At 38.8% G+C, this 134,926-nt stretch overlaps 2 protein-coding genes across 2 annotated transcripts in view; one reads left to right on the top strand and one right to left on the bottom strand.

Annotated features, from left to right (window-relative positions):
* Positions 1-13,621: 13,621 nt before the first annotated feature.
* On the top strand, positions 13,622-119,240 carry LOC106905764 (uncharacterized). The gene is made up of 23 exons (XM_088005313.1): positions 13,622-13,798; positions 68,410-68,547; positions 71,271-71,438; positions 78,006-78,110; positions 84,955-84,997; positions 85,694-85,769; positions 86,806-87,024; positions 87,367-87,454; positions 87,543-87,695; positions 89,959-90,056; positions 90,562-90,737; positions 91,109-91,347; positions 94,137-94,286; positions 99,507-99,593; positions 101,373-102,755; positions 105,328-105,378; positions 107,275-107,634; positions 108,009-108,119; positions 113,157-113,216; positions 114,272-114,367; positions 115,180-115,260; positions 115,357-115,470; positions 116,255-119,240. The coding sequence occupies exons 2-23, from the start codon at positions 68,509-68,511 to the stop codon at positions 116,258-116,260; spliced, it is 3,903 nt and encodes a 1,300-aa protein (XP_087861439.1). The 5' UTR covers positions 13,622-13,798; positions 68,410-68,508; the 3' UTR covers positions 116,261-119,240.
* A 1,792-nt stretch (positions 119,241-121,032) lies between these two features.
* The window catches only part of LOC106919734 (contactin-4-like), a 242,313-nt gene continuing 228,419 nt past the window's right edge, over positions 121,033-134,926 (bottom strand). Inside the window, exons 17-23 of the mRNA XM_088005312.1 lie at positions 134,588-134,658; positions 131,026-131,260; positions 129,070-129,185; positions 127,944-128,130; positions 127,108-127,220; positions 126,855-127,023; positions 121,033-125,925 (exon numbers count right to left, since the gene is read on the bottom strand). Of these exons, the coding sequence (XP_087861438.1) occupies positions 125,834-125,925; positions 126,855-127,023; positions 127,108-127,220; positions 127,944-128,130; positions 129,070-129,185; positions 131,026-131,260; positions 134,588-134,658 (983 nt within the window). The 3' untranslated portion in view covers positions 121,033-125,833. The remainder of the gene's footprint in view (positions 125,926-126,854; positions 127,024-127,107; positions 127,221-127,943; positions 128,131-129,069; positions 129,186-131,025; positions 131,261-134,587; positions 134,659-134,926) is intronic.

The following is a 134,926-nucleotide window of genomic DNA, read 5'->3' as shown; positions in this document are numbered from 1 at the left end:
GTGGTGGAGCAAGGAGGAACTCCTGCTCTTTGTTAAATGAGTTATTACAGAATGACAACAGAAATGTGCAGCGAAAAGCAACCAATCACAGCCAGGAGGAGGGGCTTAGCGCTGTCGGTCAACCTCAGAAAGTAGATTACAGAGACTAGATAAGGACTTTATGGGGTGATGTGCTCTACTTTCTTAGTTTTAGTGAGAAACTGATGTGATGTTCTGGAGCAGCTGGGCTAGTCCTATAATCCTGGAAATGTTTTTCAGGTGATAGAAGGCTGACTTTGTAACTTTATGTGGCTCTGAAGGCTCAGGTCAGAGGTCACCAGGTCTGATCTCTAGTTTCCAACTGTATTAACTGAAACTGGATGCTGACTCAAGATCGTTCTGTGAGGTTCTGTGTTTTGAGTTCGAGTTTCTGTCTGTCTAGTCCTGTTTTCCCCTGAGTCTCTGTGTTGTCTTGATTGATCCCAGCTGTGTGTCGTTCCTGTGATCACCCTCCCAGTGTATTTAGTCCCACCTGTTGTCAGTGTTCCTTGTCGGATCCTCGTCGTGTAACACCCTCGTCTCACGTCTATGTCTGTTCCTGTGCTGCCAGTGATTTTGCAGTTGTTTCTCCTGGTTAGACATTAAATTATCTTCTTCATCATGACTACCTGGGATTCCCGGCGTCTTTCTCACCGCTCTAATCAACACATCATGACATGTTCCTCTTCAGGTCCAAAATGCATTTCTTGGGTTTTGTTTTTTTCAGCTGAAGGGTTGTTGGGATGTGACATCATGAGTTTCCATGAACTTTTTACAGCATTCTAATTTTCTGAGATGTTGCTGTTTGGGTTTTCATTGTCCGTAAGCCAAAATCATCAAAACTGACAAGAAACAGAGTATATCAGTCAATGTGTGATTATTCTGTAAGAGTTCCACTTTCTGAGATAACTATCTAGAAATATTACACTTTTACACAATATTCTAATCTTTATTTTATTTTTTATTTATATTTTTTGTTTAATAATGAAAATATAGTAGATTTTTGTTGTTTGAGGTCAAAATAACTCTGTATTTTCTACAAATATTAACATTTCTTTAAAAAAAGAGCAGAAAGGAGGAAAGGCCCTCATAAGATTTAGATCAAACACATCTCAAATCATCAGTGTGTGACCTTCTGCTCTCTGGCTGGATGAGGAAGGCAGGAGATGGGCTTTAGTCTGTGTGGTTTTTACATCTGTTTTCTCTGTTTGGAAGTTCACTGATCTCTGAAATCTGTTTGCTTTTAGCAGAATGAAAGACAGGGCAGGGGCTTTCCTGCACCCACAGCCTTCACGCTCAATGGTGCGCTCACCAAGGCCTTTTTATTCACCGTTAGGCGTGTGCTGTGTGTGGCTTTTCGTTTCAGATGTTTGATTCTCTGCTGCTCCCACTTCCAGTTTCCTGTGGACATGTGATGAGGTGGAAACTTGGAGCGCAACAAATACAGTTTGTTGGCCGTTTACTGATCTTTAAAAAGCCTGACCTGCTGATTCTGATTTTGGCCGATAGCATTTTATTTGGTTTGAAATGTTGCTAAATGTAGAAAGAAAGTTGCTGAGTTGGCAAAAGTGGGGTGACTGTTGTTAACTGTAAATGTTCAGACATGACTTGCTGGTCTGGTCTGTCAGTCAGACCTCAGAGGAGAGCAGAAGACGACAGTGATTGAGTTTTAGACCTTTACTGCGGTTGATAAGATTGGAGGATTAGATCAGCTTCACATTTAAGTATCGGCGCATCACTGATCTTAAAATTAACAAAATCAGTGCCGATAAATTGGTGCACCCCTAGTGGGAACCTTTGAAAATGCACAAACCTAGATGGGGAATAAAGTGTCTTAGGCTACCTGGGTTCCAAGTTTTCCAAAATCCTACAATCTGATTGTAGAACATCTGGACAATTTTATTTTTTCACACAAGATTGATTATTTAAAAATCCAAACTGATTCACTGGAGCTTAATATAAACTTTTGTCCAGCCTGGCCAGGTGTTTTCAACCTCTGTGATCCAAAGATATTTTCATCCATTCATGCTCTTAATAAAAATTAACTAAAGCTGGAAAACAGAGTTTGGACTTTAAAAAAACAAAACATGTTTTTGTTGATTTATTTGGTTGTTAGCCAAGCCAGCTTTATTTATAAGCACTTTTAAAACAGCAAAACTGACCAAAGTGCTGAACAGACATTATATAAAAACATCAAAATAATCACTTAAAAATGCAATGCACAACTTTAAAAATAAAACGACTTCTCTCATGCTGGGTCTATGATCAGAAATGATCTGCTCATATCATGTGATATGATCTGATCATATCATGTGATATGATCTGATCATATGATTTGGTTTCACAGCCTGTTCAAAGCAACTTTAGCTTAACTTTACATGATTTAATACACTGACAAATCATCAGTGTATTGTACAATTTTAGGATAAATTTTATTTCATGTAAAAGCTGAAACATAAAACATTTACTTTGACAAGCAAACAACTGTTTCCTGTGATCTGTTCATTTCCATTCAGCTCTCCTCAGTGAATACTGACTGGAACCTTTTTGCTGCAATTACAGCTGATCATCTGTGGGTGTATGTCCCTACCAGCTTTGCACCTGCACAGATTCAGTTTTTGCCAACTCTTCTGTACTAAATAGTTCAGGCTCAGTCAGATTTAGGAAGAGCGTCTGTTAAGAGTCGTTTTGAACTCTTAGCAAACTGATTCCAACAGATCCTCAGTGGAATTAAGCTCTGAACTTTTCATTCACACTGTCGCTCAGTTATCCTGCTGGACAGTAAAGCTTCCCATCCCAGTCTAGTCTTTCACAGCCTGTTGAGTCCTGAAGGACTGAACTACACAAGTAGAACTGGAGGAAAACCGAATCCCAGAATGTATCACAGTGATCATGTGATCTGATCACATAATATGGGTAAGTATGTAACTTTTATTAAAAAAATAATAGTAATTTTTGAAGCTGTCACTATGTAGTGACATTATGTTATAAGATGGATAGCCTGTGAAAACTTTGGTCTCTACTGCCTTCTCTGAGTGCTAACTAGAAACAATCAATCAAAGCCAGGAGGCGGGACTTAGCGCTGTCAATCACAATCTCATGTGGCGTTGCTCATACACCTCTTCACTCCAACCCATGCTACAGATTTTCCCTATTAGCATATCCTCTAGTTAATGCTAATTCTAGTTAGCATAGGCACCGATTCAATAGCAGCTCAGGGAGGAGGTGGAGGAGATCGATCTTTTCACAGATTTTCAGTCTCATGCTGTCACGACATGGAGACAGTTTAAAAAAAAGGGAAAAAAAAAAACAAAAAACAAAAACATGATAACCTACTCATATCTTATGCTAAACATGCAAGTTACATCCTGCATGTTTATCAAAACTCTGACTCATTGCCAAGAGTTCCCTCTTGTTTCTTAGCTTCCATGCTCCATTTGGGAGGGCGAGTGAGCAACGTCCTTCCTGCTGGTCAGGAGGACTTCTGACCATCAGGATAGGAAAGAGCTGAAATATGTTTTTGAAAGAGTCTAAGATGTTTTACATGTAGCCCTGAAAAGGTGAAAGACGTTACAGGTGGTCAGATGCAAAAAGTTTATCGATGCCTTGAATAAAATCCCTGAGGCCGTCTGTCTTGCTTGCCAAAAAATCTCCAGATCAAATTTATTTCAGTGTTGGGAGACTTACTCTTAGGCTCCACTGAGGTTCAGCCTGAGGCAATAACATAGGAAGAGGCTTGGGGGGTGGGGGTTCCCTCTGTATGGGCACAAATCTGTTGTGTGAATGGTTTAAAAGACATTTTAACAAAATCATCTCAATCTTTCAGTCAGTGCCTTGTTGTTGCACCTGAAAGTATTCAACCAAACAGCTTTAAACTAGTTTGAAGGTCAATATTTATCTTAACTAAATATTTAATTTGGAGATAACAGGGTAACACTTTATTTGAAGGGGGTGAATAAGACTGTCATGACACTGTCATTAACATGACATAACACCTGTCATGAACATGAATAAGCCTTCATGAATATTTATGACTGTTGTCATAAAGCTTCATTCAGTAAATTATGACACTTTTAATACAAAGTTGACATTATTCAAAATGTCTTTGTTATGACAACTTGACATTAACGAAGAAATCATTACTGATATAAATTTGTTATAAAAGTATTACTGATTGCACTTTAAAAATTAGGTAACTTTATGTTATTAAAGGTAAAGTTTAAACAGTAATGATTTCTTGGTTAATGTCAAGTTGTCATAACAAAGACATTTTGAATAATATCAACTTTGTATTAAAAGTGTCATAATTTACTGAATGACGCTTTATGACAACAGTCATAAATATTCATGAAGGCTTATTCATGTTCATGACATGTGTTATGTCATGTTTATGACAGTGTCATGACAGTCTTATTCAACCCCCTTCAAATAAAGTGTTACCGATAACAGTTTATCTTATTACTAAATATTTAGCCGAAATAGTAGTGTGTTTAAACTGCTAGTTATTGCTACCATTGTCACATTTTTAAATAAATAAAACAATGTGAAAAAAGGCTTTGCGACTCAAATTAGTTCTGTGCAACTTTACACCAGTATCTCATAATGAGGAACCTAAGGTCCACGACCTCAGGCCAACCTGGTGCTTGATCAGCTTCACTCACCTTTATTGGAAATGTCTGAACCAAAAAATGCAGCGGGGTCGGAATAATTTTCGGTGCATCTGTAGTTGGAGATAAACTTTCTATTTTTAGGTTTTAGTTGCAGTAACTATGAGTATGGTGTCGCTGTCAGTAATTGTTTTGACGGCCAGCTGTGGGGCAGCGGCTGCAACGTTCAGGAAGTAACGGTTGGTTTCCTGCAGCTGTGAAGGAGCTGCTGCTGTTGCCGCTACTGCTGCTGCATACAGAACCTTTCTGACCAAACAGGCTGCTTCCACTCTGGCCTGAACAGACGTCTTCACCTGGCAAATGAACAAAAACACACAGTTTAGCTGCAGAGTAGCAGCTTTGTTTCTCAGCTCTGTCAGATCTACTGAAGAAACGCTGAAGCTCTATCCTTTGGGGCGGACTACAGAAGAGTCAAGGGATCAAAATTTAGGAACTCGGTTGGCTTGTTAAAACCCAAAAGGTCTTTCAGATCACTTTGAAACAATGTTTTATATTTCTATCAGTCAGATGCTTTCTCTTTGTTTTCATCTGACAGATGGCAGTTGAAATTCAACCTTTCACTTTGGCGTTTTAGCCCCGGTAAACGGTCACACACATGAAAGGTCAAGCAGTGGTGGAACAAATCAAGAGAGGGAAATGGCCAGCAGATAGCGGGGTGAGGGGGAGGAAGAGGGATCAGACAGGAGGGAGACAGGATGCTGCAGGTCTCCTCTGAGTCTCTTCAGAAACACTGTAAATCACTGGGAAAGGCTCACGTCATCAGTTCAATCCCAGACTGTCACACACAGAGGAAACGGTTTCTGACTGCAACCCGTTTGCGTAGTCAGATGGAAAAATGGCTGGTGACAACAGCAACGGATGCAGTGGATTGTTTTCCAAAGTGGGGAACCAAACTTGAAGATTTCATATAAATTTTTTACACAGTTAGCCAGTTAGTGCTCAAGTGGAGCTCAGAGGTAAAGCTGAGCCTGTGAGACGTGGAAGTTCAGTTACAACACATCAAGAATGACCCACATTTAGCTCAGAGAACAAACTTCCAGAAAACTGCAAAGCAGCCAAAATACTGAGTTCCTTTAATTCAAAGCTATCCCACTTGTTTAGAGTTACTTTTGATTACTAACGGAAACATTGATGAATATAGCTGAAGTATATTTTCTTGATGATTTTGATTACAAATGTAATGTTTATTCCGTGTTTCATAATTATTGTATTGTGGTTTTATGGTGTAAAACATTTTGGTGAAATGTGCTGTACAACATTTCTATTAAACTCGACCTGACATTTGAGTAATCCTGAGTAACAGGTGCATCACCTCGGTACTAAATCACCTTGGCAACTCCTGTTGTATACAGTCATTATGTCCAGTAACAACCTGACATAATTTTGAAGCCTGAAGTTAAAAATAAAACTCCTAAATAAATATTGCTAAGTTTGAATGCATTCCATTAAATTAGTAACCTGATTTTTAAAAGGTGAGAAATAAACAGGGTGGCTTGGTGTGATGCTGGAGGAGAAGAGGAGGGGCTGGGGGATGTCCAGCCTGTCAGGTCTGAGTCTTTTGTAAACTTTTCTGTCACTTAGATTGTTGCTTTGATTGGAAATGTGATGTCAATGATTGGATAATATACCAGCCACTCCAAGTTTTTTTTTTTCTTGAAAAAAAAGTGCAAAAAAATTAGGACAAAAGCAACATAATTATGTTATTACAATGTAATGAAATGACACAAAATTAACTTACAAGTGACTTTTCAGCAAGATGTAGGAGCTCGTTTTGAGTCAACAAGATACCTTGTTGTTCTTTTCTCTTATAACAAGACCAACAGTGAGGCAGAGCGCTGACTTAACATCTGTGATAGAATCCATTTTCATAGTCCATCTTCACTCTACTGTAGATAGAAATAGTTAGCCTACATTTTAATTCGGATCTTGTTTTAAATGTCAAAAATAAATCCAACATGTTTTTCCTCTTCCTAACAGAATCTGTACTTGTATAGGAAACGTTTCGATGAATATATTTCTTATTTCATCTGAAAAGCTTTAGCTTGTCCACACCAGCTGGGTTTAGCGGCTCTTCCGTCTCAAAGACTCTGAATGTATTTATTTTCTCTCTTTCCTTTCCGTTTGTGAATCTGTACTTGTTGTATAGGAAATAGAAACATTGATAGTGTGAAGTTAATGAACTAATTATTTTCATTAGCAGCAAATATCAAACTCCAGACATGATCCTTGTTTCTCACTAAGTGGTCATTTAATCTCTGGGCGTAATTAGATTTCACTGCCACTAATTTTTCACTGGTTAAAAGTTTGTTTTCAGTGTAACAAAGTTCAAGATGTTCTATTATAATGTGATAATGTTAGTTATTGTTGCAGATCCATTCAGTAAATTAGAATATTACTGAAAAGCCCATTTATTTTAGGAACTCAGACACTGGGTGAAACATATTATATAGATTAATTACACAGATGGATGATGGAAGCTTTTATTTCTGCTAATTATGATGATTTATTTTAGTTTAAGGTAACAAAAACATGACATTTAAAATTTGAATATTACATCAGACCATTAAAAAAAACTCTTAACAGAATTGGGAGTCTGGTGAAAATATGTTTGATGCCTGCTTAAATCTAACAAATAAGCCTCATCTGAGAGCATAATTCTAAATGACATAAGAGCAAGACTTGACAGTTGGCTGATTGGCATTAGATAGGAACCCCAGATGTACCAACTTGTCTCAGGACCCTGACGGGCCGATTGTCTGGCATGATTTAGGGAAACAACATGTCTGCGCTGATCTGGCTACTTCTTCAATGAAACAGATCAAAGTGTGAGAAAACAGCTTTTAATCAGGTTACACACTCAGCTGTGTCTTTAGTCCACCTGACTCTTCCTGCTCCTACGTGTGGAGAAGAAACGTTACAGCTGCTGCTCATTTCTCCTGCTTGTCATTTTGTACTCTTGCTGCTTTGGCCTGTTTGAAGCCAACATGATGAAAATGAGAGCCATGCTTTGGAAACCGACAATTTGAACTTATTTTTATCTGCTATTATCTGCGGTTGGTCTGCTGGCCAGGGCGTACCAGAGTTAGACATCAATGATTTTCACGATGTGATTGAATTATGAAGCTGAATCCAGCAGTGATGGGGACATTGATCATCCTCAGAACTCAGACCAGTGCAAACGTATTCACAGAACTTTTTATTTTTTGCTGAGCTCATCGTTCTTACTGGCTGCAGAGGAATCAGATTTTTTTCCTTCCCTGTCCCTTCTGGTGTTGACTGGATCAATCTAGATGGTGAAGCTGCTGCTGAATATTCTGTTTGGATAAGAATATATATTTTTTGTAAACCTTTTTTGAAAAAAAGAAAAGAAAAAACTGTTCTTGAAATGATTGCTGACATCCTGATGATGAATTAAGATAATTCCAGTCTACATCAGTTTTCTTCATGAACTGTTTCAATCCATTAATTTTTTTCACATTACCTAGAAGTCTTGCCAGTCCCATGTGTGGCTCAGGTGTACGTATGAATGAACACTAGACCTGGATAAAAGACACAAACAAAGAGGGGAAAAAACTGAGAAACATACAAATTTATTCCTGTTTATTTTAATATCAGAACAGGAAACCACAATAATTTTCTTTCTAATGGAAACTATTCATTAACTATTTTTTAGTTATAAAAACCATTTATTTAATATTACAGGTCTTTTTTATTCCTAGATTACAATCGCAGACAGGTGCAAATGCAAACACAAAACACTCAAACAAAGAAATTATCTTTAGCGCCTGAGAGGCGCAAAAAGTACAGTTTTTGTTTTGTTGATTGCAGATTTTTGCTTCTATTTTGTGGAATGTTTTCCTTGCAGTGTTTTTCTGTTGGGTTTTGTCTGCGTGTGTGCGTGTGTGTGTGTGTGTGTGTGTGTGTGTGTGTGTGTGTGTGTGTGTGTGTGTGTGTATGTGTGTGTGTGTGTGTGTGTGTGTGTGTGTGTGTGTGTGTTTGGAGTTTGTATCAGTCGTGTGTTTGCACCTGTCTGCCACCATATCAGCTGACTGAAGAAATGCTTTAAAATGTGGACTAGAACATGGTGACCCAAAGTCATCCAAATGTCTGGTGAATAACTGAGGAGGAGAATTGAAGCAGTGGACAAAATGATGACTTGTGTGGATTAGGAAGGGTAGTAAAAGTAGTTGGTTTGATTCATTCAGTAATTTTAAATTAACTGTTGATGATCTTGTTCTATTTTCATTTTAAACATATCCAATAGGATAAATATCTCACTTCATCAGTTAAAAAACAATATAAACTGATCTGTTACTGATTATACAATCAATATAAGACCAATAAGTGTGATACCAAGCACTGTCATTTTTGTAACTTTCTGTAAGACTATGTGGATTACTGTGCAGTCGCTGTTTACATCCAATTAGTTTGGATGTAAACTAATTGGATGTTTGTTTTTTTTAAGTTTAACTTTGTATAATTATTGTTAAAAATCAAGCTGCCTGCTTCGGTTTATGTGCTGTCTGACTCTTTTTTCTAAACATGCATTCTGACTGTTTCTTGTCACTGACTGCCCTCCATATCTCTGCTTCCTGCTCTACATAGACATGGTTACCAAATCTTTCGGCCCTCAGCTCTATTGTCTGTGAATCATCTAAGGAGCTGTTGTTGTTCCCTGCAGAGAGAGATGGTTCATTATTAATCAGATTGGCTTTGAAGTAGATCTGATTGATTTGTCCATCTGCAGTTTGAAAAAAAAAATACATCTGTGTGTATTACAAAGTCCAGAGTGTAGATCAATGGCTAAGTACTTGATGGATTTTTCAGTTTTGCTACTTTGTTGCAGGTGCCATGTGAATGCAAACCTGATCAGCTCCAACAGCTCTGAATTTTACTGCATTAATGTTTGTTTTCACTTTTATGTCTGACAGACCGGCTCGACTTGAACGCTGCCTCACTCATTTCGTAATTTTCCTGGGGAAAATGTTTTCATGATGTAACCCTGAGAAAGAATTAGGGATGCAGAAAAGGGCTTGGATGTGACATGTGAAAACTTTTGTGGAAGGAAGGAAAAAGATGAAACGAATGAGACTGAAGAGGAGTTGAAGGCGTCGACCTTAAGACCAGAGACAGAAAATATCCAAGGTATTCGCTGTTGATTTTCAGGAAACATACAGAAACAAATGTAAAATTTAATCATCACTTCATCCGCTGAACTGCCTCAAAATCTATTCATAGTAGCAACGGCTTTGAGGGGTGAAAAGATATATCCAGTTCCCATGACGATACGTGAATGTTGTTGGGAAAATCCAGTTATCCCTCCTTTTTTGTTTTTTGCAAAGGTTCCAGAAATCACAAACTATTTTTACAAATCCTTAATCTGAATCTTTTGATTCTTTATATTGCAGTTTTAATGCTTTTGAAATTCTAAATTAGAACCAGTGAGAGTGCTCCCATTTAGGCACAAAATATTTTAGATGATCAAATGAAGCCTAATTAAAAAAAAGAAAACAACAAAAAATATTCATAGTAGTTCTTTAACACAGATGGAGAGCTCCAAAGTAGACAGTCAAAGATTACTCATGTCTTGTTTTCATTCTGTCTTTGTTCTACTGACGAGACAAACTGCTGAAATATGAACTGCTTCAGTACAGCGGAGGTTTGTTCAATGCTAATAACTAAATGAATATTTCAAGACGAGTTAAAAACTGTTTCCTGTTTTAATCCAACATAAGAAGCTCAAACACAGAGGCTCACTGCAATGCTTTCAGCTGAATGTTGTCCACCAGCCTGAAGCAAAGTCAACAAAACGAGGAAACATTTCAACTAATACTTCCTGTCTAACTTCAGAATAAGAGTCTGTAACAAAGCAATGCATTATGGCCGCGCCTAAAATGAATTCACTTATTCATGAGATGAAGAAGCATGCTGAGAACATTCACTGGCACTTTGTGATGACAAATGTTACAACTTAATTTTGCAAGATGCTACATCCCATTGTACAGAAAACCAGTTAACCAGCAGAGAGGCTTCATCTCTGATCATTTGTTGAGGATTTGCTTAATATCTGTCAGTAGCTGTAGTCTCTAGATATTTCACACATTAATTATAATTAATTATAATTCACATGGCAGAAATATGCCATGTGAATAACACACAGCCACTTCGCTGTTGGCTTGTTGGCAAAAGATGTTAATTCAATGTTGAATTGCAATCATGTGCAATCTGTGTTGACAACTCAGTGTTGTCAACACATAGTCCTTAAGTTAAAACGTGATTAACCCTCACCTAAAATGGGGTGTGCTGTGGTGGCGCAGGGGTTAATGGTGGTTGATCCACCGTCAGTTGTCGACCTCAACCAAACATGCAACATTTGTGATTATAATTCAACATTGAATTAACATCTTTTGCCAACAAGCCAACAGCGAAGCAGCTGTGTGTTTGGGCCATCCCACTCCTTGAAATGGTGGGGCTGGACCGCTCCACTCCTTGTAGTAAGTTGTATATGTTTTCATGTCAATATATCACACACAAACAGTCAGCAATAATTTTTATTAGCAAGTACGAAAATGTACAGAAATGAATCATCACCCACCATCCTTTACAGTGGTTAATTTAAAATGTAATAACCCCCGCTCAGTAATAAGATACTCTGACCCAGAGCTCTGATGAGGAGGAGAGGAGGGGAAGGTGTGTGGCAAAACAGCTGACATTGATTCAACATTGATCAGATGTTGATCAGACATCGACATTTCAGTCATTAGATTTCAACGACAAAACAACATTGATTCAATGACACAGTTTCAACTCCAGTTAATTGGCTGGAGGTGGATGGTTGTTTGATGGTTAATCCACCATCTTTTGTCGACTTCAACCACAAATCAACCATTAATCAGACCACGGCATTTCAGTCATCAGATTTCAACCACAAAACAACATTGATTCAATGACACAGTTTCAACGGTTTGATTGGATGGTTGTTTGATGGTTGATCCACCATCATTTGTCAACTTCAATCAAATATCAACGATTCTAACTATAATTCAACGTTGATTTAACGTCATGTGCTATCTGGGTTGTGTCTAATGGCCTAAAAGCTCTGTTTTGGTTTCATCAGACCAAATAACTTTCCTCCATCATGGCGTCTCCCACATGCCTCTGGGCAAACTCTGGTCAAGCCTCGGTCTGAATTTTCTTCAAAGGTAACTTTCCTGTTGTCACTCTCCCATGAAGATTTGACTGGCGAAGAACCAACTGTTGTTGTCCCGGTTACATGGAGTCTTCCCTTTCTGGTCTCTCGGGTTGTGAGGATATGGCCATAATGTGGCCATAATGTGGTCCTGTTCCTTTCATGTCTGGATGGATTGAGCTGAACTCTAGAGGACACTCAGCGCCTTGTAGATGTTTTCAGAAGCAGGATGTCTCAGGGTGAGCTGTGGCTCATCCTTCACCACCACAGATGGTGTTTTTGTAATAGTGTAATGGGAGAAATAGACTGTGTTCACACAGCAGGTCTTGATGCTCAATTCAGATTTTTTCTTGCTGAAATCAGTCTTCTGTGTGAATGTTTCACGACTCCAAAGCGACTCAGATGCGCAGAAGAAGAACTCAGGTGTGACGCAGCTGCGATCTGTTTAGTTTGAAATAATGGACAAAAGAAACAGAAGCACAACTAACAGCGATGAGCTTTTGTGGATCATCGACTGCAGTTTCTGAAAAGTCTGTCTGGATGTGAAGTAGAATCCAATGCGGTTCCTTCAGGATGCGCTTCAGTGGAGCACACTTCTTTCAAAATTCATAATTATGATTTATTTGTATTTTTATGTTCAGTCTGGTTCCTTCTGGTGCAGAATCATGACGCATGTTTCAGGTCAGTGACATAAAGGTAGAGTTAAATTCAGGAGGACAGTTCTGACTGCAGACGCTATGAAAACAATCATTTAGCTCCACATATGGAAGTGGCAATCAGTCTTTTTTTGGTGGGTGGAAATGTCTAGACTGCTGTGGAAGAGTCGATATAGGCAAAAAACCCCAAAAAAGATCCAATCTGGGTTGTATTTTCCTGCTGTGTAAATCCTTTTCTAAATAACAACAATGCAAAGTGTTTGAGGTCTACCGTTTAGCCACCAAACTCCACCTGTAGAGTAGTTCTACTGCACGGCTAACAAAATTGCCCCGACCTGCATGCTGACATATTTTGCTGAAACCCGGAGCAATGTTCCTTTAATTCTGTTATCCTGCTGAATGCGCCCCCACTTCCCTGAGGAAACTGAGAAAGATTAATCAAATCATCATCATCATCTTCAGCAGCAGCAGCAGCAGCAGCAATTTCTCACTGATTAATTCTATCAAACCAACCTCGCCTCTCAAAATAATACCTTGTTAATTTAGGGACGCACAATGGAGGAGTGATACCTGACTGACGAGCTCCCGTCACTCGTGTTTACAGGAGCGGGTGTTAATAAATCCTCTGTGTGTGTGTGTGTGTGTGTGTGTGTGTGTGCGTGTGTTGGCTGGCTGCAGTTGATGAAATCAGAGGGGGACCGAGCATTCCTGACGACACAGCGCGAAACAACAGCTCCTCCTGAAGCAGCTGCTGGAGGGTTGAAATATTTCATTCACCGAAGAAGGAAACATGTTTTACTGTCCGCAACCATTCCAGGTGGGCTTCAAAGGTGCATATCATGCACGTATGACGGTCAGTCATTCTACGCAAAAACGCATAACTGCAACACATTTACAAGAGATTATGTCACCTTGTTGGCTTATTTTTTTTATTTACATTTGAAAACTTGCTGACGGAGACGGAGGTTTGTGCAGCAAAGGCACGAGCGGTGTTTATCTCCATACACACAAACACACGCACACGCATACTCACGCACACACTCCCGTATGTGTGTGTAAGACTCCCCTTCTTTGCCTCCAAGCATCTGACAGCGTCCCTCCCTCTCTCTTTCCTCCTCCCTCCCTCATTAGGCGTTACACCGGCAGCACACCGACCCACTCCCTCTCCTTCTAACCGGGAAATAAACACAGAGCGGCGGCAGCAGGACTGAACTCCCCACGGTGCGCACCATCCATGGTCCTCCTCTGGATGCCTGTCTGACAGGAGGGTACGTTGGCAAATTCATGTTGTAGTTTCCTCTGTCAACTGACTGCGTGGTAAACACGGTGTTGGTTTCGTTAAATGCTCCTGTTTTTTATTTTACTGTTTATATTTGTTTCTTATGCGCACAATTTGCAACTGATGGCGGCTTTTTTTGTGCTGTGGTGAATTTGTTCGAGCTGAGGCTGCTCCACACACCGGATCATTTTATAACACGCATGGACTTTACCCTGCGCTCCCTGCCGGAGGGGGGTGAAGACAAAAAAAAAAAAATCCTGGGAATGAAGCAGGAGCAAGTTGTTGCGTCGTTTTTTTGCGCCTACTGGCCCTGTCAGCGTGTAGTCTACATGACCAGTACACGCTCCTATCCGGATTCCTCCTTCGCTGCGTGGAAAAACGAGCTACTTTAATGCTCTCAAGCACGCCATAACCTTTCTTGTCATTTTTTAAAGCTTCAGAGATCAGCTGCTCTGCTCATGGCCCAGCCCGTCAGGGCAAACTGGATCTGCTTTTGGATTAGTCAGTGTGTTCTCAAACACACCCATTGCTAATAACTAAGCAGCCTCATTGTGCATACAGAGCCTTGCAGAAGTATTCATACCCGTTGAATTTTTTTTTTGTCTTTGCTACATCAGCTTCAGGTGTTTTTGTGTTTTGTCTGTCTGATATTCACATTTTGACATTTTGCCCATTCTTCTTAGAAAATAGCTCAAACTCAATCAGATTAGACGAAAAGCAACTATGAAGATCACATTTTGAAATTTTGCTGTATATTCTCATTTATTTGGATCCAAGTCTGCTTTGACTGGGCCATTCTAGCACATATGCTTCGATCTGAACCATTCAGCTGAATCTGCTCCAGTTTCAGGTCTCATGTAGCTTTATCCATCGTCCCATCAGCACTGATTAGCTTGAGGAAAAGCATTCCCACAGCATAATGCTGCCAACACCATGTATCACTGTTTAGGTGGGGTGTTAGTTTTCCACCATACATGTCATACAGTTTTGACATCTTGGCCAAAACATTCATCTCTGGTGTCATCTGACCAGGTCACCTTTCTCTGTCCCCTACAAACTCAAAAACTGAAAGGATGACTTCCACCGTTTTTTTTTTTTTTGTTTTTTTTTCAATAAAAGTGCATGTAATAAAAGTGATGATTGGTCAGAGTCAGTTTGGGTGGAAGATGTTGTCTTAGGTTTGGACTTATGCCATGCTCTTTGTTCAAAGTTTTGGATATTATTTAATCTCCTAACCCTAAATTTTCCCATCACTTTCTCCCTGACCTGTCTGCTGTCTTCATGATGCCGTTTGTTCACTAATCTTCTTTAGCAAATCACTATAATTATACTGAAATTATTTAACATTGAGGGTGACTCCATGTACTACTTACTACTTCCAGGTATCAAAGAGGCTGAATACCAGTGGAGGACATCGCTTACTAAAGAGTTAGTTATGCTAACCCTAACCATTAATCATCAGCATTAGTTTGGCTAATGCTAAAGCAACCAATATTTAGCAAAAGCTAATTGCTAAAGTGCTAATTTCAGTTCAAACTACAGCTACCAATTTCAGTTTTACTTTATAATTTACACATTCTACACTGCCTGTAGATATCATATTTATGTTTATATCTTGTTTTCTGCTGTCCATGTTTTATTTTCTTCCTGTGTTTCTTGTTTCAAATAGTTATTGGGGGGAAAAAGGGAAGAGAAATAATAGCATGAATGTAAACGTTTAACTCCTTGAAGAATTCCTAAGTTAATAATCAAAACTTCAACACAGATTCCAAACTTCATTCAGCTGAAAGTTCACCAGACAGTCAAGTAAGTTAGTGCTTTAGAATTTATCAGGAAATATGAATTTAGGGGAAGCTAAGTGAGCTAAGCGTTCTCAAAGTTAGCAAAAGTACTAAAGTGTTAAATGAAAAATTAGCTCTGCTATCAGCACAGTGCTGAGTGCAAATGCATACCACACTCAGCGCACAACCATAGAGCTCTTTGTTTTTTTTGCGCTTCACAGGTATACGCTGCCTTTTGTAGGTTTCTCACATAAAATCCTATTAAAATACAGGGACGTTTGTGGATGTGACATAATAACATGTGAAAATGTTCAAAGGGTGTGAATACTTTTGAAAAGCACTGTACACTTAGCATATGTTGGGCTTTCAAACTGTGTTGCACATGTTTCACCAGCAGCAGCACAGTGTGGTTATTTTTTGTCTTCAGAAACAAAGAGTAACTAAACTTGCCCTCAGCTCACGGTGAATGAAGCTGTCAGTGTTCAGTTTGCAAAAGGCTGACTTCAGTGAGCAAATCTGTCTGCAGAGGTGGAGCACGCTTAGGCAATTCCTTACAAGCTATGCAAATAGCTTCACAATTATTCCCCCGGCTGTCACAGCCTATGTTCTGGCCTACTGTGGAATATCTGCTATCCAAGGAAGCTGTTAGATGACTTCTTTTTATCTTAAAAATGGTCATGTATGTGAATTTATTGACCATTTATTAATATCTGAGAATACAGCGAAGTGCCATTTTTAAGTGTTGTTGTTGAAGCTGTTACTGCCAGAGGCTAAACATTCAGAATGACAGTTAGTCATTAAATATGACTATTTAATCCAAACTGTTATTAAATGCAAATGCATTAAAAACTACTTTGATCTTGTAATCCGTTTAAAGATGTCTAAGGTTCTAAAATGTAAATATGTTCCATATAAACATATTTCTCCCCAAGCATTTATCTTTAAACAGGAGAAGTGTGGTGTAGTTTTTGTTTCTTGGAGCCAGACACCAAAAGACCTGTAGTTCTCTGATTTATGCACCTAGATGACAGATAGTTTGCTATTAGGAGCCCTGAAGAACCAGTGATGTTTTACATCACTGGTTATCTAAATGTTCGTCCTTACATTCAGTGTCTTGTAAGTGGAAGTAAACACCCACTAATGCACACTTGTAAGGTTCCCTGTTGACCCTCGTCCATGACCAGGAAGTACACAGGGTCATGTGGCAGGTTTTAGAAAACACACACTAAAAACAATTTCTGAAGTATGAATAATGAAGAACTGCAAGAAATCATCAGACAAACACGATGATTTTGTCTGATGACAAACTCTTCAAATTTTGTCCTTCATCAAATTGAACTTGGCGAAGGACATTTTTAATAAGTTAGGATGTGGTTATCCAAATGAACTTAACCCTGCAAAGTCAATAAAGAAATGTTGCACAACTAAAAACAAGCAACGTCGTCTTCAGATCAGATAAACTGAGCAGCCTTTTTGTTTTCAAATTTTACTTGCATGAAAAACCATCAGTTCATCAAAATGACTCAATGAGGTTTTGTTTTAGTGTGTCTTCAGCTGCATCACATTCTCCAGATTTGATCTTAATTTGATTTGATGCTTTGCAAGTGCAAAAAGTCGAAGATTCACATAAATGCACATTAACAATATTTCAAATCCTCTGATTTACTTTAAACTGAGTATTGATTTAATGTTTTCTGTCTTATTTCATTTCTTGGTGTGCTGGGATTCAAACATGCTTTTGGATGCAGGCGTGTTCACACTCCTCCAGACTTTCTCTTATTTGAAATGCGCTGCTCACATAGTGCTGGTTTCACAGTATGTTGCAAAAATTGAGATGTACATAAACACTCTGCCAGGTATTGTGATTCCTATGTGTTGCCTTGCACTTTGCAAAGGCAAGTATTTTTACAGGCTCAGGTAGACTTTTCTTTTACATATTCAACATATTTAATATTATATTGTATCTATTTTATGTAAGGTTATACAGCAAGTATCAAATAGGGCCTAAATCAAAATCCTGAGAGACCCTATTCCATATATTTATAGTCTTGACATAATCCGATTTATGCACCCACTAAGAGTCCCTTTTAAAAAGTCTGCCAACATTGTATTAAACTACAGAAGTGTCTTTTGGACTGTGAACTCTTTGGAGTCAGGTGTTAATATTATTGTCTTGATCATTAATTCTGTGTTTTGTCTAATAAGTGATATTTTAGTTTTTTTTTTTTTTTTTTTCATTTTAGTGCTTGCATAATTAATTATGTCCTTCCTTCCTAATTCTTGCAGGTGTTGAATGGTGAATGAAAGGGAATGTTAGAAAATCTGGCTATGTGGCCTGTGGTTTTGTAATGGTGAAAGGCTTATTCAAAGTAAATACTATACAGGTGTCTAAAACAGCATCCTGATTACACTGCTGTTGCAATTTGGTAATGCACAAAGCCAAACAAAGGGAGCTTTGCTCTTGTTTTCTGATTTACTGCTAAACAGCGTTGCAGAATTAGCTGGTTGACATGTTCATTATTGATCACAATGGCGCTGCATGTCCTGCTTTAGTCCTGAGACGACATGTGACTCAGTTTCATATGTATATCTGTGGTTCCAGTTCTGTTCTAACTTAACATTGTTGCTCAGTGAAGGCTCAAAAGTCCTGTCTTGAATGACACTGTGTCTAGGGCTGGTAATCTTTGCCACAACACTTATCATGAGGGAATATCAAAAAATTGTTTTTAAGTCCAAATGCCGTAAGGTTTTGAATTTGACAGCTCTAATTCAAGCATGTTCTACTGACTTTGACATTCTAAAGTTCTGCGACGTTTAGCAGATTGCTTGTCTTTGGCCGTTTGATCAATCAAACCCTTTTACTCCTATTAGGTACCTTCCTACTTCCTACTTTGGTACCCTTAGACAAATCATTTCATACTGTAAAGATGAGTCCTTTATGCAGATCTACAGAAAAGCTCAGGAGACACCAGAGTTGGTTAAAGAGTTGCTATGGGTGAGAATCAAGGTATGAATTCAGCAAGTTCCTCTAGCTTCAGCTGCCTGAACATACATTAGCTTATTACACCGATAAATCAGCCTCGATTTCCTTAATTTTGGGAAATGGGTGATTGGTTGGTCAATAGTTACATGAGAAACTGGTCTTATCCTCCAAACTTATCTACCTCTACAAAGGTCTGAAAATCAGCCACTGTTCCCTCTTTCTGTGCTGTGAGAGGACTGACTGACAGACCTGTCCACCTGGTCAGCTTAACAACAAATTCAGTGACTTGTCAGACAACAAAATCAATATCAACCAAAACTCTTTGCATAAGTTAGAGTACATTTCTGCCTCTGCATGCTTTCTACCCTTACCATGCAAAGTCATAAACATCAAAGAAAACATTTCAAGAATACCGGTCCTCTTGAATCGTTTGGCTTCTGTGGCCAATGTTCCGTCATACGTTCAATACAGAGAACAAACATATGGCAGCAAATGACATACAAGGGAAAGCTGAGAAAACATAAAGTTAATGTTCTTTATCATCACAAAAATGTTCAAATCACACATTAAATTTAAATCAATTGTATACTTATTACATCCCATTTCCATTTGTCATAGTTGATTATAGTAATGACTTTCTTCCTTCCATGACCAATCAAACCAAAATAACTACCTGCCAGAGATCTGACTCGCCTCCTGCAGGTAGATGCTATTCATCAGAGCCATGGAGCTAGATATCAACAGTAAATGATAGAAAATGACTCTTTTAAGTCATCATTTGTCCAAGTGATTATGAAACGTCCTTCTGGCAGTTACCGTACAGTTGACCTGAAAGCAAAAGGTGACTCCATTTTGTGCCAAAAAAGTGAGGTACAACTGGTGAGCACAGAGAACGATAGAGGGTTGCTGCTACATTAACCCCCAACCCTCACCCCCAGTCCTCCTGCTGTCGTACAGGTGGGCTTCTAAGTCTTTTAGTCATCCTCTTCCCCCAGACTGCTGGAACTACAATCCTCATATGGCAGCATGGCTTTCAGATCTCATTAGCAAAGTAGCTAACATTTCATCTTTGTAGTAAACTACATGAAGGTCAGACTTTTTAAAGTGAATCAAACTTAAAGATTCTCCATATTTGTCCTGTACATGGAGCCCATGTGAAGGCAAAGTCTCGCTCCTGGTGAGTTCATGTCACTTTTTGTGTATTGACTTCAGCTGCCAGAGGCTTCTGTTGGGATTTCGCGGCTCAGCATGCTGCCTCCCAACATTTGCAATTCAGATGAGCTGGTATGAAGCATCCGAAACGGTCGTCCTCTTCTCCCGTTCTGTTTGGAAGCAATCATTCTCTGCACTTGGAAGTTAACTCAACCGTTTCGTATTTTAGTTTTACATCAGTGTCGGGGAAAAATAAAAAAGGGGCTGCTGCTGGTTACCTGTCAGGTTCAAAGGGGTGGAATAAAGACAGCCTTTTTTCTCGACTTGTAGTCGATTTGGTATATGCTGTGTCATTTAGCGCATTCTTAGACGGCTGCATAATGATGTGAGGTCGCTGCGATCTGACCTGCGCCGCTGACAGCAGGCTGTGTTCGTGTGTGCGTGTGTAAATGTGTGTGTGTGTGTGTGTGTGCGTGTGTGTGTGGGTGTGTGTGTGTGTGTGTGTGTGTGTGTGTGTGTGTGCATGGGTGTGTCTGTGTGTGTGTTTGTGTGTGGATGTCCTGCACTTGGCTGTCATTGGTTTTGGCCCAGTTGAACGTTATGTGACCCGTCATGATTGGGTTGCTTGGTGAGTGCGGTCACGTCTCTTCCTGTCTGCTAAACTCCACTGACCAGTCACACGAACACACACATCGTGTTCTCTATACTTGTGAGGACTCTCTAAATCAAAGCCGCATGCTTCCTGGATAAATTCATAGCACCTTGTATTGTAGGCACAAGCCTTGATAGAGGTACATAATTTCATCTGCAGCTCATCTTCCCCCGCTGCCAGAACAGAATAATACACGACTCATGGCCTTTTTCTATTCCCCTAAGGACCAATCTTTATGTCCATAGAAGATTGAAGCTCATTTTTTTTGAATATCCTCCCTGATAAGTGGTCTTCATAAGGCACTTGTGTAGTTCAATTACCTTAAGTACACTTCCTTTAGTGAGAGCAGAACTCTTCTTACTTTTTATTATTAAACCTTGCTCTGAGGATTATGTCTGCCTCTTTTCAGTGTGACTTCAAGCTACTGCATTCCAGCATTTTTCATGCCACTTTCGTTGAGGATGGTGATACTCCACGTCCACATCATAAATTATATTCATCCTTATCTTAACTTGAGCAATCTGCAATAATTTGGTTAAACAAGAATTTGACCTCATGCTGTAGAATGTATTGATTTGCTATCATCATCACAGCATCAATGTTTGCATTACTAAAATAAAAAAGCAGCTGAATGTAAAGTTGAGTGGTTTTACTGTTTGCTGGGGGTCAACAACATCCTCTGAAGGACAAACAGAACAGAGTGGGTTTATAAGGTCTGTTTCTGAGCTGTGGTTATGAAGAACAGAGCAATAAGATGAGCCATTTGTGTAACTTAGCTGCCTGAATGAAAAAATCAGAATGAGGGATGATGAATTATAAAATGAAGACATCTGGTGGTCTGCTGTTTAGGCTCGATGGAGGTCTAAGTCAAATACTTTATACAGACATGAAAAAAGACATGAATAAAGTAAAGTCAACTCACTTTAGGGACCTAAACTGCTTGAAAATCATTTCTGTCTCTGTTCTTCAGATACCCAGCCTGTGTGTACTGAGCATTTCTGTCATGAAAATATGTTTTAGGCAATTATGTATTCATTATCTCTTCTGGAGAACCCTAGTGCATAATTTAGAACCATGTTTGGAAACTATAAGCTGCGTATGATGTTATTGTTTGTTCGTTTGCTTAGAAGTCAATGTAAATGATCAGTGTCATTTGGTTACCCTTTAAGTAAAATGTTCATGTTCTATTAATTCTAAAATCTCCGTTTTGGACATTGTTTCTTAAAATTAGGAGCGATATTTTCTCAAATCTCCCCTTTCTGTAGAGAAAAGTCAGTTTCTCCAGAGAACTGAAAGACATAAAACCCATTTTCCAAAAATATCCGTGGTAATGTGAGCAGGGTTTTAATTTAACGTGGACTGAATGATAAAAAAAACATTGAGATGAAATTCTGTTTTTGTGTTTTCACCAAATGGATAAAGGTTTCATAAATTCAGAGAAGTTTTGATCTGGTCAACAGCGACTCAGAGACCAAAGTAGTCACCTTTTTCAAGTTACCTACCGATCTACATATCAGTGTTCATAGAGTCTGACGTTTGTGGTTGAATGTGACTCCAGAGTAAAGAACCTTGAGTTGTTATAAAAGGAATGGAGTATTCTCTGGACGATAAGTCACTCTGGTGTGTAAAACGCATTTATTTAGAAATTGGGGGACTTTGTCCATGTTAGGATCCTTCAAGCAGTTTTCTTTAGCTTTCTTCACAGCTGCAGTCGGTAATGTTTACTCCTTGATTCGTGTCAGTCAGTATGAATTAATATTTAACACATCTGTCAAAAAATATGTAATGAAGAGACATGTAGCTTACACCTGGCTATAAAAAAAACAGTGGCTTATAGTCCAGGTAATACGGGATATAAATGTAGTCGTTCTCTAGTTTGAGTGCACAACTTTACTGATACTAAAAATATCTAACATTTAGTTTTCTTCAGTCAGTAGCTGCTCCCATACTGAAGAGTGGTATTAGCCCAACTTAGTAGCAACATGTTGCCTTCACTGGCCTAAAACAGGTCTGATTCTTTGGCTTTATGACCTGCCAGGAAGTGTAATTTCTGGTTTCTGGGTGGACGAGCACCTATCATCTTCTAACCAGGCACAGGTTCAGTTCTAAAAGCTGTCCAGATGGACCTCAGGTAGCATTTTGTCTTTGCTCCACACAGAGTAGGCGGTGTTTGGGTCTAAAAGGTTTGGACCCAAAACCTTTTAGACTCCGACACATGATTCTCTCAGGTGTCGGAGAATCCTGACACCTGATAGCAGATGAGTCGCGGTGTGGTATTGATTGTTGACTGACAAAGCTGTAATTGTAGTACTACACCAAAGTACTACACTGAGACTATGTGTTTGTTTGCCACATGTGCTCCTCTGTTTTACCCCCTCCTAGCATTACAGTGCTGCCGTCCTTGACTCTGACAGTTATAATCACAGTGGTGACGTGCTTTTTGTTGTAAGGCAGCTGAATTAAACCCCATAATAATGCAGTCTCCACTGCAGATGTGTCAAAACTGTATTTTCCAGAGCAGCCTACAACATTATTCATCTTGAATAGAGTTTCAGGGATTTGCCTACAGCAGTGATCACTTATTTGGTCCTTCCACTATTGAGAATCCTTTCCCAGAGCAATTGTAGTCCTGCTGTTGTCTGCCTGATCAGGGGCTTTTATTTGTATTTTTCATTTATTTTCTTGCTTTTGGTTTGCCTTCTCAAAGCTTTGGGGAATTTATCACCTCCCTCAGATTGCATCATTCTGTTTTCAAAGAGAGGAAGGGGACCTACTTCATGTCCCGAGACAGTTTTATTTGACCATTCTATTTCCAATCGCCGCTCGTACGGCTCAGGGCTGACGAGAGGCATATCACCGTGTCCTTCTGAAGGAGAAGCAGTGAGGAGCTGTAGAGCCGCCTCAGCCCCATGACTGCCGTGAGTCAGCAGGTTCTGCTTTCCCTCTCTCTCCTCCTCTGCATAACTACACTTGTCTCCCTCGTCACGGCCGCCTTCTTTGAACAAATCTCCTGCCTCTCATGGATGAGACTCATCGTGTTGTTTTTGACTTTGATCTTGAGTATTGGCATCCAAAGCGGTGCTCAACGCTACCTCTGTGTTGCAGCAGCAGCGTGCATGTTGTGGGGAAGCTTTGTATTTGTGGGGAAAGAGAACAGTCGTCTGTTATTTTCAGGCTGTTTATTCAGTCTTTGCAGAAGTCTGCTCCGGAAATAATCTTTCTCCAACGACTCTATTTTGGCATCTCTTGACAAGCTCCACCAGCAGCCATTGTTTTCCTTTGGCTTCTTCACACTTGCTAGTCATTAATTAAAGCCTTGGCATCCAGCAGTTGTGGAGGAAGACTAATTCCATTGTCTGTCAGTGCTCATTTCTCTTATTAGTAGGATTCTTGATTTCCTCAGACTTGCACTGGTAGATAGCGTATTGATACCTCTTAAACTTTATCACATACTGACAGCAATTTCAGCTGCCACAAGCCACAGATTCTCAGTAGGACTTAGGTCTGGACTTTGTCTGGAACAGTCAAACTCACGTTTAATTTCCTTTTGGGATCAATAAAGTATTTTTAATTGAAATGAATTGAATGACCATTCTTTGATTTAAACCCTTCCATTGAGGCTCTGGCTGTATGTTTAGGTCTGTCAAAGGCGAACCTCTGCCCCAGCCTCAAATCGTTAGCTGCCACTAATATTCTTCTCTGTGAGTTCTGAATGAAAAATGTATGACAAAATTTATGGCTAACCTTCTAAATTCATCTTAGGAAGATGATTTGAAAACCAGTTGTGGGCACACTTATCTAATCCGCTATAATAGCTGAGCTTTTAGTGTTTTTGCTAACTTTGAAAAAACTTAGCGCACCTAGCTTTCCCTAAGTTAGTTCTAATTTTAGTTCTATAAAGTTCAACATCTGTGATGAAGCTTTGGTTATTGAGTGTTAATAATTTTTCATATAGTTAAGGACTTTACTGTAACCCTACAGTGAAATCTACTGATGCTATCTGACCCAAACCCTCTCATAGCCAATCAGGGAAAATCTGAAACGGAGTTAGCAAAAGTCAAGAACTGTGAAATAATTTCTCAAAAAACAATATATAACCCAGCGTCTCTGAGTGAATTCAGTGCCATTAGCATAAAAACAATCTTTTGTTTGGGATGATTAAACTGCAGATTGCAGGTAAAGTACAGCTAAATAAAGCCTGTGGTCTGAGATTGAAATTTGTTGTTGCCTCTTTGTGTTCATAAGATATAAAAGTCATCGAGGGCTGAGGGTTTGGTCTGACCTCTGCGTTATGTTTCCCTGGTAATTATACTGAATGATGATTGTGCACCAAATGTCCGGTGAGGCAGGTGGGTGCAGTCTGCATGCTGGCCATGTTGCCGTTCTCTGCCGGTCCTGCTGCACAGCTCCCTCTGTTTCTCGCCAATACATCGTTTTTCTGCTCAGGGGTCAGGGGTCAGGCATCAGGCTGCCTGAGCTTTTGGCTGATCAGATGTTCTGAACTGGTCCAACAGGTTGCAGTGCAGATCCACAGTGGTGACTGTGCACTCACGATTAGAGTCTGTGTTTACTGTTCTTGGTTCTGATCCGTGGGCGCACTCCACAAACATTGTGTGTGTGTGTGTGTGTGTGCGCGTGTGTGTGTGTGTGTGTGTGTGTGTGTGTTTTCTGTGTGGTTAGTCTTTTGTTGCTCCACCTCGCTGTTGTTGCTGTGTTTTCAGCCTCGTGGAGGATCAACTGCACTGTACCATCACCCAGGTTTTCAATCTGGACCTTGTTGGAAAGATCTATTTCTATTTCTATTTCTATTTCTATTTCTATTTCTATTTCTATTTCTATGTGTTAACATCTTAAAAATTAAATTCACAAGCTTGCTCTTACATATGAGACTCTTGTTCACTCGCTGCATGTTGGCTTTCCACAGACTGGCAATTTATGCAAATTCCAGTAGCATGTGACTTGTTGCTAGAGGAACTTTTATTATTGTGGCTAATGGTAGCCAGTATATGCAGCTTACAGAGACACACCACAGAATACACTCAGTACAGTGACATGCAGAAGAAGTTATCCATATTTTGTCTTTTTCCAACAACAAACGTTGATTTTAGCAGGACTCAGTCTGATAGGCCAACAAACAAAGAGCTATGTTTTCATTCAGTTGGCATGAGAATTTTTAGCAAACTTTTAAAAATATCACAAAGAAGAAACGAAAACTAATTAAGGGTTTTTCCATCTACTGGTTCGGAGCGAATCAACCAGGCTGTGCAAAGTTTGATTTCATCAGATGTTGATGCTACATATGGCTATTGGCCTCTTTAAGAGACAATCTCCGAAGGTTTGAATGCAGGTCTGTTAAATTCATCGGCTGAAAATAGATTGTGGCACAACTTCAAACCTACCAAGACATGGACGTCCTCCTAAACTGACAGGAGTATTACAGCCAGGAGTCCTGTTAACTCTGGAGGAGTAGCAGAGATGCCAGAATCTATTCACAGCTAGTCATGCTCTACAAATCTGTCCTCAGTAGAAGAGAGGGAAGATTGTCAAACTGTTGAAACACAGCAGACAAACGTTATGCTCAGGTAAGACTAAAACATTCTGACCATGTTCAGTATTTCACATTTCACTCAGCAGCCGGTGGAGCTTTCAGGGGTCATCGGTGGTTTTGCCGTTTGCTGTAGTTCCCTCTGTGGTGAGGAGAATCTAAACTTTTTGATTGTAAGTTATGTGATTACATGATGTGAGTCCTCAGGATTTTTTGGTTTAAAGGAATTGGAGGTTGGCTGAATTTATTTTAATCAGGAGAATTGCGCTAACATTGATCTCTGTAAAATCAAGCCTTCCTTTTCCTTCTTCTCCTCTAAAACGTTTCTTCTGTCAGAACGCAAGTGGTTTAAGTGTGCAGGGTGTGGGGGTGTCATCACAGATGATGAGCCTAGCTCTACACTGTGTTTTCTAGAGACGGTTGCCCTGCTGGGATAGTAGTGGTGCTTGGATAATTCTCTCTGATGTTCTCTCCACTCTCTGCGGAGGCTTGCAGTGTTTGGTGCTGCCTCAGTTCCACACAGTGATCAGATGATCTGATGCAGCTGGAACTATTGCTCCAATAAGTGTCTATCAGATCAAACTGAGCTTACATGATAGTAGGAAACATGTAATTAATTGCAATATTATATTTAAATGTTATGATTGTCATGTGTGAGTTTTATCATTTTGGCAACTAAAACTAAGCAGAGGCTCATTAGGGACAGTACTACTCTATCAGCTTTCTAAACATGCTACCAGCATACACCATGTAAATGTGTTACCCCAGTATGCACTTTCTTCATTACTTTGTGTGTATTTTTGGCTGAACAATAAGATTCTATCAGTTGTGCATTTTTAAAGACATGAAATATGCCTTTGCCTCTAGCTTTCTTTACCTAGAGGTAAAGAATGATGGTGTCTCATGGGAAATATAGCCAGAAGGATTACACCGGCTAGTGCTTCACGAGACAGACTTCACTTTTATCAGACATTCCTTTTAACAGACTGAGCTCTTATGCCTTGAGATAAAATATGACAGTACAAATCATAGATGTAGCTCATTTAATTTGTTGTTTGTTTGGTATTATTATGGCTAGGAAATTTTACTGTGGAGTCACTGATAATTGGCTTCACAATAACAAACAGTAAACCAAAGATGGTGGTCAAGAGAAAAGCAATGTTTTCGATTTTGTTTTTGGTCTTCACGATTTGAAAGAAGCTTTGGAAGGTGAGCGCTCTGAGGAAAAGAGGCAGTAATCTACTGGAATAAATAATTTAGCTCTTCAGTTATTCTGTGGCCTTCGATGGGGTTTTAGAGGAGCAAATGCTAATATGCAGAGCGGTTTTAGAAAGCATGAGGCTTTCTGGGTAAAAGGTTGGTTAATGATCCCAAACTCACATTAAGGAACACCCAGAAGAAATGGGTCATGATTTGGGTTTATTTGGGCTATACCAAGAATTTTGATAATTATTTGCATAGCATTTTAATTGTTAATTGTAGTAATTGTTGCATAACCTTTGATGCCTTTTGGCCAAACAAGATTTTTAATCTGAATGGGATTTTCTTGGTTAAACAAAGATAACATTTTTTGATGGACAGTAGACGTAAGACAACTTGAATTTTGAACTGTAGTTTTAAAGAATCGTCTCTTTAAAACATTAAACAAAGCAATAGTTCAAACATATTTCATTGAATTGATTTATGTTTTGGTCAGCTTAGTCAGTGAAATTCTATTTAGTTTGATTTAGTTGAAGTCAGTTTAATTTAACTAAGTCTAATCTAGTTTATTTGTGTTCAGTTCACTTCAATCAAATTTAATCCAGTTCATTTTAATTCACTTCAGTTCACCTCACTCAATGCAGTGCATTAAAATTATTTCTAGTTTTATCTAGTTTGGTTTCAATTACATTTCCTTCTGTTCAGCTAGATAGAATTCATCTCAGTTTAGTTCACTGGAAGTGATTTCAGTTCAGTTTTGGTGGTTTTAATTTACTTAATCCGATTCAACACAAATATATCTTAATTCACTTTAATTCAGTTCATCATTCAAACCAGTTTGTTAAATTCAGTTTTGTTTCATTGACATTATAGTTCAGTTTAATTCAGCTCCTTTCAGTTCATGTTTTTACAGAACCAGTTCACATCAGGAGTTATAATAGAGCACAAATAAAACCCACAAGTTGAATCAAACCAACTATTTGTTTTTATTGAAGTTAGCTGTTCACTTCATAGGTGAGTTAAAATTATGACTTGAGTGAATTATAAGACAATATTATAATTTTTAAAATTATATGCAATTAACTATTTACTATTTTGTGACTGTAAAGATGTTTTATTTGGAGCGTTTATTATAAAACTTTAAATATTTTCACAGCACAGCTGCAGTTGTCCTTTTTATTTGTACAAAAGTTGAACTTGTTACTTTCATCCATCAGAGTTGAATTATCTTCCCCCTCATTGTTCCCATTAACCATCTCTTCCCTCTGTGTCTCCATGTCGGGTTCTGACTCCATTAATAAGCGTGTTGATTTATGCTCAGCAGGCTTGGCTGTGACGACGCTCTGGATTTCATTGCTGAGGCTCCGACGTGTGTGTCTGGCGTGTGTACAGCTGTGGTCTGTCTCAGCGGTGGGTGTGGAGGAAGTTAGTGTTTTTCTACTTTAGATGGTCCTCTCTGCTAAGTGTTTGATGGCTCAGGCATTTGTGTTATCTTTCCTCACAGAACACTCTCACTCCCCCCCTTCACCTGCACTCAGACTGTGGTCAGGCTGCTTCTTGTCGCCACAAACCACTCACTGTTTTGGCATCAGCGCTTCGTTTCATGTGACTGCAAGCTTTTCTCTGATTGCTTTGCAGTTTTTGGTGCCTTTCGCCCATAGATGCTCTCCTCTCATTTGTCAGTTTTAGTTTTCTCTCATGTTTTGGCGTTGGCAGTGATAATGAGAGGCTCGTTTATAATTTATGCCGTGATTGATGTCCCTCTGGTAGCTGATTTTGTGCGGCAATCTCACCAGACGCGTCGCTGCCAGCAGTGGGATCGCGCCATCAGAAACTTTGCTGGCTGCTGGTCCTGATGGACGATTCTGACTTGAAAAGCTTAAAGGGCCAGTACTATGTAAAAATCAACTTTTTTGAGCTTTATATCATGTATAATGTCGTTCCCTCATGAAAAACATACTTGGAGTGTTGCCTTGATTCTTTCTTGCATGTTTGAGAAAACCTTTAATCTCCATTCAGCTGTACAAAATGCCTTTGTGGACTTAGCTCTGCCTTCAAGGTGAAGCTCCTACTCCTGTAGAATTCTAGCTTCTGATTTTCTGCCTCACAAAGCAGCCCTCCTCCAACACTCAACTCCTTCAGACTAGCCAGCAGCAATTAGCAAACATCTGGTGAAACTGAGCATCTACTACTTCTCAGAGCAACGCTGGTAAAAACGTTGTTAAAGGGTTCGTAGAGGAGCCAGATTGTTATGACTTCCTGAAGGTGGAGTTTCAGTAAGAGCAGAAGCTTCTTAAAGAGACAGAGGCCCAATATCAAGGAGCAAAATTACATGGAAAAATTTATTTTAAGTCATACTTCGTATATTCAACATTTATAACAATTGAAAGTTACAACGCTACTTGATTGTGCTATATAATGACACAATGTGCCCCTTTAAGAGACAAGCTTTGGATGCTTTTTGATGTTTTTCTGCTTGTATACAAGCTACAGCTTTTCACTCTTAAGCAAATAAGATTGAGCTTCTTGTTTGGCGTCTTTACAGATCTTCCTGACACAGACACCGGTGACACAGAGAGGCTCCTTTCTGCCACAGCTCTGATCCAAATAAGGACATGAATGGCTCTATAGAGGCAGCAGAGTTGGCTTGGATGTGTGCCCACTGCCTGAGTCTTTGTGTTCCCAGGGTGTAGTGCTAGTTTCAGACCCCCCCCCCAACCCCTGATGTGCTTGTAGGCCTCTGCTGAATTGGCTGGTGGTCAGGTCAAAGGTGAACAGGATGAACAGCTCCCACAGCTACAGTGCTGGTCAGAACTGATCATTTACTTGTTTTTGCTTCATGCATTGTTAAAAACAAGCATGGTGAACTTTAGATATGTTATTTTCTAACCTTATGGCAAAACAACAAACTGCCAATAAAAAAATGATGCTCTCCTCAGGTCAGTCAATGTAGAATTGGCTTAAAGTGAAGAATGAAATACGAGAACCCCAAGACGCAGCACACAAATGATTCCTGTCTAAATGGATGTAAATATCAATAAGTCATAAATGTGTTAAGAATTTTATATTTCTTGTACTTTTTTGTTATTTCACTTTGTTTTACCAGCTTAAATATAAGGCTTGAATAAGATCCCTAATAGCAACATTAGGCTACGAAAAGGAAATGCTACCCAAGTGCAGCTTTTTTCACAGCATTCTGAGTGCCGATGTTTTTAACAAAAGAAGAAAAATACAATTATTACCACTTCCATATATGCTACTAAGTAGAATATGTTTTGAAAGCATGTGTCGTCTGAAAGGTCTTGTCGAGTTTTATGCAACTTTTATGTCAGTGACATGAGACATGTCATAATTCTCCAACAGAAGAATCCAGATGCTGCAAATCAGGATGTAAAGAATGAAAAATAATGATTAAGAAATTATGAAAGATGTCACTGAAATGCATCACACCACAATCCCACCACTCTGGGCTCTGACTTCACATCCAAACAGGCTTCTCTGCAGACCCTGAAGTCAATGTTCCATAAATCTCCAATGCTATTAGTTGTGCTTTTTTTTCTTAGCTTCCTTCATATTATGATCTTGTGACGATCCTGTCCGCTCCCATTCCTGAATAACTTTAAAAATTGATCCACACACAATTCAATCATACTTTATTAATCCCAAAAGGGAAATTACATTTCAGTGCGGCCTGTGAGGCATCCATTGTTACTTCCTTAAACAGAGCACTGTGGTGTGACATTTACACTCTTCTGCGCATGTGGGGTTGCTGTGAGGTCGCTGTGAGGTCGCTGTGGGGTCGCTGTGAGGTCGCTGTGAGGTCGCTGTGAGGTCATAAACCCTTCACATATAAATTTGATTGCTCCTGAACTCATTATAGGAGCTACTTCTCAGTGAAACTCTGGTAAAAATGTTTTTAAAGGCTTAATAGAGGAACCATGTTGTAATGACTTCCTGAAGGCGGAGTTTCATAAAGTTTTTTAAAGAGACAAAGTCCCAATTTCAAGGCATTACATTGTGAAGTCAAATTTCTTTCATATGTGATATTAATACAACAGTTTTTTAACAACTGAAGGTGGCATAGTTACATGATTGTGCTATAAAATTAAACTTTGTGCCTGAAAATGCATAATACTGCCCCTTTATATATTGGTTTGTGTTTATACAGGTATTTGCAGAAATAGTCTGCCCCATAAACTCCATTACAGTGATCCTATTACTCCTACTTCCACTTCTTAGTCCTCCGGGTTTCCTCTGGTCAAGTGAAGACTTTTATTTTATTTTTGTGAGACTGTGTGATCCTCTTGAAGGCCAAGTTCATAATTCTGACCCAAAAAGTTCGCATTTTTAATATTCTATTTTTGGGGATTAATTTGTTAGCCACTGGAGAAATTAAGCAGACTTCTCTAGAAACAGTAGCTGTGAAAATCAGTGCAGTTTGTATTCCAACTCCATCATCAGCCTGGTCAGTCGTACTCACATCAGCCTCCCATTGGCTGATCCATTATAATCCTTCAAGTAGCGTTGCTTCGTTTCCTCTGCCCCAAAACAGCATGTTAGGACTGCAGCTGCGCTATACAATTGTTTAACTGTAATGTGTGTGTTTATCTCACACTTCATTAAGAGCAGCTGATTGCTGCCTGGGACTGGCTCCAGCGTGAAGGACAGAACAGCAGCCCTTGTTCAGACAGAAGATTTGTCTTACATTAATGAGCAAAAAAAAAAAAAAAAGGAGGAAGGAAAGGTCATGTAGTGATGGAATAATGAGAGTCAGGAGGAAAACACTTTCCATCAGAAGATAAAGAAAAAACAGTAAGGGCAGAGGAGGAAAGGCAGATTAGATGTTTATATCCCTGATGATACAGTGGTTACATGAGTTTGCTAATTTTAATTATTCTGTTAATGTTTGCCTTTAGTTTCTATGTGCATCTCATAAGATTATTTTAATAGCGACCTTAGCTTATCCAGCTTCAGAAGCTTGAGCAGCCATTACCCACCAGATTAATAGATTTATTCCTGAAAGAACCAAACATCTTTGTCACCAAGTGAAATTGAGAAGCCATACTTTAATGCACCTTTGTCTGCTTCAAACAGTTTCACTGGTTGTTGTTGACAGTCTATTAGGGTTTTGAAAGTAATTGTTATTTTAACATAGTCAATACAAAAATAACTGTTTAAGATGCTAATTTGCATTGAAATTGATTTAAATTGAACCATTTTCATTTTGAGTTGGTGCACAACTTCCTGAAACAGCACTGCAGACATGCAAGCTTTGTTTTCATCCAGTTGTCGTACGAATTTCAAGCAAATTTTTAAAATCTTGCAGAAAAGAAAATGCAAATTAACTATATTTCCATCTGCTGAGTTGACAAGAATCAACCAGGCCAGGCAAAGCGTAATATAGTCTACATCTTGTAACAAACAAGATGTAGAGGGTGCAGATTAGCATGGACCGTTAGGCGTGACACAATAACTAATAAACGGTAATATTGTAATTTTGAGGCCATTCCAACTTATATAATAGTAATAGCAGTCTCCTCCTCTGAACTGGAGGTTTGGACTTTAGAGTTTTGTGCCTCTGGTAAGGCACAGACCCTCCACTGGATGGGAAGGTTTGCTCTGTCTGAACTTGTTCAGCAGCTAATCATGACTGTTTGCGCTGTTAGAATGATTAGAATTGCATTTCTTTTTTTGAGCATAACATGAGCAATACTAGTTGACATGACATGACAGTTACAACTTCCTCGCTGGCAACACATTCTTGAAAACCTCTCTGTATTGTTCTGAGATGAGTGGATGAATGCTAGTTTGCAACCTCTACTTCCTGTTTATTACAGCCGTACATAGTTATAGATAGTTAGCACCTAATTCGCATTTTCTTCTTTTCTTTTTTTTGTTTTTGACATATTTTAAAAGTTCACTCAAAATTTGCATGACAATTGGATGGAAACCTACCTAGAGTCAGTAACTAGCGGTGCTACTGGAGTTTGTAAATTTGTACATTTGGAAAAACAGCCTCCATTAGGTAAGCTAGACATTGGTTTGTTATTATTCTGTTGTAGTAACTCCTTGGTGTGGCCCTGGTAGACCTGTTGGAAACCAGTTTATTCCTGGAAGAGATGAGGCCTGTTAAACCTCGCCTTAGTTACCGGTTTAGCCCTTGTGTCTCTGTTTGATAATTAACATGTTAGAGCACAGCAGCAGGAAGGCATCAGAGGTCAGGTGAAAATATGAAATCTTCCTCTTGACTGAATCTTGGCCTCGCCCTTCCTCTGGCTTTTCCGCTTTGCAGTTTTTCATGACTAAAATCTAAATGTGACTTTACTTCCACAGTTGAAATCACGCCTTCAAATTTTTTGAACTCCCCTAAACGCTCACCTTTTTGTTTTACTTTCTCAACTCTTACAATGAATAATAATTCAGGCAGTAGTCTGATAAATCACTTACCCCTGACCTAATAGGATGCAACGTTTTTCTGTTTATGAACAATACATTTGTCTGGATGTGGTATTTTCTGCAGATCGATGTGTCCAGAGAAGTGTGGACTGTTTTCGGTGGGAACCTGAGAAATGAATGGAGCCAGCAGGGCTTCGGCCCCTCTGTGTCGGCTCATGAACATCATTGATTCCTGCGTCTCTCTGTTTGTCATGCCCACTTTAATAACTCATGCTTATTATACTTTAAGATTTCTCGTATTTCACGGTTGAGGTGGTTGCCCGTTTTTCAACAGCTCCCGCCTCGTGTGGCTTTGTTTGTGTTTGCATTAATATTTAATGTCTGAAGATTAAGTAAACGGCTGGAGCCCATTAAACCCTGTCAGCAGGATGATTAGTGATTTTGGGGAAAATCTTGATGCATTATTGTTTGTCCATTGAACTGTGCTCAGTCAAGCTTTTCAGCTAATTCAGATGATTTTATCTGTGAGATGCCGGGCTTCAAATGTTCTGCAAAAAGCTTCGGTGTGTGTGTGGGTGGCTGAGTACTTCAGCTTTGAAAGATCCGAACTTTGCACATCTGTCTTTCTTTCTCCAGTGGCAATATTGCCTTGGTTCCAGGTTTTTTATTTATATTTCTAAAAGTCACTCAAATATATAGATTTTTATGCATTAATTCATTAAAACCCAGGAGGAAAATAACGGGCCGTGTGAGCTTTTCGGTTGTTAAATTAATTAAGCTGGGAACAATAATTTGATTGAGGAATAAAATGTTCATTTGGGAGCAAAAATGTTGAATAAGATAAACTGTAGATTTGGTTTTAATCTCATCATTCAGGCTTGTGGTCGAAGATTTTCTATTCATTTTACATTTTTCAACTGTATAAGATGAATAGTATTTCCTGTTCAAAATCATTTCCATTATCTTATATGTTGTTTGGATATTAGCAGATTTTGAAAGAGTGCAAAAAAACCCCAGACTTTGACTTAAAATTGAGCTCGACATAACATGAACCTCACAACACACCATAGAATATTTTCTTGACATTATTATTTCAGTATATTAGTAGGTAGACGCCGTTAGCTGGAAATAGGCACCAGGACCCCTCCCGGCCCCACTAAGGGACAAGGGTGTAAAGAAAATGGATGGAGTAGGTAGACGTCTGAAACAATGAGATAAGTTCAGGGCAAACTCAGAGAAAGTTTTAGATATCCTCTAAAAGGATGAAGCTACTCACAAACCAAATCAAATGTCTGTTTAATGGTCTGTTGTACTGATTTGATCTTGAGTCCCAGAGTTTATTTTCTTTTGGATTTTTCCAGGCTGGCTTCCTGTAAATAATGGCTGACAGGTTGCCATTGATTTGTCTGGGGAGTATTCTATCAAGCAACATTTCAGCTTTCAATTTTTATCTCTTTCTTTTCGCTTTTACGTCCCCCTCCGGTCAACATCTCAAATCAGCTCTAAAACTTTAACTTTATGTTCCTCTTGTATTGAACATGACATGGGTATGCTAGGAACACTTAGAGGCCACATCGATTAAACAGGGCGACAAGTTATTAGCCATCTCTTTTGTTTATCCAACTCGATAGACTCCGGTAGAGCAGGAAGCCGAGCGCAGATCAATGTCAGATAGAGTCGGGCCTCTTTATCACGTTGCATCAATCACAGGTGTCTGCCACTGAGTCATCCCTCATACTCATTTGATAGAATCTCTGCTTAGCCATGCTCTCAAGGTTATCACAATGGCTCCTCAACAGCCACAGCTGTGTGAGATTCAGTTCAAAATATAGAAGGGGGTGCCACCCTTCATGTGTGAGGGCAGTTTACTAAGGCCGGCTGAGGGAGCTGATAACACAAAACAGAAAGAAGAAGTTAACTTGGAGTACGCCAAATACAGAAAACAAATACAGCCACCAGGGGTCAAAAAAGTCAAATTTTGAATGCCAGAGGAGAAAGTCCAACTCTGTACATGAAGTAGAAGCAATGGAGGGTGTATTTTTGCATCAACTATAAATGGGGGTTTTATGTGGGAGGACTCAAGGGTAGCCCAAGGAAATCCACAAAGATATATTAGGATTTTCCAATTTCACATAGACGCAAATCTGAAATTTAACCAAGGGCACTTTAAGAGTTATAAACCAGTGCACAGTCGAGCATAACACAGTCACTGGTGAAAAAGTGAAGCATTCATAGAGAATGATACAATTTGGATGTAATTCAGAACACACAATAATTTTATTTGCTTTTCTAGGCAAGAGTGGACAGAAGTGGTGCCATCAAGGGTTGAGAATCCTCTGTGAGGCAGTTTCCTGAAATGACAGGCTGACTTTCCAGTTGAGCTTCTGAATGAGGAAGAAAGGGGTTGAGTGGTTTTAACTGTGGCATGTTTGGTGTAAGATGGGCTGGTCCAAGTATTTCAGGAACTTGCTGATCTACTGGGATTTATGCACCATCAGCTCAAAGGGAACGGACCATGCAAACTTCAACAGCTGCTCATATCAAATACTGTTTACAAAAAGGCATGCAGAGTATTGTCTCTGAATACAGTAGTATCAGAAAACCAAGGCTGTAATTTACACAGACTCATTAAAATCCATCAATAACTGATCAATGACTGAATTATACCTACTGGAATCCAATGGTATGGTAGCCGTTTGACGTCCATACCGCCATGTATCAAAGGTTCGGGTTGGTGGTGGTGGTATTTTGGTGTGCAGAATGTTTTCCAGGCACGTGTTGGCCCCTCTTTGCCAACCGGGTATTGCTTAAATGACGTAATCTCAAACTAGTTTCTTGAACATCGAAATGGATTGATTGTACTCCAATGACCTGCACATTCACCAGATCTCAATCCACCTTATGAATGTTTTGGAACAAGTGCTTCAGACTATATTGGACCAACAGGAATGTATCTGACTCCTTGTTGGGTTTGAAGATTTAAGGACATGCTGATGGTAAAGAGAGGTTCAACCCAGTTTTAGATGTGCTATGGCTGGTGACTGGATGTGGTGTTGTATTTCTCACCAAAGGCTATACCTCTTCAGCTCTTTACTTGTTTGCATTGTGTCCTGTAGGATATGGGCATGTAAACAGAAAAAAATGTCTTTGTCAGATGTATAAAATGAAAAGTCCAGCTCCCACCACTGCTGGAGTCTATAGACGCTTTCAGGAAACAAGACTTTGTCGTTTCAAGGGCAGATTTACATAAGGACCCATGCAGCTATCAGGCTAAATTCAACCCACCCTTGTTAGGCCTGTAAGACAGTTCATCAGAGTCGAGATGGTGAGTAGGTGTGAAGAGACCTAATCTTTAGATCAGTGTCAGGAACAGCTTTATTAAAATGCCTGTCATTGTTTGCTTGACTGTGGATCAAATTTGTTGAACAAAGTCGTACACAGCTGATGCTTTATCAGACATTAGGCATTACACAGATCTGGCCATTAGATTGTTTCAAAAGGTTTGTAAATTTCAAATCAGTAATAGTAAAATAAAACAGCATGTCTTAATAAATGTCATCAAGTCAACGATATTTAGCTATGAACAATGGTTTGAGCTCACCAGTTTTCTTCCGCCTTTGATCTGAAACCAACAATTCTATTTCTCTAATATTTATTCTTAATGCCTCAGTGAGAGTGAAAATAGTTTCATGGGTTGCTTATTAATTCTTAACGTTACTACATGGTGTTGTGGGCAGTTATGATCACCTTGTTTTCATCTCCTAACATTTTCTGTGTTCTGTTTTGAGTTTTGTTGACATCTTCAATAAAACTGGACCTTGGGGTGCATTTTTAGAAATTTAATTACCGACAGAAATCAACACTGGCTTTTTATTCAACAAACAGTGTTTGCAATTAATTTTGACATATTTTGTATTTTCAGATTGCAGATATAACTAATAACTCATTAAATTAGCATAGAAAGAAGGAGCTAGTGGAATGAACTCTTAAATGATAAAGAAAAAAAAAACAGTTCCACACTGGTACATTGCTGAGATCTGGCCCTCATTTATACTCCAGTCATGCAGCTGTGAGTCTTATTCATCGCTGTGCCAGACAGCGCCTGGAGAAAGGTCTAGTGAAAACCACGGTTTGGGGGAAAAATGTCCTCTCAGGTTATTATATTTGCATTTCTCTTGGTCAGTCTTAATAATTCACTACAAATCTCTAAGGACTCGACTCTAATTGTTGTTTTCTCTCTAAAGGAGTGTATGGTTGTGAACGTTGAGGGGGTGTGTGAATGTGGGCTGGCGGTCATTCACTCCGTCAGCAAAGCTGAGTGGACAGATAGTTACCTACGGTGCTGGGTCAGCATGCTCAGCTGCTCTTATTTCACAGTGGCAGCCTGCCAGCTAACCTTTGAAAGGAAAAGAGAGACACCTGAAAGGTGTTTTTTGTTGGTTTTGGATCACCTGCTGCTGCTTTTTAGACTCATACTGATGTAACATAGAGATAGACTTATTCAGCCTCAACATGTGGGCCTGTGGTTGGAACATTTTTCTGATAAAGCTAGTTGGACATATTTGATTTGCAGTGTCATAAATATCTAATCGTCAAATGTGTAATTATAAGCGCATTAACACACCACTGTACAGGTAAAAGTGCAAATTTATTCACAATCTTTTTCTGACCTTCATATTAGAAAAACTAAGAACTCAAGGCCTTTTTTTAAATTCACTATAGTGAAAAATGTTCACAGACCGCAGGGCTGTTAGGCAAGTAAAGCTTAATGATTTCTAAAACTCCAATTTCCTGTCAATTTTGTCCATGACTGATGACAGTTCCTCTTAACCTTATGTGTTTTTTTTCCATAATGGGGAAAGTTAGATTAGCAGGTTGGCTTTGAAGAGCAGCGTTTGTCAGATAGTCACTAAGTTCTCATTTCTCGCCCCCTTTGAGACCATTTGTTCCGTTTCTCAACTCCTTTCAAGGGCAAACATTTTCTTCAAGCTAACTTTTTATCTGAGCAATGACTAGCTAGCAAACTAACAAGCTAGCTAACTAGCCGTCTCCTCTCCGTAGTTTAAAATGTTCAGCTTCAAGGCCTGTTGGAAGGGACAGGGACAGGGCTGACTGTAATCACATCACTGTTTAACATTTCCCTTTATTAAGGAATCAAGTTTTCAGAAATCCTAAACTCTTTGCCTTGTTCATGCTCGTCTCATTCTACGGGGATTCCAGTGATAGCTAAAGCATCAAAAGCAGCTTTCTTTGTTTTCACAAATACAATAAGGAATTAATAAATCTCAAACTATGTTTTAGAGAATTTTTGTTTTTAAGCATTGTTAGACACTAATGCTAGAGGCCATCAACAGTTAGCAGAAATCTGTAAGGCCTTAAGTCTTGCATGTAACAACTTAATTATATTCCTTAGTAAATCCTAAATATGTCCAGATTTGACATATCACACCTTAAATTACCTTAAATTTCATAAATTTCTTTTCCTTCCATCGACTGTTTCACTCAGCCATGTTGTCCACTCTACTGCATTGCTTCTTGTTGCTTCAAAGTCTCCATCAGGTGCTCTGATGGTGGCTCTTATTGGCTAAATCAACACCCACTCCACAGTACTGAGATAGTAAAGTAAAAACTACAACATTTACCTTTAGTACTGCTTTATTGTTTTCCTGAAACATGATAAAGATCACCCTCAAGAATCAATTCTTCAAGCATTGCAGATTTTGTTGGAAGACAATCTTTGTTTTGTTAAAAGTTTGAAAGCAAAATAAAGAGAAGATCACTTTATTGTTTCTAGCTCAGGTCATCATTCCAAGAGGTTAGCATTTCTTTGAGCTGTCACAGGGTGACTCTTTTGGGCCCAGAGGACCCGACAGAAGTTGGCTTTAAGAAGTGGAATACATTATTGAAAAGGGCATACTCTGGAATAAGAAGGGAAATTAAAAGCAGCAAAGAAGCTCCTGACCTGAATTCACTATGATAACTCCTAATAAACAGAAGCAAACATCAGCATGAATGCAGAACATCAGAGCTCACAGAGGGGATTCATGCATCGACAAGGAGCATCACATGGTAAGAAGCTGCTTGTGCCGCAGAGCATTCTGCTGGATAATTTAAAGGCTTGATGATCGAGATGGATTATGGGTAACACGCCTGCAGCACTCAGGCCCCCCCCGCCCCTCCTCAATTATTCATCCATTCAAGTTCCAGATCAGCCCTTATTAAGTGCAGATTGATAGATTTTATAAATGGCAGGTTTTCTTTTTAAACTTATGGTTCCAATTCCAGGGCCTGGTTTAGGACGGGCATATTAAACAGGAGATTATGTTCACTGCCTTCTGCTATCGATCTGCAGGGGTGTCAGGGGTGACAAACGGTGAAAGTGAATAATTGTGTGTGTGCGTGCGTGCGTGTGTGTGTGCGTGTGTGTGTGTGTTGGTGCTGATTTAGAGGCAGAGGGCCGTCGAGTTCCGACCGCAGTTCAGCCTGATTGCAGAAAGTAGAATTGGGCGGAGAGCGGTTTGGCTGGAAGTGGGAAGAACATGTTCAGGAAGTGGAAACTTTTGTTTCTTTGCTTTGTGTGCAGCTCTGTTTTAACTAAATTTATTTACATTGTGTCTTTGCACCTACCAACATAAGTTGCTATGGTGCTATAAAAGCCTGTCCCCTGTTCACCATGGACAGCTAATTACAGCCTCTGACTGCTTTCTTAATGTTTATGGCTGAGTTCTGGAGCTTTATATCTCCTCCATTCAGTCTGATGAATGCTAGCAGCCAAAGCAAATCAAACTTAAAAGGCAGTAATATACTCTACAAGTATTGATGTTTATTTATATTTTCGGGGTTTTTTATGGTGCTTGAGTTTCCTGAAATATTCTCTGTTGGTGTTATAAAATGTTCCTCCAAACTTTTTATGGTTTCTTTGAAGTTTGACTGCTCCCCTTAGTGTTAGGTAAATTTATGTATATTTGGAGAGGAGGTGACGTTACACTGTGTGAGTGGGGGCAGGTGGAGGGAAGGGATAGCAGTTCATATTGCACAACCCTGCTGTTACATAGGATGTTTTTTTACTAATATTTCAAAACAAAGACAGAGTTGACATTGCAAACCATCTTTAGCATCTTGTATGCTAATCATGCAATGCTAGCATGACTAGCAGAGTTTTTTATAGTCGCTTTTTTTGCTTCTAAACTCATCATTATTTCTTAAAATACATAACTTTGAACATTCTTCTAACAGAAACAACTTCCAGACAGAGGGGTCTTCTGCTAATTTATAGGGAGTTTACAAATCAGAGGCGATTGGGTGTTTGCTTTCTGGCTGGTCAGTTTTTTTTTTGTTTTTTGTTTTTCTTTTAAAGATAAAATTTCCTGATTCTGATTCAGCTGCTGAATTCTTTTGAAAAAACTGAAAATAAAAGAAGTGACAGCCCTCAAAGGCTGTCTGTAGAGCATAAGCAGTATCTGTAAGTCATATGCTCCTCCAAACTAGTGGCAGCAGCAATCAGCAAACACATGGTGGAATTGAGCTCATTATCCAAACTACACAACTCCTAATAATAACTATAAATGGAGAAGCATTGCTGTCGCAAAGGGTTGGAGGTTCTTAAAGAGACAGAGACTAATTTAAAGACGTCAGCTCGGACTGTAATACAAAGTCTTTCTTTGAATTATTTTTGATATTTTCTGCAATCAATAACTGAAAGTCACATAGTTACTTTATTGTTGTATAAAGTGCCGTGCTCATAAATTAATGTTTGAAGTGTTTATGTCTTAACATGTCATTCAAAAATCAAAGCACAGAGATTTTGCAGAACAGCATCTTCTTCTTGGAAAACATATTAGTGCATTACTGCCAACTGGTGGTATGAGTGACACATTACAAGACAAGAAGAGCGACATATATGAAACAAGCTTTTTGAAAATTACCGATGAGTCTGTACACATCATCAAACTGTGTTACCTTCACTGCCCATCCGTCCTGTTGTATCAGATTATTCACTCCTAACCCACATGTCAGGTTCTCAGATACAGATGAATCGGTTGGTATTCTGCACTGCGGTAGCTGCTATTGTTTCCTCAGCTGGAGGAAGGAGGAGACTGGAAGCCATTTATGCCCTCATCTAAACAATGAGCAGCCACTAAATTAGTGTTTGTTTGAGTATGGAATATACCCAAAGTCAGAGCTGAGTCATATCGTCCCCTGAGCCGGCTGAAGTGTGGATTTATTGCTCGTGCTTATTGCTCATGCGCACATTCTCGTCACTCCTCTTTGCCATCCGTCAGGCGCTGTGCTCGTTAACGATGAAGGGTCCGCTGGGCACTCTGCTGTGGATTCCAGTCAGACCAGGAAGTAGCTTCTCGTTGCACAAGTGTGTCAGCACGAGGCCTGTTTTTTCTTGCTGACTTTACTGTTGGAATGTTGTTTGTTTGCCTCCTGAGGCTGTGGCTGTACAGTGGAGCATTATGTATAATGATACGGTGATGGCAGCACTAAGTCCAGCCTAAACAGGAACAGATTATCTGTAAAGGAGCCAAAGGGACAGTTGAGGGGATTCGTGTTAGGAGCAATGTGTCCATTTTGCTCTTGTGTAAAAAAGCCGCGGAACGCTTAATGAGTGCCAATAAGAATAGTTTTTTTCCGGTTTGACAGCTGCAGTTAGTCGATGGACGGATTTTCAAGTCAGATTTGCTGCAGTAGCAGCAAGAGTGTTATTTTTGGAAGAGAAGGAGACCTTGGTTTTAAAACAGAGCAAAAATGAAGCTTAATATGTCAGCCAAAACAGTTAAGGTTCATTGAATCGTCAATTGAATTGAGGCGTAGTGCTGTGAATCATTTGCTGGGTGAAATTGTTTGTTGAACCTTGTAAATAGATTTCAAGAAATATTTTTTACGCCACAGTGTTTTTTAAATTATTATTTTCGTATTAGTATGCATAAAGTACATGAATTTGTTTCAGTAATATACTGTGACGAAGTGAGAAGCCTGTGAAGTTAATTTATAGCTTTCATAGATTAATTGCAGTGAGAATAATCAGTGAGGTGGATGCTTGGCTAGAGAATGCAGCTCCAAGGCTGAGGTCAGTGTAACTGGGCGGGGCTTTGTGTAAAAAGGTGGGGCTTTGTGTAAAAAGGCGGAGCTCTGCGTGAATAGGCAATCTTTGTATTGGTAAGCATTTAGGCTCCCCCAAAATGGTTGTCATGGGAGATTAAAGGACTTGATGACACAAATAAACACTCAAAGTATGTTTTCAATAGGATAACAAATTACAGCTGAAAAAGTCAGTTTACATAATGCTCCCCTTTAATTAGTCTATAAACAAGAAGTGGAAGCACAAATTTGTGCTCATTGTGGTACAAAGCAAAGCGCAGAAGAAGGAGCTACATTTGAGCGGACTGCCTCCAAACGGTTCCCCTCAGATCCACATCTGAGGTTGAAACTTGGACAGAACTGGATGTTCAAACAGGACAAAGATCAAACCTGATTTCTGGAATATTTAAAGCTCCTGCTGTTGTTCTGACATCAGCACTACTAGAAGTGTTTAAAAGCAAGTAAATGAGGGAAAGCAACGTAGATGTCCATCCAAAATAATCTCAGACACTTGTTGATGACTTACAAAAAGTTTTCCTAAATACTAGGGAGGTTGTATGTGAGCCGGTAATATGTGAGCCGATACATATGATTGTGATCCTGCTTTGATTTAGAGGAAAATCACACCAATAAACATGTGCTCTTGACTCTAAATGAATATGACCTTCATGCCCATTAAGCAGATTTCTGAATTCGAATTCCTTCCAAAGATTAAAAAAAAAATGTGTATTTTTCCGCTCTGTCCTTTTTTTTCCCCTTTTCTTTCCTGCAGCAGAGCTGACCCTGCGCTTGGTTCTAAATATGAGACTAAGATGTGAAACTCTTGCTACCGTGCTGGAGTTTATGCTTAGAAATAGTTTTACATTATCATAAAAACGGCATTCTTCTAACTTTCTGACTTTCACACAACTGGCGCTGCAGACATTTTGCATCTTCCTGATGAACACCAGGAATTCGACTGAACCAAAAAAACAAAAAGGGCCTCAGATTCTCTGTGCTTTAAGCTTGACACTTTGTTTCGATACCAGTAGGATCCGTATAATGAGTTCTCATGGAATACCTCAGTCCTGATTTGGGCATTTATGGCCGTCTGAGTGAGATTTCAGCTTTCTCGTCTTTATTAAATGTCAGCATAAGCCAGACTGGAGGAAAAGTCGGTTTACTGCCAATCTGAGTGGACCTGAAAGCAGAAACGACCCTCACCACCCTCAACACCCCCACACGCGTATTGAGAGGAGAAAATAAATAGCTTTTCGAGTCAATCTCATCTTCAATTTGCGTTTTCACTGGTGAGGCAAAAAGAGATGCAAGAAAGCATCTTAATGAGATGTGGACGATTCCTGGCTGCTCTTTCAAACAATACCTATTGTTTTGCACCTTGGAGACAATGTGGGGGGCGGGGGGGTGGGGGGGGTCCTAAAAGCGCTCAGGTCAGTGAGCCATGAAGCAAAACGCCGCGCTGTCCACTCCTTCCCTGCAGCAGCGCAGATTTAGCTGATTCTTAAAGGCGTTTATCACTTTAATTCTGGAAGAAAACCAGATTCTCCTGCTTTACCTGACTCTCACCGTTGTGTTTTTATGTACATTTTGAAACTACTTGCTGGCCTGTTGATCTGAACTTCTAGGGATGTGTGTTGGCTGTATGAACTGTGATGCAGGCATCAGATTGTTTTTATCTGTTTTTGTATCTGTCCCTATCAAATGAGCAATTAAATGAATAATATAAATATAGACTTTCGAAATGTATTTCTATCAGCTGTGTAATTTTTCCTGAGGAGAATTTACAAGGAAATACAATGTTTTGGGAAAATATTCAGACTCAAACTTTTCCTCGTTATCATGTTACAAATATCAATGTATTTTATTCTGATTTTATGTGACAACACAAAGTAACACATTATTCTGAATTGGATGGAAAAGGATCATTTACAAGATTAAAGGTTATTAAGGCGGTCTGTGGAAGGACTTTGAAAATGCAGTATGAAATATAAATCTATTTCAAAAATGGAATAAAAAATCTCTATTACAAGAGTTCATGGATGAAGCTTAGGTATGAAGTGTTAGGTACGCTGCTGGGTGTTAAGGTTACTGTACTGTACACTCAACGTGACTAGATGTGTTGTGTATTGGATTATAAAAATAGAAAAATGTTTTTTTTTCTTGTTTTGTGGAAAAATTAGGACCACATTAAATTAACACATCAATTTCACTTAATTAATTACATGGATCTCAACATGTTAAATTTTTTGTGGAATTATACACATCACTATTATTTTTACATATAAAAGTCCTGTGTTTCTCTTGTCCCACATTGGGTTAATTTTTGTTTCAAAAATGATCTGATTGGACACTGATTGTTCTGAACTGATCTGATTGTTCTGTTCAAGTTGTGCTAAAAGCAGTTAGCCTTCCAATGAAGCTATTCAAGACTAAAATAGCATCTCAGTGCGAAACATGTAGCAGCAGCATAGCAGCGTCTCCAGCGCTAACATCAGTGTCCAGAGTCGTTTAATAGCACTTTGTACCAGTCATTCATTATTATTCATTTTTTGGTTAACTAACCAAAAAATGGATGTTCAAAACTTTTTGATGGTTGAATAACCTTAATAAATTAAAAACAATAAAAATCTTTGTTATTGAGCTCTTAAGTCTATTTATTCAGTCATGTAGCAGCAGAAAGGATTTTTGAACTGAAAATGTTTAGTTTTTGATTAAAATGTGAATAATTGTGATTAATTAATTACAGTTCCTACAATTAACTCTTAAACATTTGACTCCACTTAGGATCAAAATAGTTGCTCTGATATCTTGCAGGAGTCTGTATGTAGAAGCTGTAGACTACATAACAATATATTAGAGCACAGTGGGAAGCATATGTGTATGTATGTACTGAATGAGTCAATGGGGGTAAGTTTTAATAAGCGTTATTTTCTTCCCACATCATTTTGAACTGAATATGAAAGTTTTACTTTCATGTTTGACTATTATCCCTGTTTCTTATTTTTTTGTCAATTTTCTCTGACTTTTTTTTGCATGTTCGAAATAAATATTTAATCATCAAAGTTGTTATTTTGACCCTCTAAAAACATAAATGTGGCATGCATCAAGTTCATTCAGTTCAGATAGACAGCATCACTTTTCCAAGTCTTTCAGCAGATTCTCAACTAGATTTAGACTGAACTTTGACTCTGGCTGCAGGTTTAGTCTTGGTGAATGTTAGTGTTTTGCAGCCTCCATCAGGTTTTTCTCCTTTTTGTTTTGCTCCATCCGTCTTCCCATCAATTTATCGCAGCTCCCCCTCACATACTAAAGAAAAGCACCCCCACATTGTGGCACTGCCACCACAATTCACCATAAGGGACGCTGAGCTCAGCATGATGTGTAGCATTAGTTTTATGGACATACATAGACTACTCCCTATTGGGGGGGGTTTCAAATGCTAGATCTGTAAATCCATCTAATCTCTGGGGTAACTCTCACGGAGGATCATATTTGTCTGAGTATCTTGTGTCGCCTGTCCTCTGCCTTGCTGTGTGTTTATCTAACCTTGTGGTGTGAAACGCTCCGCCAATGTTGGAGGACTGAGCCACAGATGTTGATCGCAGCTTGAGGCGGTCTACTAACTGCCTGGTGAGATTCTTCTTACAGACGAGACTCAGAGGTCACTCTGAGAAGGACGGGTGGATGATGTGGAGCTCGTTGATGGGGGAAAAGAGTCGGGGGAATTTTTCACAAGCAGCCAGCAAACACTCAGCCGTTCTGACAAAGCGACACCTTTTCAGCACTCTGCTGAATTTCTTCATGCTATTTTTGGAACAGTTCATGACACTGCATCCAATAGTTTGTGTTGGGCAGAATTTAGTTTGCTAAATTCCAGTCTGAGGCTGAACGATCTTAGAATGTGCATCTGTTTTTATACAGAGCAGAAAACAGGCTTCTGTCGCTTTGCTTCATTTCTGCTGTAGTGTTAGTTATTGTGACAAAAACACATATAAAATATGATGGTGCACCTTATATTTGCATTAATCTCACACTTTCTGTGATTTTATTGAAACACCTTATAGGGTGAAGTGTGTTATTCCTAAAGCTCGAATGCCACAGTATTGGGTAGAAGTGTTTTTTTCTACACTGTACTGTTGTTTTTTATTCTGTAGTTTTTCATTTGTGTTATTCTTTTTTTCTGTCAACATTTTGCCATGACAGATTCAATTTCCACTCGTGGGTCTAATAAAGAATTATCATATAATCATATCATTGTGCATTGTGCGTCTTGACCTAGCATCTCCAGCTTGATCTTATTTTGACTTGAACATTTTGTTTTTGAGGCTTTGTAGTTTTGTTCCGATGCAACTTTAAAAACATACACTGTTCTGGTTTTTTTCAGCGTTGAGAAGCTTTCTCATTGCAACCCTTGTTGTTCTGATACTCTCATAAAATTAAATATTTAACATGCTGCCTTTACAGTCTGAAATATAGCCACTGTGGACTTTCTGAGATATTCGCTCTATTGGTAAGAACTATCTCGAATGTTCTCTCTAGTACATAATCTCTGCCAGCAGACTGGCCTTGTTCCCGCTTAGGGCAGGAACACTTGCTTTGCTACGTTCATTACAGATGCCATTCTGCTTTGGAATTGTGTTAAAACACAGATTAAAGTTCAAAGCCAGCAGATAACTGACACCACCTCAGTGTGTGACAATGTGTTGATAGGCACTGGTCATTTTGTCCCTTCTGCAGGATGTTCCAACTATGTCACGTTTTGACCTGCCTTTAGGGTAAGACGTGACATAAGAATGGCCACAAAACACTGATGCCATCAGTGATGGGCACTGCTAGCTAAAAATGCACTAATCGTAAACATTAGTTATGCTAATGGCAAAGCGCTATACCAACATAATAACTAGTGGAAATTAAGGCTAATGCGCTAACTTCAACCATCTTGATACACACCATGTGTCTGTGACACATCATGTGCTATATCAACCTCCACATGACTACACACTACACACTACACACGGTTTTCTGCACAGTGGTGCTTCAACAAGTTATTTTTGAAACAGAAAGTTTATAACACAGCCAAATAATTGAGTGTTTTAGAAGTTATCCAGAAATATAAATTTAGGGTGCTAAATGCTAAGTTGGCATTTAACTAAATGTACTAAATGTTTTCAAAGACAGAAAAAATGCTAAACCCTTAAACAGAAAATTAGCTCCACTGTTAGTGGATTAGCAAAAATGTGCCCAACACTTGTACGTTCTTTGACAACTGATGAGTTAAAGTAATAGTCTATTATTCTTTCTATTATTTATCTGTAAATAATAGCAATGATGTTATTTTACTCCAATCTTGCAGCTGGAGTAAAATTAAACTCCATATGGAATTTAAGTATGTTATAATCTATAATTAATCAAAAATATCTAGAGAAATGAGTGCATTTGCAAAAATGGTTTGCTAAGAGGTGTGAAGTGGTGTAGAAAGAAAAAAATATGCAATCAGAATACTGCAAACAGAGGGTTGGTGTATTGATAGGTCAAGTTTGACATAATTCCCAGATCCATGTTGTGGTTTCAGAGGTGGATGGAGATCTGATTTTGCCTGCGTTCCTCTTCGCTTGATTTGGTGTTGAATAATGACCAGGTGTAATGTGTCATGTGCTGTTGTTCATTTTGACCTGTTGTATTTACATGTGCGGTTGTGAACAAACGGTCTGTTATCATGAAAGCTTCAAGGAGTACCAATTGGCCGCCACAGCTGGAAAAGTGAGAAGGGAGTAACTGAAGGAAGTTTAGCAGTTAAAGGGCGGAGTTTCTGCCTGAGAAGGTTTTTTTTCAGGATGTGTGTCTGAACATGAATGAATGATTTTACAGTTTCCCAGGCATGAGAGTCCCACAGCATGATGACCTGCTGGGGAAATAAACAGTGTTATGGCATCATGGTTAACAGAATCTGAAAAGTAAAATATGATTTACTTGCTTTTAACTAACATTGAAAAATAGCAAGTATTACTTATTCAAAAACAGAAATATAACAACCTGATTAGGGCTGCTATTAATTATTCTGATGATTAATTGTCAGAATAATTGGTACTTTCTGCAGATTTTTCATTGAAGCACTGAAGCCTTTTTCATTCAGTATTACAAATACATCAAAATGTGCAAATACACCAACAACTCTGTCTTTTTTTAAAAAGAAGAAATAAACATTTTATTGCTTTGCATGCAATAATATAGCATTCTGTTGCCTACGGTTTTCTGCTTTACAGTCATGTTGATCCCATAGTGCCAACTTTCCACATCATGGCTGTTTGTGGTTTTTATTTATTTATTTATTTTTAGCTGGAAGTATTCCTGAATTTATCTATCTTGTAATTTTTTTTAAAGTGTCGTAACCTTCTTTCAGAAAGCCAGTCCTCAGTACAGCCTGAGATAACACTTTTCTGGCATCTGACTGATAAGAACTGAAATAATAGAGTACTGTCTTAAAACCTCGAAATGCTTTGATACTGTTCACTTTGAACCATGTTCAAGTTTTTATTTTAATTGACACATGACATGATGCAATTTTCTGCTGTTCCCCTGTAATGAACTGCTGGATGGTTTTGTTGTAGGGGGGAGGTGAAGAGAAGCCTCAGACTCACAGCTGCTTCTCAGTCACATCTTTGTCGTTGTCTAACAAACCAAACCAGATAGAAAATGTTCTGTCCTGTTTGTTGGTCTCCACGCAGAGACGATTTAAAATACATCCTTTAATCAAGCGATACCTGTAGCTAATGAGACGATTTTATTAAATTGAATTTCCTCGCACTTGTATGTCTGAAGGAAAGTCCGACAGCATCCAGCAGTGTCTTTGTCTATCCGGTGATAGAAATGCTAAGCGTGCTGCAGCTCATTTCAGCAGCCGATGCTCTGAGGATTTCTTAAAGCTAGTCTTACATGATAATTGCATGTCACTATGATGGCTTCCACTATTATTACGGGAGTGTTGCTGCTGTGCTGCACCTCTGGAGATCAGCCCAACTTTATCTGCAAGCTATAATGGAGCTGCTGGCTGATAGCATGCTAACTGCTTATTATTCTAAGCCTATCAGATCACAGGGGGTTTCAGTTTGGGGATGGAGGGAGTTTTTGAGGAGAAAGATTAAATGAAGTTGCCTGAAACGTGTATTATTTTAGACCTCACGTCCTAATCTAAAGTCAAGAGCACCGCTCCCAGATCGGATGTTAATCACTCAGAGGGACAGGGCCTTCCTCTGCCGAGCCGCTCTCTTGTAGAGTGATACACTTGCCACCTTCAGTACCATATGGCATGGCCTTGTGCCACCTTTTTTTTTTTTTCTGGCCTGTTTAGAGCAGGCTGCGGGCTCGGTTATGGCTGCTTGCGTATGAAATGATTTCTTAGTTGTGGCTCACATTGTCTCCTCTCCCCTTGATTTTTTTCCCCCTCTGCATGTCCTTTCCTCACATTGTCAGACCACTGCGGCATTTCGTGTTTGAGTGTGAGCGCCACAGATAGACATGATGCTATAGATCCCCCACACCCTGACCCCTCCTCTCCCGCGCCCCGTCTCGGAAAATGCGAAGCGGCTCGTTGCCAAAAATGATTCTGAATGCGTGCTGCTCCGCTCGGATGATGCAAAAGCTTAGCTCTGTGAATGTCAGAGTGGAAAACGGTGGGTGGTTTTTGGTCGGTGGAGGGGAGCAGGAGAGAAGGGGGGGCTGTAGGCAAGAAACGCAAAAACACTCACACACTGACTCACACACTCCAGCCACTGCCTCATTGTGTGCTGCACCTGCAGCACGCCCACCCCGCTGATGCGCAGCGGCTCGCCCCCCCATCCCCTCCTCAGCACTTAAAGCAGTCCATTAGCCAGCAGTAGCTGAGTGTGGCTCTAGCTAGCTGGGCAGCAGCAGGATGTGTTCAGCTGCTGCTGAGTGCTTCCACTGGGGGCTAGCAGGAGGCCAATCTGTGCTAAAATAGCATGAATACAGCAGCCTCGTATGTTTCCTTCTTCTCATCTGACCATGCAGCAGTGGCGTTCTGAGCTGTTATTTTTTTCCCTTTATGCCAAAGGTTGTTGTAGCTAGAATTTGGTTTACAGATGTTCAAACAACAGCTTACAGTTTCTGATTTGTTGCAAAAGAGAAGGCATACTTGCTCACCTGGTAAATCACAACCACTTGGGAAAAGTTTTTCTCTCCAAAGGTCAACTAGAAATATATGTGTCTGTGTTTTAATTTTCCACAGTGAAGACCTGAAAATTTGCACACTAGTAATAGATTTTTCAAAGTAAGTTTCTGTACTTCTAACGGTGAAGACACTCATTTTTTTTTTTTTTTTTTTTTTGGGGCTGCACCAATTGCAGTTTTGAAATCTTACCTACTCTTTCCAATTTCGGCAGATATCGTTTTTGTTTTTTGTCTGAAAAGTAAATTTAGTGGAAAAGTTGTCTAGTTGGCAAAAGTGGGGTGACTATTGTGAAACGCACAGTGTGACCTATCAGTTTGCCCTCAGTCATGGAAGAGCAAAAAGAAAACAGGTTGATTTTCAAACTTTTGCAGAGGTAGATAAAATTATGGATATGATCGATTTCTCACGTAAGCCTCGACCGAATATCATTCACCCAAAATGAAGGAAATCAGGACCAATTTATTGGTACATTTTACATTTTTTGTTCAATTTACTAGTGAGGGAAACCGACTCAACTAGTTCCTAATATGTAGGCTAAAGTTACCCTAGAGCTACATTAGCAATGGCTGCTAACATCTCCCGAGTTACCACATCAGGTCAGATCAGTGACATTAACATGAATACAGGAATAAAATGTTAAAAAGTTACCTAAACAATGTAAAAGAAGCTGAGAGTTGTCAGCTCATTGGTTCCTGGAGGTAAACACAAAGCAGAGCGAACTGTGAAGAGACGAGTCCTGCTGTGGGAGCCCTGCTGGCATCCACCATTTTCTGTTGATTTATGGCTCTTCTCTGTGCTTTTGTAAGGGCAAAGGAAAATGAGAAAAACCACCTTCGAGGTACTGTGTGTATAAATGCCAGCTCCGCTTCAGGAGGAGAATATTTGTTCCCACAGAACATATAAACCAGGCTGGTGGCTGTTTCTGTCCCACAGAGGACAGGACTCATGATTCAAGGACATTCTGTTGGAAACCGCAACTGAGCATGACCGTTAGCATTAGCATAACGCTATATATGCAGCACATGGCAGGAATATTCCTAGATTAAAATTGCAGGTTTGAGTGTTTTATTGGGACTTTTTGTGACAGAGCAACACAAACCAGTGCAGAGTTGTGAACTAAGAGGAAAGTGATGCATTGATTTTCATTTTTCTTTCAAATAATCTGAACAGTGAATGCAGACTCATTTACAATTACACCAACTGCCTTCACAGGACACATAACTATGAAACGTAGCTCAGCTTTGTGTAATTTCATCTCTTCTGTGAATACATCAGAGTGTCTGTCATAAGTGATAACCCCCCCGGCATCTTAAAGATCAAGAAACACAGCTGGCAGGTCAAGAAGAAGATTGTGGAAAAGATTAAGACAAGGTTAGCTTATTAAGCTACAGCGGACCCCCACGTATTCCTAATTCAGTATTTGCAGATTCATTTATTTGCAGATGTTTCTGTGGAACGTGAATCCAAATTATTTACAGAAAACCAGCCTATTTGGGAACTTTTTCCATAGAGGATCTCTCAATTGGAAAGACAATGCAGCTTGGGAAGATGAAATACTTAGGCCAGTTGGTTGGCCTTCACAAAGCAGACAGTATAGGAAACAAGGAAGATGGTAAACGTTAGCTTCTGTGGTAGTGCTAAAACAGTTCCCACTATATGTATTAATGGATATTAAATTATATTTGGTATTAACACCTATAAAAGAGGCACTTATGAGAGTTTTTAGATAATATTCCCTGATTTTAGCTATTCTTGACTGGCTGTGGTCCTTAATCCTGTGAATACCAGTGATCCAATGTACTCTGTGTTGGTCTGTAACACAGGGTACATTGTGTTGCAATGTTCCACATTGTGTTACAATGTACTCTGAAGTTGCAATGTGACGAAATGTACAAAAGTTAAATGGGTGTGAATACTTAAGCTAAAGTATTCACTGTATGTTTTGTCTGTGAAGCTCTCGGCGCTGAAACCAGCACAGAAAATGGAATATACTCGACTAGAGCATTGCAGGAATGAACTCATCTCAGTTCATTAAAAATTCATGAAAAAGTTTCCCAGAAGATAAGAGCAGACTTTCCTTTGGCTCATGCCTCTTCCTTTCCCCTAAATGGCACTCGTTTGCTCTTGAACGTAACTAGAAATGGTTTTGCTATTTAAAGTTGAGTGCATTTTAAAGAAATCCTTCCTGCGGACCTAAAAAAGTGAATCTTGCTTCGTGCTCAAACAAAGACAACATTGTGTCGGCGCTTGCAACATAATCAGGGGGCATGATTTGCAACTTTCCGGAGGGTTGGAATAGATTTCACAAGCAACTCGGCTGCTTATCTCAAAGTTAAAGGCTAAAACCCTACTGTAGGTAGAACTGCTGAGTGTAATCTGTTACCAATACTTGAGATGAAACTATTTAGTTGTAATCAGGACGAAGAAATCAAGACGGTCCTAAAAATCTCTCACAAATCTTTACTAGCTGCACTCTGGACTTCTCATTGAGACACTTTGAAAGACGTCCAAAAAAGGAAATGGTGAGACCAGTCTGTCAGAGTTCATCCTCTAGTACACCTGATAGCTAAAGTCTGTAGTGGCTGATTGATGGACAGAAGACACCATTTAACAACTGAAGTGCCATGACGCTATTTATTAATTTATTTGTGCTTTTTTAAAATGTTTTTAAGAGCTAAAAAGGGAAAACATTTGGCTTATACCTTTTAGGTAATTACAGCTCCTGATAAGTGCTGCCACTCCACAGTTTTGCTGGATGTCCACTGGGATAGTATACCTTAAATTACTTTTTCCTTGGTTGAATTCACGTCATGGTCAAATACACCGATGTGATTCAACTGCTATAGGTCGGTGGAAATAAAGTCAATGCTTGTATCCTTTTATTACATAAAGTTAGCTGATATTCAGAGGACAGTGGAGTAGAAACAAAAATCCTTGACTGTTGTAGTTGTTTTGTCTATAAGTTTATCAGTTATTCATTCTGCTTGATAAAATGTTGAACTATCAACTAACTCGTTTTTGTGGCGCATCTGTATCTTACTTTGAAGGGATATGTAAATGTTACCATAGCGACCAGAGTCAGAGAGCGTTTGGGCAGTGGTCGAGAGGAGATTAGTAGAGCTTGTGAGTCTTAAGTCTGGTTTAGACGACAAGATTTAAGAATTGTCGGCCGATTTTCCAAACCTTCCAAACAGGTTCGATCGGTTCGTGTCTCCAGCCACAAGGCAGGAGCAACACACCACACGAACCGATTCCAGTCACAAACATCACGATTCCAGAAGAAAATCCACAAAACCCCCAACATAGCATACGGGAATTTAGAATGACCAAACACGGATGACGATGTAGAAGCAATAGTGACAGTTTGTGGAGTCATTTTAAGAGATAAAAGACGTAACAAAAAGAAAAGGCGGTGGATAAAAGACGACGGGAGCAGCCGCTCTATTTGCTGCACTATGATTTGGAGGCGACTATGTTTTTTCATAGTTAACATTTTTAACTGAATAAACATAAACATATATAATAATGACCTTTACATAAAATAATAAACATTTCCACATATCATCTCTGATATCCACTGGACTCTCAGTTGCGCGATATGTCAGCTGTTTGGGATTCCCCTCTGTTCTTACGTCACAGCGCTTTCTGATTGGCTACCTGTCACATTCAGCAGGTTGTATTCTCGTTCCCAGTCAGGGAAAACCCCACAGGCTGCGATAAAAAGCCCAAGAAAACCCAAATTGGGTATATTCAGGATTTAGCGGGAACACCAACATGCAAAAGCCTTATCTGACGGTTCACCCCTCTCCTCCAGGGCTGCAGCAATATTTTCTAAGTCTTGACTGGTCCGTGGTAATAAAAAGGTTGGGGACCACTGATCTAGAGCATTGCAATACTTGCAGTGCATTCTTTTCAGATCTTGTCCTGGGATCTCTCTCTAATTTAGGAAGCCATCTGTCAGAGAGATTGACTCAAGAATAGTTTGGTAAACAGGTGAGTTCGTGGTCAGCTCAGTGATTACAAGGTGCACAGTTTCTAGTGGAGGTTCATTACAGATTTTTTTTATATATTTAATTTGCCATAACTGTACAGTGGACCCTTGGTATTTGGGTTAGTGACTATGGAATCTAGGAAAACTTAAGGCCCTCTTTAAAAATAGCATACCTGCATATAGTTCAATATCAAATATACCTTAATATGAATTAATGCGCACAGTCGAAACAGTCTCAGCACTGTGGCTGAAGCTAACATCCAGAGTCTTCCTTATCTCCGCTCTTGAGGGTAAAGTTGCCTTCCTATGCAATTCCACTCTATTCTCATTTCCCTTCAGTTCTCCGCCTGGAATTTCTCCCATTGAGCTCAATTTCTCCAATTACATTTCAACTGGGCCAATCACGGAACAGAAGTAGTAGTGGTGAATAAAGACGTCATTTTAGGGTTATAGTCCGCCTGTGGTTATAGTTTGGCAATGGCAATGGAGGAAAAGAACGAAGCCATCCAGTCCACAACTCTAAATATTGAGCAATTAAAGTCAGAGCAAGAATAATGCTTGACTTTTTATTGCTGGCAAAGATGTTGTGGCTCCACTCCCCACAGGCTTGTTATCAGCTCACACAATTTTCAGGAAGCTTCATCAAGCTGGCGTATTACATTTGTCATGGCCAACAATAGTGATTATGTAAAATTTGATCCAATCGTTTCAACTTCAACAAAGTCCATGCCTCCAGCAACCAACGATTTCTCAGTAACTGAGGGTCCAGACCTCTGGATGAAGCAAAGTGTAGAACTAGCTGCAGCTTTTCACCAGGCTAGAGTACAGACAATCAGCAACTAGGAAAACTTAAGCCACTCTTGAATCAGTTGCTTTGCAAATGTCAAGAAGAATTATGTCTACATATTTCAGCTTCCCAAGATACATTTCTGTCAAATATTTAAGATTAATATTTGGAGTTGTGTTCAACAGAAAAATCTGCGAAAACTGAACAGTGAATATGTGGGGATCTGGTATATATAATGAGTTCGGAACTGATTATATATAGCCCTTCATATAGTGACAGAGTTACAGTAAACAGCATTGAACTGGGTAGATGAGACAAGAAAAACTGAATTTGTAAAAACAAAAGAAACAAAGTCGTATTTATAGTAAAATGACTTTTGTACATTATAATAAACAACCACAGGGACAGAGATCTGTTGCAGAAAATAAAATCAAAGGGGGAAAGAATTGCGTAGGAGTGTGTGTGCGTGCGTGTGCGCGTGTGTGTGCGTGCGCGTGTGTGGGGGTGTGTGTGCGAGCGTGTGCGTGCGTGTATACATGTGTTTGTGCATTCCTTCAAAGGGAAAGGCAAAATGAGGATCAGACGAAGTGTGTGTGCTATGCCGAAGCAAAGCTTCAAGTGGTTTGGACCATCAGACAAGTTTCGTTTGAAATTCTACAGATGAGTGTTTCTGTGGAACTAGAACTGAAGCTCACATAAGCTTGTCTGCAGCTTAATGGGAGACAACACACCAATTTTATTTGAATATGTTGTGTTTTATGTTGCTGGGACTTCAAAAGCTCTGTATGTATTACAACTTCCTAGCTTAACAACCTAGGAGGTGATGCATTAAAACTGTCAGCTTTGTAAGCATGCCGATTTGTCCTTGAACTGCATTATATATGGAACCCACAATTATCTTCACAATATCGGTGAGTGTAATGGATGCTTACATGCATTCACACATTGCATACCAATAATATATCATCCCAGTTAGACTGATTCTGTCTGCACCTGATGCCTATAAAAGGTCATTAGTTTTAGGGCCTGGGATGAAGGGCCCCAGAAATGGTGGGAACATTGTGATAATGGAAAGAAAGAAAAGATTCAGGAATTATGAGCTCATAGTAGTCTATAGGCAAATTGCCACGTGATTTTATGCGTGAGAGGGCAAAAAACAGCTCAATACCTTTGACTGCCACTGGTTTTAGCAGTCAAGTTGCCAACATGTCGCAGCAAATCTTAAATATACATGTGATTTATTAAAGAAAAAGGGATGCAGCTGCTACTCACTGTTAACACTACAACAACTAGACAGCAAGAAAAGCATCACATCAAGAAAAGTCTTGATTGAAAGGAAAGATAGTGAGGGAGAGAGAAGTAGATCAGTTATGCTAGCTTGACTTTGACAACTTTACCATGTAGATCTGCTGTGGAATTCAGTGCTTCAGTTCAGTCAAAAAAAAAAAGAAAAAAAAAAGGCCCATCATGTCTATTTGAATGGAAGGCTTCCATTTTCTTCTCCATCTTTCTGGTTGCGACTTTTAATATCATTTTACCTGGATCGTCTGTCAGTTAAATCAAAGTAAGATGTTTTTGCAAAGAACAATGATCAGTTTCAGAGAACTGCAGCACAGCCTGGATGATGACACTTCCTGCCATCGTCCAGAAATAAGAGCCGTCTGTTTGACGCCAGTGAATGACCTCACTGATTAAACTCACACTGCTCCCATGTTGAACAAGCCTCCTTTCAATTAATGATTCAATTACACGCAATCAGCAGGAGGTACACCACGACTGTTGGGTCTACTGGTTTCCTATTACTCTGCTCCACCATCTAATAAATTATTTGTCAATGAAAGATCACTTCTATCCCCGAAAAAAATAGAAAACCCTGGTAAATGTAGTTCCAGAACAACTGGGAACAACATTACCAAAACTGCTCTGACCTGTTTTTTGTTGTTGTTGTTGTTGTTGTTTTTACATCAGCACTTCATCAACAGCCATAAACAGCTGTGATTGCAGTCTTAAGCAGCAGGAAACAATTTTACCACACAGAAATTACAATGCTGGAGAGTCTGGTTTGAAAAGTGGGACTGTTGTGACAGTCTCTCATTAACTGGAACACAGTTGAGACTTCTAGTTGAGACAAATACACTCCAGTCTCAGAGAGTCTTGCAGAACTTTTTGGCAGAAATGGAGCGAATCTGGGGCAACATATTCTCACACTTGGATATATTTTAGAGGTCCAGCTTAGTTTGGGTTGTGCACACATTTAATGTATTCCACACAGTGGAAATAAAGCTGGCATTGAGACAAAACAGAAATGATTTAAAGGCTTGTTTTGGAAGGGATTTTGACAATTATGGATAAGAGGGGACAGCTCAACAACAAGCACTGTGCAGGGTAAGGCCCTCTGTGTGTCATTTTTGTGGCTTTAAAGAGTTAAGAACAGCTTTGTCAGAGCAATTAGAAACCATTAAGCTTTGTCTTGCCATCATGTGTCTCCCTGCCCCCATGGTCCATGATGATGCCTTTTCATCCGCCTGTACGCTTCCACACCCATGTTCTTGTTTTAACGCTCCAGTCTGTCGTTTGCATGCTGCTGAGGTACATAATTCCAGAAATGGTGCCTTCGGTCATTCATCATGGCATCAACAGTGGGAGTTGGGGACGATAGAAGAACTGCAAGGAGAGAAAGGGGGGAAAAAACAAAAAACCTTTTCAGTCCTTGGGGTGCACAGTGTACGGCATCTAAAGACAGATTTGTCAGAGGTAAGGCAGCTGTCCTTGGGAATGCTCCACTGAGCTTTAGTGCAAAATGAAAAAGTCTCCTTCAAGAGAGCAAATCCAGCAATTCATGGAACCTGCAAATGTCGTTTTGCCTACTATTAATCAAGCATATTAGTTTGGATCGGTTGAATAACAGTTGCATTGTAACTATGGACGGGACTGTAGAGCATTAATTTTGATTAATTAATTATATAGATTTCAATGGAGTAAAAATAAAAAAAAATTATTTTTTTTTTACATACGATGGTTTTGACTGGAACCCTTTTTATTCAAGAGTTTCTGGTACGCCCATAAATCTGATGCACAAAAAACATCCACAAACAGCAAATGGATGATGAAGCTGCTTCTCGTGGCCCTCATTGGGATCATTTTTGCTTCAAAAGACAATCATATTGGATGCTGGAAAAGACTATTGTTATGTTCACGTTATGCTAAAAGGAATTATCATATCAGTATAGCTATTCAAGGCTAAGATAAAATTTCATTGCTAAACATGTAGCAGCAGCACAGACGTCCCCAATGCTGTGTCAGCGTCTACAGTCCACATTTCTAAAGAAGGATTCCTTTGAAAAAAGTCACATGAATGGTCAGAAAACACTGAAAGCTGAATGGGTATGATATCACTTTGCACCATTCTGATGGTTGAATAACATAAATAACAGATTCGTACTTGGTTGGTAATGTAGCAGTGGAAAAAAAGAGATTTTAAATTGAAAATGTTGCTTATTTTGTTGGTAGTTTTCAATTAAAATGAGGATCCTGCAATTAACTTGATTAAAAATTTTAATCAAGTTCCACCACTACATAACATTAACTACCTTATATTTTAAGATTTTGATGAGAATACAGCTGATGTATTTGGCTTAATGAAAGTGTGGTGTACAGCATTGCTGGAACTGATATGTCAACATCAGTTGCATAATGACTATATTTATTACTTTTAGTATAAGCTATGAACTGTACAGACTTTTGAGAGTGGGAGCTTTCAATGTGCAACCAGCTTTAAAATAGTTCGCCAGCTGAGTTTAACCCTGAATCAGCTGTTACTTCTTAGGTGTGGTTGTCCTGAAAAGTCTTTATTTCACACATAAAAAATTGACTTAAAAAGTGTATTACTATATTATTAATATCTGATGCCTTAATATAAAAAATATTCTTGTGATTTCAAAATGGAGGACAAATCAGATGAGCAAAATGATCGATTTAGCTATTTTATTTAAGACTCTTGCAGCGGTTAAGCTTTCATTGTTCAGTCCCGTTTTTTCTATTTAAATCAGACAGTGTGTTTAATGGAAGTGATAATAATCCTGGAATTTTATGTCAGGCACTCCAGCTCCAGCAGCTCTAATGTTAACATCACACGATCAAAAAACTCATGTCATTTCTTTACTGGAGGTAGTTGGTAAATAAGAAGTGCTCTGAGCGATGCCCGATGGGTCTCATCAGTGCTAACATGAGTTGTCAGAGTGTCAGTGTGTTTGGATCTGGTGCTGGGTGAGTGACAGTGGTGTCCTTGAGTCTCCCATCCTTTTCTCTGGGCCACTGTGTGAACCCTCACTGACAGGCAGCAGTGGGCCTTGGATCGGTTTGGGGCGACATGCCAGACTGAGACTCTGCTGCCTTCAAGGTACAAATGCCAACATGAGACACTGCTGGACAGTACAGCAGCAGAGATCCAGTCAACAAAGTAACTTTAGCTTGTATTACTGAACAAAATTCCGTTTTACACAACTTTTTCTTTATTATATAATATATCATTTTCTCAACTTCTGGAAAGAAAGTAGCAGATTTGTAGCAGACTATTCACAATCTAACACCAAAAGGACTAGGAATACTCTCTGTTAGCATGCTAAAGTTAGCATTTAGCATTCTCTACAATGGTTGTGTTGGACTCAGAAACTAAAAATCTATAAAAGCACAAAGTTTAAGTCTGAAAAAAGAAAAATGTAATATATTAGATAATGCAAAATCTAAAATTGATAACATATTAATGAGTAAATGGACATCGTCAAATCTTCGTGATGCATGGACCAAATTAAGTGTCTTTGATGTTCAGCTAATAAGCTAATAAGTTTAAAATTTTAAAAAGTTTAAAAATTAATCTTGCAACTACTTCCTGACATTTTCTTCTTTGTGGTTTGTGCCAGCGGCAACACCCAGTTGTTGATCATGTGACTCGTGTGACGTGATCAACAATTTCACCAAACTCCATTGCAATTTGGTGAAATAAACCCATTTTGATACAACTGAAAAAAATACCTCATCCTAAAACCAAATCTTTGAATTGAAAAGCGAGTCGGCGTGCTTCCGTTGAGCAAATTTATTTTCTAAACGTCAAATTGTGCAATTGTATGGTTGATGGAAACACATCTACTGTTCACTTCCGCTACCTTTAGCCATGATGGCGACTGATATTTGCTCTGACTTGAAATGCCACATAATCATACTTCCTCCTTCTTGTTGTTCTTTATCTTTTCTGTTGATCTGTGATCCCCTTTCTTTCCAGCTGCCTCATCATTTGCCTTCTCATTCGGTTGGTATTTCTGTTCCCCTATCATCCCTCAGAGAGAGAGAGACAGAGAGAGAGAGAGAGCAAGAGAGAGAGAGAGGACTGTATGCAGTTACCTTGGCAACTGCATCTCGAAGCTTAGCCTGCTCTCTTCCACATGCATACACACTCCGTGTCTCTTTCTCTGTCTCTCTCACACACACACACTTTCTCCATCCTCCTGCCTGGCTTTGATTAAAGCGTACCTCTGATGAGGCTGAATAGACAGGAGAAAGAGGCAGAAGAGAGGTGGGAACTGGCCCGGCTTGTTAGGGGAGACATGATGCTTTTCTTCTCTGATGAATTATTAGAACTGAAGCCACGTATCAAAGGCAGAGCTTGTCTGGGAGCTACACGAGGTCCGCAACAAAGAAAATAGCAGTCCACACTGCGCTTTGAGATTCCCTCCTCGCCTCTGCAGAGGTCTTTGTCAGTTGGCTGATAGAGGCAATTTTGGGTAATAGTCTGTTACAGGAAATTAATGCATTCGCCGGGCTCCACTGCCTCACTCTATGACATCAATCTGTGCTAATTTGCCAATTAATCTGATTCGATGAGACGTTGTCTCTATAAGGGACATCCATTTACCTCCAACTAACTTTACGTTTTGGTGATTTGTGTTCTTTTTCACATCCTCTTCCTGTGTGTGTCTCAACATGCCTGTAGGAGGGCATTTTCACCTCCAGCAAACAACCGGCGGTAACTATCGATTCTCGAGTCTTTGTGAAATGTGTCACAGTTGGCGCCGCGCTTGTTAACGTGGTCAGAACGCGAGTGAAAAATATCCACAGTGGGAACTGGGAGTGGGGTTGACTGCAGTTGTTTTGGGGTAATTTGTTGTTGGATGTCCATAGGGTGAAAACTTTCTGTTCTATGGCTCAGGGGGAGGTGAAGAATGATTCAGAATGCTGACAGTAAAGTTTTGTGAAAACATAACCTTAAAACTATTGTTGGATTAAAGATGATGAATTTTCTGAGAAAACCCAAGATCAAAGTGAACTTCTGTTAAAACAAGTTCAATCTCCACATTTGAGTCAAGAGTCCTGGAAATGCAACATGAAATGTTACCTTCCAGTAGAAGGAACACAATCCCCCAACATACTCTTTTATACTCACCTCCATCAAAATTTTTAATCAAAAATTTAAAATAAAGTACATTGAGTCCTGGAAGGTGTGCAATAATGTTGGTGTTCTGTTGTTTTTTTAAATGGTTGTGTGTACATAGTCTACATACATGGCCTTTTGTATGTATTCTATGTGTATTTTATTGTTTGTTTGGACAGCTGCTACACTCTTGATCCAATGATAAATTTGCCCTTGGGAATGTTAAAGTAGTTTATGAAAGTGCTTCTTAATGAACCTTTAAACCGTTATGATGTTTCTTTTTCATGGGCTGTTAACAAGTATGACAATAATAAATGGCAGTCCACAGCCAGTGATCTTCATGTTCCAAACATGCCCTGAGAATTTAACATGGAAAGTATTTCCCAAAAGAGAAGCTGTTTTCATTAAATTTAAGGAATGTAAAAATCTTAAAAACTCAGTTTACCTATCTTCCAAAAATTGGAATATGGATCAAAAAGGTGAACTCCAACCTGCCTACGAACATAGGTCACGGTTCAAGTGAAGTGAACTCTGGCCCGGCTCGAATGAACATGTGACCAGAAACCACTGCAAAAACAGGAACTGGACTGCAGTGCAGGGCATTCTGGGTAAATACAACTAAAACAAATGTGAGTCACTAAAGCAAATGAATGAAACTATAGGATGCATCAGTATTTGTTTGAAAAGCTTTATGCTCTCTATGTTATTAGTTATGAAGTGAACTGAAATGGAAAAAAGCTGCAGGGTTTCTGTGAGCATCTATTCATCTCAAGCAAACATACAAATATGTATGTCTAACTAGTGTACCAAAAGCAAATATGTTGGGAGAAATGAGCCGATTTCTTTTGCCAAAGACAAAAGAGAAATATTATACTTCTAAAGTCTGAGCAACTGTGTTTTTGTTTACGTTTTGTGATGAAAGAAGTTGCCCTCAGTTTATTCTTCAAAGATTTTTGTGTGATTTCCTTCTGTGGTTCTTGGTGTAGCGCCACTGCAGGTGAGGAGGGGAACAGCTTTTTTTAAAGGGTTTGGTTGGTTTGACAATGCAGGGTGAAAGTGAAATGCACCAGCTGCAAACGCAAAATAAAATAGCAATTTTGATCCCCAGTTGAACCGAGTTGACCAGATTATCAGGTGTGAAAACAGTTTCCACACCACGACTGTCAAAACAGATGGTTTGGTCTGGTAAAAAAAATAAAAATAAAATAAATAAACGGGAAAAGTGTTAGAGTGCTGTGACACTGTTCTCCACCTTTGAGTCAGAGGAACTTTGTTTTTTTGAATTTACATAATTAATAGACCTTTTAAAGTGGTATGATGGAACACTTGAGTCATAAAAATTGACTTTTCTTAAACATAGGTATACCTTTGTCCTGGAGGTGATTAAGACATAGTGACATTGGTTTAAAGGTTTATAAAGAAAAGGCTTCTGCATGAATGCAAAATTTTTAGATAAGAGTTATTTTGAGATGGCAGACCTACTTTCCTCTCATCATCTCAGGGATTAGCTATTAGCTTCAGCTAAATGACAATGCTGTGAGTCTTTTACTGTAAGAAAGACTGCTTGTTTAAAAAAAATGCAGGATTTTTGCTCTGAATGAACAGAGACATAACCTTCTACCTCTCTTTGGAAAAAAAGCACTTGTAAGGCACCCACTCAGGAGAGTGGGTGAGTACTTATTAGCCTAGAATCATTTGTTTCAGAGTGCAATCAGAGGAGGAGGCGGCGATGCTGATCGCTTGATTTTTTTTTCCCTCCTTGAGAACGCATCATTCTTCAGAGCCTCTTCTCTCCAATCAGAGAGTTTACTCTGGAATCATATCCACAGTTCAGCCGGTGACAGGAAATTGATTAGACAGCAAGTGGGAAATGAGTCCCCGAGCGGACCCCCGCTTCCCTTTTATCCCAAAGGACGGGAATTCATTTCTGTCAGATCACTGTGATTTTTGTGTAATGGGACAATTTGCACGGTGGGGGAGCTGAAGGAGACAGAGGGAGAGGACGTTCACACTCCTTTAACCATGTGCGATATGTCAGGACCTTTTCCAGGTTGGGAGTCTGGATGTAGCTGTCTGTCCTCAGAGCAAATTGTGATAATACCATGGTCATCGCCTTCAGCTCCCAGGTGGATTAAATTGATGTGATTTAATGCCTGTAGAGCTTAGAGGCCATCAGGAAGATCCTCTCACTGCACTTTTATAAAGAATATGTCTTATACATATTTGTTTGGTGTGCTATGAAAAGATCGGTCTCCTCCTTGAGCTACTACTTCCATCTGAAGAAATGCACTGCTCCCAACCAAAAACAAGTGCCAGGAGGAGGGGCTTAGCGCTGTCAATCAACATCCTGTACTTGCTGTAGGAAAGCTGTAGCAATAGCAGAGAGCAATGGTGGAGAGGCTTTGAGGGTGGTAGTGGGGGTGAATGTGCAGCACAAAACAAGATTGTGATTGACAGCACTAAGACCTGCCTCCTGGCTCTGATTGGTTGTTTCTAGTTAGCTCTGGGAGAAAATGGAGGAGCTCAGTGTTTTCACAGATTATCACCAAACTGTCACGACATCATGTCAGTTTCAACAAAAATGTAAACAAAATATATTTTATGAAAGCTACATACTGCAGTAACAATGTTAACAACACAAACATTTCAAATAATGATGTACAATGTGATCTAATTACTTTTAAAACAGCAACTGATAATCTGCTTCAAATCTCTAGTGGATGCAATTTTAAACCTTTTTTTTTTTTTTACTTTGGCTGTTTGAATGTTGCCACTTTTGAAACTTTTCTTTATGTGGTTCTCAAGTGTCATTCAAGGTCACAGTTTTCCTGCAAGCTGTTTTGCACAGATCTCCTTGGAGATATTTTGTGACAACATGTGTCTTACACGTCAGTATTTTTAATAAACAGCCGCCAAAGAACATTCTCCAAGATCACAGGCATTTTAACCTTCAGATGAGAAATCTACTGAGTGGCTATGAAATAATTTCACAACAAAAGGTTAGCCTTGGACAGCAGCTTTAGTGCCTGATTTAAACAGAAATATGCACTTTCTCTATCACAGTTGGCAGATGAACATGTAACTGTAATGTAACTTTTTGTGTCTTCTTTTTGGGTTTATCGTCATATTCCGACATCCACAAGTTTGTGATGTAAGTTTGTGATGTCGTGATGTAAAGCATCCGGTGAAACAAAGCTGGCTGAAATATTTCATTCCAAAGTCTACAAATAAAATCTTTCTCTCACTCTGGCTTTTATGAGGAGTCCGAATTTATTGATTAAAATGATTAATAATTAAATTTTTATGTTCCTACACACAACCCATAATGACAAAAACAGATTACATCTGCAGTGATTTTTTTTGTCTTGTTTTTAATCACGCACATAAGCAGCAAAAAGTCAATATGTATGTTTGCTTGAGATGAATAGATGCTCACAGAAACCCTGCAGCTTTCTTCCGTTTCAGTTCACTTCATAGCTAATAACATAGAGAGCATAAAGCTTTTCATACAAATACTGATGCATCCTATAGTTTCATTCATTTGCTTTAGTGAGGCTCTTATTCTGTCTAGAGACAAATAATATATTTATTGTTATTTTATCCAATTATAAAAACAAAGTCAAAAACATGAATAAAAATACAATTTATTATATTAAATAGTATTGAATTAAATTTCAGCACAATCGAAAAAATCAGGACGCCAGTGTTGGAACTGCAGCACATGGTGTGGAGAAACACTGACATTGAGAAAATCTGTGTTTATGTTGCTGTATGCTTAATCCTAAAGGCATGGATATATAGACCAGTGGAAGTTATGCTGCCTAATTAGTGTACCAAATGCAAACATATACAGGAATATAGAGGGAAAAAGAAAGTTATCCAAACACAGAACCCTTTGTTACTCTACAACCAGACTTAGTGCAGAAGAAAGATTTATTAGCATGTTAACATGAACAGATTAGAATGTTGTTTATAACAGGCAGGGAAAAAACCTCAGCCTCAGAAACCTGTATTATTTATAAGTTTTTTTTCTAAGTGTAAGACTATAAAATGAACTTTATAACCACAACTTTATATCAATAAACAAAAACACGACTCATTTGCATTTTCATCTTTTTTTTTTTCTTTTTTTGCTAAATTTTATAAGTTTGCTCAAGATTTGCACAACAGTTATATGGAATCGTAGCTTGTGTTAAATTGCTGTTGTTGCATTTTTATGAGGGAAACAGAATCTTGTGGCATTTTTTTAATTTATTTATCTAAAATCATTGTTTAGCACTAAGGTTAAAGAATGGAGGATGAACATTATTGCAATCATTGCTCAGTATTGAATGTCATTTGAACACCACTGCTTTTATGTTCATAACTAATTCCTGAAAGCTAAACATTTCCCTTTAAACTACAGGAAGTAGATCTAAGAGTTTTTATATAAATTACATGCTTTTAGTTTTCCAAAAATAGTTTCAGTGCTGGTAGCCTATGTACACTGCATTGTTACTCACTCTTCTCTAAGGTCTTTGTGAGTCTCTGTTGTGACGTGCCCTGAACACACACCTCTTCAAACTGACAGAACTGGCTTCTCTCTGCGCTTGTGGTTTGGCTTCCATCCTCCTCCACCAACTGGAGCTTTCTGCTGATTTTCAGGAATATTCACTTATGGCACACAGACACACTCACACGCACGCACGCACGCACGCACGCACACACACTATCTTTGTGTTGCTATCTTTGTGGGGACTTTCCATTGACTTCCATTCATTTCTACAGCCTAAACCTTACCTTTACCCTTTTCCTAACCCTAACCATCACATACCTAACCCTAATCAAAACTCAATATATATATATATATATATATATATATATATATATATATATAGCATTTTATAACAAATGAAGGTAACATAGTTTCTTGATTGGGCTGTAAAATGGCACTCTGTGACTGGAACACAGATAATACTGTCTTAAAAGATGTTAGCGTTACAACAATACACTTTTTTGTTCAGTTTTATTGTGAGTTGTAGAATCTGCCAAGAATGCTAAAAAACTCTTTAATATCTCTCTCTGGGAGGAATTTCATGTGAAAGCACATGCCCTTGGTGAGCAGGTGCATCATTTCTGATGAAGTTGAGTTCATCAAGAATTTTGAAAGTTATACTGAAAAGAGCAATTCCTCAAGAGAAATACATTTTCTTACATGATTGCTTTTGTGTCAGATTTTTGTTTGATGGCTCAGTTTGATCAGAGAAGGTTTAACCAGAAGTTTTTACACATCTGCAATGTAGAAGTTTTATGAAGCATGGTTAGTAAAGGTGATTTGGAAACAAAACTAATATGGCTGCTTTAGATTATTGATAAAAAAAAATGCTTTGCAGTGAATTTTTAACCTGGTTTATGTTACTGTTACGACCCGGCTCAGCCAGGGGAAAGGGAAGTAACATTAAAGAAACCTAGGTGGTAAGGTTTAACAATTTAGAGGTTTATTGTTTGGGTTCAACAAAAATAAAGAGGGTAAAAATTAACAATAGTCAAAATGTAGGAACTTACAAAAAAAGGTACTATACAAAACAAATTCCACAAAACAATCAGTTGTAAATCAAAGAACTTAACCAAGCAAAAATAGACTTTCAGAACAGGGTACACAAAACAAACTACAAATCTCTAACAGAGATTCAAAGATCCCTCACAGGGACAAAGTGAGTAACACAAGCTATCAAAGCTAACAAAGGTTGTCAGAGCTATCAAAACTAACAAAGGCTATCAGAGCTAACAAAGTTTACAGCAGTCAAACACCTAACAAAGTGGCAAGCTGTCTAAACAAAGAAACAGCCACACCTTCTCTCAGGATGTCCTTGGTTCTTAAAGGGGAGGCCTCAACAGTGATTGGTGGAGCCGGCAATTGATGACCCAATCACGGTAGGCCTCAGGGTGTGGCACAGGACAAGCAGGGCAGCACCCACTTCCAGGTGAAGTCAGTCTGATTAGCCACTGAAAACAACAAACAAACACAGAAAAGGCCACTGGCCGTAACAGTTACAATAAACCTTCCTGCTGAGCATCAGATGACATTTCAATACTGTGGCTACAGGTGGATGTTTTCTAGACATTGGGTCTATATGCAGTCCTGATGTACAAATCATTTTTTATTGGCCTATAAGAGTCAGTTTAACCATTATGTCAAATTTTAACTCGCATGGAAATGCATAAAAAAAAAACATGCCTGTAAAATCATTTCATGGCTGTAACAACATCCAGCTAACAAGATCAAAATACATAAAAAATAGAGCAGACAACATTCTACCTCTTTTAGGAGGAAAATTAAGAACAATCTGTTTGCAGGTTTCTAAAGTGGTTTATAAAACTGTCATATGTGAAATGTTCAAGTTTAAGTTTGCTGTTTTTCTACCTTTTTCCCAGGTAGGTGCTACTTCTCTGAGAAAACTGAGACGGCCCCTGAGTCGGAGGGGACGGCAGGGATCTAGGAGGCCTCCCTGACAGCAGGGGGCAGCAGCAGACATGCAGGACTCATCCTCTGACAACAAGATGGCCAAGCAGGTCAGTGAGGCAATATGAAGTGGCCTCAGACTCCCAGTGCAGTTTTGCATTGCAAAAATAAATTTGCTTAATGGAAATATATCAATGAAAAAAACAACGGCACAATGGCATTTTTCCATAAAACGTTTTGCTGCTAGGATGATATGGTTTTTCAACCATATCAAAATTAACGTAATTCAAAAAACTGCAATAGAAACACTTTTTTTGCATCACATGAGTCACATGATCAACAATCAGATGTTACTACTGGCAAAAACCACAAAGAAGCAACAGGAAGTGGTTGAAAGATGACATCACAACATTTTTTAATTACTTCTAATAAGGCAGATTGACAGACTCCATTTTGAAATTGACTTTGATTCATTAAAATATGACAAGTTTTGTTTTTTGGTGGGTATATAAAAAATTAAAAAGCAACATCTTTTGTTTTGCTTAGTTTTCCATTTTGCTCAATTTAGTGCTTTCAACTTCACAACTTTGTCCCTCTGCTAAATTAACACCACTGAGTTCATTTTGTCTTTGTGTAATTTCTTGTTGTTTTACTGGCATCATTTAAAACTAATTAGAACAATACGCACTTCTGCAGTTCTAAAGGCTAGCTATTGCTTTTTTCGTGCTTTTTTTTCTTTTGCCAACATCTATACAGAAAAGCATAGTAGTTAGCATCTCAGTGAATTCATATTCAGCCGTAATAACCACGTGTTGATGGAGATGATGTTTTCATCCTGTTCCAGACTCAGCAGGGTTTTAAAGTCGAGTGTTTAGAAGGAATTTAGAACTTCCTGCTGTGTTTTTGTACCCATCTAAAGCCTTGCATGAATCTGAATACCTTTAAAACCCCATCAGCAATCAGCTCAGTCACAACTCTTTCAGCAGCATATTTAAAGTAGAGACACTGGCAGACGTCTGGAATGCTGCGTGCGCTCCCTGCTGTGGGAGGGCTTGGACTGATTCCCTCAACATTTAGGTAAATCAACAGTTTTTGAGCTAAAATCTCCAGCTCATTTTTTCTCAAAGGTTAAAACATTGAAATATCTAACACTTTCTTTTGCCATTTTTCATCTATTCATTTTAACTGTGTGCTAGCAGTGTAGATTTGTGTAAATGGCAACAAAAGATAGATGGCCGCAGCTACTGAGCTAAGCTCTGGTTCTGCTGAAGCTTTCTTCTTGTTAAAGATGTCATTTTCCTCTCCACTGTCGCTGCAAGTCAATGAATCAACCCAAACTGATGGGTTTCCTAGACAGAAAACCTTCAAACTGATCTGATTAATGAACTGAACTTGATGTAATATTTAATAACTAGGACCAGTTTGGAAAGAATGTATCAGATTGAAATTACTTTCAGTAAATTCCTTTAGATGGTGTGAATTGATTGTGTACAAACAAACTAAATTGAATTGTTTGACAAAAGGTTTAAGAAGCTGACTTTTACTTTATTTTCATTTGATGTGAGGATGAGGAGAAGAGCTGAAAACAAAAGCCAAGGAAAGATAATCAAATGTATTTAAATTCCAACATTTTTTTCTGTTTAGATAACATTATCAATATTTTTGCTTTAAGTAGGTTTTTATTAAATGGGATAACACTGTTTAAACTCCGTAGATTTAATGACATTACTTTTTGTATTTCTCAACATATAACTGCTGAAAATCCTGTCATGAATTTAGATGTTGGAGATGTTTAGATTTTTTGTACTTTGGGTTGATTTTTGTTCAGTTTCTTTTTGTTTTATGTTCTTCTATATTCTGTAATGTTCTTTCCTCTCTGCACTTCCCTTAGTTGCTTTAGTTTCCAGTTCCCTGCATCTGCAGCCCATCAGCTAATTAGGACGCCTGTCACTCATCCCCTAATACCATAACCATTACTTAAACCCTGTTCCAACCTGGAGCCTCAAATATGAAGCAGGATTAATGAGTTATCAGGTTAGCCTGGGTCTATCACCATGGTGACTGCAGCTGTGTTTCCATTACAAATGTGCACAAATCTCTGTCTATTTTCTGTTGCTGTCAAAAATGTACAATTTTGCAGTTGTGGTGTTTTCATCAAATAAGACATGAAATTAAAATCACACATGAATAAGCTTGTTCATGAGATGAGTCCTTAAAAATGAAGGCAACAATGGATGTAAACAGCTACATGAGAGATATTCATATTTCAGCCATGATGCTAGTGCTCATAATGTATGTTGAATAAGATGTCGGTGTTTTATTCAGGCGTTGGAGCGATAAGCCCCACCTACATGGGAACGGCTACCTATGTGGCATTTTGGGGGAAATTGTCGTCAGTGACCTTAGAATGACACACTACTTTTTATGAACTGTGATGCTGTGAGAGTTCTGGTGGAGCCATCTGCACACTGTCCAACAAAAACAAAACAAAACAAAACATCATCCTATAAAACACTTCCTGTCATCTTCTTTGTGGTTTTCACCAGTAGTAGCATCCAGCTGTTGATCATGTGATTTGTGTGATGTGAAAAAAGGTGTTTCTATTACAGTTTTATGAAATACATCTATTTAACCTCCTCATCCTACTGCCAAAACCTTTTCTTGAAATACATGTTTTTTCGAAATTGGCATGTTCCATTAAGCAAATTTATTTTCATAGTTTCAACTTGTGTGCTGTGCATTCAGAAAAAATATTTCATTTTTGGGTTTGTGCAATTCCACTTTTAACTTTTGATGATTTACCACCTCCAATCCATATTTTTATGTTTTACAGGAACAGAACTCCAAGCACCAGGACGAACACAGAGAGGCCGAGGACACATCTGAGAAGACCTCCCCAAATAAGAACCTGAAGTCTCCTCAGAAAGGCTCAAAGCGTCTTAAAACCTCCACCTTCAAGGTGGCACTGCTGGATTCTTCAGAGTATGAGGGAGAAATCGAGGTATGCAAAATGGAAAACTATTAGCATTTGTACATTTTGTTGCATTAGGCTTTGCATTTTCTCATCCCTATTGTTTGTACCTCCCTTTGTTGGGATTTGTGAGCTGCATGGTGCTGCTGGAAGCTGACAACATTGTTCCACTTTACCATAACACACGTGTTGCTGCGGTGGCCAGGTCTTCCTCTCCAGGCGAAAATGTGTTGCTGTTCATCGAGCTTTGTGAAACTGGACAATTTGCGCTCACAATAAAAGGAACTGGGAGCTCACATAAGAGAGGATGAAAGATAAAGATGTGAGGGAGTTCATGGAGATAAATCCGTTGTGGATTTTTCTTTCTGACCCGCGGTAACAGCAGCTCTCCTTGAACAGGTTTATCTCTGTCTTTGGAAATAACTTTGCAGGATAGCAGTGGAAGAAATGAATATCCAATTACAGGGCTGTGGAGGGAACTCGACAGAGCTTCTTCAAGCTGTTTCTGTGCAGGCTGAGTGTTTTCTGTTTCCTTTCACAGAATCTTGGAAGAATTCAGCAGACAATCGTTTGGTCAGGGAGAAAGCCTCCATGCACAAGACATGATTTCTACGTGCAGAACTGAATCAGAGAGCAGTCAAACTAAAATATGCAAGAGGTTTATTTTCAGAATATAATAAATCTCTCTTTTTTACATTATTCATTTCAATATCAACTAATCCAATTCATAGTGGAGCTAAATATTAAGTTTACAGACTAAATATCTAACTATTTCATTTGAAGTTAAATATTTAGCTCGCTAACTAAAATAGCTTGGAGCTAAATTTTTAGACTAAGCATTTAGCTTGCTGGCTACATATTAAGGTTCAAAATAAATATTAAGCACAGAGTTAAATATTTAGCTTGCCTTACTTTGTAAACTAAATACTTAGTTTACTCCATAAGTAATTAGTTTGAAACTGGGACATTTCTTAATGACAAACATGGTGAAAATATGACTTTGAAAATGAAAACAACCCAAATTATTGCTGTTCATTTTTGACTGCATAACTTTACAAACAACAATCCATAGATTTGTTGATAAGATTAGCTGATGAAAGTTTGGTTTCTTTGTGATTTGATGAATGGAGCTAATTATATCTGCATTCAATATACAAGCATTCAACAAGCAGTGTTTTAGTTTCTCCTGAAGAACTACCTAAAACATGCTGTCTATATAGGTGCCTTTTTTTTGCCTCCTCCTCTGTTCAAAGCTGCTTGCACCGACCGCTAACTGGGTACTAAAAAATCCATAGTGGTTACATGATTGCGAGCCAGGTGCAGCCAAGGAGAAAATAGAAGAGCAATGTTATTATAGCACGAGCACACTCCTGGGGATACTTTTTGCACAAGTGCATGGAGGTTTGAATGTGTGCTGTGATGATGGGGGCAGGGTGACCTGTGAGGTACGACTATCAGGACGGCTGCCATCTTTTTCATCACCCTGAAAACATCCTGAAATCCATTCAGGCCCCTCAACACAACATACATAACCCCGCTCTGCCGGTGGGGGGGATGTTTACAAAGCCGTTTCACATGAATCACTCTTCTTGATTATGAGCCCAACCTGGCAGCACTGAAGTCACTGCAAGAGAAAGATGTACGATTAGGATTTGCAGCGTATATAAACTGGTGCTTTGCTTGAACTTTTTGGTGTTGTCATATCAGAATTAGTAATCTTGCACTTAACAAATTAGGCTTTTATGGAATGTGGCGAGAAGAAAGAACCACCATCAGAATAACAAGAGGACTTTGACTCTACTACTTCATCAAGAACACGACACAAAATGGAAGAAAACTTTGTATCAGTTGAATGTAAGTTTTAGACACAGAATTGGAAGTCATTCACCAAACTGGAAAATCTGGTGTGGCTGCCACATATCTGCTGAAAATTTGCATTATGCATCTCAGGAAAATCTTTCACGTGTTCACTGCTCTGAAAATATATAAGGAGAATACTAGACATACATTTTGAATTGAAAATGTTGCTTATATTATCAATATAGTTTTTGATTAAAACATAATTAATTGCATTTAATTAATTACTGACTGTGAAATTAACAACATTTTAAAAAAAATCCCAACTCTAGATAATTCAGGAAAAGTTGGATTAACTGCGATACTTGTTTAGTTAAACTTTGAACAGGAGTAGTTTTTTAAAAACAGAAGACATCAGGTGAGTAAAACTGACCAGCAGACTTCAAGTGACCCTTGAAGGAACTGTATGTAAGCTTTCCAGTTTAGCGACAGTCTTAAACCTGAGTGTCGACAGGCGGCAGCGTGCCACAGCCTCCTGCAGCCTCTTGTCTGTCGCTCTGCTCTCTCTCTCTGTTTTTCTCTAAAGGAGTTGCCGTATTCCCGAGTTAATTAAGTTTTGAGTCATGGATGCATGGTGGAGCTCCCCATCGGCCCTTGGCCAGCAGCGGAGGAGCCACACCCACCCCGCATGTGTGGTCAGACCAGGCTGGGCCGATGCATTCCACTGGGCTATTTCAGTCTCGGCTCAGTGCTAGCTGCTCTTCATGTGTCACATCAGAGTGAGAACAATGCAGCAACACGACTTTTTATTTTTCTCTCTTTTTTTTGTCAATGCAATATTCTATCCATTCTCCAAATGCCGCTTGAGCGCTAACAAAAAAGTTCAGGCACTTTTTCGTCATACCCTTGGGATATTAAGAAACAAGAGGAATAACACCGCATCTGTTTCCCTGGCAACTACTAGCCCAATTTTACTGTCAGTGCACAAAAGGAGCCACAAGAAAAGGAAGCATGTGTGAGAGGATAACAGTGTGTGGTTAGGTGTAAACATTAACTCGGCCGTCTTTGTTCTATATTTAACTGAAGCTGATGAGTGCATCTGTAAAAGTGAGGGCTTTTTCTTCTTCTTTATGCGCACAGATGTAATCGTGTCAGTGGTTAAACCTGAACCAAAATGCTTGTTATCGTGGTTTCCGTGATGGTAGAAATATGCATCTTCACCTAAAGTTTGGATATGAAATGTGTTCACATCTCACAAATATAATATTTTAGAATTGCCTGCATCTGTAAAAATAATGGTAGTTTGTTCTGCGTCTGAAGCATATGGAAACACAGGAAAAATCAAAATGTACTCAAATTAGATTCTTACACTTTTCCTTTAATGGTGCCATTATTATTATGGTTAGCACTAGTGTGCACCAATTGCAGTTTTTTGGCTGATCATTAACTTTTAAAAAACCTCACCTGCCCATTCCGATTTTGAAAACAAAATTTGTGTGAAAAGTCATTAAATACACCAACAAAGATGTTAAGTTGGCAACAGTGGAGTGAATATTGTTAATTCAAAAGGGGTGATTTTCAGACATTTGCCAAGGTAGATAAAATTGGTGGACAAGATCGGTTTCACAGCCCAAAGTTAACCAACTCTTAGTTAACTCTTAACCAAAGTTAAGAAAATCAAGACCAACTTATCATAAGTTATTGTGCGCCCCTAGTTAGAATGCTAAGTAGAGGTTAGCATCCTAACCCATACTTAAAAATATGGGCTATGCCACTTTAAACTAGGGGTGGAAATTAAAAATGTTCTCTACCAGCCCCAGTGGCCGGTAGAGAACATTTTTTACCGGCCACTCAGACATTTCACCAGCCACTGTTTTTTTTCTTTTGAATACAAAACCACAAGTACGTTTATAAAATATATGATTTATTTTTAACTCTATGAAAATCGATTTACTGACAAAAAGTTTACAATTATTCTTATTACTAAAAACATCTCATAATAACATAATTCTGAGGGTCGTCATCATTCCTGTGTTATTCAAGTATATTTTGACTTCCTGTGTAGGTAGCCCTATTGAAAAAAAAAGTTAAAAGTGAATGTAGTTTTTTTTCTGTTCAAATTGTCAGCCTGCCAAGGTGGCGAAGTGTTGCTCCAATCTACATGCCACTTCAGACTTTTACCCACATTTGGCCAGGGGCAGGTGCTATTTTCCACCCCTGGTTTAAACATTTTCTAATTGGTATAATTTTTTGTGTCAACGTTAGGATGCCAGTTGCTTATCAGATGTTGCATTGGCTGAATGATGCTTCTGGACTGGGGATTTATTTGAGCTGTAGCTTTGTGCCCTCTGCTCCTTTAGGGCCCTCCCTGGGGCCAAACTGTGTCAAATTATTATTGCTAATATTGTTATTACTTTTGTTTTTCATTATGAGCAGTTGTGTTGTTATTCTTATTATGATTAATAATGCAATTTAGGACTTAAGTATTTTTTCTGCCTTTATTGTATAATGCTTTATTATTATTATTATTTTTTATTTTTATTTTTTCTATGGCATCAGCAAAAACACTACGAATGCCTTAAAGACTACACTGGGCATTTTTCTTTTCTTGCACATATTTTTTTTGTTTCTTTGCATGTTCAGTTAATCACTGTAATAACTGTATTTTATTTGTTTATATCTCAATAAAAACATTGATGTTGGAATTCCCAGTTGCAAGAGCTCCAAGTCAGAAAAACTGAACAAAACGCTCTCACTGAAGCTGGAATTCCGACTTGCACAGCTGGATTTTCCAGAGGATCTGAAAATCAACAGCCAAGATGTTTATAAAAAGCAGCTGGCGATGGAAGAATAATGTGTTTATGTGCTTTTTTGACTGTTAGTATCTCATTAAACCAGTTAAAGCAAACATTATTCTGTGTTTGCAGAAAAGTTGCATCACAGTTTAAAGGCATAAACTCAAGAGGATCTTGTCACTTTCAGCTTGGCTTCTTACTAGCCTCTTCACTGAGTTCAATGATTGTGATAAAAAAGTTGTCTAAAGGTTAAGGAACAATTTTGTAATTACTTATTTTTATGTCTATTTAAAGCACACTTCAGTGAGCTGTGTGGAAAAAGAACCGTCAGTACTTTATTACTAAGTTTTACTTATGTAGAACACTAATAAATGTCTGAAATTCTTCGTTCCAAGAGTCTCATCTCCTGTTGCACCTGTAGGAAATGCAGAGCCAAAAAGTATCTGTTGAAGGTGAAAACCAGAAAAGTCATTTGAATTTGAAAGGGGAAAAAATCTGAAATTCCTTCGTTTCAAAAGCTTCTTTACAGCAACCTTGGCAATATATACAATGGACCTCTGCTTATTCCTGCTTTACTATTCAAAAATTCATCTTTTTTTCAGTAAAGCATATCTTAAATATTTTAAATTAAATGCAGCATGGGGAGCTGAAGAGCTGAGGTGGAATGGATAAACTCCTTTGTATTTTTGCGGAATTGTATGTGATTGACACAAAACAGCAGGTGATGCAACCACAGATCTGATGGGAATTTTTAACTGGCCTCTTTACTCTGATACCCTTTAATACAAACATACAGTGCAATCCCAGTTTAACTATAGCTGTTCTGTAAAGGCCTTAGAAATTTGGTAGTTTATGTGGCAATGAGGGAATTAATCAGTCAAAACACTCATTAGAATTACAGAACCAGACTCAGGAAAAAAATCAAGAATAAAATTTGTGTTATGAGAAAAAAGTCATAAAATAATAAAATCATTTAATGGGAATAAAGTTGTAATAATATTGGAATAATCATAAAATTCCTAGAACAGAGTCATGAGAAAATGAGAATAAAGTTATAATGTCATTAGAATAAAGTTATAAGATATTGAGAATCATAACATTACAAGAATAAGGTCATATATTAGCGTACATTTTTTTTCTCTTGTGAAGTTATACTTCAGTTTGGGTTTTGCAATTAAGGAAATATTTTTAACTCATCAGCATCATCAGTCACAGGATTTTGAAACGATGTATTTGTTTCAAAGAAAGAAACCACTCAGATATGACGAGCTGGTCGCATCAGAGCTAGATAACTACAGAAGCTTTGCTGTTCTCATATCCACTTGTTCTCTTGCAATTTTGCAACTTTCTTCAAGTAATTTTGCATCATTTTTCTGCTAATATTACAGCTATGTTGTGATAATATTATAACTTTATTCTCGTAATAAAAAAAACTACTAATAAAATAATATTCCTTTGTAATTTGCAGTTCGTCACAAGACTTGGATGAGTCAGCAAATGCATAGAAGAAGATGCTCTGCTTGTAACATGTAGTCATAATCTGACCTTAAATAGTATGACCCTAAAATATAAATAAAACAGCATTATCTTTTATGTCAGTAAGTCCCCAAGTATGGACTCATCATACAGCAATTTAGTTGCAGAAAGATAAAAAACAGGATCTAGACGGTAAAAGATAACAGGGAAAGAAAACTGGTCCCAGTAACCTTTATAAATACAGACAATGTATTTATAACATTGTAACTCTGCATAGCAGAGTTATATAAGGAAACCTAGAGAACAAAAAAAACAGGCGATAAATCCTAATAGGAAGCAAAATTAACTGAAAAGAACAAAACAAACAGGGAGTGAAGTAAAAACAGACCTTAAAACAGGAGCTTTATAAATTCACACGTTTACAGGAAAACCAGCAGTAAAAGGCTAACCAAAGCTAGCCTCAGGAACCACAGGAAGCCTTCCTGTACTTTCTCAAACTTTTTGTGTCTGTGTGTGTTTCTGTCTGCAGAAGCACTCCAAAGGACAGACCCTAATGGACATGGTGTGTGAGCACCTCAACTTGCTGGAGAAGGACTACTTCGGCCTGACCTTTGCTGACACAGAAAGCCAGAAGGTCAGTGGATTCAGCACTAGAACAAACTCACGCGGATGTATTGGGGCTCAGTGAACGATTTGTATTCGTCTCGCCTCTGAGTTGGTTGGTTCTCTCGGGTGCACTGTCCATCAAAGATGAAAAAAGTGGACATTTCATAGCTCAGTCGGGGCCTGAACAAAAAAAGCCATTTGAATGAGCTAAATAAATGCTTCATCTTCTCTTTCCAATAGTTCTGTGTCTATTAAATTTAGCTATAGAAGTATTTCATGAGAGGGAGAGCTGCTATGGAGGAAGAAATCCTTTAATAGGATGAATCAAACCTCAATGGTCTGCGGCTAATGAAGGAATTGGGAGAACTTTTAAGAGCTGATGAGACAAGTTGGGTCAAAATGACCTCTGTGAGTTCTGGAAGTCTCTATTATATAGCCATCGGACTCCAGACTGGTAATTAGCTAATGTAATGTCTCAAAACAGTTACACTCTATTCTGTTTTGTCTGTTCTTTTATAAGAAAGATGTGCAAGTATTCCTAATGCTTGTGCCTTTCTTTAAGTGATGGTTTCAAGTTATTGATGTTCTGGAAGGCTAAGGGCTAACGTTCTGGAAGGCTAACGGCTAGTCAGAAGGACCCTCAATTCTGGCTGATTTTAGTGTTTTGAAACAACCCCATATATCTATTTGTTGGACACAACAGCATATTTGCGGATCTAATCTTTTTAAAATCTGAACAACATCTGAGCCTATAGTACTTTGACCAGCATTGCCCAATTGGTACCAATCCATTTGATTAGCTGTGTCTCATCAGTCCAACTTGGGTCTAGTTGTCGGTGTAGAAGGAGAGACTTTAGGTGATATGGAAGCTGAATCACTTCAAAATCTATGACAATACATTATTGTCATAGGTGACAATAATATATTATTTTAGCAACAGCCACATGATCACATGCTTTTTTTTTTTGTTTGCATATAAGGCAATTGGATGGCATGGATGTTTAATAGTTTTATACCGTGAAGTAGGGCAGGACAGGAAAATCAACAACACTATATATCACAATAGACACATAATCAATATCAACAGATAATACATGTGGATATTCAATATTTAGATATTCACTGAACTCCAATCCAGAACCGAACAGCATTCTGGGAGATGTAGGTAGAGGAAAGACTTTAATTGCCCAAACTCATGCAGCTGGCTAAGCAAGATTGGTGGCATCAACTAACTCACTTATTCTTTGGTTGCCTAGCAACAACCAGTTGAATAACAGTTTCAGGTTTCACTTCGGAGTGAAGACTGTGAATAAAACAGGAAATACCAGTTTGGCAGTATTTCAGATATTTAATACAAAACTAATCAATAATTATCAATATTGGTAGTGAAACGCTGATATTGTGATACGTTTTTCAGCCATATCGTCCAGCCCTACATGAAGCAGTTATCAAGTTTATCATGTTGTGAGAATCTTACCATGGCAACCTTTGTACATCATTTGTTTATTATTGCATACATTTTTGTAATGATAAAATTTACATCATCATCATCTTTTAAAATAAATACTTGGATTTCTTTTAAAATCCTCCTAATGTTGTAGTACATTAACATTAAGCTATTTTTATGGCTAATCATTATGACCAGGATATTATCTTCATAAACTAACATCTTTGGCTTCATGGTAACCTCTTCCTTTACCCGTTTCCTTTTTTAATCTTTGACATTAAATTAACTTTTTATTTTATTTCTCCCTCATCAGGCTTCAGTCACCTCACTAATAATCTGAACATTTCCTCAGGGTGTGCCTGTGATCCTTGTTGTTTTTACACGATGTAGATATCAGCCATATTATGGTGTAATCACATCTTTAACGGCGCTCTGGTGGAATCCGGCTATCAGTTCCTGGTTTGATGTTGGTTTTGATCAGCCTGCCTTTGGGCAGACCTGAGATCACACGGCAGGAATACAGTGAAACATTCCAGCTTTTGAAGTTTGGAAAGATGACAAGACCAGGTCGCTTTCAACACTTCCAGCACATTCTAAAGGTTTTCCTAATCAGCCTGCGCAGGTGGTGTCAGCTGACCGGCTGGACCTTGACTGTCCGATCGCAATCTTAGACGTAATTTAGGTGTTTAAAAGATCAACGGAATATTTCTACCTCCTCCTTATGCAGGTATTGCTGTAGATTTGGTGGAAACGACAGCGTCATCAAAGAGACTTATCGGAGCGCAGCTGCTGCTTCCCGCCTGCGGCCCCCTCCTGATCAGGAGACCAAACAAGCCGGCGAATTAAAATGTCATTTCAGATGGTCTTTCTCCATCTCCGTTGGAGGAATGAGAATTTAATCTCCGCTCTTCAGGAGAATATTTGTTCCCAATGACTGCTTCATGTCGCAAACTTAGAATAAAAGCGCTTAATGATCTGTAATTAAAGGTTCCTAAGCTTTTCCAAAGAGAAAAACAAATTGGTCAAGAGCACCTTGCTAAGTGATTGTCTTCACCCTCAGCCAGTTAGTTCAAGGAGGAGATAAGTGCCAGCAGCTCTTTATTAGTGACTGCGACTGTAAATGAGTGTGGAAGTGAACTTCATTGTGGCCTCAGGTCTGGATGTTAGAGGATCAACATGCTTCTTTCTCTCAGACTGATGACATATTAACGTCTGTCAGCGTTAATATGCAGCTGCTCTGCAGCGCTTGGCGTTCCACAGATTACTGTCGGCTTCCTGCGCCATGGGCGGCTTGGAACTTTGTCGCACGCAGCAAAATGTGAGTGTGAGGATCAAAATAACAAGTAAATTAAAGCGCATTGCAGTGCCATTTCAGTTTCATTTATACTGCCAGTTCACAGCAAAAGTAATCTCATCTCGGAGAAAACAAGTAAACTTGGAGGGACAGCTCAGAATTCTTGAAAGGGAGGTTCTGTCAAAAAGTTCAAAGCATTTATTTTACCTGCAGTACATAACTCTCTTGTTGTGCTCAAAAAAATCAGAAGCAAGATTTTTTTGAGTTCCTTGTTGGAAACACAAACGCTAAGTTCACTCAGCGCTCAACGGGGACCTGAATCAGATTTTTTTTTTTTGCCAATATGTGGCATATATCTTAATTTTTCACATCAGTCTCAAAGGCCCAATTATGATCTTTTCACCAGAAAAAAAAATCTGAAGTGTGCCACTTATATGGGTACTAAATCACACACATATCTGATTGTTTTCAAAGTGACTGAAGTCTGTGTGGTCATGTCCCATTTTATTCGACTTTTATGTCGTTGATGTGAGACATGCGTCATCATTCTGCACCAGTAGATCAGGATGTACATAATGGCTGAACATTCTGATGATGAAATTATAAAAGAAGTCTTTAGTTGGGGGTGGCATGGTGGCGAAGGGGCGTATGGAAGCTTTAGTCCTTGACGCGGATGTCACAGATTCAAGTCCCAGCCTGATGACCGGGACTTGAACCTGCCTGATGGAAAAAAAAGAGAGATTTTACTGTCTCTTAGACAGGAAAATGTCTAAGAGAGGTTAGACATTTTCCTATCTAACCTCTCTTAAACAAAGGCTGCCTGAACCAAAAAAGTAAAAGAAGTCTTTAGCTACATTTCCATTCCAAATATGTGTCAAATTTTGTGAATATTCTGTAATGTCGAAAAAACACAATTTCATAACTGTGGTATTTCCATTTAAGAAGAAATGCAAGAAAAATCACACCTGGATAAGTTTGTTCATGCAATGAGGCATTCAAAAACACACCGCGGCATCGTCCTCCAACTACTTCCTGTTGTCTTGCTCATGGTTTGCACCACTGGCAACATCTAGTTGTTGATAATGTGACACCTGCGATGGAAAAATAATGTTTCCTTTGCAGTTTTGAAAAATAAACCAATTTTGATAGAGCAGAGACACCCACCTCCTCCATGGGGTGTAACTTTTTATCAAAAGTTACACATATTTGATCAGTGGAAACATCTTTTGCCAGTGAAGCACATCACATCACAATCCCATCATTCTTGGCTTCCTATTGAGGTTGCAGTCATTTGTCCACAAAAAGCTGTTTCTATTAGTTGTGTTTTCTTTTAATTAGCTTTCTTTATGTTGTTATGAACAACCTGCTCCCATTGGTGTATTAACTTAACATAAACAGCTCCATCAGTCATTACCTCCACAAACAGGGAGTTGTTGTGTGACATCATTTCAACGTTCTTCTTCTGTGCATGTGGGTCACTTTGATGTTATAAATCCTTCACACAGAAATCTGATTACACAATCTGATTGGTTAGGATTATCAACTTTTGATGTTTTATACTCTTCAAGTTCTCTTTGTCAACGTGTTCCTTTAGTGTTGGAACAAACAAAATGGAGATTAATATCAGATTCTCAGTCTCCAATTTGCAATTAAAATACTATTAATTCAGAGCTCTGGATTTCAACTTCCCGGTCAAATCCAGCGCTGTGTCAATCTGGATTATTCTGACCTGGAGTTTGAAGTTAGCAGCAAGTCCAAAGAAGACATGTATGCACTTTAAAACAGGTTCTGTCATTGCAGTTTACTTCAAATCAATTTTAGGAACCTCTAAATTGTTGTCATATTTCTATTAAGTGCTAATATTGGGTGGTACCTTATTCTGTTTTGTGGGTTTGGACCAGGATGTCCTTACATCATGCAGTTTACTAAAAAATCCAAAATGTGGGGTCTAATCATTTATCATTAAAATGTTTGACTGATTTTATTTTTCACTTTTGGGATAACTAGATAGAAGTAAATGATTGACTTTCACCAAAAGTGTCTTATATAATTCTGCAGTATTTCATAGCTTCAGATTTGGGAATTTGGGAATTCAAAAAGTTCAATAAAGTTGAATGAATTTGTGAAGTTATAACAAAGCCTATTACACTGACATGTGTAGCTTAAGTAAGTAAACAGAGCTGATTCTTTTTATTTATTTGCAAGTTTTCTTTGTTAATAAATTAAAGAACATCTCATTTAATTAGGTTAAATAAATCATCTTCTATAGTGAAACAAGCCTCTCAGACTTGATGTAATGTTGGTGAGATGCTTCACCGCAGTTAGTTTTCAGGGACTGCTTTTCTGTTTCGCTCATCAGCCTTGTACTGTCATGTAATCACAACTTTAAATACAAATTACACACATAAAGAGTGAGATGACACTCTGCCTCTGAGCTCATACTGAACTATGCAGTCCCCGCAACAACACACACAAATACACACAGACAGGAAATAATGTGACCACAGTATTACAAACACAACAAAAACAATGTACATCAAGCACACCTTGAAGATTATAGCTTTCTAATACAGTGTTGAGAAATCTGCAATGAGAATTTTATTTTATTATTTTCCATTACTGGATGAGAATAGAAAAAAAATTGACATGGAAAATTTTTTTTCCCAACTTTACTTTTCTTTTCGACATTTCTCAGTATATAAAACAAAAACCTTGGGCCTGTCGAAATTAACTCGATAAGCTTAATAAGCTCAAGCTAATTAGCTGGTCTAGCTCTACACCTCTAAAAATTAGAACATGTAGCTGATGTAAGTTCAGCTATCTTACCGCAATGGTGATATAGCTCTGTAATCAGCCAAATTTGAGAACCCAGTTTATCTGTAGGCTCTGAGAAAAGTGAGGTCTTAACTCTGGCTGATTCAGGTTTTAACACCTTCTTCTTCAAACATTAAGAACTCAAAGGCGCTAGAGGTTTTTTTTCTTTCTTGCTAGTAGATTTACTTCAGACGCACAAGAGTCAAACACATAAGAAAAATATTTTCGGCTCACATTGCAACCTTGTCAAAACTTACATGCCAGTAAATGACCTGGCCCTGCTAAACTCTACAGCTTTAAAATGGGAATCACTTCATCCTAATGCCTAGTGAATGAAACTGCTAAATGTGTGAATTTAACCAATAGAAACTGAACATAAGCATAACGTCCACAACAGCGCCTTGGAAAAACCTTTTCATGGTCACTATGTTACAACTTTATGAAAAGTTTGTGGTTTTTAAAATTCAAAGTTGTGCATAACAGTGGAATCAATGGCAAGTGACATATTGTTACCTAACTGTTTCAGAAATAAAAAGGTGAATATGTAAATTTAAATGTGGCAGACAGCTACTACTACTTGTACTCATCAGCCCTAGTATGAGACATGGTGATGGCAGCATCATACTGTGGGGATTATTTGGTACAGTGTGGGTAGAGAAACCGGTCAGTTGTGAGAGGCAGCAAAAGACTTGAGACTGCAGTCAAATGCGAATACATGCCACACTTTTCAGATTTTTGCTTAAGAGATATTCTGTCTCACAATTATGTTCAAGTCTATGTATTTTATTTCAGTCTGTTGGTGTTAACATGACAAAATGTGAAGCGTTTACTTCTATTGTTAGACGGCGCCCATTATTTTAATGTAAGTCAAATATTGTGAATAAGTTCCTTCAGATCAGCCAGTGTGAGTCAGTGTGATGAAATATTGAGAGTATCAGTGTTTTGGTAACAAGTCCAGCATGCTGAGAATACTTGTTGGGTAATTCCTTCATTCTTGTTCACTGCCACTGAGCAGTGTGGCTTCCAGCTGCCATCACAAACCGCTGCTGCCAAAACGAAACCAGTTCCCCGGCTAAAGACACGGTTAGCTGAACAACGGAACATGATGGGATCAGATAGGAAAGTCTGATCGCTGCGTGTCTGAACGGCTCAGCGGGGCGCAGGGCTCCGTTACCTTCACCATATGGAGAGGCTTTCATTAGCAGCAGTGTTAGCAATTAGAAGAAGACGTGACACCGTGTGTGCGCGTGTGCATGCGCGTGTGTGTGAGCCGTGTTTCCAATCTGCCCTGTGTGAACATTGCATTTTGTCTTTCAGAACTGGTTGGACCCCTCCAAAGAGATCAAGAAGCAGATGCGCAGTGAGTGTCTTTTCGGAGAACATTAGTTTACTAAAATACTTTTTTTTTTTTTTTTTTTTTACCAAGTTAATGCAACTTCAGTAAAATGGACTGGAAATAACAGCACTGTGAAGAATCATCTTTTCTGCTTGTTTGTTTTTATTGTATTTTGTTCTAGTTACAGATTTCCTCTATTTTTGCTCCTTTGTTGCATTTGAATCTCAAACCAAAGTTATTCTCACACCTGGCAGATTAAGTTAGAACTACATAATGTTTGAATGAACAAAGCATTTAAGAAAATGAACATAATACCAGCTGTTAAACACTGTGGTCATGTCATGGCCCAGGATGCTTTTGACATTAGGTTAAACAGATGCCATGAATACCTCCATATGGTTGAAATGAAACATTTTTTGAAAGAAAAATGGTTTAAAAATACTAATAGTCAGGAATCACAAATGTGCCAGCACCTTCTATGGCAACAAGAATTACTTTTTTCAAATAGTTGCTGGGTTGGTTTGGATAGTTATTTTCCCTTAATAAGCCGTCATTCGTTTTGTATTTACCCTAGTTTTTATTTTTGGACATTAAGATTAGTTTGATGATAGTACATATGTAAGTGTGACAGAAAATCAAGAACAAGAAACCCATAATGGGGAAATACATTTTCCAGTTTGTCTGAAGTCGTAGTTCTCACTGCAGCGTCTCCTCCAACAGACTCTCCATGGCAGTTTGCCTTTGCAGTGAAGTTCTACCCCCCAGATCCTTCCCAGCTCACAGAGGACATTACCAGGTACCAAACACACACATCCGCATGCTTCCATCCCACTGCGGACTCAGTATTTACTTCCATTGATTTTAGTTATTGCATTTATGCCTTTGACCATTAGTAGTCTATTCTCTGCTCTACCTTTAGCTAAAACTTAATTCACATAATATCTCTTGAACTGACTAGCAAAGCACATTCCAATTGAAAAAGAAAAGCTATCCACAACAACCTACTTTAGTTGGTGGTAGTGGTTATAATAGTCCTCTCTATGCAGTATGTACACACACACGCACACACACACACACACACACACACACACACACACACACACACACACACACACACACACACACACACACACACACACACACACACACACACACACACACACACATGTTTGTTTTGCTATCTTTATGGGGACTTTCCATTGACTCCCATTCATTTCTACAGCCTAAACCTTACCTTTACCCTTTTCCTAACCCTAACCATCACATACCTAACCCTAACCCTAACCAAAACTCAATTCATACCTTAGCCCTAACTCTGACCCCTGACCCAAAAACAGGGTTTCCCCTTGTGGGGACAAGGCTCCAGTCCCCACGAGGAGCGATTGGTCCCCACAACGTAGTATATGTCAGGAAAATCGTCCCCACAAGGTATTATAAACAAACGCACAGATACACACCATTTCACCCTTCCCCCCACATTACCAGTTGTAACACTTTCGCTTGTGCAGTCAGTGTTTATCAAAGAAGAAATTGCTCACACACATCATCTATAAAGATGCTAGTTTGCATGTGTGTGTGTGTGGGTGTGTGTGTGTGTGTGTGTGTCTTTACATAAAGGTACTGTAACAATTCTCTTGGCATATTTTCTCTGATTTCAAAGCTTTCAGAGCCCCCCCCTTCCTTTTCCATGGATTATCCCTGGAATGCCTGTAACTGGCTGGGATTAAGCAGGCTGACTACCTGTTGCAGCCTGCCTGCTTCAGGCTGTTCTGACAGCAAACCGAGGCCCCTCTTGCTCCTCTCTCCCTCACGTTTCTCATCTTGTCTCGCAGATACTACCTGTGTCTGCAGCTAAGGGATGACATCCTGTCAGGCCGGCTGCCATGCTCGTTCGTCACCCATGCCCTCCTGGGCTCCTACGCCATCCAGGCTGAGCTGGGTGACTACGACCTGGACGACCACGGCTCCGACTACGTTGGTGACTTCCGCTTTGCCCCCAACCAGACCCGGGAGCTGGAGGAGAGGGTGATGGACCTCCACCGAACCTACAAGTAATGACAGGACAGACTGCCGCGTTGATGAGATTTTTTATCCGGGGCGATATGCTGATGGGGTTTTCTCTTGTTCTGAAACATTTAATCATCCACATGGCCTCTGATTGATGCTGTGACATTACCATATTGTCCTCCTCAAGACAGTATGGTAATGCTTGCAGTTTGTATGAAAGCACTTTCTTAGTCAGTAGACTGTCTCACTCTCTAATTTGGAAACTTAGAAGTGAATACATCAAGCATATTCAGTCAGATTATTCCACCTACAGTCGGCATGATTCAGAGTTTCATTGCTTTATGAAATATGTTGACGCTGTTACATATTTCTGTGCTTTCATTAAGGGGGATGACGCCCGCAGAGGCTGAAATGAACTTCTTGGAGAATGCGAAGAAGCTGTCCATGTATGGGGTGGACCTCCATCACGCTAAAGTTTGCAACTCTCTGAATTTTTTTGAATTTAAGAAATAAACAATGGCTATTTGGGTCTTGAATAATTTCTTGTGTCGTTTGTCCGCAGGATTCGGAAGGGATCGAAATAATGCTGGGGGTATGTGCCAACGGTCTGCTGATTTACCGAGACAGACTGAGGATCAACCGCTTCGCCTGGCCGAAGATTCTCAAGATTTCTTACAAAAGGAGCAACTTCTACATTAAAATAAGACCAGGGGAGGTAAAGGCTGCTTAGCACCTGATCACATGCCAGGCCATTATCAGAAAAACACAATTTTGAAATTGCGGTGTTTTCATTAAATAAGAAATTAAACTAAAATCACAAGTGAATTTTTTTTTTTTCAAACGTTAAGTCATTAAAAATCATGGCAGTGACAGATGTAAACAGTTACATGAGTTGCACTTAAATTCAGTCATGGTGCTAGCGCTCATCATCTTTCAGCCAGAGGAGATGCTGGTGTTTTATTCAGGCGTTGGCGCAACAAGCCCCGCCGACTTGGGAGGGAATAGATACGCAGCGTTTTGGGGAAATTATAGTCACAGATTTTATAGAATGACTGAAGACTGTTCTCTTCTTTTACTTTTCTATCAGTAGTAACGTCCTGCTGTTGATCATGCCACTCGTATGATGTCACATGATCATACGATCCATTGCAGTGTTTGGAAAGTGTTTCAATTGCACTTTTTAATAAAAAGAAACATATATATATATATATATATATATATATATATATATATATATATATATATATATATATATATATATATATATATATATATATATATATATATATATATATATTAATTGCTGTTTCCATTGAGCAATTTTTATTTTTTGTAATTCCAAGTTGTGCAATTTTATGGTTAATGAAAAGGCATCTATTAAAAACAAATGCATCTTTATAAAGTTATAGTCATGATATACTGTATACTATTCAAATAATGGACATGAATATTGTTGTAATTTTTGTTATTAATGATGCATTTTAACAGCTTCTAGAGACAGAATGATGGTAAAACACACGTTTCAAATCAACGCTCAGTTGATTGAAACTTGTGTGGAAAACTTATGGAAAATAATCCCTGGCGCACAAACTTTGAACTATCAGATCATTCTGATCCATTGTACTCTATCAGCAGAATGTGTGTCAGACTCAAGGATGCAAAAGTGAAAAACTCAGATAAAATCCTACAAGGACAATTTAACTTTATTTCAGGTAATTCAGAATGTGGCTGCTGCTAGAATGTTGTGTATAAATACCCATTCAATAAGTGAATATTATTTATTTCAGGAACTTGTTCACCAAGTGAAACAGATTTTATAGATGAATTACTCTCATAGGGGTGTTTTCCAGCCTATATTCTTCATAATTATGATTATGGCTAGCAAAAACACGACATTTAAAATTAGAATATTACATCAGACAAATAAAAAAAAAATTTTATAATACAGAGATGATGACTTAATTAAAAGTATGTTTAATAACCATTTGAAGGTTATTTTCAAATGGTACGTTTTATCTGGAAAATTAGTCTCATCAGAATGCATATTTTAATTTATTGAATATGACTGTACTGGTAAATATTGTGCTGATGACATCTGTTGCAATAGACGCCTGTTTTCTTCTTTTCTTGCCTTTCATTTGTGTCTAGCATGAGCTTTTCTTGCTGCGAGACTCCTACTGGCTAACATAAAAAATACAACTTCCAGCTACAGCACTGGAAAAAATTTAGACACAACTACTGACAGCATGTTTCCAAAATTCCATACAAAAACTGAGAAATGGTCAAAATAACGAAAAAGATGCAACGCTTTCAAACCTCAAATAATGCAAATGAAACAAGTTAATTTTCTTTTAGAAACAATACTAATGTTTTAACTCAGGAAGAGTTCATAAATCAACATTTGGTGGAATAACCAGGAGGTTCACTGCAGTAGGCTCTTCATTTTTTCCTTAGCTGAACTATTGCTCTCCAAAGAGTCCTTTGTGATGTGAATATTGTGCACAATGACATTACTATAATGATATATTTGTAAACTATTGTGCATCCCTAAATCGGATTTGCTGTGATTTGTTGCAGATCTGACTTTTTAGAGAAATTGTGCAGAATATTTTTTTGTTTCAATTCAAAAGCTGCCATATTAGAGTAAGTCTGCAGACTTCCCAGAGACATGTACCATAAACATGTCCTGTATTTTTGGAAGCCGTATCAGATATGAATGTCAAGCCAAGCAGCTGGGCTGCACAGTGAGCCTGTGAGGAAGCCAAATAAAGAAGCCGTTCAGCAGAGCTGCTGCAGCTGCAGCCGCAGCTACAAACTGTAAATATAGACTATGGAATACATTTTTATCCAGGATATTCTGAACTTTTTCTCACCCTTTCTTTGCAGATGCTAATACAATTTCTGAATTTTCCCTCATGTTGATCCAACCCTGACCTCTCCTTTATATTTCTGTGTTTGTGTGTTTCTGGCCCATCCAGTATGAGCAGTTTGAAAGCACCATTGGGTTTAAGCTTCCGAATCACAGAGCCGCCAAGAGACTGTGGAAGGTCTGCATTGAGCACCACACCTTCTTCCGGTGAGAAAAACATTTCAGATTCAGTTCTCATTAGCATTTCTGCACCAACAGTCCCTGGCAAAAGTATTCACACTCTAGTTCAAACCAAAGAAATCATCTGGTTTTTGGTAGAAAGAGAAAAACAATAAATCACGTAAATGACGGTTATTGAGTGTGCTTTAATTTCTCTTACAATTACTTGATTTATTGCTTATTGCGTCAGGTGCAACCATGACAGGGTCAATTCCTATTTATTTTGGGACGACGTTCCCAGAATTCCTTTGAATTTGTTAGCAGAACTCATTACTGAAGTAAAATATTGTTGCTGTCAGTAGTGAAGTTTTCTGAATTTTACTGTTTAAATACAGTTAGCCTTGATATCCTCTTTCTTGTCTTTCTTTCTATCTATCTCTCTCTCTTTCTTTCTTTCTTTCTTTCTTTCTTTACAAATGTTCTGTTCTAAAGCTCTCTCTCTCTCTTCATTTTTTTGTCGTGTAGAAACATGTGGTGTTTTTTGTTTCCACAGCCTGGTTTCTCCAGAGCCTCCTCCTAAGGGCTTCTTGGTGATGGGCTCCAAGTTTCGGTACAGTGGAAGGACGCAGGCTCAGACCAGACAGGCCAGCGCCCTCATTGACCGCCCGGCGCCTCACTTTGAGCGCTCCGCCAGCAGGAGGTACCTGCTGTCCAGGAGCTTGGATGGTGGTGAGTAACTTGGCCTAATGAAGCACCAAAACAGAGATACAGCGCAGGGTTATTCAAAGCTTTTGCCACAAACTACGACGTGGTTCATCTGATTTTTATGTTAAATGAGCACAAAGTTGTACAAAACTGAAGGGGGGAGAAAGTAATACAGGCAAAAAAATTTTTTTTTACAGTGATATGTTTTTTATTCAGCTACTTTTACTTTGATACAGTTACGTCAAAAAGACATAATAAATAGTTCTTATCGTCACTTTTACTGTTATCACAACAGTACTACAAAATATGGAGATAAAATACGAAGTAGCTCAGATAGCTAATAGCTGCAGCTCGCTGTCTTCTACTGTTTGAAACCTTGGCCTTTCTGATCCAAGCAGAGTTCTCGCGGCCTGTGTCGTCCATGTGCGAGAACCACGACGGTCTGTCCCGCCGCAGCGCCAGCGAGCAGCGGCGCCTCCGCAGCCCTTCGGTGGACGAGCAGGAGCAGGAGGCGGAGCTGGAGCCCAGCCTGGAGCAGGACGAGGACGACAGGGACCCAGATCAGAGCCAGGACATGGAGCAGGACAAGGACCAGGACGGCAACACCACGCCGAGCAGAAAGAGGGAAATCAGGGTGAGGAAGCTTCAGCCAGTTTCAAGTCAACTCTGGCTTCTTGAAGTGCAGAGCTGGACAGGAACTGCTGAGGTGATGATGTAAATACAAGCAGAATTAGAAGCTTCTCACTACAACTCAGGTGAGAAGCAGCTTTGCTAGGCTAATGCTAGCCTTTTCTAACTCTTCTCCTTCACTCCTATTCACCCAGCTTTCATGCCTTGACTGCACTCCTTATTAATCTGGCTAGCTTCACAGCACATAAAGCTGCAGTCTTTTTTTTTTAACATGTTTCCTAAAACTATCACCATGTTTTGACAGCATGTTATGAGACAGGTAATCTGTGAAAAGATCACCTCTACCTAGCCTTAGCATTCACTGGGAGCTGCACACAAACAGGCATCATTGACAGTACTGAGACCCGCCTCCACTTGGTTCTTATTGGTTATTTCTGTTTAGCACTGGTAGCACTGGAAGAAGGCAAAGGAGCTTAATTTCTCCCTCTATATTTAAAAAAGTATATATATTTTTTAAAATAAAAGTTACATACTGCAGCATTAACTCTTTCTGAGGCTGGAGCCTGGCCTTCTGTCTCTAACACTAGTTCTCTGTTCTTCAACCCTTGCTGGCAATAAGGAGGAGGTTGGCTCCCCAGCTGACAGTAAACAGGAGGTATTTGGTGTCTGTTTATTGGTCTGCACGATGTTTTCAACTATCCATCAGTAAATCTGTCAGACTCTACCTCAGCCCTTAAATGTTCATCTTCCACTTTGCGAGTAAGGCCTCCAAAAAAAGCATCAGTGAAAGAATTTAGCGTCGTTGCATAATGTCTGTAATTTATAGCTGCATGAAAATGGAACGGCAAGTGTTATATTTCAATTTCAGTTCAAGTTTATTTCTACATGCACCTCGTCTCAAAGCGCTTTACACACAAAGCAGTCAGTTTAGCCCAATCCTGCAGACCTATGTCTATTTATTCAACAATTTAGCACCAAACTGGATTTTGGATCAATAATATTGCTTATTTTGCCGATGTTCAGTTCTGTTTTAAAATGCAATTAATTACAATAAATAATCACAGACACTCTAATTAACATGAATAAAAAAAAAATAATCTGGTCCCACCAGTTAGTCTTAATTCCTGGTACTGGTTGTATTGGATTAAGATGGTTGGTATCAACCAGGTTGTGCTGATTGAACCCACTGATAAACTGATCTTTAGACACCGTCACTAGTTGAAAGAACAGAAAAGTTTGTATTTTAGGTTTTCATAGACTTATTCTCAACTAACCACCAAATGTATTTAATACCCTACATGTTTCTATAAGGGAGACAAAAACAAAACATTGAATAGTCAATGTTTTGTTTTTTCAGTTGTGTGTAATAACACAACTGAAAAATGGGAAAATAACAAAACAGCAAAAATTAATTCCTAGACTATGGCAGTGTTAAAGGCAGAATAGTTGACCTGTGTCCAATGGGAGAAAGTTTATTTCGGTTAAAGTTGAACCAACTTGAACTTGGACAAAATTTCACTCCTATTAACCATTTCTGTTAAGGTAACCAGGATAACCAGAATACCCAGGGAAAACCAACCCATGTTCATGGAAAACATTCAGCCTCTAGAAAACCTTTGTCAACATTTCATATAAAACTGTCCTGACTTGTTCTTTTGTACAGCGCTTCATGGGTCCATCTGAGGTCTTTCGTTGTGTCTTCATGCTTTCCGTTGTCTCAAATTCCAAAATGTATTTTCTCTCAAAGCACTTTCTTACTTTAATAATTAAGATGTCAGACCTATCTCCTCCCCATCTCCCTGATCCTCCATCTTGTTTCTTCACCTTGTCCTTTTACTGTATGATCTTGCACTCTTCATCTCTTGCACGCCTGTTCTCCTGCCCCAACTCAGCTCTCTCAGTTGGACCAGGAGACCACTCCTCGGCACAAAAAGGAGGTATAACTTCCATGGATTTGGCTCTAGCGATGTCTGCTTTTCATACTGCTTTTGCTTCTGTCTCTTTAACTTGCTGATAATTTATTGCATCCATAAAAGGATGTATTATATTTTGCTCAAGTGTCTGTGAAGTATCAGTAGTTTGATTTATTCAACCTTAAAACAAGTGCTTAGATTTAACAGTTCTCAGTTCTACAAATGCACATTCCTAAGACAAACTTTGAATTTGTCTTTATTCCTTTTAGCTTCATTGCTAAAAGGAATAAAGCTTCACTATGGTTCAAGGACACACTTGACAATGTCTCAATTTCTCCTTGAATGACTAAAATAATTATGGAGCTGCCAGAGAAATAATAATAAAAAAAAAAACGTGGTTAAGGAGCATTTCACTCAGAACTGTGAAAAATGTCAATACTCGAGAGAGTATTAAATTATGGTGCTACATGACTGCATCATTGACTTTGTCATCACTTCAAGCACATAAACAAACCAAACAAAACCTTAATAGGAAGCAGAATTTTAATCAGCAAGCAAATTAATAGATGTTTCATATTCATTTTATCATTGAACTTTGGAGCGAGAGCTAGATTAAAATGCTTGTTTGTATCTCTACAAGCAATTCAGCTGGAACCATAATTGTTTTTTTTTTTGGTCCAGTAGCATTAAAGGAGACAAAATAGAAGAGACACAAGCAATAATCTGCTCTCAGCCCGAGTTTAAGCCGATCTTTTGGTGCACATTCCAGCATACGCAGCATTGTCTCCCCGTCTTTTCCTGCTTATGTGAGTTCTATTGTTTAAAGCAAGGCATTGTGAATTACTGCTAACGCCTTCCTCTGTCTTGTGGTGTCCTCCAGTTTCTTGATAAATCTCAGGACGTCTTGCTGAAGCACCAGGCCAGCATCAACGAGCTGAAGAGGACCCTGAGGGAACCCAACAGCAAGCTGATGGCCAGAGAGAAGCGTCTCTCTGCGACGTCTCCGACGGGAACGCCAGAGAAGAAGGCTGTGAGTAAGGGTAGTGATCGGGTTGCTCTGTGGCTACCAGTTCTAACACTTGACCCTCTCTGAGAAAGGCCATTGATAGTTTTTATCTGGATGCTTGAATGTTCAATTCTAAATGACTTGCTTTCAATATGACCTGATTTTAACCCAGATAGTTATGGAAAGTAAAGAAAAGTTCTGCATAATTATAAAGTAGAAGGTAAAAGATTAATAGTTTATTTTGATCTTTTTACAAATACAGAAATCTGAGTATGCATTAATTTAAGGCTGAGTTAAGCAAATTACAAGAATAGAGTCATAATACTATAAGAATAAAGTTGTACCATTACAAGAAGTCATAATATCATGACTTTGTTTTATTTCAACTTTTTTCTCATATGACTTTTTTCTTCACTTTATTCTCATATGAATTTATTTTCATAATTTCATGACTTTACTCTCATAATATTGACTTTATTTTTATAATTTTATAATTTTGTTGTCATAACTTTATGTTTTTTATATTTAATTTGTTCTTGGTATGGCCATAATATTCCGTGGTGGTATTCAACTCCCCCTGTCAATACTGCTTCTGTGATTACAATAATCTTTTATTATTCTCAAATGGATTCAGCTCTGGGCTTTGTCTAGGCCTTTCTGGAACATAAACATGTTTTGCCCTTTTCTAACCATTCCCCTGCAGATTTGGCTGCATATTTATTGCCACTATCTCGCTTTAAGGTGAACCTCCTACTCAGTTCCAAGTCATTTAAATGGGTTTTCTATAAGCGTTCCCCTCCAGCATGACACTGCCACCACTATGTTTCACTGTAGGGATGGTGCTTTCCATCATTATGCATTTAGCCCAAAATGTAAAATATTGAATTTTACATTCTGTTCTACCTGTTTTTCCATAGAAGTCATATGAGTAACCAACTTAGTCAAAGTTGGTAATTGGTTGTACTGGATTTTACTTTGGGGTATAAGAGTAATGGTGGGTTTTAATACAAAAGTATTTCACAATTCTCTGATTTTCTTTTTGTAAAAAAATGAAAACCATCAAAAACGTTCTGGCCACTTTAACACTCTTTGTGTTTGTCTATCACATAAAATCACTTGCACTTCTCATGTTTGAGTTGTGCATTCATGTGACTTAAACAGTGTAGAAAAATGTCAAGGAGAATTAACAAGATTAGTAAAGCCTGGGTTTCCCTGCATGCACTTCAAATAGCTCTCTCTCCCTCTGTGGAGATGTTTACACATACCGAAACAATCGGGCACATTTCACTTTCAGACGTATTTAATAGAGTGCATTTTGTGTTGCTCAAGAGTTCCAGGTGTAATCCCTTTAATATCTTGGAGATATTTGTGGCTGGTACTTAATTTGTGGCCTTTGAAAAGAGATTCTCGGTCATGTCTTTCCCCCTTTGATTGCTAATTAGCGACAGCGTTCTTTCTGCCAAATTACAAAAATCGTTTAAGCTTTTATCCCATTCTGGAAACTGAGATTGGAAATCGGATGATGCTTGTGTTTCCCCGTACCTAAGCTGCCCCTCAGTCAATATCTCATTCGCTGTCTGTATCAATCAGATTAAGTTGGAGAAATGTCAAATGTTGTCTGCAATAGAAAATCCAATCAGCAGTGCGCCTCACGCCAGAGAAGCGCCGGTGTTATTGTGTTACTGTGAGGAGAATTCTTGGATCTGTTACACTTTTTAGACTCTGCTCTTTGATGTGGTTTCACAAAAATAATGTCTGATGAATTCATTCCTTTGCTTTTGGAATGTTTGTTTCTGAAGGTGTTTAACACACCAACTGAGTTCCTTTAGTTAATGTATTCAATATCCATTCAACTATTACTAAATGTTTGTGAATAGTCGTAAAAAGATTATAAAAAAGCAAATGCCTTTTAATATTCAAAGTAAATGTTACAACATGAAATATATGGTTAACTGCATGAACCCTCACAGCAGTGGTGGGCAGGTACACGTATTGGTGTAGCGCTTTAGCTTAAACGTTAGTTCCACTTAAGCTAAAGCGCTACACCAACACGTTATTTAGTGGAAACTAATGCTAAAGCGCTAACGTCAATTCAGACTATATCTGCCCTTGAAAGACTCCAACCCTCGAACCCCAATTTAATTTTGACAATATGATTTACATTTTCTATTATGCCCTTATATATTGCATTTTTGTATACATCTTGTCCATGTTTTATTTTAGTCCTATATAATTTATGTTTAAAATAAGGTTATTGGGGAAAAAGGACAGAAAGTAAGAAAAGTAAACAGGATTGCTGCATAAGCAGTTTTCACCCATTTTAAATAGAATATAATGAATAGAATGAATATAAATGTCTAGAACTACCTGAAAATGTCTTTAAGTCTACAACCAAACAGATGGTGATCTTTATTGAGCTGAAAGTTTACAAAACAACCAAGTAAATTAGCACTTCAGAATTTATGTGGAAAAACAAGTGAACAGGAAGCTAACTGCACTAAATACACTGCTCAAAAAAATAAAGGGAACACTCAAATAACACATCCTAGATCTGAATGAATGAAATATTCTCATTGAATACTTTGTTCTGTACAAAGTTGAATGTGCTGACAACAAAATCACACAAAAATCATCAATGGAAATCAAATTTAATAACCAATGGAGGCCTGGATTTGGAGCCACACACAAAATTAAAGTGAAATGTTCCCTTTATTTTTTTGAGCAGTATATTTTCAGTTAGCTAAAGCACCAAGCTAATAGAGTGCATTAGCGCTTTAGCGGAAATAAGCCTGCCACTGCCTGACAGCACTATTAAATTATTCAGTTCATGGTTCATTGTTTACTCTGATAATTTGCACTGAATAAAGTCAGCTAATGTTCCATAGACCGAACAATAGCAGCTGGTAGCTAGCCTCCAACAGGCCTCCAAATGACCAATTAGTACCAGTAGAATAGTTTTTTGGACAAATAATCTTCAAGCCTTACTTTGGGAAAAGGCTGCCTTACACACATAAGTAGAGCTGGATGTTGGTGTCAAAGAGGTTCCCTCATGTCTTTATGAACAAATCAACATCAATATCTTGGGTTGCACATGAATGCAGCCACCAGTTTCATTAGAGCGAAATCTAGAAATTCCTTTAGCTCATGTGGCATTAAGTAAAAACACCAAGTCGAGCCGCCACTGATCTTCATTAATTTGCTCTTATTTTGGACATTTTGTAACAAGGAGAAACTCCTTAATCTCTGGACATAGCTCTCCAAATCTCTGCAAGACTTCCCCTCTCCAGCTAAGCCGTCTCACGTCGGTGTGTAACGGGAGTCCGGAGCAGTTGTGTCTGCTCCCCAACAGCTGTCTTTGAAAGGATCTAGAACAAGGGATTTTGTTGCCACATCTATTATCTCTTTCATGTTTGTCATTTCTGTGCATAATGCTTGTCAAAGTATTATGCAATGATAATTAGAGGAAGTCTGGGAAAGTGTTGTCCTGCCTGAGTAATACTGTTACCAGCGCCTGTTCTGCATTCACAACAAGGCTGCAAAATGACAGAGATAATAGATGTGGCAACAGAATCCCTTGTTCTAGATCCTTTCAAAGACAATTGTAGGGGATCGGACACAACTGCTCCAAACTCTTGTTACGCACGGCTTTGTGGGGGAGGTGAAATCTTGCAGAACTCTGGTGACTTGACTAATTATTGTGAAGAACACTCTCAACATCTCTCCAGAGCTGCTGCATCAAACCGTCACCCATCCTTTCACAGCTCTGTGTAACCACTTGTGACAATTCCGACAAACGTACTTCAAGAATGACATGATGATGAATAAGTAGTACTTTCATTCCCTATTAAAATGGTATGCTTTTGGTGTGACTGGCAATTATATTTTATCTAGTCACTTAGCAGTGACTAGATAAAATATCTAGTCACTGCTATAAGGCCTGGAAAGCTGGCAGGCCTTATATAGGCCTTATATCTGTCTAAGCAAAACTCATAGAGTTTTGCTTAGACTTGCTTCATCTTCATCATGCTAACTTTGAGATGGAGATGCTCAATATATCGGCATTAACATTGATATCACCCAATGTAAGTCATCAAGTAAACTGGGCTGATATTAACAACCAATGCTTATTTCCATCTTGTTGCCATTTGAATATGTGTTTCTGGAAGGGGAGTCGAGGGTGTTGGCCATGTGGTATTTGTTTGGTCATGTGACAGTAACGGTGATGCAGCAAAGGATTGCTGGGAGTTTAATTGAAGTAGAGAAGCAATGTCTGTAGTGTGGTTGTTTTTGAGTCGAGAGGGTAGTGATATGTATGCCATATTTAGGGCTAGGACTTTAATCTTTTCATTTTGATTAATTCATTACATAAATTTCAATGTGTTAAAATTTGTAATGCAATTAATCAAGGTTTTTTTTTTTTTTTTCAATCAATTATTTTTTCATGCTAAAGAAACAAACAAAGGTTCCAGTCCTGAGCTGGAACATTTACATCTCATGTCTGGTACCACCACGAGTGACATTTGCTAACAACAATTGGCAACAAATCTGCTTCTCTTGGCCAACTGGGGGTTTATTTTTGCTTCAAAAAATGATCTGATTGGACACTGGAAAACAGTATTGATGTGTGCAAGTTATCCTAAAAGGAGTTAGCCTATCGGCAAAGCTATTCCAACCTGATATTGCATCATCGCAATGCTAAATATGAAGCAGCAGCACAGACGTCCCCATTGGGGACATCAGCGTACATGGTCCTATTCTCAAAAAACAATAGAGATCTACGCAAAGAATTTTTATGTTAAGATAATGTAGCAAAGTTTAAAGAACAGCTGACAGGCTGTCCATTATGACGCTATAGCTCATAACTTTTTTTTTAAAGATCAAGACCCTCCTCCCACTACTGCTTGGTTCCAGTTGATGCTAAGCAGGGTGACATTTTGGTTCTGGGTGAAAGGTCAACGGGCATCTTCATAAAGATTATCGATTCATAAGTGCAGTTCAAGGGTTCAAATGGGCTTACTGAGCCTGGATTTAAACAAGTCAAATTTTCTCTATATTTTATTTGCTAAAGGACTGGCCAACCATTAACAGGCATTAACAGATTTGAACAGATATGGAGTTTGGAGGGTTGGTTAAGCCACTGAAACACTGACTCTCTCTGCTGTTTCTATTTTCCTCCTTTTGCATGAAATGATGATGACCTCTAACTGTTGTTCTTCTTTCTCTCCTCTGCTGCGTGTCGGCCAGTTGGGGGGCCGTTCAGTGGGAAAAGACGCTGTTAACAGCCCTTCTGTTGAGGGCTTCGTCCAGAAGGCTCTGGTCACTTCACCTGAGGTTCCACATCTTTCACTGCTCCTCTTCATGAAACACTTTACTGTTTGTAGGGATGACCATGCAAAGCACGTCTCAGCATGCTCCAGTTTCAACCTTTTTATCATTTGTTTCTACTGAACAGTTAATACAAGTGAATATAATTACATGAGAAACAGGTGAAATGTTTCTTCATTGTAGTAAGTCAAATAAAACAGTTTTTATACATCGTGTAAAGAAAAAATACGTTCAGAGTCATATGTTTTGGTAATTCTGAGGATTATGGCATACGGCTAATTAAAACTCTAAAGTCAGCTCCTCCGAAAAAAATTATTACATAAAACCAACTTAAAAAATATATCAGTCACCGGTGACGACCACACGATCTGCCTGTTTGAGCTCACCGTCAACGCATCGCCACACAGAGAAACCGGTCTGATGGAGTCGAGCGTGGGTTCTCTGCAGACAGGAGTGGACTCACCTGATGGAGCCAAAGCGAGTTTGAACTTTCCACTAACTTTCTAACAGACATTGATGTTACTGTGTATGTCCATGTTGTGGCTTATGCAGTCTAAGAGGAGACAGCTGAACGTCCAGCAGACAATCATTTCATTGACATCCTGCTGAAGGAAGATAAAAGGTCATTGCCTAAGAAGCCAGGTGTTCAGAATGCTGTCTCCAAGCATGTTAATGGGAAACTAAGTGGAAGAAAAAAGTGTTCTATCCAAAAATTTTGGCGGTGATTCACAAGACATGGACTGCTGCTGAGGTCGGTGCTTCAAGAGCCTGGAGGAAGACTGAAGAGACAGGATCCAAGTTGCCTGAGTCCAACGTTAAGTTTTCAGAGTCAGTGATGATTTGAGGAGCTTAAAGTCAGCTCAGTTATTTACTATGTAATATCAGAATACTTCATGATTTCACAAGCATAATCCCCAGCAGGCATGCAAACTACTGAAAGTACAGATACCTGGTTTAATGACGATGCTAGCTCTGTGCTGGAACTCTAGACTTCTATATTGTAAGGAGGGAGGAAACACACCAAACCCTAATGTACTGTTACCTTCAGTTGTTATGAAAATGCTGCACTGAGAAGTAGTTCATATGATGAGTTCAGCAGACTCATAACTCCACAAGATGTTGGAAAATTGCTGCTCCTGCTAGTCTGAAGGGTTGCTCTGTGAGGCAGAAGCTTGGCTGGAGACTGCAGCACTAAGGAGGAGCTTTGTGGAAATAGGCAGAGTTTTGTGAGAGCAAGAATTTAGGCCACCCTGAATGGTTGCCACTGAGGATTCAAGGATTTCTCAAACATGCATTAAAGAATCAAGGCAACACTCCAGGTATGTTTTAGATGGTATGTCATTATGACACAATATTAAGATCGTGTCAAAAATGTCAATTTTACAATACCTTAAACACTTTAGCTGGGCCAAAGCCTCGTTCATCATGTAATTATTTAATGATTCTGTAATTATGCAAAGGGAGTCCCAACCAATTATTTAGTGCATATGCGATACAGGACATGGATGTAAATTTCATACATCATATTGTGATTGTCTGAGAAGCTGGATTTTGACTTTTCATTTGCTGTAAGCCATAATTATAAAATATATACAATTTACCTACTGAACTGAATTTCTTTTGGATGACATTCTAGTTCAGTAGGAGGCATCTACTGAAATGTTTTGTCCATAAGCTGCATGCTTTACACCCATTTATGAGATGGAGACCATTTTGTAGATTTTATTGTTTGCTAGCAGTTGTACCCAGAATGTCTAACTGTGCTTAATCTATACCAACATGTAGGGCTCTGAGGAGTGGGTATTGATTGAAAAACAGCAACCTTATCAACCAGACCATGACTGGAGGGCAGAAGAAAAGAATAAATCTCACATATCCGATTCCTCGTGGGACAAAAAGGAGCTGGAAAAGGAGATAGACATTACCAAAATGATACATAAAGAGGAAGAAGGGTATAACAGAAAAGAAGTGAAAAGCCATATTGACGAATTTCCCTCAGCAAGAACACCCAGAGAGGCAGCTGTATGCTCTGAGACTTGGCCTTCTGCGATTCAATTACCTGAGAATGTAGACTGGTTACAAGACAAATCTCAAAGTAAACTCTCTCAAGCCTCAGGCCCCGAGGCAAACAGTGATGCGGCTCCAGGCTCGCGCCAGATAAAGGAAAAGATGGGCTCTAAACTGAGGAAAAAAGGCCGACCCCAGAGCCTGAATGTGGGAATCCCCGCAGAGCTCAACAGGAAGTCTGGGAGCGATTCCTCCGGAGAGGAAAACGAAGACTCTGACTCGGACAACACGTCAGAAAAGACATCTAAAAGAGGAGATCAGGGCAATGCCTCCCCAGTAATCATGAGGAAAGACAATCAGGAACTAGCAAAGGATCAATTTGTTGGTGTATGCAAAGACAACAGGAAAGAGGAATTTGGAGAGGGCAAAGAGGTTTCCAGTCAGGTGAAGCGAAAGGTCAACCAGATGGGAATGGCAACCATTGATTTAGGCATGTTAAATGGACCAGGGAAAATAGAAGATGATAGTTCTTTACCTAGTGGCAAAGTAGAACATGTGGTGAAGGTACGAGGAAAGGGCCTCATCGACAACAAAGAGCTAGCGGAGGTAAAACTTCGACAAGTCCGAACGCACGAAAGAAAGGTCAGCAGCTCTGGTGGTGAGGACGTTGAAGGTTTCTTGGGTGACAGAAGTCAGAGGATCTCTCTCCACCGGCTGTCAGGCAGCAGCTACCAGTCAGAGATCACCAGGATTGTCCCCCTGAAGCCAGAGCGCTCAAAGAGTGTCGCATGTAAGGACGAAAGGGACCAACTGGGGCAGGAAGAGTTCACGCGACTTGTCAAAAGAGAATATCGCTGGTCGGTCGGTTCTCCGGAGGGATCCTCTGACCTCCACTGGACTGACATCGCTAGCTTCCACCCAGCCTTCCCCGGAGACCTGGAGGGTTTTGCCAAAACAGAAAATCTTGACGAAGGCTTTCAGGCCAGTAGAGGCTCTATGGAGAACCAGCAGTTTAGTTTAAAGGGTTCAGCACTTCCAAAAATGGCTCCACCAGCTCCGCCAGTGAAAACGCAGAAAGCCAAGGAATCCGGACTAATTCTGAGGAATAGCAGAAATGCCGGCAGGGAGCAGAGCCTGGATGCAGCCAAGAAGAGACACTCGGTAACTCTGCTTGGCATCTACTATTCATTGGAAATAGAGCATGAGCTTCAGACGAACTTGCACACCATGTATTTACTTCAACAGTTTGTTATCTGACACACTCATCCATCTTACCTGTTTGTGACTGTTGAAGGAGCATGCACTAAGGGCTAGCTGAAGGTTAGCCGGAATGTTTGGACAATGTCCTACATAGCTACCCAGTTTGTTCTATTCCATTTCTCTTGACATGCACCACACTGTGCAGCATGTCTGCCATATTTGCACTGACTGTGAAGGTTTGGAAAGACAAAAGACATATATATATTTGTCTTTTAAAACTTAACAACCTTGAGTTTTACTTAACTCTGCAGTCTTAGTGCGATGCTTGGGAGGGTGACCCTTCAGACCAGTTCCTGAAATAACACACACAAAAGTCTTGTCGAAGCACACGTGGCTGTGCTTTTACATTTTACATTGTCCCGGTTGAGACAGGGACAGAGTAAAAAGCTAGCTGGATCCAAATGACCCTTAAGACCACGGGAGGGTTGACAATCTCTGATACCTGTTATGTCTTCTTCAAACAAAAAAGGCAAAATGATCAAATACAAATTTAATTAAATTTAATAAACTGCGCATTTGAGAACTACCTGCTGGTGCTGGTAGAACAAACTATGCGTTTTTCGGGGGGTAAGCTATTATTTTAAAAAATCAGAAAGAAGCTTAGCATAGCATGCTTGGAAAGTGATTGAAATTCTTTATGATTAAACTTTCCAGACTAATGTCAATCTGAACTTGAACTTTTAGAATCTGCAGATAAAAAAAGAAAAAAATGTATGAAAATCAGCAATGTTGCACATTTTGGGCAATTATTTCCTTCAAATTCACCTGAATGGAAAAACAAGTAGTGATAGAAACATGCGGATGCCTCTGACTGTGAAACCTCAGTAGGCAGTGAGTAGCCAAACAAAGCAGTTCAGTGCCTGACTAAGTCAGATTTCCTGCTTTTCAATCCACTGCTGCTACGTCATCGAGAGTTTGCACACAGTTGGCTCTGGAATGAATTTTGAAAAGAATAGACATGACACCTTTCATCTTTTTCCACCTTTTCATCCAAGTTGAGCTCTTGCGTAATGGATTAAACAGGGATGAAATGAGGTGTTGCTCAGCTCTTGGTGTAGCGATCATATCAAGATCTGATTGAACTCAGGGAGTGTGGGAAAAAAGAGGCAGCTCCATCTAAACATATAGGTCAGGCCATTCTCACAGATTTCAAAATACGTTCAGCAACACTTTTTTAGACTTTTGTCCAATTTTCTGCTGACTCTCTGATGTGCAAAGCTTTGCAACCAACTGGATCCCATGGAAAAAAATGACACTGGTTGATTGTTGCTGACACTTAGGCTTGCTGGTGCTGGTAGAACAAACTATGCGTTGTAGAAGTTTGTGTAGGAGAAAAAAGAATCTCACATATTCCCAGTTTTTGCAGGTGTGTCCAAAGTGTGCCCCAGGGACCAGCTGTGGCCATGTGAAGGATTTTGTCTGGCCTCTGATCGCAATTCAAGAGACAGATTAACTTTTTTTTATTATTTTTGTTTTATTTCCCATGTTTACAGTTAAATACTTATGATGTATTAAATACAACCCCAATCATTTCATGTCCACAACAATTAAAGTAGATGTAAAAAGAACTGACTCATTACGTTTTTCACAAAATTATACCTATCTTAGGGAAAAGCCTCACTAAAAATTGGAAATTATATGTATGGTAATATTACATCACTTTTGTTTAGGCTCAATTTTGTTTAGGATTTCTATATTCTTTTTCTTTTAAAATGTACCAATATTTTGTTCATTGAAATCATGCATGTTTTGTGTATTTTGTGTTGACAAATAAAAATTAACAAGATTTTTTTTCTTTTGATCCCCCGTGCCATTAATTTTTCAATTTGAACATCTGAATAAAATCACAGTCTTAGTATAGTAAAATTGTGTACTTTTACTATGCCTCCAATATGGTGGCACTCAGTTTGATGACATCACCTGTAAACTCTCTGGTAGCCATTTCAGGTTGGCTAGCTAGCCATGCGTCATTCTGTGAGCCACTAACAATCAACCTGTTGTGTCACTTGGCCATATGATTATGTTGGTTGCTGCCCTGTCTTTACGTTACTACTATTACACAGACAGCACATCTAAACTGTATTATTTTCTTCTGACTCTGCTAATTATAGCTACTTGCTTAGATCATGTTTGTGTTTTATCAGATTCACCTCTTAACTGTTCTCCAGACTGAATGCTGTGTGCTTTGGTAGTGGGAAGTTGTCCTTGAAATTTGTGCCTAGATTCATATGTAGCAGACTTGGATCTGGCTGAATTTCAGACCTAAACTTAGGCTTATGAGAAACAGAAGATTTATCAGTGTTTGACGAAAGTGTTGAACAATTTCTTTCAATTTAAGAGTTCAGAGTTTAGGTTTACTCTCCACGTAGCCTATGTGATGCTTGGATTTTTGTGTCTGCTTGGCTGTCAGTCCTGTTCAGCTGTACTAATCTTCCATTGCTCCCTTTGCTCTTTCCTTTGCTTCCCCCTGCAGGAGCCCGTCTCTACTCCGGCCATATATGAAGAGCCATTTGGTGACCTGAAGGTTATTCTTTTACAAACCCAAGTTTGAATGCTCACCCATCATCTCTTTCCCTCTGCATCTCTTTTAGCTCACAAACACTTCCAAACCCGCAATGGAAACTGTTTCCTGTCAAAAAATGTCAGTACTTTTAAAAGCTGTAAGAAACAGTCCTTGTTTTCACAGGCAACATTATGATAAATTAATGTGCGAATCCCTTGTGATTTGTTGCCTCTAAAATGATGTAGTTTATAAAGCTATTTCATTGTGTTTTTTAATCTCCATTTTGAAATGAAACTAGCTAGCTACCTAGCAGAACACTCAAAGTTAGCTATTCTCAGTACCTGTATGACGCGTAAAAATTAACTCAAGTTGCTGTAAGACACAATTTAAAAGGAAATAGTAACTATTTAAAGCTTTCTATGACATTGCAAGACAAGACAAAACTGTGGTTAATTTTGGATGTGACAGAATGAGAAAAAGCAAAACTTTAGCAGATAACAGGAAGGATGAATGCATTTTAAGTTTTATTCTTTTGAGATTTTAGCCATATTTCCATCCAAAATGATGGAAATATTGACAGAATTTCAATAATCTTAGAGAAGAGGTAATAATCTCATAAGAACAGAGTGCTGTTTTAGTAATGCTAGCCATGCTAATCACCAGTGCTAGATGCTAAAGCTACTTTACAATCTCCTCTCCATAATCAATTTCACTCATTGTGCAATTTCCCTTTTGCTCCTGATATAAATAATTACTCACTAGTCACATGAAAAGGTTGAAATGTTTGCATTTCAGTTTTTGTGATAGAATTCTTTAACAGAAATTGTTTTAGACTAAAGGCAGCATTAACAGGTCAAAGCTTCACAATTGTTGGAGATTGGATATGGAGCACAGAAATTCTGACTGGTAATATAAGTTATAACTTAGTTGACTTATGTTAATATTGATAGTGTTGTACCATGTTTGTCCTCTAAAGTTGCTACTCAGCTTCCCAGAAGCTCAGCAGATCAGCACGCTGTCCGCTCTGAACACATGCTGAGCTGCTGCATCATCTAACCAGCCTAATGCGCTACTATCATTCATTTCCATCATGACTTCATACTGTGAGCAATTGGCTGCATTTTATCTCCATATTTAGAGCTAAGAGTGCCAGCATGGAACCTAAGGCACAATGTTCCTGTTATATAATGTTTATTTCCCCTTTCCAGTTAGTTTTTTCTTTTATTTACATTAGTAAACTGCAAAAGAATGCTTCAAAAAATGTATGTGTATATCTTCCTGTTTATCTCGGTAGCCTGTTTATTGTCCAGCCTGGTCATTGCCTTCCTGTGCTATTCCACTCGATTTAAATCTTGCTTCACAGCTTTCTCCCGTTCACTTGAATTCCTCTTGTTGGATTTCTACCAGATTGGTTGTCGTTTTCTACACTGTTTTAGAATTGTAGTCTGCTTGTGGTTCTTACCTATGAAAGCAGAGGAAGTGAAGGAAGCCGTTCAGTCTGTGTTGGCCACGCTTCTAAATATTGAATTAGCATTAACAGCCACCTCATTTGGATCAGCACTTCTCTCTTCACAGTGGAGGATGGTTGTTCTTTTTACCATGCTAATAAAGAAATTATTATCATAATTTCTTTATTAATTTCTTTGGAACCAGTCTGATGTCCCGTGTCACCTCACAGGCTTCGTAGATTTCAAATCAAGTGGATCCTCCCCCAGCCCCATCTTCTTATCTGATCCTTCATTCCACATATTTTTCATTTGGTCTTTTTTCATTGCATACCCTCTGTTTTCGGACTCTTCATCAAATGCATCATCCAGCCCCTGTGCAACTACAGGGTTACACTCCCCACCATGTCCATCAACCACAACGAAGTCATGTAATAACACAGAGGCGATCCTTTGTCTGTGCTCACACCAGAAAGAGTCCGGGGAGAGGAGGCCTCAGCCAGGCCTCGCCTCGGAGGAGGAGCAGGAGCGGGACACGGTGGCCTCTATGAGGGACACCCAGCTGGGCATCGAGCGAAAATGCTCCAGCATGACGGTCAGCTCCACGTCCAGCCTAGAGGCAGAGGTGGACTTCACTGTCATCACAGACCTCCATTCTGGGACGGAGGACTTTTCCAAGGGTGGGTCCGAGTTCGGGGAGCGGGAGCAGCAGCCGGAGGTCGGACGGGAGGACTTTGAGGAGACCTCCAGGTTCTACTCGGCCCGCTTAATGGGCTCCAGGGATAAGTTCCCGATGGAGGAGAGGCTTCCTGAGGAGGGCATCCATCATGAGGTAGACAGACGAGCGGCACCGGCCCTCATCCTCATCATCACATTCTGGATTCATCCTGCCTTGCTGGAAATGCTGCCATTCTGATTCTTATGTTTTATTTATTAGCATTTTCTGTTTTTGACTATTTCATTATGTTCCATTTTTCCCGGTTTGATTCAAAGCCTCGTTTCTTCTCTTTTTTGTTCAATTCAACATTCCACTGAATCTTTACATCATCATTTGCTGTTATTTTTTGCATGAAGCACCTAATAAAAAATTGTTTTACAGTTTGTACCTTCAAAGTGTTTTTTTTTTTTTTTTTTTTTTTTTTTTAATAGCTATGGGAAACAACTGGCTGCAGTCGGTAGTAAGTTTACTGTGTGTTCGTTCCACAGCCTCCAGTGGCCAGGAAAGATGCCAGTGCTGTGAGTGTGGCCCACAAGCTGAAGCGGACCGACACCAACGGAGCCGAGGTTCACCAAAACATCACAGATGTTTCACCACAAGTACGCAAACGTATTCACATGCCCTTGAACTTTTTCACATTCTGTCCTACTACAACCACTATTTAGATTTTATATAATAAAATATATATAAATGAGGGATTAACCATGTACTACAGTGCTTCTCACTTCCGGTCCTCAGGCCCCCTTCCCTGCATGTTTTAGGTGTTTCCCCACTGCCACACACTTGGATTGAATCTATGGGAGATTAACAAGCTTCTGCAGCACTTAATGCCTACAGAAGAGGTAATACAATCATTTAGATCAGCTGTTGTGAAATACAGGCACATCTAAAGCATGCAGAGCAGGAGGGCCTGAGGACCGGAATTGAGAAGCGCTGATGTAGTCCCTCATGGTTAGGATAATGCTGTGTTTACTGTTCAGAAAACGGTTGTAGTTTTGAGTTTCTGAACATACAGTGATGTGAGAAAGCGCCACCCTTCAAGTTTTCCTATTCTTTTTGCATGTTTGTCTCACTTCAGTGTTTCAGAACATTGTACTCTGGTTGTCACTAAAACTATGTCAAGAAACTTAATTATTCCCCCCACCCCAAAAAGAAATCAATAAAATAAGAAGAATGGTGGAAAGATCTAAACACTACAGAGGTCCCTAATGGACATGGAGAAAAAGTTTTATTTTGCGTTACCTCACAATACGTTTTCAATACTTTGCAATGTCTATTTTGTATACAGTCACAAATGTCAATTTAAAATTTCAAACATATACACATTTAAAGAGCCTCAGTGAAAACGTGTTTATATATTCTTAACTCTTTGATGCAAAAACAGATTGAAAATCGATTTATTCACTGCGTGTTTATGTCAGTGTAGTGTTGAGATGGAACTGCACATGAAAACGTTCCTTTATTATTGTCTTTTTGTATTGGTCTGAATAGATATTCAGACCAATACAAAAAGACAATCAAAATGGTCAGATATGACTTTGAAAATAACTCACAAATAGTCCAAATAGAATGTGGATGTAGGTTTTCTTTCTTTCCTTACGGAAAATTTGTTTACATCTTAGAAGGGAGATGGAAAGCCCATGTTTGGACTGTTTTGCTTTTGTACATAGGTTTGTGGTGCATTTCTATCCAAAAGACAAATATATAAAACTTCAGATACCTCAAACGAGATATTAACATATATGGAAAAACCTCACACCTTATATAATAGCACAAAGTATGATGGCCAAATACTGAATTGAATACTCAAAAGACTGAGTATTCAATTATGTTGTATTAACTGATCAGTAGATTATTGCAAGAGAACACAAAACCTATCGAGAGGGAACGCAAAAGTATTGCGAGGTAAGGCAAAATATATATATTTTTTCCCCATGTTCCTTAGAGGGCTCTGTAAAACACAGACAAGATTTTCTTAAACTATTTATTATTAAGTACATATAAACAAGGTTGTAAAACTCACCTGCATTTTGCACTACATTATAAACTTTTACATCATGATTATTGGGGTGGGACCTATATATATTTAAATATGACATTAAACAGGTTGCCTGCAGGGGCGGATCTACTGGGGTGGCATGGGGTGGCAGTTTCCACCCCAAACGAGAGCCTTGCCACCCCTGTTGCCACCCCAGCTAGCGATAATGAATTCAATAAATAGTTATGGCAAATCGGACATTAAGCGCATGAAACTCTTTTTTCCGACAACATTGAATGCAACACAATGTAACCTGACACCCACTGCTAAATAGCGGGAAGTGCGAGAGAAGGACAGAGTGCCAGCAGCATTGATGGATAAATATTACTGGACTGGACATTACGTGATTTATCGTAAGTCACACATGCGCCATTGCTGTCCATTGAGTCAGGAATATCGGTGGTCTGGAAAATACTACAACCACGCAAAGAATCAGAACAACGGACGCAATGTTTAGCAGTTAATTCAACCATAGATAATGGTAATAAGGGCTTCAGATTTCACAGGTGAGGAAAACGTTTTAATTTAAAGAAAACATTGAACAAGTGAGCAGTGGGTCAGTTATACTAGCCTAACTGTTGCTGGCCTGGTATTAACTTTGATAACCTCTGCGCAGTTCGGTGTGTTTTGGTTCCGTTAGCACTAAAATAAGACAACCCGCCCACCAAGTCGTCAGTAGAACAGCTGTTTAAATCAGCTAATCAACCACCGCGGTGATCAGGCGAAAATGTATTAATAATCACAATCTGTTGTCAGACATAATGACAACATTATGTTGTCATTATGTCTGACAACATAATGTAACAGACTGGATGTTCTGTTTTAGTGTTTTTGCTACTTTTTTGTGTGGGAAATGTTATTTTTGGTGTTGATTCCCCTGATCGGTAATCTCTGCTCTATCTGCTCGTTGAGCTGTTGTTTGTCAGTTGCCATGGCAACGGGTCGTGTATAATACCAACATACAGAGCGAGAAAAGGCGGAATAGAGGTTGTTGGAGCTATTTTTTCTTTATTTCTTTATCCATTTGAATTTTGTTACTTTATTCTTAAATGTCTATTTTTTGTATTATTTACAGAGTTTATTTGTAGGTTGATAATTGTTGACTTCATTTATTTTTTGTTTGATTATTTTTCTTATGTATTTTCTAAATTTAGACAGGAAGTAATGCGGGTCAGTCCACTTTCTATAGGTGTAGGGGCCTGGTGACGGACCAGCAGGCATTTGGGTTTGGGGCCGATGGTTTTTACCAGAACAAGAGAGGTAGCATGAGAACAAATGAAAGTTTGAACTCTGTAATTGTTTGGTGAAAGAGGAAAATAAATCACCAAGAACAATCAATAAGTTTGGACATTGAACCTTCTTTTGCCTGTGTCTAGAAACATGACCCCAGTGCCTCAGTAGTGGCTTGGTGGAACTTTTATTGGATGTTTGGCTTGGCAAACAATCAGAAGTGGTTCTGTCTAGTTTGGTTCTTCACCTGTTTATCAGCTTTATTGTACCTTTATTGTGGCGCACTACAGCCGCTGCAATTCCTAAAAACAAGTGACAAAAACTGATCTAATCCCCTGTGTTCGCAAACCGTGGTGATATTTATAACAGTCGTCAAACTACGGCTCCTACAGCATATTTAAAATAAAACGATTGACCAATATAAATAGAAATTCGCCCCTTCTTGCATCTTGACAGAACTAACAGAAACTAAACTGTTTATAGATTTGCATCATGGAGAATTGATCAAACATCAGTTTTATAATCTTTATTTTAAGTCGTATTTAATAGGTATATCTAATAACAAATGATGGCGCTACTAATATTTTCGTGACAGATTTCTCCTTGTCCTGTATTGGGATAAAATGGTTTTCTGAATTACATAGCGACCAATAGGCGCCGTCTAGTCCAGTAATGCATATCAATTAGCAGGAGTATGAAAGACGTAAAAATAATTAACTATACTAACTGTGCTACATGAAGCTCATTTTGAAACAATGCAAGTTAAAAACAATATATATATATATATATATATATATATATATATATATATATATATATATATATATATATATACTGCCACCCCTAAAAAATCCCTGCCCCCCTCTTGCCACCCCATAAATATTTTCTAGATCCGTTACTGCATGGCCTGAAAGCACAATATTAATATAATAAAAAGTGAGAAATTATGCTTTAATAATTTAAAGTTGATTTGCACAGTGTTACTTTTCTAATGATAAATTCATGAATGACATTTTATAAATTAAATCTTAAATATTAGGCTTTAGAGAGGATTAAAGCTGCTGAGGTCAATTCGCATCATCGGCTCCAGTAGTCAGAAACCAATCAGGCGAACACTGCTGCGTGACGTGCGTTTGGTGGAAGCCTGGGACTTTGACTATAGAAAGAATCTCTTTTTTTTTTTTCTTCCTCTTCCAGGGAGCTCAGTGACACGGCAGCCATGTTCCCAAAAAAATGGGGAGCGTAATAGAATCATTAAGGCATGATTAAAGTATTGACAGTATATTAATGAGAGGGATGAAAGCAGCTGCGACTGCCATTCATCTCCGGAAGCAGAGCAGTGAGCGCGGACCGGCTGTCCCGCAGGTGCCTTATTAAAATGTAATCAGGGCCAGGCTCTTTAGCCATTCAAGCTAATGGTGTGGATGTGCTCAGGAGATGATGGAGAGAGGGGCCCTTTGAAGAGCCGCATCAGTGCTGAGTCATTGCTTTAAGGTTGTCGGAGTAAGCTGAGTGCTCTGCGCGCGCGCGCCTCTGCACAGTAAATGGAGGATGAGATAATCTATAGGCAGATAAAGATCTACAGTAACGTCAGTTGGCCAGCAGAGGGAGATATTTCACAAAGATTAGTTTGTGGACGTTACAACAGCCTGTGTAGATCACAGTAAAACATCACATATTTTTACTTTTATAACATACAACGAGGTAGAAAAGTATGACTTCATTTTAGGTAAAGTTTTATAATATCAGCACAAGCATTTTCACTTTCTCTAGATACATAACAAATAGAAAAACATGGAAAAAACAAAAAGTGAGTAAATTGCCATGACAAAGTTTTCAGTCATATCAATCATTCTGTGTTTTAATTCCATTTTATGTTATTAATTAGTTCAAGATTTAACAGTTCAACAGCTTAATACCACAACAACATCATTATTATTAATATATTATTTACATTTGGTTGTTTTATCTTAAATTTCCATCTTAGATCATATCTCCCACGTTTTTAACTTAAACAGACTTAATATTTTTAGGGAGCATATTATTTATGGCTTCATATTTCATTTGTACTGTCTTAAATTTTACTACTTCATCAAACTGCAATACTCCCCATCGGCTAAACAAAGCATTATTACATAATTTAAATAAGTCATAGAAATACACAAAAACTCTAATTCATTTACAATCTGATGTTGACCAGATTATTTATTTATTTACTTATTTACTTATTTATTTATTTATTTTTGCACAATCAGTGCTGGTCTTTGTGGAGAACAAACAAGTCCTTCAGTGTTGTTGTTTTTGCATGGAGCAGTCATGGTGCTGGTAAAAAGCCTTCATCAGAACCATTTCTTTCTCTCCCTTTCAGAGCCCTGCAGCTGTCAGCTCCCAGGAAACTCCTGCTGCTCCCAAAGAAAATGGCTCCCCTGTAAGTGTCTTTGTAGAGGACATCCATCACACTGACAGTAATTTATGTGTCTGTGCGCTGCCTCTGCTGTAGTCTTGACCTTTATTGGAGCGAGTGTCCAAATGAATCGCCTCATGCGAGCTACACAATTGTTACTTACTGTCACCATAATGACTCTGGTCATGAATTTCAACAAATAAATGCTTGAATGACTTTGAGCCAACACATTGTTCTGTTTTTGAGCAATCGCTTGTCTTTACCTTCAATTACTAATGCCATTTCTTGAAACTGTCACTTTTAACAAAAAGGGTATCCACATACATTTAAGAATATGTAAAACATGAAGACCAAACATCCAGATGGACGATTTAAAGGCTTGGGTTTGACTTTGGTGTTGTAGGATCAAAAAGTGAGGATATTTGGACATGAGAGTGGAACTGGAGAAAAAAAATATCTAAATAATATCTTAGAGGCCTAAACTATTTAGACCTGGTGATACAAACTATCTGACTTTGAACTACGCTGAACTCTAGTGAGAGTTAGCAAAATCACTTAAGCGCTAAAAGAAAAATTATTCCAGCACTGCTAAAGCTTCAGCAACTGATTTGGAATTCCCCATCAATGGATGAATCCAGCACATACAGGTATTAACCCTGTATGTGCTGGATTAATACCATCACACTGTTAGCCATATCCACAGTTCGGTTTCAGTGTGAAAGCTAGCATGTGAATGAGCTTTCTAAAAAGTTATTTTTTCTCCTTCTTTTCTGGCTGTTCTGTCACAATTTTAGCACAATCTGAATCACATGCCCACATTTTTGTGTAAATTTCATGAAGAAGGATCTCAGAAGTTCTAGCATTCGAACCTCTTAGAACCTTCAGTGGTTCTTGGAGGAGCGCCCCCACAGGTGAGGAGGGGAACAGGCTTCTTAAAGGGTTTATTCTGTTTGACAGTGTAGTGTGAAAGTGAACCACATCAGCTGATTATGTAACAGATGTTATCACTTTGGCTAGCAGATGTTGTGCATGACCATTGAATATGTGGGTCTGATTGCTCTGTAATTACTGTGCTGCAGGTAAAAGCCACTTCGCAAGGGAGGGAGTCTGTTGTGTCCCCTCTGACCATCACGGCTGAAGGCATTACGTCAGCAACCACGACACAAGTTACCAAGGTAACATTGTGTTTGTTTCCTCGGTTACAGTTCAATTACTGAACCTTTATCACAGTGAAACAGTTCTTGTCTGAAATAAAATGGTAATCTGTTTCATAGATACAGGATACAGTTGTTGTTGCTTCAAGCCGCTATTCATAATTACATAATTTCCTCCGTTTGTAATTTTGCTCGAAGAGTAAACAATGAGGATTTGTTTTGATGTGATAAAGATAATGATGTGTTGAAATATTTAAAACACCACCAAATAGACTGAATTCAACATTTTGAACTTTGTCACGTCACATCCACGTTTCAGGAAATAATGACACACCAAAGTAGTGCGGTGTACAAAATAAAAGAAAGAAAATGGTGGAGGGATTTCAAAGATTTCTTACAAATAAAAATGTGAAACGAGAGGTGTTCATTCAAATAAATGTATAAAATCTCTACTGGCATGATGCTGCCACCACCATGTTGGCAGCATCATAGTGGTGATGCTGCCAACATCACCACCAGTAGTAACCGGTAGTAACCAGATGTTACTACTGGCAGAAATAACAAAGAACAAGAACAAGCGAGGATGATGGCTTCACTTGTTATTTAATCTTAACACCACAATTGTGAAATAGTTTTTTTTTTTACATCAGGGGAATATGATTAAAGTTTTACGCACATTTGTAATGGAAACACAGCTAGTTGTTAAAAACTCACCAGTAAAATACATTCCAGTTTGTGGCTGTAATGTGACAAAATTTGGAAAAGCCTAAGTTGGTTGAATACTTTTCATTAAGTGTGATGTTGCCTGACCCTGGTGGTTCTGTGCACTTCAGACTGTGAAAGGAGGCTACTCAGAGACCAGAATCGAAAAGAGGATCATAATCACAGGAGACGACGATGTGGACCAGCACCAGGTGAGAGACAGAGTCCTGGAGACATCTGCTCTTTGTGTCTGAAAGCTGACCTGTGTCGGGATGCTGACCTGTGTACTGGGGTTTCTCTGGCTCCAGGCGCTCGCCATGGCGATCCAGGAGGCCAAGCAGCAGCATCCCGACATGCTGGTGACAAAAGCAGTGGTCATCAGGGAAACAGAGTCTCCCACAGAGGAGCAGCGGAGAGCAGAGGTAGGCCATCTTTACCTCTTCTGTACTGTTGTGTAAATATTCCATCCATCTTTTTTCCCATTGTTACAGCTAAAGGGGCAGTTTTATGTAAATTCAACTTTTTATAACGTTATTCCCTTATCAAAAACATACCTGCAGTGTTTCCTTGATTCTTTTATGCATGTTTGAGAAATCCTTTAATCTACTTTTATTTATTTATTTATTTATTTATTTATTTCGAACATGATAGCAGTATAAAATAACACATGAACAAGGATTGCAAAAGAAGACATTTTTTGTACCACAATAATCCTAACATGCTCAAAGGAGTAGGAAGACGTAAGAAACTTATGACAATCCCTCCCTCTTGCTCTCTGTAATGTTGTTGCAGAGAACATGCTAGTTAACATTTCCACCGAAGACAGTGGGTAAACAGTTTGCTGTAACAGTAAGTTGTTTCTCTGTCCTTAGCACATTGAGATTGATCGACAGCGCTAAGATGTGCCATCTGGCTCTGATTGGTTGATTTTGGTTGGGAGCGGTGCATAGCTCAGGCAGGAGATCGATCTTTTCATAACAAACATGGTGACAGTTTGAACAAATAGAGAAGGAAACATTTTTGTAAAATATATGTGCAGCTGAAGGTAACGGAGTTACTTGATAGTGCTTTATGATGACACTATGTGCCTGGATAATACATAATGCTGCCCCTTTAAGGAAGTTAGAATGAATCACAGAAAACATCAAACACTGTCCAGAACCTTCTACAAAGGTTTTCAGGTTCTTCATTTTTGTCTCTCTGCAGTCCTGATCCCAGGACATGATGGCCTCTGAGATGGGGGTGGGGGGCAGGAGAGGATCCTCCAGCAGAGAGTCTCCTGCCCCACCAAGCAGCATGCCACCACCCTTCTGCCCCCCCCGCCCTGTGACACAAAGACACCTGAACAAACTGCCTTCCATGAAGCAGCAGATCTCCTCTCCTGTCCCTTTAGACTAAACCAACTGTGACCCGGCCTGGACACCTCCCACTCACTCCCGACCCCCTCCAGGACCATTCAAGCCGCCTAGCTCCTTCGAGAATGGGAAACCATCTACAGTTTGGAAGATTCAGCACCGAATCGGACACCCCCACCACCTCAGAAATGGAACTGCTTCCTGTTTGAACGACTGCCGTCACTTCCTCCTCCTCGCTTCGGGTTCAATAAACTGCTGTCTTATTAGCTTTTTACATTTTTACCTATAGAGGATCTAATTTATGTTCTGTGTTTGCCTGTTTATGAATTATATCAGATGATTATAATCTGCATGATTCAAATAATAATAGCAGAGGGAATGAGAGCACATATTAAAGCCCTGCAGAGACGCGGCCCATAGAAACGCTGACGGTTGGTTGAGCTGCTGGATCTGGTCCAGCCTCCAGGAACCAAACATCCTCATCCCAACATGACTGTTTAGCTTTAGGTGACGGCAACAAAGGCAGCGCTGCTCACCGTTTTAGGATTTGTAGAGGAATTTTTAATATAAATATTACGTGTTCTAAGTTTTACAAATTTGATGGTATATTTTTACTTTTTACTTACTTGACTTTGGTTTAACCTGAACTTCTTGTATTTTTTGAATATTGCAGTGATCTTTTTTGTTCTCTTTGTCTTGATGCTGATACACTGGAAGTTAGCGCATCTTAAAGAGACGTCGCTAGGCATGGGCCGGTTATGGCCATCAAACTACAAAAGGTTTTAAAACTTTACAGTTTGAAAAAAAATAAAACAGTGAAATTTTCCACCGTTATGATTTAACAGAGTATACTTTTCAAAATACTTTTCATTTCAGCCTCCTGGCGCACACTTACAGAAATGACCAGTTTGGAAACTAATGCAGAACAATTAATCACTTTTATAAATCTAATTTTGTTTTTTACAAAATAATTTAGTTGAGAAATACTTTACTACTTTAAACTTTTCCCACGCTGCCGTCATATTCAAGGTTGTCAGGCCATGAAAGTCCCATACTCCTGTCTCACCAAGAAAGCTGTCCTTAGTTGTTCTTGAGATTTTGCAGTCCATATAGCTCCAGCACTAACTGTAAGCATATTTTATTGAACTGCAGCTCAAAGAAGCCTCTTCCTGCAGGTTATGCACAATTTGGAGGTGTGTGCTACTAATTGCCAGCTGAGATCCCTTAATGTTTGTCCATATTTATTTCTTAGATTTCATGGCTCAAAACAAACATTAATTAAAAGCCTCGTGTCTGTCCAGTATGAAGTATGTTTTGTTTATATGAAATGCAACCCCAAAAAAGCCTTTTCCTCCACGTTATCTGCAATTTTGAGGTGTGTGTGCTACTTCAACCCCTTGAAATATGTCTAAATTTTGTCCACATTTATTTAAGTTCTCTGATTTTTTTTTTTGAGACAAAACTAGTATTAATTGAAAGTCTTGTGTCTGTCCAGTACGCAGTATGTTCTGGTTATATCCTACGATAAATATGTTACTCTTTAACGGATTCCCTACCATGTTTATTCTGCTAACTTTGTACATGATGAATAGCTGACGCAATTCCAAGTCCTGGTAGGAGAATATTAATCAGTATGTTAAATAACAGTAGCGACTGTGATGGATCATATTATTTAAACACTCCCTGAAAAGTTGAAAAGCACCAGATTATCGCTGATGTTCTCTGCTTTCTGTTGGATTAACTCTCCAGTTATGCTGTGACTTTGGACTTTTGCTTGAAAGGAGCTGTTCTCCCCAAAGATACAACACCATGCAAACGTATTCAACCCCCTAGAACTCTCTCACATTTGAACACATCTCCACAGTTCAGAGTGCTGTGGTCGTGATGTGGCAAAAAGGGTCAAACAGGAAAAGGTGAGCGCAAATAAAGATGCCCTGTCACACATATCCATATGTTCTGAGTGACCTTTAATTCTATGCATCACAAATCAGACATGAAAACCCCCTCGGAGGCGCCCCTACCCCTATTAACCCTCTAAGTCTGTGCCGTCAGCCAAGGCGGTGTGGCGAACAGCTTGTGAGGTTCCGCAATAAGCCGCCATCTTTCGCATCCTCTGTCCTCTGAAGGGAGAAAACTGTGAACCCTCACATGAACCGAAGCGTAACCAAAACCTAGTAATGAGAAACAGCTGTGGAGCGAGGAGCTTCCCCAACACGTGTGATCGTGTCATCGTCCCTACCTGAAACTGTTGACCTGCTGTAGGCGTGTCCATGGAAACGAGGTTCTAAACCTGCTGACTTTGTATATTCTATTTTACTGTTTTATTTTCTATCGGTCACATGACACTGGACTGTTGTGAGAGCACTTTGCTTCTGCAAACCGCTGCCGAGTTCAGTGAAGGCATTGAGAAGTCAAACTGACGAAGGTCCGGATTCTTTGTGTAAATGGAATGGATCAGAAAGTGATCATCTAATGGACAGAGGTGCAATAGAGATAAGAAGACAAAATGGGTGCCTTAAGTTTTGGAGTTGATTTTATGGGAGCACTCATCAGCTGAAAGCATCCGAGATGAAACAAAGCGAACCAGAAAGAACTACTGACTTTAGAAAGTGGACAAGAGGTGATTCAGAATTCAGCGTTTTGTTGAAACTGTGGCAGAACAGATCCTGGATCAGGAGGTTCACTCTCAGCGCTGCACCGTTCAGCCTCCACCTTCAGTTCTCCACTGTCGTTTGCTCTACATTCCCCTAGTGCTTGGTGGTGTGTATGTCCTGTGTTTGCATTCAGTTTCGACAGGAAACAAACCTGCATAAATAAATGTGTCACTATGATTCAAACTGTGTCTCGGCTTTTACAATGAGGGGATGTGAGTGTGTGTATGTGTGTGTGTGTGTGTGTATATATATATATATATATATAAATGTGTTTTCATTAAACATGCTGCTTTCTTATGAAATTTGTGACATTCGACGAGCAAAATTCCTTAATGTTCAAAATGGGCAAAAATGACTGCAGAGCAGCAGACCATATATTCCTAAGGTCTTGCTGCCATCTAGTGGCTTTTCTAGTGGCTTTTCATCTAGTAGCTGAACAAGCAAGGGATTAAAAGATTAAAATAGGAAAAAATATATATAACACACTTTAGTGGATTCTGTACAAAAAAATTATCAGGATTTAGGACACCCTTTCAATGAAAATAATTGTTGTATGTACTCATGTTTACTACATTAATTAGATGCAGCAAAGTTTGCTGCAACCACACAAGTAAGGTTTTTGCAGGAAAATGCAAAACTGGTACTTTGAAGACAAATACTTTCTGTTGTAGCATTATTATTATTTTTTTTTTTTTACTGTAAGAGGATTTCTGTGATAACTGGTCCAAGATAAAAATAGAGGGGTACTGACTGTATACTGTATAATTTCTCCATATTTGATCAAGTTTACATACATGTGTTGGTCTATCACATAAACTCCTAATAAAGCACATTGATTATTTTTCCAATGTGACAGAATGTGAAAACATGGCATGAATTAATTTCCGAGAAGAGATGAATAATGAATGACGTTGCTTTACATTTCTTGCAGGATGCAGAGCTAATGGAAGTCTGAGATGTCTGAACATCTCAGGCTAATTGGTCTGAATAGTTTAAAAGGTACGTCTTTCTCAATTCAGGTCCTCACGACCCCCTGCCCTGCATGTTTTAGATGTTTCCCTTCTGCCACACACATGGATTCAATATTTTGGTGATTAACGGGCCTCTGCAGTACTTGAAGGTCATGCAATCATTTGAATCAGCTGTTCTGGAGTAGAGGCACATCTAAAACATGCAGAGCAGGGGGGGCGTGAGGACTGGAACTGAGAAGCACTGAGTTACATGTTTGAGAGGAAACAGACAAAATAATTGAAACGTCACTCCTTTGTCTGTTTCATTTCAAACAGCAAATGCACTTAATAGATAAAACATAAGGAAAGGACATGTAACTAGTGAAAGTGAAAAAAGTCAATGTGTCATTCTCAATGACACACTGTCTTTAAGAAAGTGAGGAAAAGCTGATTTTATCACTTTGTTATAAATATGAATAACTTGCTTCACACAAAAAAAAGATTAAAGAATGAATTAAGATTACTTTTATCTAGCTATCTGCCTGTCTGTGTAGCTAGCTTGGTAAATAGACAGCTGTCTATTTATCTGGTTTAAACTTCTGAGATGAAGCTAAGCAAGTCGGACACTTGTCCCATTTAGCTAGATAAATAGACAGCTACATAGTTGTCTCAATAGCTAACCTAACTAGCTAGATAAAGAGGAGGACCATCGTCGACTTTCACTTCATCTATGATGAACAGCTGGACGGTTAAAGCTTGAATGTTCCAACAGGTAAATTATTCCAGGTACCTTTGTTGGAAATGTGAGGCATTGCTTTAAAGTCAAATTCCTGTTTTAAAAACCATTCAAACCTGAAAACGGTGAACAAAATCATAAAAAGCCAAAAAATAAAAACGACATTCATTCATGTATGATACTATACATCGTTCCATGACATTAGAGACCAGCTCCAAAACTAAACCATTGTAGTAGATTTTGTAGCAAGCTCTTCCTTTATGTTGGCATTAAGAGACCCACAGCTTGGTGTTGTTCTATAAATCAGTTATCTTTATTCACACGGTATAAACAACAAACAGCAACAGAGGGACGCCTCCTGCGGAGCGCATACGGACAGTCAAAGCAGTACATCTCTGCAGGGCCAACAGACAGAAGCATAGACACAGGGCTGTTAATGGTTCAGCATACAGACATGTGGACCTCACATGTTCCTAAAGCCATTCAGTCGCTTTGCAGGTGGACAGTAGAGACGACGAGCACAGTCATGCTGAGCAACAGTTAACTACAGTATGAAACAAGAGTCGTTTACATAAAAACAGAGTAAATCATCTCTTTAGAAAGGTTTCTTTTTATATAAATGATCTGAAGTGTACAAAACTGTATTTTACACATTTCTTGATGCATGATCCCCAGTAGCCTACAGTACATTTCCCTTCAAAGTACTACAAACTACTTAACTGGATTACAAGCTACAATGAGACTGCAGCGTTCTTCGAGTAGCGCGGCAGTCCCACGTGGCATCAGGAGACGATGGAGAAAGGAAAGAATCAGCAGCATTGTCCTTTACTCAGAACATCCACCTAAAAACACACCTGCTCTCATAAATTGCCAATTTCTAACCTCTGTAATGTCGACAAAGGACGTCGCTTCCCTCTTCCTCCTCCAAACCCAAACCTAGCATTGTTCGATGTCGCTTGAACGCCGCTGCCGCTGCAAAATTCTATGCTTCTAGTTTTTGATATTCTCGCGATAAGTTAAGGCTCTTTAAGGACCTGAGGATTCTGAACATATGATGAGGCACACAGAAGGCAAAGAAGAGCTCTAGACACAGGGCTAACTGAAAGAACAAGGGGCATGAGAGACAGCCACGGGGGTCCTGCAATCAGTGGAGCTCAGGGGGCCAAGGTGGAGGGCCCTGGAGAGAGGCTTTTCCAACCTTTGTCATCATTGTCTAAACATGTCATCAGGTTTTTGGTGTTTGAGGATGGGAACTAAAAATGTGCTAATGCTGTAGTCCAATGTTAATCTCACCTATTTTTAAAGGGTTGATTCAGAATTTTTAAAGAATTTCTATGAACCTAGGAACAATAGTATATTTACTTGTTGTAGACAGAAATTGCATTGCAGTTTGTAGTAAAGAGAAGAAACTCTAGAGGGGACGGAAGACTATCAGTTTGTTTTAGCATATCACACTAAATTTGATCAGATTTGTGGAATCCAACACGCAGATAAGCAGATATTAAAGATCTATAACTTGATTAGAAACCACTGTTAAGTTTGTGATGTTTTCTCAGGAAAATGAAGTTGTTTGAATCGACCCTGATCGTCAGTCCTTTGGAAAGATTTGTGGACAAGTACAAAACCTGAAAAAGGCACAGAGACGCAGGTCCCATGCAGTTACCTAGGTGACAACCTGCTATAATATCCCCACTCTTAGCAGATGTAGCCTACAATGCTCTGACTCACTGTAGACTTTGTTCAGCTGGGAAAACAGAAACAAACTTAACAACTGTTAGCTGTAATAATAGCATTGATGTCAACAGATCAAGTTGTTCTCAGTGGTTCAAGTCGGCTAACACGGGTCAGTTAGACCAAAGGTTCCCACACACACTGGAGGTAGACTCAAAGCAGACATATGCCGGACACATCTCTCCGCAAAGGGACGTTTTACCACTGTGCGACACAGTAAAATGCTCGGCGGGAAACATTGAAATGTTTTGTAGGCGGCAATGAGCTGATAAGGTTGGGATTCAGCGTAAACAGTAGTCATGGACGCTACACTACCATTCTGTGCCTCACTAACGTGTGCGGTGGCTGTCTGGGACGGGGAAGACATGGAGCTAAGCGCCAAAATAGCTTATTAAGGTAATTAGTATCCATTTGGATTGCAGGAAATGAAGGAATTTGTCAGGAGGAATGCAGGCAATCGGTACGCTCAACTATGAAATCACAACCATCCTGCATGGCTCACAGAACACAAACTGTGTCTATATGGGACATTAAGAGTCAGACTTTCACCACTGAGTTTTTTTTTCTAACATTTTCATAAAACCTCACTTCAATATATCTGAACTACCTTTTTAAAATGGTTACTAGTATTTCTCAGTTTTTGTATTCTACCACTTAGCTTTTACTTGGACTTTGACTTGATAGTCTTTATGTTCAAACAGGCAAAAATCACCATAATCATTCCTTCTATCCAAAACTCATTATTTGTGGTTCAGTGAATCACAAATAATTCCACAACTCAATAACTTTATTACGAGTCTTCTATGAGTTTTAACAATGTATTAAATATGCTGATTTAAATAAATACATAAATAAATAACTTAAGCCTTATCTATATTAATGTCTTATGCTGAAAAAAATCCTTGACATAAATGAAGGAACTTCAAAATGACTCATACACTGCACTGCAGCAATTATGTAATTGCTACTCAAATATTGTAGCAATGCTGGAATAAAATTACTTGTCTAGTTCTGCCCTACCTGTCTGCCTTGGTGAGGATTCACCCACCTCTGCATGCTCAATGCTCCAGATTATGGCAGCTCGATCTTCTTTTTGATTAATTTAGGTAATAATTAAGGGGAACAAATAGTGCATTGAAGGTTCTCACCCCAGGTGGACTGTTCGTCCACAAATATAAGAAAAGATAGCAAGCAAGATTTGGACTTCTAAAATTGTTGTCTCAGTATATGAATACTCAAATCTTCTGCAGCACAGTGAGGATAAACAAATGAAGATTTGGCATTAAAAAAAAAAAAACTTCAGATAGTTTCTCTCTTCACCTCTTAACAGCTTAGACATCAGGCTTTAAGACTAAGTTACTTATAGATCTTAGGGGAACTGCTTCGCACGACAGGTTACGCTCATAAAAGCGATTTTGAAAACGTTCGTATCTTGGATGTCACTTCTGACACCAAAAACTTAAAAAGGAATAGTTCTTTGAAGTGGGTTTTTGAAGTAGGGTTCTGCTAAGTGGCTATGGCCAACCAATAACTCACACAGGCCTCCACTTTGATGACACTAGGTGTTAGCTGGGAAACCAATCTCTGTTTAATCAAAGAGAAAACTGTAAGCTTCAGATGTGGCGTTACCGCGGTCCGAAGATATCTGATCGTACATGAGGAAACGGGTGGAAATGCAATCCAAATGTTTTCAGGATGGTTTTTCTTTGACCATTTTAGGTGGTCTGGGACACATTAGTTTAGCAGTTTGAATGCAGACCTGGGACACCGAAGAACACCAACTAAACTGATGAGACTCTCCTCTGTCAGCTGAGTTATTACAAGGAAATCTCAGAGTTAAAAAATTCATTAAACAACAGCATTAATCTTTATTAGTTAAGGACAATGAAGAGATTCCTTTTTTTCTTTCGATTAAAGGTTTTTGATCTATCTTGTCACATCTCTTAAGCAATAGATTTCAGTTATCCAAGTTTTATATCCTACACAATTCTAATTTAAAGCAATTGTGATTTAAAGCTGACTGAGTCAGTCAGAAATGATCACATCTCAACAGAACCCTAAACAAGCTTCTGACATCTTTCTGACCATAATATTTGACTATTCTTTGTATCAGAAATGGTACAGTTTATTTTAAACGGTTGGTTACTCAACACAGAACCAGCTTTAAAATGTAGTTATCCTTCAAGTTTGGCTCACAGATTTAGACTTAATTAATTAACTTGATTAATTCCAATTTATGTTTACAATTACAATGATATAACTCTGTTAATACAGGGCACCAAACTGAACAACAGTCTGTCAGCGGCCACTGTCAGACTGTCCACTGTAAGACATCTATTGTCTTACAGGTTCTAACAACAAATGTCAGAACCTGTAAGAACTCTATGTTTAAGTTTCAGCTGGGCGTCTTGAACCGGTTCTGGGCAGAAGAAATGATTACAGTGAGTGTATAATTTCATAGGCAAATGTTTGTGTCATATGAGTATAATAGTAACAGAGGAATAATTGTTTATGTTTTCACTCTGCAGCAGATATACTGAAGTAGTTTATTCCCATCATTTTAAGATAGTGTTAGCTTTGTTTTGCTGTTTGCTTCTGATTATGAGGCGATAAAGCATTACCGTTCACAGTCTGATGCTACTCCTCCCTTTACACTGAAAAAGTGACACCTTGGCCCAAAATGTGAACTGGGCACGATGTTTACATATAGTCTTTGAAAAAAAAAGTACAACCTATCTAATTTCAAGAGCTTTGTGTATTTCATATGTATATGGGGATTTGAGGGTTTACCTTTTTTGTTTTTTAACATTTTCAATTTTGAGTTGTTTATTAAATATCAACTTGGTGGAAACTCCTATAGCAGTGCTTTCTTTCTGAAAAGACTAAAATCTCAAAGTTATAAATTGTGTTTTATCTTAACAGACAGATGGGAAACTGTTGAATCATGTTCTTTACTTTCAGACTGTAAAACGGGACAATACCATTTTCCATGCAGAACAGTTGTTCTCACCCCTGAAGCCAAGGCCATCTACAAACCCATTAAGAAAACAAAAATCTATAAAAGCTCAACATGTCATACAAAAAGATGCATATAAGACTTTTTTTTCTTTATGTTTCTTTTATGAAAGTTGCTTTGGTAACAACATAGTCACGACATCGGTCAATCTCTTTCACCTGGCCTGTGTAGCTGACAGGGACTCCTTGTCTGTCCTCTCCATGGCGTGTTTGGACATTTTTACCCTCAGTGTCTTCCCTCTGCCGCTAAAATCTAAATGAATGGATCTAGTTACACCGGAGTGGGCTGCGTTTGTGTTCCCGCTGTCTCCACGTTAGATGCAACGTCTGCTGTGAGCCATTTGTCATAAAGATGTTCGTGCTGTGAAAGACAGAACTATTGTGCTGAGGGCTGACAGCGTAGAGACCTTGGAGGCCGAGCCCACAGCGTTGGGGCCTGGAGGGGGACGGAGAGCAGAAAGGATGTTAGTCGGATCCATACTGGGGAAAAAAATCACTTTCTAGCATTACATCCACAGATAAGGATTCAAATTGTTTAAACGTTTCCTGCATTTTGTACAACCAAGGACACATTTTTCTAGACAATTAATTGTCCTAGAAATTATTGCTATAAACAATAATATTGTTGTTTTGAGACAATCTTCAAGTAGAATATTCATAATGGTTTGTTTGTCCTCTCAAAGAACAATAAACATTAATTTTGTACAGACCAGTAGCACTGGAAGATATTCTAAATATCCAAACTAAAACACAACAATCAAAAACAATTAACAAAACAAAAACATAAAACCAACACAAAACAGGAGCCATAAATAAAATGGATCAATAGACTCTGTAAACAAAATTGCCCTTCAAAAGATATTAATCGTGAGAATGAAAATTATTGCACTTATTTTAATCTATCATGCAATTCATTAATTGCTTATTGCGATGGGCTTAAGTACAGTCACAAGCTTCATTGTAATTTATTATAATTTTATGTGATAGACCAACTTCTATTATATTTTCCTTTTACTTTACTGCACCACATACTATAAAACATGATTTTTATTAGTTTACAATTTAAACACTGAAAAGTTTATACTTAGCCTCATTCACTCCAACACCCTTAATGTGTTGGTTTATTAAATAATATTGTGAAAAAATACAAAATGGTGGTTGACACAATCAGGAAATGTTCAAGATATACAAATACTTTTGTGAGGTGATGCATTTAACCCACCCTGCTGGGTCATTTTTAATCCAGCAGATATTTTTCCTACTCTGGCTTCATCTGGAGAAGACAATGGTCAAACTGTTCTGGCAAAAACACGACCAATGGGCCATGTGGGACTAGCTAGCAGTAGCAGCTAGCTCTTTGCTGACCTGGTATCTTGGGAATTGTGATCTGTTTGCTGCTGCTGCCGTCCCCTCCCTCTCCAAACGGCTTTATCTGGATGATATAGTCCTCGTCGGTCGGAAGAGCAAGCTCCACCGAGGTGGTGTTGGTTTCCATGACGCTGGGCCGGCTGTGTCGATTCTTCTTATAGAGCACCTGCCAATGAGATTAAGTGGAGAGTTGGGCGCACCATGGCAACAGGCAGAACTTTCTGATGGAGTGAAAGACCGATGTGCTCACTTTGTAACCGGTCACTTCGGACTCGTTCTCCAGGGCTTTGACGTGCTCCCAGTTCAGGATGATCTTGGAGTTTGATGTGTTCCACATGACTTTAACCGGTGGCTGGCTGGGAGCTACCAGGAAAGAGGCCACATTATTCTCCTCAAACAAAGGCTTGACATTTAAACTGCGCATGGTGAGTCAGACATTTACATCCACCATTGGCTGTAAATGATCCATGATTACTTTGGGCTTTTTAAAAAAAAATGTTAAGTGAAGAATTGGGTTCACATATTTAAATTTGCGAATTTAGATTCCACTAATGCGCTAACAGCAGTTAACTTTTTCATAGTGCTTTTGCTTGCTAACATTTAGCACACCTAGCTTCCCTGAAACTAAATGTTTTTAAACATTTAGTTGAATAAAGTTTCTATGAGTTGACGCCTTGGCTAGGAATTCTAAAAGACATTTTTGTACTTGTAAAGACTGTTCCATTTCCTCCCCTCATATTCTCTTTTTTTCCCCAAGAAACTTTGTTGAGCAAACCACAAACCAACGAATGAGTTACAAAGAAAAAAATTACAGGGGTAATATACAAATAGGTGGAAAAATTGAACTTCTTCTAAATACCATGTTGGTGTTAGTGCTTTAGGGCTAGTGCGCCTAATATTTTAGCTAACTGTGCCCACAGCTAGCTAAAATGTTTAGGAACAACAGAAGCTTGAGTACATTAACTGTATAATGAAGGTACAACTTGCTAGGGAATCATTATCACCAAATTTTATAGATGAATAGATCCATGGACTTTTTCCAGACATTTTAGAGGATGCAGAGCTTAGACTAAGTGTGGTACTTGCGTGGTTTTTTGGTGGTCACGTTGACGGTGGTGCTGGGAGGGCCCGTTCCAGCTGTGTTGTAGGCCCTCACTGAGATGTGATACGCTGTGCTGCCTCTCAAGCCGCTGATGACGGTGGATGTCTGATTCCCAGAGGTCCTCTGCACACTGGCTGTTTCCTCCCGTTCGCTTCTACTCCAATACCTGAGCTGAAAGGCCAACAGGGCAGAGCGGGGGGCAGACGGTGAGCGCACCCTAAAAGCTTTCTGCTGCCACAGTGTCAGTGGAGAGCCAACTGAAAACAGGGAAATGTGAACTCGACCACATGGAAGATGTGAACCAGTCTGAAAACAGCAGCATGTCACAGCACGGGATGTGGTTTGGATGCATTCTTTGTTTCGAATAAATCAATAAAAAAATAAATATATAACACATACATACATAAAAACAGGCACAAAAAAGCAATGTTTCAAAATGCAAGACTTAGTCATTTTGATAAGAGAGAAGTTTACACTTTTTAAAATTCCCACCACTTTATGCTATTCTTCCATATTCCCTTTTATCAAAATGTGTGCTTTATTATATCAATTTTATAACATCATATCTCATTTACAAACTATTATTTTAAACTATGAAAGAGTGTAACAAAGGAAAACAATTGAAATAAAGGGTGACCAAAGGATTCCTGGTCAAGCCTAAAAATGCTACAAATACAAACTGTTTGTTTCTCAAGAATATTTTTTTTAATTGTTTTATTAATTCATGCAAACGAAATATTTTTTTTTCAGATTCTTGAGAATAAGTAAAAGATATGAACAAAGTGAGCCTGAAGCTGCTGTCTAAAACTGCTTTGTTGTGTGGATTAGGAGCTAAACGCTGTGTCCCTCTGAGTGTTTCTTCACTACTCTAATCAGGCCTCATTGCACTACTTAGGTAAGCAACAAGAGAAACACACTTAAACCCATAGGCTGGGGAACGGGCTCCACCATTATGCATGCAGCAAGCTATTATCTCGCATGCCCAAGGTGCAGGAGCCTGAAACACTCATCAATAATAGAGGAGAACAAGATTCAGCAGTGCTGGTCGCTCACACACACACACACACACACACACACACACACCCACATGTCCAATGGACCGGGCCTCACCTCATAGCCCAGCACTCGCCGCTTGCTGGTATTCCAGGGCAGAGCCTTCCACGACACTTCCATCTCGGACGCAGAGAGGCTCTTAGCGCGGATCCTGGTGGGAGCTCGGCCAGGCTCTGGAGTTATCATATATCATATATATATATATATATATATATATATATATATATATATATATATATATATATATATATATATATATATATATATATAAAAGATTCGAGGAGTGACAGTTAGCTTTGAAGAGGGAACATCCGAAGGATTTCAAAACCACTTCCTCTATTGGGAACATTAAAACAAGATGGAAGCGGGGTCAAGTAGTCAACATGCTGAAAGAGAAAGAGCTGTAGTGTGTGTGAAGTGCGTGTAGTGTGTGAAGTGTGTGTAGTGTGTGTAGTGTGAGTTTGTGTTCAGCTTCCCAGAGTCACTACAAGGCCACATTTGGCTCCAACTACAACTGGTGCACAATCAGGGTTACACTCTTCACCTGCTTTGAGCATCTAGAAACTAAAATCTTTACAAAGTAGCTTGTGGTCAGCAGGATTTTGTTGTGACTTATTTATCTAATTCAGTTAGCTTTAATTAGTTGTTTGATAGAATTCATTAGTTAAATACTGTTTAGTTTTCATTTAGTTTTTATTAGTTATAGTAGTAGCTTTAGTTTTTTTTTAATAATTTGGTTAATTTTTAGGGGCAGAATTCAAATATGTTGAAGTATTGAACAGTTGGATTCACACTGAGTATTAGCTAATAATAATAATAATATCAACTGTAAATTGATAAATATTGCTCACGATGGAATTATTTTCCTTATCAGAGAACACATTTCTCTTTATCTATGCAAAAATGACTCTGCCTCACTGTTCATTCAAAGTCTATTGTCTTTGAACAATGAATCTACACGATGTTTTAATGCTGAACTCATTATAGATCAGTAGGTCAAAATACTAACAGTATGTCAGCATTAAAGGACACTTTTTATCATTCCTCTGAGGATGTTTACTTTGTTCCTTCATGTCACTGTGAGATCACTGAATAAAAAAAGTGAGGGGTTTGAATCTTCTCACTGAGACACTAAAAAAAGAGAAAAATCTGAAATGAAATATTGTGTTTTTTATGTAAGAGTGAATGAGCATTTATGAGTGATGATGTGTTGAACGTGAGGAAATCACAAGTTCACAGTGAGCATCAGGAATAAAAAAAAAAAAAAAAAAATCCCATTTATTCATTTACATGTCCCAGGGATTAATTCAGTAAATGATTTGGTTAGCCATATTTTTGAGGTGTTAAACATTTTGAAGCTCACTGGCCCACAGCTTGGCGTCTAACTTGGATTATTCAGCCGAGAGAATATACGTGTGTATGGAAAGCAGCTAAAAGTGTTTTTGTTGTACATATAATAGAACAATATTAAGCCTAATGTGGGAATTAATAACATTACACATCTATCTTTGAACTTCTATTAGTCAGGGTTCTTGCAGGTTTCAGTAAGTAAGTTTTAAGACCTTTCAAAGACTTTTTAAGACCTTTATGGATGAAATTTAAGACCAACACAAAGCATTCACATTAACATTTTAACAAAGAAACCTTATTATTGTTATCAATTCAGTTATGAAAAAAGATCCACATTTATTAAATAAAAGAGATTAAATGATCTCAGTCCTAAAACAACCAACAGTTTTGCAGGCCTACATACAAACTCATCCTATGTCTGAGCTAATCCCATTTACCAAGTTCAGCTTCAAGAGTACCAGTACAGGAGCTTCTCCAGAATGATCAAAAATAAAATATTAAGACTCGACAAAATGAAATTTAGGACCTTGGATGAAAATCTGGATGTTCGTAAGACTATTTAAAGCACTATATTATATTTTTTTTATTTCAAATTTTAGCCTTTTTGAGAGAACCCTGATTAGTGTCTGTTCCATTTGGCCTGAGTTAAAGGAGTGTACACACCTTCCTCAGCAGAGTAGATGGTGGTAACCGGTCCAAATGGACCCTCCCCCTCGTTGTTGTAAACGCCGACCTTTACATGGAAAGGCGAGAAAGGCTGAATGCTCTCATTTTTAAAGACATATCGGGATGCCTCTGGGGACGGCACGGCGGCCTGCATCCAGCCCGTGGCCCCGTGAGGTCGGAACGCCACCACGTAGCCGAACCCTGGCCCATTCTGCAACTCCTCTGGAACAGGCTGCAAGCAAACACACAACAACCCATCTGAACATCCACTCTAAGCACTGCTAATAAGCTTTCACTTTGTTTACTCTGCATGATTTGGAAATAAATACAGGTTGAGAGTAGAGGGGGTCATGTAAAGGCAGGGCCTGGCTTCAGATGTAACCTGCTGAACATGCCTGAGCTTTTACTGCACACATTCATTACACAGTACAGAGCACTCAGCGTCATAACGTAAACTCAGACCCACTCTGGACATTCAGAGCTGGATACTTTGTTCTGCTAAGTGCAGACTCTAAACCCTGCTAAAGGGTACAGACTTTAAAAAAAAACGTGATTTTTGGAAAAATCACGTTTCTCATGAAGAGCTGTGGGCTCTTTATGATGTGTAAGTTCATGCTCTAAAAGTATTTTAGAACCTTTGGTCAATTTTTTGTATTAATTTAATTTAATTTAATTTATTTTATTTTATTTTAGATATTTTATCTTTGCACTATCCAGAATTTACAAATTTACAAATTTACAAATTTACATTTATACGATTTGTAAATAAAGTGACTTTCAATGTGAGATGATAAACACGAGGTGTCCCACAGGGCTCTGTGTTAGGACTCTTTACATTTAGCTATGATGACCTGGAAGCTTGTTTTCAGCTTCTAGAGTTTGTCAGGTACAAAACATTTTTAAAACTTCAATAAGTGAGTCAAATATAGATTTATTTGCTGTAAGATATACATAAGACCAAAAGGCTTCTTAGATGCCTTAAGTTCGTTAATGGTTAAGTTGTGTATGACTGTCAAATTCTTGTTATTCTTGTTATCTTTTTATGTATTGCAGATTTATAGTTTGACTAATTTTTCTTTAATTTGCAGTATTCAAACAAGGATATATAAATTAAGCAAGACAACTTCAGATTTAACTTTATACTGTATACTGCATGTGCTAAGATTCTTTACTTTGATTTCCATTGATTATATTTAAATAAAACTAAAAGCTTTACACACTTGATCCAAAATGTGTTAATCAGATCTCTTATTGTGTTAATAAGTCTTTTTCTTGATTATGATGAGTTTTTATAGCTTTGTAACAGTTCTGACAAACTAAAACATTTCATTAGTTTCGTTGGCTTTCAGTGGCACATACATATAATTTCATAAGTTCCTTTTTATTGTTGTGACCTCTTGCTTGAATAGAACATGTAAATGTTTTGATCTCTATGGCCTTTTATTGTCACAGATAATGACAAACTGCTTCAATTGTTGACACATGTGCATGATATGATGCACATGTGTCATCATATCATGATACCACAATGGAATCCTCCTAGTTTCTGTCAGTGACTCATTCTTTCAGACATGTTTGGAGAATCAGTGCATGACTCGGCACTGGATTGGAATTTAAGGAATCTGATGGGTGACCCAATACCTTGAGCTGTATATTCTGCTTAGATTAAGTTAAATGTAGGAAGGTCACTTAATTTCATAATACAGATGGTTCTCATTTCAAAACTTAAATTAGAAGAATTTTCTCAATTGAAAGAAAGAGGAATATTGCATTTTGCTGCTAAGTGGGGAAAAAAATCGAACAACAGGAAGACCAAAACACAAACAGTGAATAACCTTTCAGAGGAGTTCCGGTAAAACATTATGAAGGAAGATGTCAGACAGACCCTCTTGGCCAACCAGTTAATGTAATAAAAGCAAAAATGATATTTTTGGTCCTGTTTTCTTTTTCTAATAAACTGCAAAGAGATTTGTAAATCAAAGTGTTGTCATTTGTAAAACACTGTTAATATGGAGGTAAATTCCACTAGTTTAGAGTTAATTAAGTGATGCTTTTAATCTTTCTGTTTGATTAATGTGCTACTGCCTCAATTTTCAAGTCTGAGACTATTTTGTTACAAACTCACATTTACTAACCTGAACCAAGTTCTTCCTCAGTCTCCTCAGCAGACTACCAACATTCTGTTTTATATTTTTTTCACCTTGATGTAAATCTGGATGCTTTGACTTACCTGTCACTTTGCTGCTGGTACACCTGAACATGTTATATATTTTCTATTCAATTCTATTCTATTCTATTTTGGTCTATATTAGGATCTTATATTGACTATTAATCATTATTGTAATTTTTATTGAACACTTTTTTACATTATACATATTGTAGTTTACAAAGAGGACTTCCAGAGTTTTTGAATAGGTACAAAGAAACATATATAAGAAAAAAACTCCTGATTTATAAATAATGCAGAGGTAGAAATGAAATAATGTTGTCCAAAATTATATTAGTTATACATGTAGACACAAATTGTAAGACATCTATAGATAATTCCATTCATTTTAGTAACATAATTTATGCCTATCCATACTTGTTAGCATTACCCAACCATAGTCTGAACTTAATTCACACCAAACCTCTAACTCTAACCTACAAATTGGGGTGTGACGTATTGCGACTTGGCTTTGGTCCCCATAAGGCCTACTGTCCTTCATAAGGATAGTAGATGTACAACAAAGGTCCAAGTAGGTAACATAAACAGGTTTACACTCACGCATTTGTATTTCTACCCATATTAGGATTTTGTACTCCATTCACTTTAGTAACTGCATTTATGCCTAACTCAGACATTGTCCCTCACCCTAACATTGTTATTATGCTCCTAACCTTAACCTTAGCCAAAACCTAAATCACACCATACCTCTTAACATGAATCTTAAACCTAAACAAGGCAGGACTGGAATTTGGTCCACCAAAGGCCCATTGGTATTCAGAGGGTCAGATAATATGCTCAAAATGGTCCTAATTAGGATAACTAAGAAAGTATAAATGTACCCACAAGCTTGTATTTATGATCATATTAGAACATTGTATTTACTTCCATTCATTTTAGACAACAAAATTTAAGTCTAGCCACTTTTCATCCCTTCTTCCGGGTCAAAAGGAAAAACACCTAAAGAATTTCCCTGGTTGACGACGGGCAGCTTTGTTAAGTAGATGTTTTACTTTTGTGTTTGGAAACATCAGCACTGATTCTTTGTGCTGAATAAACAGAAGCAATTTGAATGCCAGCTGATAAAACACAAAAGGAAAATCATCTAGAAACAAAAAGTTGTGACTTTGAACGAACTATGACTTTAATTATCTCATTGAAACCTCAAAAGCATTTTTCTCTCCCCCTTGGGGGTGACAGCTGCAGTTATTGCCTCTGTGTTCTTAAAAATGAAACGCCATACATTAGGCCGTTCACTGGTTATTAATGAAACGGGGGCCCACATCCAAAGAGAGTAATGGCGTCTGGCGGCCTCCTCCATGGGTGAGAGGGTTCCTGAGAGAGCTTGCTTACCTCCCATGTGATGACTAATTCGGAGCGACTGCCTCCTCCTCCGCTCACATTAGCCGGTGTGACCTTCGGAGCTGTGGGGGGAAAACATATCGGCTCAGCCACCTTGGAACTCTGAAGGAAAACTTCAACATTTTCTCTGTTTTTTAATTTTTTTTCTCTAAACAGTAAACTACGGCGACTTCCTGCAGCTGAGGAGTCCAGCAACAATAAAAGATGTAAGAAAAGTAGCAAAACATTGGAAGTCGCTTTTAAAGGTGGGTTACGTCCTGCATGCAGTTTCATCTATGAATAGGACTTTTAAAATAGGTTATATCCATAGAAATTCAGTTCTGAAAACAC

The sequence above is a fragment of the Poecilia mexicana genome, unplaced genomic scaffold, assembly GCF_051168715.1.
Source record: "Poecilia mexicana isolate PSO_F unplaced genomic scaffold, ASM5116871v1 scaffold_5, whole genome shotgun sequence".
Lineage (NCBI taxonomy): Eukaryota > Metazoa > Chordata > Actinopteri > Cyprinodontiformes > Poeciliidae > Poecilia > Poecilia mexicana.
This window is presented reverse-complemented; position numbering and strand designations above follow the sequence as displayed.

What these genes read in the sequence shown, in the direction of transcription:
- LOC106905764 (XM_088005313.1), top strand. Translation starts at nt 68,509, where the DNA reads ATGCAGGACTCATCCTCTGACAACAAGATGGCCAAGCAG. An exon ending in TGGACCTCCATCACGCTAAA is followed by an intron (nt 87,455 to 87,542) that starts GTTTGCAACTCT and finishes GTTTGTCCGCAG; the next exon opens with GATTCGGAAGGGATCGAAAT. An exon ending in CAGCCAAGAAGAGACACTCG is followed by an intron (nt 102,756 to 105,327) that starts GTAACTCTGCTT and finishes TTCCCCCTGCAG; the next exon opens with GAGCCCGTCTCTACTCCGGC.